At 51.7% G+C, this 142212-nt stretch overlaps 1 protein-coding gene and 2 long non-coding RNA genes across 6 annotated transcripts; 1 reads left to right on the top strand and 2 right to left on the bottom strand.

The window, feature by feature from the left end:
• Window positions 1-29737: 29737 nt before the first annotated feature.
• RBPMS2 (RNA binding protein, mRNA processing factor 2) lies at window positions 29738-78728 on the bottom strand. 4 transcript variants are annotated; one of them, XR_014713278.1, is made up of 8 exons: window positions 78171-78727; window positions 54732-54809; window positions 52678-52716; window positions 51090-51152; window positions 49002-49152; window positions 48207-48355; window positions 31081-31736; window positions 29738-30984 (listed from the first exon to the last, which is right to left on the bottom strand). XR_014713278.1 is itself a non-coding variant. In XM_084640923.1 (8 exons), the coding sequence occupies exons 1-7, from the start codon at window positions 78228-78230 to the stop codon at window positions 31674-31676; spliced, it is 603 nt and encodes a 200-aa protein (XP_084497049.1). In that variant the 5' UTR covers window positions 78231-78727; the 3' UTR covers window positions 29739-31218; window positions 31667-31673. The 4 variants fall into 4 exon arrangements, 2 of the variants coding, with proteins under 2 accessions (XP_084497049.1, XP_084497050.1); XM_084640923.1 differs by having other exon boundaries at window positions 29739-31218; window positions 31667-31736; XM_084640924.1 differs by having other exon boundaries at window positions 29739-30984; window positions 31667-31736; window positions 78171-78726.
• Window positions 78729-79222: 494 nt separating this feature from the next.
• On the top strand, window positions 79223-88895 carry LOC311527208. The gene is made up of 3 exons (XR_014713280.1): window positions 79223-79379; window positions 80610-80879; window positions 86688-88895. It is a non-coding gene; the product is annotated as an uncharacterized lncRNA (long non-coding RNA).
• LOC311527207 lies at window positions 82692-101844 on the bottom strand. Its single transcript, XR_014713279.1, has 3 exons — window positions 101785-101844; window positions 91139-91270; window positions 82692-83439 (listed from the first exon to the last, which is right to left on the bottom strand). It is a non-coding gene; the product is annotated as an uncharacterized lncRNA (long non-coding RNA).
• Window positions 101845-142212: the final 40368 nt, after the last annotated feature.

Genomic DNA, 142212 nt, shown 5'->3' with positions numbered 1-142212 from the left:
ACTCAGCACTTGTGCAAGGAGAAGTGCTGCCTGGGACAGATGCCCAAGGGCAGGGTTTAGTTTTTCCAGGTTGCTGGGGGAGAGCTCAAGATGGTGTGCTTGTTAATGTCAGGATCCAAGCCCATGGGCTTGGGGGAGCAGAGAGACTGCTCCCTCGGTCTCCCCTGCAAAGTAGAACTCTAACAGGTGGGTGAGGAGGTGGGGCTACTCCACATCTGCCCGAGGCTTGGGAGTGGCAACAGCCTCTTCCTGGTGTGAGGGGGGATGAGGTGGGCCTTAGCCCCTTCTCCTTCTCCTCCTCTTCCCTATGAGGCCCTGCTCCTGGCCAGGCCAGAAGCCAGAGCTGGACAGTAGTAAGAGCCACCCAGGGAGCCTGGGCTGCTAGGGGGGAACCCCAGACCCTCCACCTGCCCTGGGTAATGTGTTCTGGGGGGTAGGGGCATGGGCTGGGGGCTGCTCTTGGGTACCCTGGCCCCCTACCCAGGGCAGGTGGAGGGTCTGAGGCTCCCCATAGCAGCCTAGGCTCCCTGGGCAGCTCTTACTACTGCCCAGCTCCAGCTTATGACCTGGTCAGGGGGTGGGGCTTTGGGTGGAAGAGGAGAAGCAGGGGGCAGGGCTCCTGCATATGTCCCATTTTTGCATTTTTGAAAAGATGGTCACCCTAGTCTAGATGTGGGCTGAAGAGCCATGATCCGGCCCCGTTTTTCTGTGGAAAGGGAAAGAACTACTATAGTGTAAAAAGAAACCAATCCCCCCTGCTCTGGTAGCTGGGAATTCTGCCCCCAGCTCCTCCCCAGCAGGCTGAGCTGGGCCCAGCGGTGCTCCCTGCCTGCAGAGGCTGGATTTCCTTTGTAACTGTTGCCGGGGGAGCTCCCTGCATGGAGGGGTTTTCAGGGTCCAGGATGGCTGGCTGTCACGGGTCTATCACTGCTCTAGCCATTTGGGGTTTTTTTAACCTGTCTCATGAAAACATGATGAAAGGCACCAACTGGCAAATTTTCCCTCATTCAAAAGGCTGCCATCTCCTGTTTCTGCCAATGGGGCTGCAGCCAGAAGGTGGGCGCCAGCATCTATGGTCTATCTGCATGTGGAAGGGAGGCTGCCCCTAATCAAGTTGGCTGCCACCTCCCTGTTTTCAGTGAGATTGAAGCCATGCCTACAGGTATAATGGCTGCGGCTGTATGGTTCATGGGGCTGGACAGGACATGTGAGGAGCAGCAGAGACCTATGAAGGGGGATGGGGAGAGTGGGGGGGAGCAAGACGCAGATTTTGGGTTTGCAGGGGAATGTGGGGGGCAAGAGGGAGGGGTGGGGAAGGGAGTGTGCAGGGGTTCCAGAGCAGCAGGAGGCAGGGGAGCATTGCTTCTCGCAAAAGGCTAAACCAACTTGTTTTGCTGTAACATTATCAGGGACATGACTGACGGGAGTTTACCGGCCTTTAATGTCTGTCTCTGTAACTCATCAACCCTAACCAGTGTGCCAGTGTGATTTGTGACGCAGTGATTAGGTCAGTGGTACTCAAACGCCTTCCTTTACCAGGGGAAATAAGCCAGCTGGGGAGAGAGCCCAGACAGTCTAGGAAATGCCTCCCAGCATGTCCAGTGGCTAAAGTAGGATAGGGCCTGCCCCCATCGAGTGGGAGGCTGGAGCAGGAGGGGGTGATTTGCAGATGAGCCCAGCCCGCATTCATCCCTGTTTCTGTGCCACGGGGCAGGCTGGACTGGGCTCCCCATTCCGGACGTTGTGACCTAGCTCCGGCCCACAGGGTCACAGCGCAGCTCGAGTTTGGCCTGGCCCCCGGAAAAGGGTGCAGCCCGGCCAAATGTGAACAAGGGGCATTGCCGCCCTGTGCGCCAGGGGCCAGGTTGCAATGCCTGGAACGGGGTGCTGAGCCCAGGCAGCCCCTCGAGTAGGAGTCTCTTCAACCAGACAGGACCAGCTCTGGGCAGCAGCAAAGCAAGCACGTGCTTGGGGCGGCACAATTCCTTCTTTTTTGCTTGGGCAGTTGCGCTCTCGGAGCTTGGGGTGGCAAATTTTTTGCTTGGGGTGGCAAAAAACCTAGAGCTGGCCCTGCAACCAGGGCAGGGAGTTGGGAGGGTCTGAGGTCCGCAGCTCCTCTATCTTAGGGGTGAGGAGAGGATAAGTAGGGTCTCCATCCAATCTGCCAAGGAGTGGGGTGAATTTCTGAGTGTGTTGAAGGCTGAGTTTTCAATCTGACTCACCCCGAGGCGGCAGAGTAGCAGGGGAGTTAAAAAGTCAGACGACCAACTGAAGCACATGGTTTGATGGTGGTTCCAATCCCCTGCTTTCGGGGGGTCTGACTCGTGATTTTTGATCCCTGGAGGTTGGCAGTTCTGCGAGCGAGCCCCTTTCTTCCTCCAGAGCAGCCAGGCTTTGTGCATGGGGCGCTGTGCGTGCAGTCCCCTCCTGGCAAGGCTTTGGAAATGCTTGAGGCAGGCGTTGCCAGTGAAGTGTGAGTGGTGAGGACATGTCTGAGGGCAAAGCGTCTCTCTAATCCTCAGGTATGTTTGCCTGCTATAAAATCAAACCCATCTCGGACCCAGAGCATGCGGAAACCTTGTTCCTGCTATTGACTTTGGCTGGCGAGTGACTCCTAATGGCTAGGCTTGTACTTCAGACAAGGAAACCTGTTACCAGGCACTGGGCGTGAATCATTCCTGGGGAGAGAGGGGTGGGGGCCCCCACTCTAGGGCTTCATTGCTGAGCCCACAGAGCAAGCTGCACTCCCAGGAGGAGGGAAAGCAGCAGCATATCTCCTGTCCCCAAGGGCAAGGCCCCTTTAAACTGCAGCTGGTCTCTGTCAGAGCCCTGCCATTAGGCTTCTCTGGCCAGCCCTGCCTGCTGCCTAAGCTGTTCCAGCTCCAGATCCCTGGCAGAAAGGAGCGTGCAGACAGCTGGCACCAATCTGCCCACACTGCTAGCAGACTGTGCACTACTGGCGGCCCAGGGCTTAAACTCAGCCAGAGCCATCTGGAGCAGAGCTCAGGTAAATATTTTCAGACCCTCGGGAGCCCTGGCGTCTCCCATGGGGCTGAAGCCCCAAGCTCTGGGAAATACCACGTGAGAATTTAAGCCCCGTGGAGGCCCATAACCTGGGTTTCCATGCTAGAAGCCAATGGAATCCGGGCTTGAAGTCTGGCCCGTTGTTTAAGAGCCAGACCAATTTTCTAAAGCTAATTACAGACTTTGATCTTCCTTCCCCCTGCTTTGCCTTGAGCGAGGAGGGGACAAGGCAGTGCTGAAAGCTGGCAACCTACTCAATATTTATCATCAGAGTCACAGCAGCGCCTAGAGGGCCCAATTCAGGATTGAGGCCCCGCTGTGTTCAGTGATCTACACACAGACCCCAAAATAGCCCTGCCCCAAAGGGTTTACAGCCCACATATATGACAAGATACAACAGGTGGGCAGGGGGAAGCACAGGTAGCAGTGAGACAGTGCTGGTCAGCGTGATAAGCAGTGGTACAGCACACCAGCTTCCAACCCAGAAGACAGTCTCTTTAAAATGCACATGCTGTTGATGTCAGCTGTGTCCTTCGCTACTGCTATGACTCCCGGGCTTGGTCCTTACAGCTCCGTGGGATTCAAACAAGCCAGGTCTGACTGTGAAGAATGGTTAAAGCTGACACGTGCTGCCTGCACTGCGACAGCCTGATTGTGCTCTGAACATTTAAGGATGGCTCTGTTTGAGAAGCCTCCACTTTGGGGACAGACTTATTCGATTCAGGCTCAAGTCCAACATGCCTAAGGATTTTAATGGCCCAGGGCATAGGCGCCAACTCCGTGGGTGCTCTGGAGCTGGGGCACCCATGGGAGAAAAACACTAATGGGTACTCAGCACCCGCCAATCAGCTATTCAGCAGCAGGTGGTAGGCGTGGGGGGGGCAGGATGAAGCAGAGTGAGGGTGTGGCCTCGGGGCAGAGTGGGGGTGGAGCACCAACCCGGAAAAATGAAAGTCGGTGCCTCTGGCCCAGAGACAGGGCTAACACAGAAGGAAGGAGGCCTTGCTCAAGAATGGCTGAGAGCCGGAGGCCTTAGTCAAGATGAGTTAGGCTCAGGCCATGTCTACACACTTGATCAACACAAGTTACATCATTGTACACCACTGAAATTCACTGAAAATCATACTCATCTACTTGCATCAGAGCTGTTTAACTTTCTTACCAGCTTTCACTCCATCTGAGACCTTCTCAAAGCTATCCACGCTGGATCTTTCAACAGGAAAGTCAGTGGATCCATTCACAACAGAAAATTTCTGGCTGTTAGGAACTGAAACTTTCTTGATTAAATCACTTTCACACCCTTCAGTTGCAGAAAACTGCTTGCAAAGACTCCATGAGGATTCCTTTCCTTAGGGCTTTTCTATGCAACAATTCACCCCTCACAGAAATTCTGCTCTTACCCTCTTTAACGAGGGCTTGCTCTAGAGAAACACTTTCCTGAGCAACAACAGACTCTGGGTCTCCCTTACATCCAGAATTACCTCTGGCCCATCCAGCGGATTCCTACACAATCCCCTTTCAGGCAAACTGACAGACTTCCTAGATAAAAGGTCAGAAGCATTCTCCTTCCCTTTGCCACACACAAGTTCAGGAATCTTTTCCTTCTTGCTACTGGTTTCCACACCCTCAGTAGATAACACAATCACATCACCTTCATGCTCTCCTTGTGCCCTGGCTAGGATATCACCCTGACTAGACAGAGTTGCTACACCCTTTCCCAACAACACACTAGCAACAGGCAAAATACAAGCACCAGAATTGTCGGGTCTCAGAGATTTTACATAGACACTAACTGGATGCGACCTAGTTACAGTGCCATTCTCCCGAGCAGACACAAACTTAGGACCATTCCCTTCCTGGGTGTTAGCTGAATCCAGAATCAACTGTGAGACAACTGCACTACCCTCAACCACCACAGGCTGAAAGGCCCCTTCTGTCTGCTCCACAGACAAAGAAGAGCCGGACACACTTTCTCCTTTCCCAGACACACGGCTTGGGATCTCATTCCCCTTGTCCCAGCGCACAAGGCTGGTCACAGACAACTGCTTGGAGATCAGGGTAGCTCCCTCCATAGGCAAGTCAATACCCCTGACAGACACAGGCACATTTCCTTCACTGTCATACTTCTCCACCCAGCTAACAGGTAAGGTCCAGGGACACTCATCTTCCACTCTCCTCGCCTTCCCACACTGCTGACTAGACAAAGCCATCAGCTCACAAGGCTGCCTAAGCTCATCCAGACTTTCCTTACCGAGCACCTTGCCACTCCCAACAGATCCCCTGCCCTGCCTGTGTCTCCCCCAACTCAGCTGGGGTCTCAGCTCCCCCCGTGCTCAGCGCTGCCCTTGCTGTCCCAGTGGGGGTAGGCAGCGAGCTCGCTGCTTTCCTCACTGCATCAGAGCCAGAATGAGCCCCCTCTCCAGTGTGCAAGGGGGGCGGGGAGCATCTCTCTGTCCCACCCAGCCCCAGGGGTCCGGTTACAGGCAGGCAGGTAGCCTTAGCCTAGCGGCTCCTCCCCCCTGCCAGCCAGGTCATCTGCCTTTTCACTGACCATTTCCCTCTCCGCCGATTGGTTCCCTGGATTAAAATTCAAACCCTTGGGAGTTACAGGAGCAAGGCCTGGATACTGTCCCAAAGAGACCCAGTCACCCCACAACAGGGTCTCGCAGCTGGTGTCCTGGAGCACCCCAATGGCCAGCCAGCCAGCCCAACCCCTCCTGGGTCTGCACAGGGATCTGGGCCATAGGTAGGGCGAGGGGCTTCGTCCCTGGGACCCTCGCCCAGCTCACACAGCCCCTCAGCATCTGAGGCTGCACCACCCAGGGCCTGACAACAGTTCTCTCTGTCCCAGGATCTCGCCACCCCAGGAATGTCTCCCCATTGACCATCACCTTTCGCTCCCACTGGAGGTTCAAGGGGCCTGGCCCCAGGAAACACCACACAGACATATAGGTTGGGACCAGGAGTGGGAGCCCGTCCACCTCCCCACCCATCTGGCTGATGGAGTCTATGGCCTTGGGACCCAGCAAGGGAGCTAGACACCGGGGCTTTTCCGCAGGGTCCCCCTGGTTCAAATCTCCAGCCTGCTCAAAGGCAGTGAGGTGGGCATCCACATCCCCCCCTCCTTAACCAGGGGCAGCAATTTAGTCTCGAGGTTCCCTGCGGAACTGGCCCCCCAGGGTCTATCCCCACTCACCCCTGGGAGGTCCCCTATGCCTCTCCGCTCCACCACCGCCAATTCATGCTGCTGCTGCTTGTGCAGCTCTTTCTCGGGCTCTCGCTGTCTCTCACGGTCCTCTTGCTCTCTCGGACTAAGCTCCAATCCCATCCATCTCCAATCCCCGGATGGGGAACCCGATTATGAAGACCCTCGTCTGGTCGGGGACAGGAGTCTTGGGGATGCTTGGCTACCACTCCAGCTGCTCCCAGATCCTGCTATAGCCCCATTTGGAGTCAGGAATCTGTTTCTTAGAGCGGTCATCCTCCTCCAGCTGCACGATTAACTCTGCTTTGGTGAACTTTCCAATGCTCAACCCTTTCTTTCTGCACAGGGTTACAATGTCCTCCTTAAGGAGACGGTGACAGACCATCACTCCGCTCTTCCCAAGTTGTTGTGGACTCACAGGCCCGTGTGCTCTCAGCTCCCCACGGCTTCCAGGGAGAACCCCTAGTGTGCCAGCCCTTCTCAAGGTCACCACCTCTTTGCCAGGGTCGAGCTGCAGACTCCTCCGCCCCTTGGACTGCTCGCTGCAATCCCCAGGGGAACCCTGTTACTGCAAAAGTCCTTCTCTCTGGTCACACACTCCTAGGGGTTAACCGCCCCCTGAAACCGTCTCTCTTTGAATCTTCAGCATGCCTGGTCCCCATCAATCCCCCTTCGTTTTACTGCTCCCCAGTCACTTACTGCAGGAAGCGCCGTCCATGGGGTGCAGTAGATCCCACCACTGCCACCAGTTGTCACGGAATCCCTGGGCGATGCTCTGGAACTGCTCCCCATGAAGCCAGTCAGGACTCTGGGGAAGTCTCCTTTCTGTGAGCAGCCTGTCTTCAGGACACACAGCTCACACAGCTTCCACCTTCCTGGGTCTGACCTCGGAGCATTCAGGATCCTCTGCCCCTCCGAGCATGTCCCACAGCGAGTTCGCTCATGCGGGGCTCCTGGGCAAGCCAGAGGGTCCTGCACCCCAACTTCACAGTCAGATGTGACTCTCAGCCAGGCAGTAAAACAGAGGTTTATTAGACGACAGGAACATGGTCTAAAACAGAGCTTGCAGGTGCAGAGAACAGGACCCCTCAGCTGGGTCCATTTTGGGGGCCAGTGAGCCAGACAACCACGTCTGCACTTCACTCCATGTCCTGGCCAGCCCCAAACTGAAACTCCCTCCAGCCCCTTCTCCTAGAATCATAGAATATCAGGGTTGGAAGGGACCTCAGGAGGTCATCTAGTCCAACCCCCTGCTCAAAGCAGGACCAATCCCCAATTTTTGCCCCAGATCCCTAAATGGCCCCCTCAAGGATTGAACTCACAACCCTGGGTTTAGCAGGCCAATGCTCAAACCACTGAGCTATTTCTCCCCCCCACTGAGCTATTTCTCCCCCCAAAGCTATTCCTCTGGGCTTTGTCCCTTTCCCGGGCCATGAGGTCATCTGATTCCTTTGTTCTCCAACCCTTTAGCTCTCACCTTGCAGCGGGCAAGGGCCCAAGCCATCAGTTGCCAGGAAACAGGGTGTTGGCCATTCTCTGTGTCCAGATCCCTGCACACACCTGCCCTCTAGGGCTCTGCAATGATCATACATCCTTATCCCACCACCTAGATACTTAAGAACTGCCTAGGGGAAACTGAGGCACCCCCACACTATTCAGAGGAAACATTAAGAGCAGTCCCACTTTGTCACACACTCTACACACATAAACCAAAGAAATAAACCATCAATAATAACAGAAATTTACAAATAGGCAATATAAGAAAAATGCTGCTTGAGAACTTATCCGAATTGGCTATAAGGATATTTACTTTGTATATTTTGATGTGATGTTGATAATTTGTGTTTCAATGGTTACAAAGCTTTAACTTTTTTAATCTAAATATCTAGCCATTAAATAATTATCGTCTGACCCCTGCTATAATTTTCCATTACTGGAATTTTAAATCAATAAACATTGAAAAAAGAATGCTTAAACATCAACATTGATATTATCTATTGGAACTGTAAAACAATAAAACTCAAATTCTGCCAAACCTACCCATAATGCACTTGACCATTCTACACTGTGCTGTACCTGGGGGTGAGGGGTTGCACTGATGGGTTCTGGCATGTGTGGACAGCACCACAGATCTGGGAGACCCATGAAGACACTTGCTGTCACTCTTCTACTGCTCCTGGAGGATGTAGCTGGCAACGACTTCATGGCAGACATCCAATCAGGAAGCACTGCGTGAACACAACAATCCCACACAATGAGCTGTGAAATAATCGGTGGGGATGTTTGCAGAGCAGTGGGGAGTGCAGCTTTCCACCCAAGTGGAGAGTGATGTATGCAAACAGCACAATCAAGGACTTTAGGCAGGAAAGGGCACTGTGCAAACAGCTTCACAAGGCAAAATGCCCTCTTTGGGCCAAATTGAGCCCTGATGGGGGTTAGTGCTTTTCACACTTCCTCCTCTCCGTATTTTGCAGCTTGGACAATCACTTATTGAACAGGTGCCTGCAATCTGGATGTATAAGAAGTGCCTTGCAGCAGAGGGAAATATCTGTGTGGAATGGAGAGGTAGTCTTTGTTTTGTTTGCTTATCTGATAAATGTCTGCAGCCAACAATAAGGGTGAGAAAAATAAAACTGTGGGCACCCAGAAAATGAGGTCAGAGTCCAAAAGACCCCAGGGCTGCCAACTGGTTACACATTAAAGGGAGGTTTCAGAGTAGCATCCGTGTTAGTCTGTATTCGCAAAAAGAAAAGGAGTACTTGTGGCACCTTAGAGACTAACCAATTTATTTGAGCATAAGCTTTCGTGATGAAGTGAGCTGTAGCTCATGAAAGCTTATGCTCAAATAAATTGGTTAGTCTCTAAGGTGCCACGTTAAAGGGAACAGCCAATCTGCTTTGTCAATATTCCAAACTATGAGTGAGCCCATAACACTCACTTCCTCCCCTCTCACAGCGCTGCAGAAGCGGAGGCCCTGAGAGCAAGCCTCGAAGCAGCAGGGATCCAGCATGGGAGTTGAGAACCCAAGGGGCCCTGGGAGCTGTAATTACTTGGCCAGCTCCCTGCCTATAGAGCCGGCCCTGGAGCAGGGAAGGAACTACATTTCCCAGCATTTCCTTGGCCGCTATCAACAGGAGAGGAAGTGAGGAAGCCGAGACCCCATGCGCTGCAGCTTGCTGTGAATGGGGAACTGGCTGCAAGAAGGGGGTGGCACTGTGAATGGGGAACAAGTATGCCCAAGGAGTAGAAGGCTTTGGCCCAGATATCACCCTCAGAAGACTTCCCCCTGTCTTAGGGATGCTGGGATGACCTCGCCTGGCAGCCTCCAAAGAAGGAATTGGGTGGACTAAATGAACAGTGCACCTCTCTATCTGAAGCTTAGCAGGGGAAGTATGTGGATCCCACCAGAAGTTAAAATGAAAAGTAAGGAAAGGTAGGGTCTATTAGAGGACCTGAGCAGCTTTAGATACAGTACCAGGCATGTAGGAGGATTTCAGCTTTTAAGCCATGGAAACAGAAATTGGCTTTTCCTTTCCAGATTTATCCAATATTCAGAAAGGGTATTGAGCACCTGCCTTCCCGATTTGAACATTCTCAAAATTCAGGAGTTTCTCAAGCTCAGTTTAGGCTGCTGTTACTTCATTTCTCCCAAATCAAATATGCTGATCCACTGTAACTTGCTATAGAAAAAGTAGGATAAAATTGAGCAACAAATGCTGGATCTCCCCAGTGCTAACTAGGACTGGAATTGCTATTTTCAACAGCCATTGCCATTTTTTTTAGTTTTGTTTGTTTAAAAGGAAGACAGTAATATTCCACTGGCAAATTCCCCATAGAAACAAAGAGTGGAACAAAAGAATAACAAAGGCACCTCAACTTTTCCTCATTGATGTAGGAAAGTCTTACAATATGGATCAGATATCCTCCAATCACACAAGCTGAAAATTGTTCCACTTGACTGCAGTTCTGTAACCAAGCGGGAACCAGTCCTGTCTGTGTTCTGTGTACATCCAAAATTCCTGCTGAAGTCAGAAGTGCCTTGCTTTTGTGACCATACGACCTGATATTTTCAGCCCTTGGAAGCCAAGTAGGTTTATATTTAGTAATTGGGTGGGAAGCCTCTCAGAAAAAGTTAGGAGCTGTAGGAAGTGTTGCTTATTCACTCAGTAATGTGAGACCTTCCTGGTACAACAGTAAACCAGGGCAGCATAGAATGCACTTTGCTCCGAGAGTCTAGAATGGGTCCTTTGCTTCTGTACACAGCCTATTAAGGACAATGAAAAGACTCCCACTCACTTCAACAGGCTTTGGACAGAACTGGTTATACACAGGGTAACTCCCCTGTCTTCACAGGGTCCTGGTCTCACAGCAGAGGGGGGCCATGTGAGCTTGTTGCAGAGCTGCTGATCAGGGATGGGAACCTCTTGGGGCCCCAGCCTCCAAAAGTATTCAGGCTGCACTTTCTGCCTGACTATGTGCTAGCTTAGGGGCGTGTGGGAATTGGTGGCCTCTGCTGCAGGTGATGGGCATCTCAAGTACTTAAAGCCATGGCCTAGAGGAGGGAAGCGCTTAACTGCAGAGTCTGCAGCTGCCTAGGGCCAGCGCTGAGGATTTAGAGTCCCTAGTGTTGCCGCTGCAAGGTTCAAGCATGCTCAGCCTTGGAATTGCTACCCCTCCCTTGTCCAGTAGCTGCAGCTATCTAAGGCTGGCAATTGGCCCCATGGCTATAGTCAGAGAAGCTGCAGGTGGCTCTGTGACTACTGGGGCCATTAAGCTAGAGCAGATAAAGAAACTGGAATTAACCACAAGGAACAGAGGTCACCAGCATAGGTGCCAACTTCTCATGGCGCCAGTGGGTGCTTGCGCCCCCCCATTCCAACCCCTTCTCCCAAAGTCCCCACCCCAACTCCGCCCCTCCCTGCCCCTATTGGACCCCTCCCCAAATCCACGCCCTGGCCCCGCCTCCTCCCCTGAGTGCATCGCGTTCTCCCCCCTCCCTGCCAGCGCTTGCCGCGCGAAACAGCTGTTTTGCAACAGCAAGGGCAGGGAGAGAGGGGGGAAAAGCAGGCAGACGGTGCACTCGCTGAGGAGGAGGAGGAAGAGGCGGAGCAGAGGTGCAAGTGAGCTGGGTGGGGCAGCGGGGCAGGGAGCTGCCAGTGGATGCAGAGCACCCACCAATTTTTCCCTGTGGTAGGATTCCCAACTTTCTACTCGCACAAAAATGAACACCCTTGCCCCACCCCTGCCACACCCCTCCTGTGTGGCCCCATCCATTCCCTGCCCCTTCTCTCGGGCTGCACCCCCTCTCACTCCATCCCCCCCTTCCTCTGTCATTCACTCTCCCCACCCTCACTTACTCACTCATTTTCATCGGGCTGGGTCAGGGGGCTGAGGTGTGGGAGAGGGCTCTGGCTCGGGGTGTGGGTTCCGCAGTGGGGTCAGAAATAAAGGGGTCATGGTGTGGGAGGGGGCTCTGGGATGGGGCAGGGGGTTGGGGTACAGGGGGGTGAAGGCTCTGGCTGGGGGTGCAGACTCTGGGGTGGGGCTGGGGATGAGGGGTTTGGGATATAGGAGGGTGCTCCAGGCTTGGACTGAGAGGTTTGGAGGGCAGGAGGGAGATTAGGGCTGGGGCACGGGGTTGGGGTGCTGGGAGGGGAAATGAGGGCTCTGGCTTTGGGTGCGGACTCTGGGGTAGGACTGGGAGTGAGGGATTTGGGGTGCAGGAGGGTGTTTCAGGCTGGGATTGAGGGGTTCAGAGGGCAGAAAGGGGATCAGGGCTGGGGCAGGGGGTTGGGGCCCGGGAGGGGGTCAGGGGTGCAGGCTCTGGGTGGTGCTTACCTCAAAAAGCTTCCAGAAGCAGCTGGCATGTTCCCACTCTGGCTCCCATGTGGAGGTGTGTCCAGGCGGCTCTGCATGCTGCCCCGTCCGCAGGCGCCACCCCTGCAGCTTCCATTGTCTGTGGTTCCCAGCCAATGGGAGCTGCAGGGGCAGTGCTTGGGGCGGAGGCAGCATGCAGAGCCGCCTGGAGGCCCCTGGCTTCCCCTATGCGTAGGAGCTGGAGTGGGACATGCCGGCTCCCCAGCTGCTTCCCAGAAGCCATGTGGGAAGCTACACAGGAATCCTGCCAGCCCTACTGTGCGGCACCACCAACCGGACAGTCAACAGCCCGGTCAGTGCCAGGATCTCTTGTTGACCGGGTGTTCCAGTAGAAAACCAGACACCTGGTCACCCTAGGCAGGGGAAGGCACATAGAAAACCCAGTGCATCACACGATAGGCTAGACGGAGTGTGGCCCTTTCTGGCATGTGTTGGGGGATGAGAGGAGGGAGAAGAGCCTTCATTGCTCCAGAAACCCCTCCCACACAAGTGCACGGGGAAACTACAGCCCTCATCCCCTCCAGAACAGCACAGGCCTTGCTTTCCTTGGGATGCTAATCAGGAAGGAGACAGGTCCATGGCCCGGTTCCCTTCTCTGCGTCCAGACAGCTCCTGGCAGTGCAGCTGACACACTCGCTCCAAGAGAACCCCCTGGAGCGTGTCAGGGTGGTTCCAAGAACATAAGAATGGCCACACTGGGTCTGACCAATGGTCCATGCAGCCCAGTATCCTGTCTTCCAACAGTGGCCTGTGCCAGGTGCTTCAGAGGGAGTGAACAGAACAGGGCAATTTATTGAGTGAGCCATCCCCTGTCTACCAGCCTGAGGCTGCTAGACATCCCTAAGCAAGTTCAATCCCCCCGTCCAGCCCCATATGCACAGCTTCCCATCTTGAGTTACAGGAAAAAACCCTAGAGAACTACCAGAAAAGCTGATCAGGAATGGCAAACACTGAGAACTGAACTATGGTAGCATCTCACACACACTCCTGCCAGCTCACACAATGTTATCACAAATGTCCTGATATTTGGTGTTTTGCAAAAAGCTGCAGCTCCTGGAGTCATGGGATTTTGGTCTAAATAAAAAAGGATGAGTGGGAAAGAAACTGGAAAGAAACTTTGTTGGCAGCAACAAAGCCCCCAAAGGCTCAATGACCAGAACATAAATAGAAAGATCCACAATGAATTTGTTTACCTCTCATGATTTTCCAGCCAATCCCATGATTTTGGGGACCCAGCCCATGAGTTTTGAGGGCCCAGGGCGAGCAACACAGCACACATGATTTCACCATTCCAAGGTCAGTATTTCAGGAGGTACCAGGGCAAGAAGGAAGTGATGGAGATCCCTTTGGAAGCCTTTGCAGTGGTCCAGATCCCCTGCCTCTGGCCCTGCAGGACCATGAGATACTGGACTATAGTTCTGACCCTGGTGCAGGGCTGCCTATTCCCCATCACAAGCCTCTGCGCAGGGTATTTTGTGGGTAAAAATACTGCTGCTCTGCCTGGTGGTCATGAGTCAATGGCAGCAGGTAGCAGGTTCCCAGAAGTCCCTGCAAAGACAGATCCGTGAACAGAGTGCAGGGGACACATGATAAGGACTGCACTGAGGGACTGTGATGCTATCCCTGGGCCCGGATGGCAGGAGCTGTGAAGGGCTTTTCCTTTCCGTCCTCAGTGCTTGCAGGAGGTTTTATGGGGGGGGATAGCCCAAGCCATGTAGGAGCGGTGCCATAACTGCCAGTCTGCACCAGCAGAAGGAATCTTGGGGCATGGGAATAGGCCCCCTCCAGCCAATAGAGACCAGCGCGCCCCTGGAGATGGTACAGTGGAAGACTTGAAAGTGGTGCCAAGCCAAAGCTGAACATCCTACATCCTGACCATGGTGGATCATTACTCCAAATTCCTGGTCACCACACCCCTCAGTGAGATCATGGCCAGAGCAACTGCAGAAGCCATCTGGCGTTACTTTGTCCAGTCCTACAGTTACTACACCGACCAAGGCACACCCCTTGAGTCACAGATGTGCAAAGAATTGTGCTGTCTGTATGGCAGCCCCAAGCTATGGATAACAGCCTACTAGGGACTGTCCACTGGAACATGCTCAGGCTGTGCCACTTTGAGCGCAAGCCACCAACCAGGATGAGGGGAGGAGACCCTAATTCTAGTTCAGATGGCAGGGCCAGAAGGAGTCACTGGGCCCCTCCTAGTGGGGTGGCACCCATGAGCGGGATCCCACCGGAAGCACTCGACCCTGGGCCTGGCTTCAAGGCAGGGGGTGAGCAAAGCAGTGAGGAAGCAACTGAGCCTTGCCTTGGGGCAGGGAGGGAACAGAGCAACAAGGCCAGATAGAGGTAGGGTTGCCAACTGTCTAATCCCGCAAACCCAAACACCCTTGCCCCGCCCCCAGCCCTACCCCTTCTCCGAGGCCCTGCCACTCCCCACTCCATCCCCCCCTCTCTCTGTCGCTCACTCTCCCTCACCCTCACTCACTTTCACCAGGCTGGTGCACAGGAGGGGGTCCAGGCTCTGGGCTAGGGGGTGGGGCTGAGGCATTCAGAATATGGGAGGGGGCTCCGGGCTGAGCCTGGCAGGGGGTTGGGGTGCAGGAGTGGGTACAAGAGGGGGTGCAGGCTCTGGGAGGGAGTTTGGGTGCAGGAGAGGGCTCTGGGTTGGGGCAGGTGGTTGGGGTGTGGGAGTCGGTATGGGATGCAGGCTCTAGGAGGGAGTTTGGATGCGGGAGGGGGCTGGGGTTGGGGTGCAGGAAGTGGTGAGGGGGTGTGGGCTCCAGCTGGGCAGCGCTTACCTCGGGCTGCTTCCGGAAGTGACCAGCATGTCCGGCTCCTAGGTGTGGGGGTAGCAAGGTGGCTCCACGCACTGCCACTGCCCACAGGTACTGCCCCCCATAGCTCCCATTGGCCACAGTTCCTAACCAATGGGAGTTGCAGAGTCAGCATTCGGGGTGGGGGCAGGGCGCAGAGACCCCCTGGCCACCTCTGTGCCTAGGAGCCAGAGGGACTTGCCAGCTGTTTCTGGGAGTGGCACAGAGCCAGGGCAGGTGAGGAGCCTGCCTTAACCCCGCTGCGCCACTAGACTTTTAGCAACCTAAAATCTCCTGGATTGGCTTCAGTAGCTTCTGGGAGATTGAGCCCGATTTCGGGAGACTCCCAGCCAATCTGGGAGGGTTGGCAACCCTAGATAGGGGAATCCCCTCTACCTGACTGATATGGCAGTGCCGAGGGTGGCCAAGCCACACGGCATGCCCGCTACCTGGGGACATGTCTGTTGACATGGTGGCGGGCATGGGGCTGAGTAGAGTCCCTTCCCCTTCTCCCCAGCCCTTCCCCCCCACCCCGGCCACTCTGCACCAAGCTGACTGGCTGGGGGGAGGTGGAGTGCCACTCTAAAACAAGGACACAGAAAGAACTAGGGACCACTGGGAGTGTTTGAGTCAATGAACAGACAGGGGGCGAGAAGGGGAACAAGCCCAGGAAGATCTGGAGAGCAACCAAAGACAGGGCTGAGAAGCAGCAGTGCTGAGCTGGGGCAGAGACACCAGGGTGCAGGGATGCAGAGTCTGAACTAGGAGGTGCTTGGAGAAGAACCAGGTGCTGCTCTGGAGCTGGGGAAAGAGGACCCGGATGGATGCTGAACCCACACAGCGAGACTGACCACTCTGAGCTCACACAGCACAGCAGCAGCAGAGTGCGTGGACCATTGGGACTGACACAAGGGGGATGAGGGTCATGTTGGTGTGGGGCAGAGTCTGTGTGTGTATAGCCAGGTGTGGGGGATATAATGTGCTGTATCCAGGCAGGGGAGCCTGCTAGAGCTCATGATCTGGGTCTGCTCCTGGCTTGGCCCGGGTTAGATAAAAGTGTTGTAATGTTGTTAAGTGTGGGGCTTGTTCCAGAGGTTAACTCCGGCCCCCTTAGTGGGGGAGGGGGTGGTGTTTGTGTTGAGGTGCGTGGCTGGGACCTGAGGCCCTTTCCCCAATCTGACACCATCCAATTTCTCTTTTACACTCAACTTTCACTCCTAAATGCTCTGCTCCCATCTCAGACTTCCTGGCTGAAATGCTGATGGTTGCTTTCAAAGTCTGGGGAATTTTGTTCAGCCTGTCCTGCCTCTGTTCCCAGCAACCTTCCTTGTACCTGCATGTGATGTTCCCCTCTGGTGTTATCTGGACCGGTGATCTGCTAGGTCATTCCAAACAGATTTATTAACTATAAAGATAGATTTTAAGTGATTATAAGTCAAAACATAAGTCAGATTTGGCCTAGGCAGCAACAAAGGATCTGTTGGACTCTCGAGTGAGTCACCCCCCTTCCCTTGGTCAGTTTGGGACTGCGATGAGGTAATGCTCACCTGTTCCTGGTGGGGGGAAAAAGCCAAGAGGGAAGAAAGAACATGATAAAAGGGAGAGATGTTTGCCATGCTCTTCCTCTCTCTCCCACCTCCATCTACAGACACCACCACCAAGCGAGTGAAGCGCTGATCAAAGGGGAGAGCCTGGCTGAAGGGCAACGAGCCAGCCTGTGGTGAGAAGCATCTACTTTTTTAGGGGCACTGAAAGTGTTAAGATCAGCTTAGAATGCATTTTGCTTTTATTTCATTTAACCAAATCTGACGTGTTGTGCTTTGACTTATAATCACTTAAAATCTATCTTTTGTAGTTAATAAATTTGTTAGTTTATTCTACCTAAAGCAGTGCATTTGGTTTGAAGCGTGTCAGAGACTCCCCTTGGGATAACAAGCCTGGTACATATCAATTTCTTTGTTAAATTGACGTATTCATATAAGCTTGCAGCATCCAAGGGGCATAACTGGACACTGCAAGACGGGGGTTCTTAGGGTTGTGTCTGGACATATTAGCTAGCGTCATTCAGTTGCACAATCCAAGCATCTTACATGCTAGAGGCTGTGCATGAACAGCCCAGGAGTGGGGGTTCTCACAGCAGAGCAGGGTAAGGCTGGCTCCCAGAGTTGAGGATGGGAGTGACCTAGCAGATCACCGGTCCAGATAACACCAGGGGAATGTCACATTCTGCCACTGTGGGGGCCTTGGGTGCTGGGCACCTCAGTGCCTCCTATTCTCTGCCTGTGGCACATACTAGATGGTCCCTTCTGGGCTTAAACTCTGTGACACCTCCCCACCCCATGCCTTGTTGAAAGCTTTCTTTCTCACTTTCATACCATTAGGCCAAAGTCATGGAGATGAACAAGTATTACAGTGGGACCACACTCTGGCAAAGCCAGCTTTTCCACTGAACACCGTCGCTCTAAGCAGAGTTTTCATTTGCTCATTGCAGGGCACTAAAACAGACAGAGCTTGTCTTCCTTCTGTGCCGGGAGTTTCAGGCTATCTGAGTACAGTGGAAATTGGTCCCACTGGGTAAGTCTGCAAGCATGAAAGAGGCAAATTTTAAGAACTGGCCAAAGTGCCAGTAGATTTGCCAATTGGATGAGCGTTGCAGTCAATATTAGAATGGAATCTCATAGGGTAACCCCCTGTTTATTGAGTCCAGGGAGCATTAGCTTACTGATTTAACACTAGGTTATAGATTCATAGATATTTAGGTCAGAAGGGACCATTATGATCATCTAGTCTGACCTCCTGCACAACGCAGGCCACAGAATTTCACCCACCACTCCTGCAAAAAACCTCTCACCTATGTCTGAGCTATTGAAGTCCTCAAATCGTGGTTTAAAGATTTCAAGGAGCAGAGAATCCTCCAGCAAGTGACCTGTGCCCCATGCTACAGAGGAAGGCGAAAAACCTCCAGGGCCTCTTCCAATCTGCCCTGGAGGAAAATTCCTTCCCGACCCCAAATATGACGGTCAGCTAAACCCTGAGCATATGGGCAAGATTCACTAGCCAGATACTACAGAAAATTTTTTCCTGGGTAACTCAGATCCCACCCCATCTAATATCCCATCACAGGCCATTGGGCCTATGATGGGATATTAGATGGGGTGGAATCTGAGTTATTTTCAGGTCAACAGTGTTTCTCAAAGCATCCTGCTTGGTTATTTTTAACCAATCAACACCCAGAACCACATCAACATACCATCAACAGTTCACCAGTCAAGTGTAGACCAGCCAGTGTTCTAGTTCTGTACTGAATACACCACCATCCAGTCTTGCAAGCAATTGTCATGGACGAGGGTTGAGGCTCAGCAGTTATACCAAGGAACAATGCAAATCACCCCGATTTCTCTATGCCATTTCCTTATGATTATCAAGCGTCAATTCTTTAGTACCTAACACATTTATCACACTTCCAGCCATAGGCGCCGACCCCGTGGGTGCTCCAGGGCTCAAGCACCCACGGCGAAAAAATGGTGGGTGCTCAGCACCCCCCAGCCAAGGCTGTTTGGCAGGGCCACCAATCAGCAGTTTGCTGGCTGGGAGAGGCATCTGGGGGGAAGGTGGAGAGCAGCAAGTGGTGGACCGGCAGGGGCCTTGAGGGCGGGGTTGGAGCAGGGTGGGAAGAGGTGGTGCAAGTGCGGAGCCTCAGTGCCTGTGCTTCCCGTATTTCTCCAAGGAGTAAGTTTACGTTTGTCTTTAAGGCCCACTTACGAATGATTGAATGGATTGGCCACAAAGGGACAAGTTTAGCATATCAAAAGCAATTGCTTGAAGTTATGGTTCAGATCTCGTGTAGGCCAATTTGCTTGGACTTTTAAAGGAGGGCATCATGCATGTAGCTTTAGTTAAAATCTAAAATATGGTGACTTGAGATCTCACCAGAGAGTGCAGACTCACCAAGATAACCACCAGTTATCCTGGTAAAGAACAGACAGGGAAGTATAAGCTTGGAAATGATATCTCACCACTTCTTCATCTCCTGTTAATTAACCCTGGGATGCAGGGAGGAGAGTTCTGTCCACACAGCTGATCCAGGCATTCCTGGATTCTGCAACTTCTTCATAGGTTCAGTCAACTCTTGGTCCTGTGCCTCCGTCCCAAGGGTGAGTCTTGTCCACACAGCCGTTTAGTGAGCACTAGTGTCTTACATGGTGACCTCAGTTTTCTATACCCTGATTCCTGGGCTTTTGTGGGGGGCAACCCTCTGATTTCTACTGCCCATTTCCCAGATGAGTGCTCAGCACTCTCCATTTCAGAGTAACAGCCGTGTTAGTCTGTATTCGCAAAAAGAACAGGAGGACTTGTGGCACCTTAGAGACTAACCAATTTATTTGAGCATAATCTTTCGTGAGCTACAGCTCACTTCATCGGATGCATACTGTGGAAACTGCAGAAGACATTATATACACAGAGACCATGAAACAATACCTCCTCCCACCCCACTCTCCTGCTGGTAATAGCCCATCCAAAGTGACCACTCTCTTTACAATGTGTATGATAATCAAGGTGGTTAGTCTCTAAGGTGCCACAAGTACTCCTTTTCTTTTCACTCTCCATTTGTCTGCTGTTGCTGCTGTTGGTATCCAGTAGATGGCAACCGTGTATAACAAATGTCTTCACTCTTTTGCTTATGGGAGGGTTTTTGTTTGGTTCATTTTAAGAGTCGTATTTCAACATTAGCCCACACTGTGAATTGGAATTTCCTCCCTTTAAAGCAATTGCTTTTCATAATTCAAAGTTTTCCCCTGGTTTATATCATTCAGCATTCCTTCTTCCTTGTTCCAGACAATTCCTGTTACTTCAAGAGTGCTGCAGTTATTTACAGGGAAGACTAACACAATCCCTTATAATCTTCCAAATCTAATGGACATACTTCAGACATTTTTGATTGTACATAAGTATTTAATGTGTTTAGGGCTTGCAACAGAACAAGAGATACTCTCCACATATAGCCAGATGTAGATCTGACTCACAAGGCAAACAAATGCAGAGTTTATCATTTGGGGGGAAAACACATGGTTTGGATTTCTTGGGAGACTGAAGGGCAAATAGGGCAAACTGCCTGTCACCCCCAAGTTATTTCTAGTTGGTTTAACTCACAGCTTCCCCCCATCTCTGGATCCACTCGCAGTGTGCAATGGGCCGGTTTGCTTAGGAAAGCAGGGTGTTCCCCTGCTTGGTAACTTTTTGTCGTTCTTTTTAACTATGCTGGAGGGAGAAAGAGGTTTTATCCATATGCAAATTATGAGAGATTCTGGCCTAAGCGATTAACAATAGGCTAACGGCTTGTCTCCACTACAGACTTGACCGTGGCACAGTTCTGACGCTGTAATGTATCCACTCGCTACAGTGATGGAAGGCATTTTTCTGTTGCTGTAATTAACCCACACTCTCAAGAGACTGACCGAAGACTTGTCCATCTACCTGGTGCTGTCTGCACCAGGGATCAGATCAGCTTAACTATGTCTCTCCAGGGTGTGAATTTTCCCCACCCCTGAGCAATGTAGCTAGATCAACCTAAATTTTAGATGGAGACCAGGCCTCATTTAGCCATTTTAGTTTCTATTCTTGGTGGTGGAACTCCCAACCTTAGCTGATCTGTGGTTCCTTAGACAAAGTGTCTCACGTGATGTGAATCATTGTCTTTTCTCCCAGCTGGGTCCTATTTGGGGCTAAACAGAGGCAGATCACTTTTCTCATTTCTGAGGGCCAGCAGGAGGAATGAATAGTTACCAGTCATTCAAGGTATATCTGGTCTCTGTACCCCGTACTCTAGCCTCATGCTGGACCTGATGCAAAACCCACTGAAGTCAGTGGAAGGACTCAAGCCTAGATCTTCAGAGGTATATAGGCACCTGGCTCTCACTGAAATCAGTGGGAGTTAGGTGCCTGGATCTCAGAGACTACAGCAGGCTTTGGATCAGGCTGCATAAGCATAGTCCTTATTGCCTCAGCAAGGGTTCGCGTCCTAGAAGGCCACCCCAACAGATGGTACCAGCAGAACATGGAGCAATGCCCTCTGAGATATCGTCACCCGCTGAACACTGGGAGCAACACGGCCCTACCAGACCAATCACACAGATGTGGGGAAAGGGTTCTGGCTTCACAGCAAAAGAGCATGCTGACGCGGCTCCAGGAACCCACCATCCATTAGCTGGGCCTCTGGCAGGAGGCCTCTTGGGGCTCTGTCATGGCTGCTAATCATGCATTAGCAATGGCCCGGGCAGACACAAACCATGTCAGTGACAGCCACCTCACTAACTAGGTACAAACTACATAAAATATTCTGGGGCACTGAGAGGGCTGGCAGAAGCCATCCTGTGCCAACGCCTTGGCAGCCAAAATGGGCTAAAGGAACAATAAGAAAAGGAGGAAATCCCTGCATGAAAACTGCTATCTGGCTCCCCCACCCCCCTTGCAGCTTCGCCTCCCTTTGTGGCTTTTAAACAACTAGTGTCAGACATGTTCGCAAATATGATCATCACAGGGTGGTTCCCGCATCCTGACAAGGCAGCGGGTCATTGTTAGTGCCAGCGTGTTGCTAGGAGACGGGGGAGAGTGGCCCCGATTCAACAAAGCACTTCGGCACGTGCTTGACTTGGAGAATGCACCTCAATCCCATTGGTGGCTCTTGTTACCCATCTGGGGCTTTATGGTCCCAGGAGCTGTATTCCATGACAGGCAGTAAAGTACGGCCACCCCATGGGAAAGCACTGGCTTCAGCTGAGTGGAGGGACCGGGCCAGATTTGTCTCCGTTGTACCACTCAGCTGGCAGCAAGGAGCTGCATTCCAGATGTAACTGGCCATCTGAGAATTCCCTGGGCGAGAGGGGCAGCTCCCCATTGGGTATGGCTCTGGATGCAACAAAATAATCTGTAGAAAGCCCACAGGCCCAGTAGTGTCCAATGAACTGTGTTTGACCAGCACACAATATCATGTGAGAACTAGCTACTTACATTCTGCTGGTTTCTAACCCATAGACCACAGTGAGATCCACTAGATGGCTCACAACCTATTGAAAGGACTACTTCCCAATTCCTACACACAACACCGTCCTGCCTCCCCTTTACTATAACAGCCCATTTGTATTAGTACCAAACCAGCTGTCACAGAATGCACAAGCTGTTACCAGTTCAGTCCGAGAGGAGGTGGACGCCTTCGCTCTGGTCTCTGGAGAACGCCCTGGGCGGCAAACGGCTTCCTGACCCCAGCCCACAAATCCTTCTGATTTTCCTGTTCCCCATCCAGATGATACTGAGACGGTTCAAGGCTTTGTGTGAAAAAACAGAGAGCTCCACACCCTGAACCAGCCAACAGCCCAGGCACCCAGTGGGGCTGGGGGGGGGGGTGACATGTGACACCCATGTTCTAGCCACTGCTCTGCCCAGTCCAGAACAGGGACGTGCAGCTCAGATACCAGCATCTTATGTGATGGTCCCAACCACTGGGCTATTGGCTATTCTGGGCTGTGGGCTCTTTTGTGGTCTCCGTCCCCTCCCACTCTTCGCTGGGTGATCCTGCACAGTGCCTACCCTCAGACACACTCTCCATATTGGTTGCAGCCCCAGCACCACCCTGTGTCCCTTGCTGTAGGTCTGGGGCATGGGGCAGAGGTGACGCCTGGCCAACTCTGGGGACTAATAATGCTTTCCCGCCCCCCGCCGCCGGCACAGAGTTATGTGGGTGAGGGTCTGGGGCCTAGTAGTGGATAGAACACTTGGGAGACCTGAGTTTTATTCCTGGTTCTCCTGCTGGGTGACCTGGGGCAAGTCACTTCCCTGGGCTGTGCCTCGGTTTTCCCAGGTGAAGAACAGGGCTAATGCTACTGCCCTCCTTTGTAAAGCACGTGGAGGTCCGCGGCTGGTGAGTGCTCAGGGACTGCTAGGGATTACTGTTATTCAGGCAATTTACAAACACAGCGGTTGCAAAATCCTGCCTGTCTGCAGGAGCTCCCCTGCCATGGGGGCTAGTGGGCTGTGCCAGAGCCGGCTGTCCCAGCACCAGGCCCAGCTTTTGTGGTCACACATTGACTGGCTGAGGCCCAAGGTTCTCCCTGAGCACGGAGGTTGCAGCAGGGAGGTGAACGCAGGGTCGTGCTCCCATACAACAGATGGCAGCTCTGGCCCACCTGATGCACAGGCACATGCCGCTGAGTCTGGCAAGCCAGGTGGTCAGCAAGCAGCCAGTACTGGGGGCTGGAGCCATGTGCCCAGTGCCAAGCCCATCTGCCACCTCCCTAGCAAGAACCTAGGGATTTGCCAGTGCCTTCCCCGCAGCTCCCGGAGGGGCAAGGCAGCCTCTGTCCCACTCACAGAAGGCGGCCTGCAACCTAGGGCCAATGCGAGGGGACCCGGCTCCCTCTCCCAGCTGCCCCAAACCAACACAAAGTCTCCTTGTCCCATTGCATCCTGCCCAGCCCAGGCTGCTACTGTCCCTTTGCCCTCCTGGAGGTGCCAGGCGGGTATGTGGGGCCCTGAAGTCCATTCCGGGCAAGCAGGGGTTGGAGGGTGTCAAGTGAGCTGGGTCGCATCTGTCCCCCTAGTGCTCACTGCAGGGTGTTGACCAGCACTAGGGTTGGGGGGTGCTCAGCCGTTGGGCAGCCACAGGGCTGGGACAGAGAAAACAGACATGGGGCTGGGGTGGGGCAGGCTGGGGCTTGTTTTGAGGGAGGTGTTCACAGCACTAGCCGTGCCTGATGCTGATCCACCCTCAAATCGCTGCCCCTCACCCTGGCACCCGGCCCTGGGCACCTCACAGGCAAAGCCGCCACCACACCCACCCTACTCAGCAGCTTGGCACATGGCACAGGGAGGTGCCCAGCATGAGAGCAGCAGCAAAATGGGTGCTGCCAGTCAGGGGGTCCCGCCTGGAGTGTACACCCAGCAAAGGAGCAGGCAGCCAGGCTGCTACTGCATCTCCATGAGCCCTTGGCACAGCCGACTCCTTCGTTCAGCACACATGCCAGGCCATTTGGATAACTCAGCTGCCTGCAGTGCCAGTGTGGCTCTGGGTGGGGCTGGCAGGTAGCACTGCACCGACCATGGTTCTGCCCCCATCCTGCCCCCAGCAGGAGGCAGCAGGATCCACAAGACCTCTGCTCTCACACACACACCCCATCTCTAACACACTGGGCGAAGGCAGGACGCAAGGCAAGAAACAGACACCAACCCCCAGGGCTGACAGCGTTCCCCAGTTTAGTGTGACTCTCGCGATATTTGAGGCGTTTCCTAAATCCCCAGCTCCTGGAGGCACCTGATGACCTGAGAATCTCAGCTTTCCCGTTAAAAAACGGAAATCGTTGCCCTGGTGGCTGCAGAGAAAGGTTTGAAAAATGTGACCTGAAGGCTCAGAAACCAGCTGGCAACGGATGAGAGCCTCACATTCACTGTAGTTACGAAAGCTTGTGAGTTTAGCCAGTTGTGTGATTTTTGGGGCCCTGGCTCATGAGTTTTAGGCACGTGGAGGTTTTCTTGCCAAGCCCCCTTTGGCAGCAGATTCTTCACAGCCTGAGACAGTAGTCTTGGCTTTCCCCTTGGCACTGCTGCTGACCTTCCCAGAGCTGTGCCCATCAGAGCTCCCCTGCCAGCTGTGTGCTGCAGCCCCACTGCCAGCTGAGCCCAGGGAGGGGCAGAGGAGGCTGTTAGGGACGTGCCACCGAGCTCCATGGTCCAGATTTCACGGACTATCCCCAGCACCCAGCTGGAGAGCAGCCCCTGCAGCCCCTCAGCAGCTTCTCGCAGCTGGTGTCCAGACTGGACCCTCTGGGAATCACAGCCTCCTGTGGGGGCAGACTGAGCCAGAGCCCTTCAGGGCAGGAGTCAGCACCACCAACAGGGCAGGGGAAGGGGAGATGGGAGGAGCCAGCGTTGCTGAGACATGCTAGGATAGCTCCTGCCCAGGGGAAACCCCGGGGAGGGACTGCACAGCCACAGCTGTATCCAGCCCCAGGGACAGGGTCAATGCCCAGCCACACAGAGACAAGGACAGGCAGGGGCAGCCTGTGATCCACACACACATGCGTACACACACAGGGAGGGGCTGGGTCAGCACACACACACCCACACAGACACACTCTCTCTCTCTCTCAGTTTCTGGCCCAGGAGTGCTTGGAGCAGCCATGACCTACTTTGGCGGCAGCAGAGGCTGGACTGGGTCCCTGTGTAAAAGCTGACTAGCGCTGGGTGTCAATTATTCATGGCCCAGGCCATGTTAATGCATGTGCTAAAGGTTTTTTAAAATCTCCTCTATAATTTAAAGCCCCACCGCCCGGCTGCGCTGGCCCCCAGCTCTCCCCCGGGAGGCTTTCCACTTAGGTGAGCAAAGCTGAGATGTGGCTGGATCTGGCAGCCAGCGGGAGGGAAGAGGAGGTGAAGAGAAAGGCTCACCACAAACCCAGCCAGAGACTTGAGGGGGGGAGAGCTCTGAGTGTGGGGGGGAGGCTCTGGGGCAGGCACTGAGATGCAGGCTTGGGGGCTGATTTGAGAGGCTGTAGAACCCAGCCCAGTGACAAAACGGGCCCATTCCAGGGGCAGGGCTAGGGGCCCCAGAGCCAACCCTGGGAGAGGTTCTGGGGGCACAGCCTCCCAGCGCAACGGAAGGAGGTTGAATCAGTGACATGGGGCCCCCAATGCAGCAAGGGAGGTCATAGTGCATGGGGTGCTGGCATCAACCCCCAGCACCTACACACGAGGACAGCTCAGCCCCAGGCTCCAGCAGCTGGATGCACGCTGCCAGCATCAGCCAACGCAGCACTTTGCTCCTGGAATGGAAAGGGCCCATTGCAGGCTCCCCACAGCTCTCTTCCCCCAGCCCAGGCCCCCACCTACATCCCTGCTGCTGCTCGCTTTCATGAGGATACAGCAGAGGGAAGGGGCTCAGTCTCCTTGCCTAGTGCTTGGCCAAGCTACTGCATGCCTGGGGGATGCTGATCTCAGCTGCAAGGAGCTGCCCCCAGTCCCACCCTCCGGCCCAGAGCAAAAGATGAAGCAACTCTAAAGCCCCAGCAAAGCAGGGAGCCAGAGAGGGAGGTTTGCTCATGCTGCCCTGCTCAGAGCTGTTTCTGCTGCCCAGCGGACGTCAGCGTGAGCCAATTCCCAGGCACCGTAGCCAGAAGGGCTATTTTTAGAGCTGACTTTTTAAACTCCTTGGTTTTGCTTGTTGCCTTTATTAAGCTGCCTAGCTCTGCCCTTGGAGCACTGGGCCTTGCTCCGGGAGAGAGAGAAAACAAGCCCAAGAAGCCACAACCTTTGCAGGAGGAAGCAGAGACACCAGCAGGCACAGTGGGTTGTGAGATCAGAGCCCTTGCATGGCCCGCTGGGCACCAAGGTTGCATGGGCTACTGGCACAGGGGCATCTCAGCCAGTGCACTGCACAGAGCCACCTAGAGCCATTCAAGGGCAGCGTAGGGCCCACAGCAGGATCTAGCCAAACTAAAGGCCAGGAGGGTCCCCTCTCCTCCTGTGGCCGGCCATTAAATGCCCCCTCCCAACTCGGGCTAGTAGGGGCAACACTATTGCTGTGCTCTAGCAATGAAGATACCCAGAGGCACTAACTGCTTCCCCTGCTGGGGCTAACCACCTGCCACTCTGCTCATCGGTGAGCCATGCCAGAGCAAAGGGGAAGGGAGGCCAACCCCAGCCAGCTATGCCACCCCACCACCACCTAACTCACCAAATGGGAGGTCTCCTTTTGCCCCACATCACTGTTGTTGGGACATCTTGGCTGCCCCTCCTTCCCCACAGGCCCAACCTAGCACGGGATTCTAGCAGCTCCAGGAGCAAAGGAAGGAGGTTGTCCAGCTGAACACAGCCACCCCAGAGAACCATCCTACAGCTGGGAACTTGCTCACGGCTAGGCTTGTAAGTCCAATGCAGCCTGGGGCAAGCAAGGACACTGCCCATCAGCTGCGGGGCCTGTTTCTCCTCCAGCCAAAGGGATCTGGAGTGGTTGCTTCCACACACTTGGCTATTTCATCATTTATTCATAGGAACATGCCTCTCTGGTCAGAGATTGGTGTGATGTTCCACTGGCCACCAGAGCGGGCCTGAGCCTGTGCAGGCAGAGCAGGAGGGCTGCCCCTTCTGCCAGCCTAACAGCAAGAGCTGATGTTGACTGGAGGCCCACCATGCAGAGCAGGCCCCTCCCTTGCTAGCTCCTAGAGCACCCACCCAGCTGGCTTCTGCAATCACAGCAACTCTTTAAATAGGGGAGCAGATAGAAAATATTGGAACACTGAAGGGCCCTGCCCCGTGACAGCTCGGAGAGCAAGCTGAACCTTGCTGCAAAGAGCCAGCCACCCAGCCCACTCTGCTCCTTGAGTCAGAAGCACAGCAACGCAGGGGTGGAAGCCTTCCAGCAGAGCCCCTCTTGGCAGCTGATCAGAGCATCAGCCCTCAGTAGCTGGAATCCCCGAGCAACCAGGGTGGGCTGGGATCTTCTGCTCCAGTAGCTCTACTTTGGGCTACGCTCTTGGGTTAGTCTAGCTGTAGGTCACACCCGAGTCATCGTTCAATGGCTGGGCCAGCAGCAAAGGTTGAGGTGAGCGGCTGCTAGCAGGGGGCTAGGTCCAGCACAGGGCCCAGGCTGCCAGACTAATGCTGCCTTGTATTGGCCTTGCTATGGCTGGAGCCTCACGCCCTCTTCCCTGCATTGCCTTCTGGAGCTCTGGATTACCACGGCATGGAGCAAGGGCTTACCAGCTGAGCCAGCCAGTTCACTGCAGCAGAAAGGAGTGTACATGAGTATTCGGGAGGAGCACAACCGCAGGCAGAGGAGGTTTTCCTTCTATGGAGATCTCTGCTTCCCTGTCCTACGCAGGAAAAACAGCAAAACATTCCAACAGCAGAGGGAGAGCCCTTCCTAGCCTCAGCAGAAGGCTGGAGGGCAGCCTCACCTCATGAGTAGGAACTCGGGGGGCAGCAAGATGGAAGAAAGCCACAGACTGATTAACCTAGAGGTGGTGATAAGCAGAAGTTGGCCCCAAAAAAGATTTTACCTCACCCCCCCCCCCCCATCACTAGTAGCTGGGGGACTAAGAAGGTTACAAAACTGCATCTGACAGCTACAGGCAGACAGCATTTCAGCCAGGCATTGACTGCTCCCCTCCAGCAATGGAAGCTAAAACCAGAGCCCCTGCTGACGTGGAGCAAGAGAAGGGGACCTGGGCAGCTCATGCTGAGCAGCAGGGAAACTGCTTGCATGATGCACTTTGGATGTGCATGTCTACAACCAGGGAAATATTTCAGAAGCAGCACCTGGCGAGGACAACACCCAAGCCCTTAGTTCTGGGGAGAACAGATCTAGAGCCAGTTCTTACTCTAGCCCTAGGAAATGCCACTGAGTTTCAGGAAAGAGGCACAGATTCCTAGAAGCAAAGGGAATGACTTGGGGTTGGAAAGGGGCAGGCTCCCCTTTGCTTGCATCTTAGGGCTCCATACTGCAAGCAGCTTGGGGGAAGTCTTTGCTCTCATCCAACCCATGCCAAGAGCAGAGGGCCTTGTGTATGGCAAGGTGTCTTTCTAGAGGGACAGGGAAGCAGAGGCAGGAACTGGCTCCTTTTGCCTCTGACTGGGGTGTGAGTTAGACCTGAAAGCTTCAGGGCTACACAGACCAAGCCCCTTAGTCATCCTGAGATCGGTTGAAGGGCAAAAAGAAAGGTCTCAGCCAGTGCTTCTATGCAAGACCTGGTCAGGGGTACATGGTGACATTCAATGAGGCCTGCACTTTACACTTGCACACCAGGGCCTATTGAATGCAGGTTGCCAGTTTGTTTTACTTTGCAGAAGTCACTGCCTCAACTCTCCCCTTATAAGTTTCATGGCACTTATTCCACAGGCATAGAGGGAGTGTAAAGGCAGCACATCATGCAGACATGCCACCATCCCACCTCTTCAGAGGAAGGTATTGCAAGAGCCTCTTGCATGTTAAATGACTGGGAAAGAAGCCCCCCCCCGCCAGCTAGAAGTCAGGGGCCTGAAGCATCCACACAGGGTGCTGCTCCTGCAAAACCAGAGGGGAAGAGCCTAGAGAACAAGGAAGCCCCTGTGGCCTAGGAAAAGCCACACTGTATACATAGCTGATCACAGCCCTCTTAGGGCTGTGAAGACAATGCACATGGTAAGGTGAAGTATCTCCATCCAGGCAGGCTCAGACACGGGGTGAAGCTCAAGTAGCTGTTGAGAGTGAAGGAACAAGTCACTGACTGAGCAGGGTCATGATCCTTTGTAGACATCAGCTTTGGCACCCCAGCGTGGGTAGAAAGGTGCCCACTCAGTGCCCTTGCCTTGACACACCACATGCTGAATTTCACTAGGAGGGGCAGGCTGGAGGATTTCTGCTAAAAGGGAGGTCACACCAACATGTGATCACAAGAGCCAGAAGACACTTAAGGTGACAGACACTAGAGGTTCCTAGCTTGTAGAGGGGAGAGAGTCATTTTAGGGCTGGTAAGTTTGACTTTTCAGAGGAAAAAAAAAAGTCAAGTTGGTGCCTGTTTGAGTTTGCAAGCCAACCCAAGCACTTTCTACTATGTGAGTGAGAAAGTTTGTACATTTCTACCAGAATGCCTGTGTTCTGCCACCGACTTGCTCTGTGACTTTAGAAAGGTCACTCGACCCTGTTGCCTCCCTTTTCTTACCTATGACGGGCATATGACAGACCTGCCTCCTGGGGTGATGCAGGGCTCTTCTCAAGCTGAGGTGCTTTGAGATTTCTGGTGCTCAGAAGAAAATACACCACAGACAACAGAAAAGAGTCACAGCAGCCTCTGGGTATATTTTTTGCATTTCATATATTATCCAGTTTCACATTCTCATAGGATCAGCAATTCTATAGCAACTTATTCTCAGAAGTCTTAATACAAGCAAGACAGCCATGGTTGTATAGAATACTTAAGCACTTCAATACCAAGCAATAAGATGCTAAAATAAAAAAACAAAAATTGCACAGTTTCTCATTTACTACGCCTGACGGAATCATTGTTACAGAAAAAACTTTTCTTTCAAGCTTTTAACTAAACATTAACTTATCTTACCGGATTACAGTTTCTCTTTAATTGCACACAAAAAACACACAAAAATTCTTTATGATGCATAAATATTTCCTTATTACAGATGGTACAAAAATACTCGTACTTTTTGTTCTGAACTCCCATAAGGATAGCTGATTTGGCAACACTGGAATCTCTCCAATCAGAAGGATGGGGGGGCAGGGGAGGGAAGAAAAAAGTTAGATATTTTACAGCTGTTCTATATAAAGTCTGAGGGGGAAAAAAAAAGATAAACCTGACTTTAAAAACAAGAAGAGACCGGACAAGAAAAGAAACCCAGTGCATTGTACTCTAAACAAACATTTTTCAAATCTTCTGGTCAGACTGGAGAATGCAGGGCTGGGGAGGTGGACAAGTAGGGGTGAGACAAGGATAGTATTTTTGAAAGCCAAGTCTTCACAGAAGCAAGATGAAGAACCTTGCTATATCAAGAGTTAGGCCAAGACCTGTTGCTACAGTTACACAAATGCTAGAACAAACTTACACACTCACACATACACAAAGTTAAGTGTTTTAAATTCATGCCAGAAAACATGCAAAACTGATTGTCTTTCATTTCCTTCAGCAGAGCTGCATAAAGTTGAGGGCAAGGCAGCCTGGGTATTGCTCTGTACAGCTAGGCCTCATTTGGCACCAGTGTCTTGGTAGGGATGAACCCGTCTGTTACCACCAGGATTGAGTCCCTCCATCTAGGCTTCAGTGGCACAGGAAGGAGAAACTCAGTCTGGGAATCTGTTGGGAGGGGAAGCGGGGGAGAGGACAGGCAGAATGCAGTCCACTGAGCTGGGTGGGTATGGATATATTCACAGTCTAACAGGGAAGCCCACAACTCCATACCAGGAGAAATGTGAGGTTACTGCGGAGTGTCCACAAACCAAAATGGATTTTGATGGATCCATTACTTCATCCCTGGCACATCGTTCCATGGAGAGACAAAGAAGGGAACAAGCCAAGAATAGACACTCTGGAACATAAGAGACAGGGCACACTGAGCATTGCTCTTAATTCATTTACCAGGCCATTGAGATTACCTGCGGGGCAGATATGTGTTCACCCTCACCATAGGACACAGCAGGTGACAGGCTGCCTCCTTCCTGCTCAGGTGGTAAAGTTGGGACTCAACGTTTACTACCAGGATCTTCAGTTTTTACACACTTACTCTTCATTCCCTTTAATGATTCTCCATGCCAGCGGCAATCTGAGTGAACAGATCTGACATTCAGACCCTTAATGCAACACACCCAGGCCAACGTTTAGCATTAATTTGGCCAAAGTTTCCTATGCAGTCTTTGGGTCGGAGTCACATCAGCTGCTGGGAACAAGAGGGCCCCAGAACTCACACAGTTAGTAGAGGAAGACAAAAAAAGGGGAAATTCTGCTACTCCAGTCCCTGCATCACCTAAGCAGAATGCAGTAGATGACGATGTGTGGGCTATTGAGAATGCTTGCCACTCTCTGCCTGGATGAGAGAGACTTCCCTCCACACCCCCACAATGATATATACACAAGTCCCACTCAAGGCAGCACTTCAAGGCCAGGCCAGATTTTCATGCAGCCCAGAGGCCAGGAATGCAAGGACCCAGAACAGATTGCAGCACTGTCCCCACAGCACTGGCCTAGGCCCACTTCCAAGCAGACATACTTACTGAAGAACTAACAAAACTGACGAGACTTCCATCCTTGCTGGGTAGCTTCGGAGGGAGGATACCAGCGCATCTGAAAGAGAAAGCCATTCCGTTACTGTGATAACGTCGCTAACACAGAGACTAGGAATTGCACACCCCTTCGTGCCACAGAGGGGCAGTTCCACCCAGTATGGGGGGAGGGGCCTCTAGACCAATACCTGGATGCTATCCCTCAGGAGGGCCTGCTGCTCCAGGCTACCATTGGACTGCATGCTGAAATCCAGACCCCAGCACCACAAAGGGTTCTTGCACAGTTGAGCTTAAGTAACTGTGAGATAAGAGTCAGGAGACTCCTATTCCCCCTTTATGCTCTTTAGCCGAAGGAAGCCTCTTCCTCCATTTAGGACCTAAGATTTGGCTTTAGGAATGGGGCCAATATGGAGTGCACCCAAGATCTGGAAGTTGTCTGGATTTGGACGAATTTAGCTGCCCCCTACCAAGAGCACACAGGCTAGCATTGCCAGTATATCAATACAACAGGAGCATAGTTTGGCATTCAGGCTTGTTAGAAGCCATCTCAGGAGAAGCCCACAATAGCCGGCCTGTCAGACCTGCAGCATCATAATCCTTGTCTTAACACACTGATGAATCATTAGCCAGAGTACTCGTGTTCACACCACTCAGATTGGAGTCTAAGACCCCAACCATAACAGTGTCTTTCTAGGCCTGTATACCATGAGACCTGGCAATTGTTTACCTGGGGGCTTGGGAAGTGTGGCACTTCTCCAACCCTATTAGAGCGAGGGGGTTCTTTCACACCACACACTTCTCCCAATGGAGCTAGGGAGAAAGACTTCCTGTGAAGGAAGAGGGAGCCACCAGCTGACTGCCATGCATGCCTCTGAAAAGATCACCCATGGAGTCACTGTTAAGGGCAAGTACATCGGATAGCAGAAAGACAGACTCATGAGGGGACCCACAGGTTGTTACAAGATACACAGGCTAGAGAGTTCAGGGGTAGAAAGCTTCTCAAGTTGGCCTGCTGAGTTCCAGCTGTACAGGAAGTGTCTAACATTGCAACTCATGAGGAAGCTGGGGGGGAGGGGAAGGGGGTTTCCCTATGATTATCTAGATAGAGCTATGACCTCAAGTTAGTCACAAATTCTCACTGACTCAAACTTTCAATTAAGTACTTTGGGTGGAAGGAGGCAGAGTACCAATGCCCAGCAGCCCTGGTTAGCATTAGGGAAGGGATCTTGGGGTATTCAGTGGAAGGAAGTCACAGGCCATAACCATTCTGTCCCCCAAATAGGGTGTGTATGTGTTGGGGGGAGAGAATATACCTACACCACCAGGTCTCATGCCCTGGCATAGGATCTTTAGTGTCCAGACCAACTCAGGACCATAGCCTTACATCTCATCCACAATCCAGCAGCACTGCATCCCCTACGGGGGATGCTGGCAGTGCTGTGTGCTACCTTTCAGAGAACATGGCTTCAGCCTCCCTGCCTGGGCCTGGCCAGAGGCAGCTAGCTCCTACATCCCCATCCTCCCCCACACAGCTAGCCCTAGCACATGGAGGACTCCCTATCGCTTGCAAATCCCCTCAGCAAGAGGAGCAACACTGACTGGTCAGGAGACACCTGAGCCACCAGCAAGGGTGCTGGGGGACATCAAGCCATTTGACATTTAAGACTACCCCAGCAGGGTACATCACAGTAATTATACTGGTGATTGGAACCCGTAGGTCACCTGCTACGGCATCTCTGCTTCCTGTGAAGTCCCCCTTCTCTATGGCAATGCATGCCCATACATCTGCTTCACAAGGACCTGCAATCCTGCCCCCAGGAGAGAAACCTGAAGGACAAGCCTGACTCCATCAACCTGAGCAAACAGCTGGTACAAGATGGGGACATGCCCAGCTTGGCACAGCTGAGTCACAGGGCCCACTTGTTGCTTTCCCCTTCACTAAGTGGGCCAGACCCAGCACTGCAACCCCACTCCCAATCACTGGCTCGGTACAGCTGGGAGGCCAGGTGAGGAAGCTTTTGCTGGAATAAAAAGCAAATGGAAATAAGATGGGTAGAACAGGCATCTGGCCAACTATTGTCATCCAGCCTGCTAGCTGGGGTATTTGACCCAGTGAAGAGGCTGCTGGTGTATGGAGAAGCATCACTAAGACTCAGAGGTGCTTGTGATTGAATTTCACATGTCCATAGAGCAAGGAGGGGTGGTCTGGAACAGCCATGACTGCCACTGGTGGATAGCTGCTACTCAGAGGATTGGGAGCATTGGCCAATATCAAGACCTGATATCCCAGAGCTTCTGCCCAGCAGGGGGATGCTCTGTAGCACCAGCCTAGTGGTGTCAGCCCTAGAGAATGGGGGTGCTCCCAGAATCCTGGGAGCAGTCAGAAGTGGGGAGGCATTACCAGGATGCAGCAAATAGGGAAAGCAAAAACATTCCCTGTGCTTCAAGGGTGACCTGCCCCACCGCCTTGGGCTGGTCATCTCTAAGCCTGTCCTCAGAGAGGCCACATACCTAAGCCAAGTGTACACAGGCCCTAGAGCTGAAGGGCTGTGCGACTGAATGGGGAAGCTCTCAGAAGAAAGTCACTAGATAATCCCAGCTCCACTGGGGGAAATGAGGCAAGAATCCTGGCTGATGAAGAGCCAAGAGACTGCACAGGCCACTACAAAGCTAGAAAGCCTGATTTAGCTCAGGTTAGCAGAAGGTCCCTTACCTTCTGATCCCTCCATTAAAGGGCAGCACCATATCCCTCCATGTTTTAGTTAAATGCTCATTCACTTGCTGACAGCTGGCACTGCATAGCCCTGCAAGGTACCAGCCTCACCACTGACCAAGCGTCAGTGCCAAGGGCCTCTTATTGCATTAGGCTGAGAATGGCAGCAGAGGTACAGAAAGATGACTGTGTCCAGGCTGCTGGCCAATGACACCTTCCCTGTGGGAGAGGCTCTAGGCTGACACCACTAGGAGAAGTTACCTTGGAAGAGTCTGCAATAAAGTTCTACCTCCAGACAGTCTGAAGAGTGAGTGGGGGGCTCTTGCTTGAAGTTTAGAGCTGTAGCTGCAGCTTGTGAGGGGTTAACAGTTACTCCCAGATAACCCCTTACAGCCAACTGCTTGCAACAGGCGTGCTAGAAAGCAGTGGTTTGTATTAGTCACTAGGCTGGCCAGGTGGGGGGATGCCACAGGAAGTACATCAAGAAAGCTAGTCTATGTTCAATGAAAGCTCTGCAAGCAGAGGCTGTGCACCTCTGGGCACTAGGAGGGTGTTGGCATGCTGGGAGAACGAGGCTGGCTGCAGGTGGATAAAGATAACTGCGGATTTTCCAACCCACGGGCTGGAAAGCCAGCTGCCTCCATCCTGCTGATCCAACTGCACAGGCCTTCCTGGAGGTTGTTTTGAGGGCCCAGGCCTGGTAGTGGTATAGACAATAAACCTGCCCTGTGCTGTGGCCTCTCCACAAAAGCAGCAAGCTGTTCATGGGACAGACTCAGTTCTTCTTAAAGTAGATTCCAAGACAGCCCGAGTCCCATGTGTACAGCAAGTCCTACTGTGCAGATAGGACACTGGATTCCTAATGATTAGCTCCTTTCCAACCATCCAGTGGACTGCTGCAGAAAAATGCCATTCAGAGGCTGTGCTGGAAGTGTCCTTGGTGGGAGGGGTTTACAGCTGGGCCGGCTGACAGACCCCTGCTTAGATAGGAACTGAGCATATTGCATCTTCTAGCTAGATCGAAAGAAAGCTGGAGGAGTCTTCCACCCTGTGGCTTAGGTGTTCTGGGCACAGTCCTCTTACAGGTGGAGGACCTCCTCATCAGAGGAGCCAAGGGGCTCAGCTGTGTCTTTATGCCGTTTCTTTCCTTTGACACTCGTTTGCTGCCTAACTCCCAACCCTACTTGGCAGAAATTGGGTCAGTCAGGAACAGCCTTTCAAGCTTAAAGGTTGGTACAGGCTGGGGTAGGGTGAGCAGACCCAAGCTGCATTTGAGCCCAAGAAGGGCAGTTCAGAACCAAGCCTTCCCAGCATTGGGATCTGGGACTCATTTGGCCTATCAGGGAGATGGGATGTCTGGGGTTTTCTGAGATTGGGCCAAGAATTCCACAGCCTTGTAAGACAGGGCGTTCTGCATTGACTGAGCCGTAACACCTACAGCCTTCTTTTAAGAAGAGAAAAATCACTCCCAGGAGATGCAATGGAAGTGGACTTGAGCTACTGCAGGCAGCCACACGGTCCTGGACTGAGTTACATTTTATGGTAGCTAAAACAAGCTGAGATTGTCAGCTATAGAATTGCTATGATCACAATGTCTGAGAGTTCAGGGGCTGGACTGACAGCCAGAGACTGGGGTGCTGTGGGTTTACAGGACAGGAACAGCAGAGGTGGAGGGAAAGCCCTGCCCCCAATCTAGCCTAGTGGGATCACTGAGGCTAATGGCTGTTAGTCTCTAGCCCCCTTTGAAACTACTGATGAGTCCAGTTCCAAGTGGACTTATGCCAGTCACATGCATGGTGCTTCAAACATACAGCAGGACCGGCTCTGCCCCAATGAGTTTGAAATCAAAGCCTCTGTTCCCACCTGTCATTAGCACTCAGGTCACTTCATGTTGCGCCCATTTATTCATTTTAAGGCTAACTGGCATCCACAATATGGCAGCCACTCAGACCTGGCTCCTGGACTACAGGTGAAAGTTACAAAGCCTGAACCCTCCAGTCCCTCCCAGGCTGCAGGAAGCTCACCAGCCCAGGGCATGTAGAAGCCATGTCATGCACTGCTGGGTTGTATAATGGTAGGGTCTCCCCTCTTATCCCCTTCAACCTACCATAGGGTCTTGACTGGATGCGGAGCCCCTCCAGCCAGGGGATCTGGCTTAAGTGACATTGCCAAAGGACAGTGGGGAGTGAGTTTCAGCTAGAAAATAAATGGGTGTCTCTGGCACTGCCCCCATGGTACCAGCGAGAGGACAAAGGCCACAGCAAGTCAGAACTGGAATTAGAACTCCAAGCCTCAGCCCACTAGGGACAGTCTACACCGCACACCAAGCCTGGGCTTGAATCAAGTTTGAGCCCACCCCACCCCTTCAGTCCACACAAAGTGAGATTCACATCCGTAAGCACTCAGGACCCTGCTATGGAACAGGCCCGAGTCACAGCAGGACCTGGGCTCTAAGACCCATCATTCTGCACTATGGATGCAGCTCAAGCAGCAGACCTGAGTCAGAAGGCCTGAGTTGTGCAGTATGGTTGTGTTGGCACAGTAGAAACACCTAGGTCCAGCAGTTGGAAACCCAGGTGTATCCAAGCCCATGTCCCACAGACCTGGTTTACAATGCAGGATAGATGTAACTTTAGAGACCATAATGCCCATCCTCTTCAGGAGGAGCTGGTTCTGCTGTGGTAAGCCACAAGGGCCTAACTTCCTGGAGCCGTCACCTGGGGCAATTCCCCCTTGTGCTTATCCTCTCCCTTTGAGTAGCCCTCTCCTGGTCCCACTGCCCCAGGGAGAGGAAAGCCCTGTGAGCCACAGGTATTGAACCCAATTACAGATTCAGATTAGGGCCAGTCACTGCTGCTCCTTCCCAGTTACTATGATGGTCACATTTCAAAGTCCTCCTCCCCCAAATGTCCCTCCATACACAGGGACAGCTAGAGTTCATACAAATTTCCCATACTCCATGTCCTCTGTCCCTCCCCCACACCATCTGGAATTAGTTTCTTCCATCCTGCCCAGCTGACCAGGAATGGAAAATCCCCATTTACAGAGCGGTGTATTGCTCTTTAACACTGGCAGGCAGCCTCTGCTGCAGAGAGGCTCCAGCCCCAGAGCTAAGCCTCCTTTGCACAGGACCAAGGAGACGGCTCTTGTAAAACCAAGCTGCAGCAACCAAGCACAAAGTACACAAGGCTGCAATCCCTGCCAAGGGGGGGGGGTCCAAAAAAAAAAAATCTAGCCCTTGTTTAGTCTCCAGCAGAGAGTAGGGTGTCCTCACTGCAGAAGTAACCTGGGCTCTTACCCAGGTTTCACCCCTAACTCTTCCCAGCATCCACACACACACGTTGCCTGACTTAAAGCACCTCAAAACCACTTAAGTGGGCCCAGCCGGGGGCCACAATTCAAACCCAGGTTCTGTACAAAGTAGATGGGTTTCAGCCAGTTAGAAGTGTGGCTACAGGCTGTGGTGTGAACAGTCTTCTACTTCTTCCTGCTGGGCTGTCCTTTCCTGCCATTCTACTTACTCCCCTTTCCTGCCCCAGAAGCCATCTTTTCATTTACACATCCACCAGTTCAGGGTTTAAACCCCACATTGCCTGCACAGCACTGGGGACATCTGCCTCCTTGCCTGCTGCCCAGAGGCTCACACCAAGCATCCTGCTGGGCAGGGCAGTCTGATGTGGCATCAGCCAGGAGTCATTTGGGGAGTTGTACCCCAAAAAAATCAGCATATGTAAGAAAAGGTCTCCAAGAAGCTGGCAGAAGGCAGCCATTACCCAATGGGATTTCAATGTGGGGGAAAAACTGACTCCCTGTGCAGTACACAGTTTGACAACTAACAACCTGCCCCTACTCCAAGGGATTTGATCAGGTACTTTGTGCTGCCCTGAGCAGGGTCCCCCCCCCCCATAGTACTGGATGGGCTTTTGAAACCAAGTGTTACTACTGGACTGGAAGAGACACCAGCTTTAGCCCGGGGAGCAGTGTATGCTGAGCACCTACTAGCCCCCTCCTGGCCAGGCGAAAAGATGCCACCACTGCCTGCACCTGCCTCCAAGATGGAATTGATGAAGTCTAGCTCCCCTGTTTGGAGTGGGGAAGGCTGTAGGAACCTCCATGAGGAACACCTCAGGTTGTTTCTTGGGCTGTGGTTAGAACAGAGACATACAGCAAGGATGCTCATGCCATCTTCATGTGTAAAGGCCAGACAGGCTGACCACTTAGAATCTGGAGGGCCGCAGCCCAGTGGGCAGTCTGAGGCAGACTCCTTTCCTGGAGGGACACTGTCAGTTCCCAGGGAAGCTTACTGAAGCCAGGGAGGTAGAAAATGGTATTACCATTTCTGCCATTGTAGGAAATGGAAGTGCAAATGGAGGAGTTGTGACAGCAGATTCAGGGACCTACAAGTGTATCCAAGCCACTGCTCTAGTCAGATGTACAGCTGAAAGGAGGAAAAATTCAGACCACACCTGAGCCAGTGGTGGGAGGCTAGACTGGATAAAGGAGTTTCCTGAAGGCAGCAAAGCAATGCTGCAGTCTCAGTCATCTCTAGAGTCACATCAGATCAGGTTCTAGAGAGACTTCAGACACACCAATGCAGAGTCCAAAGGGTGAGCTGCTTACTGGAACAAGGCAAAGAGCCTGCCATGGGACTTAGATGAGTCTACTTCAGGAGGTAGCCCTTCACAACTAGGCATCTGACAAATCCAGCTGGGATTCTCTTGTCTAGAATGTCTTTTGGCACTTGTTCATCCCCCAGTGCTGGCTCAGGTCCTAATGGACTGGATAGGAGAGTGAATGATGGGTTTTTGGATTTGTTTGTTCACACCATGGCCATTGGGAGAGAGGATTCCAACAACAAAAAGCCATACAGGAGCTTTGTGGAGTCTTCCTCTGCAAGCCCACCCAACTCATACTGGGAGAGCTTCAGGACAGGGACCACATATTCCTATGTCTGCACAGGACCTAGTACAATGGGATCTCATCTCAGGTGGAAGCTTTTGCTGCTTCTTTGCCCCAAAAGGGTTTCTGCATGAGATTTAGTGGAGAGCATTTCATGCACTCAGCTCTTCATCTCTTGTCTGAGCACAAAGACCAGTGTTCCCTCAAGCTTGCTTTGCACACCACAGCTACTTGCCACTTCAGAACATCAGCAGGGAGAGTTTTCAGGGTCTTCTCCAAGGGCACAGGGCTGTATCAGCAGAGGTGGTAGAGAATCTACTACCCAACAGCTCATGAGCCAGCAACCAGCACATCACTTGCAGCAGCTCCAAGTGCTTCCCCTGCGTTGCAGAGTACAAGGATTCGAGTCCCTCCCCCCTTGTCCTTCTGCTCACAGGGAGGCTTTACTCCTTGGTAGTAGACAGTGACCCAAGCTGTAGTTTGACACTTCAAGTCATCTGGGAGCTGTAATGTTAACATGTAAAAAGCCAGGAGGCTGAGCTAAGAGGACCCAGTCACACCACTGCTCTCCAACCCAGCCAGGCTGGTCCCTGGATTTCTGACCATGGAAATATTAGGAAGTTTGAAGACTTGCTCCAGCCTGCAGGAAGAAATTGGAATGTTTGTGGGAGTTCAGTCACCTGAGCTAACCCAGTCCACCTGCTCTTTGTGCAGGACTCTTGCCACTCAGCCCCAAGGGCAAACAGTCCCTCAAAAGGAAGACTGGCTTAGGGCAGCCACCTAGGGTCTCCCTACACAGCAGTTAAACACCTGCAGCCTGCCTGTGATGCAGCTCCCAGGATTGGGGTTAAGGAGCTGTTTAATTGCAGTGTAAACACTCAAGCTCTGGGACCCTCCCACCTCACAGGGTCCTAGAGCCCAAAACATCTACACTGCAGTTAAGCAGCCTGTGAGCTAGAGTCAGCTGACACAGGCCAGCCATGGGTTGAATTGCAGTGTAGACATACCCTTACACTCCTGTACCTCAGAGAGGTGCTAGTTACTGTCCTTTGCATTGCTTGCCACCTTGCATGGACTAGAGCTAGTTTAGCAATTCTCAAAGGCAGGTTCAGGTTAATCAAAGGCACCCATTGCAGCCTCTAGGGGACTAAAGTTTGCTAACCAAAAAAATCCAAGCTCTGTCAGCTTCAGGCCCCTTGTGCCCAGTAATAAGACTGACTTAGCCAGCTAGTCTGGCATTCAGGGCATGGTGCAGAGGGAGTGAGGGTGGACTAGCATGAATTCAGAGCCCCCAGCATGGCTCTGGAGGAGTCTCCTGGAGTCAGACTTGACTTAGCAGCCTCTGGCAGGAATCAGTCTTCAGATTGTGCCTCGACAGAAAAGCTGCAGCCCTGACACCGAGTCCCCGGCACGGCACAGGCAGGAATGTGCTGTCCGGCTGCCAAGAGAGCCAGCCGTTGGCTGTTAGCAGCTGCACTTCCAGCAGGCTCTAGGTCAACATGCCAGCCACCACCCTGCCCTGCAGGCAGAGGTCTTCACAAGAGGGAGAGGAGATGGCAGCTGAGCCCAGCAAGAGCCAAAGGGAGCCCTCTGCCACAGAGGAGATTGGGGGAGTGGTTTCAGCTGACACTGCCTCCCTGCCATTGGGCCAGAGCAATCTAGATTGGAAGTCACGCAGATGTGACCATGCAAGGAAATGACTGCCCCCCACTACGGTGGTCTAGCCAAGTACTGTCAGCCCTCCCACCACTAAGCAGGCACTTGACTGCACCCATCTGCTCCCAGGGTGTTCCAGAGGGCTGGGGTGTAAGCAGCAGCATTTGGCCAGAACGGTCTGGCATTAGAACTGCCACATGCAGCATGGAGACAGCTTAGTCTGCCACCTGCTATACATGCCCAAGTTTCCTAGCAGCCTTGGTTCTGGGGAGGCAGGAAGGAGCTGGGTGAGGAGAGCTTCTTCCCTACCAAGCCTGCCCTGGAAGGATCATGTAGGGGCACAGCTTGCTGTTCAGGAGAGGCATTTCAATGAGCCTTCAGGCCTCACCCACATAGTGCCTTAAAAGGCATCTATACCCAGGTGGGAGTCAGAATGAGATTCAGCTAGGCCTGAGCAAGCTGGTTGTAGCCGGAGAAGTAGCTGCTTCCCCCCTTTCAATAGATTCTGAAGGCACCCGAGAGTCCCTAGCCTGCATCAGGCAACTAACGAAGCCTGTTTTCAGACAATCCCACTTGGGCACCGAGCTATGGGAACCTGAAGTGCTCTCATCCTACTGAGCAGGTAACAACTGAATGTTATGGACTTGCAAAGGCAGGACATTATGTTGGACTAGATGTTGGCTCCCAGCCAAGTATAGAGCCACTCTGCATTCCCTCCAGAAAGTCAGAAATCCCCACCTTCTCCAGAGGAGCAAGCTGGACCTCATGTCAAAAGGACAATTGTGCACCAGACCCTCAAAGCCAACACAAGTTCTCCAGCACCAGGCTCTCCTCTGCTGGGAAAGAATCAGATGACATTTAACATCCTAGATGCCCTCCAGACCAGGACTCCCCAACAGTCCTATGGCCCTGGAAGCTGCTCCCCTAAAATACCAATTGCTAGAGGCCACCTCAGTGCTCACACTACTTGGCCTTTCTGCCAGCCAGCCACACAGCATAGCTGAAGTCACCTGTGCAACACTACAATGGTTCTCATCACTCCTCTCCAGCAGGAGCCGGAGAGCTATTTGAGTACCTGCTCCTCTCCAGAGACATCACCTGCAGTCCCCCAGGATCTGTCCTGCCTACCCTGCCCCTCCAACCCACTGACATCTACCTTCTGGCAGGTCACCAGGAAGGAGAGTGCTGGGACAGTCAGCTGCAGCTTCTCCCTACAGATGCAGCCACCACTGTCAGTTCTGGCACGATGCCAGCCCTCAAGTGAGCAGCCTGCTCCCATTAAGCCTGGACAAGGCAGAAATACCAGCTGGGAGGGAGAAAGCATGTAGCTAGTCACTGACCTCCCCTTCCATCGATGGGCTCTGCCTCCAGTTGCTGGAAAACCTCAGGTTCTGCTGCCTCCTCACCAAATCTGGAGGGCCAAATGTTGAATGGAGGAATCCCTTTCCCACCTCCCGCTCACTCGGGGGACAGCAACCCTTTGGGGAAGGGAGCTGACCAGCAAGCCATGCATGTGTCACTGGGTAGCTCTGCAGCTGGATGCAGAGGCTGCAGTGTGTCTGCTGCAGCCGCCAGCCACCAACAGGCTACACTGCTGGAAGAATACATCCCCTTGTGCGCCGCTCTCCACCTGCATCCAATCCATGTCCATGGGGAATACTTTGGCTCATTTCTGGTCTCTGCTACATACAGAGCCTGCCAAGGCAGCTGTGTGCCAGGACAAGGCGGCTAAAAGAAGCCAGGGTAGAGCATGGGGGAGCTGGAGAAGGCTTCAGTCACTGAAGCCAGCTGCTAGAAGCAGGTTGGCTCACCCAGTGTGTCTGCTCTGAGCTCAATGAGGTGCTCCCTTGTGGGAGAGCTGTGCCACCAGGGGCCAGGCACAGGAATGTAAATGCTTACTGAACAAGTTACAGATATTACAAGAGCCCCACACTCCCCCATGCAGAGGGTCCATCCTAGGCAAGATGCTGCAGCAGCGACACTGACCCTGCAACGGTAGGGGCTATAGCAGATCCTTACCTTGCACTTCTAGTGCGAGCCAGACATGAAAGGCCATGTTGGTATGGGGCAAACTGACCTGCCATGCCCACAGAAGTTCCAAGCCACAGGAAGCAAGGGTCCTGGTCCCCACACTGACTCAGAGTTTGCTCCAGGAGCTGGAAGAGCCTCCTGGCACCTCTTCCTCCCTATTGCAGTTTGGGCCAGGAGAGCCAGAGTGTCCCTGCATGGCACCTCTAACCCCTCTGCTTGAGTGGAGCATCACTGCAGTGACAGATGTTCTTCTGTGAAGACCCCTCTTCAGACCCCACGTTTTCCCCCTGCACTGGGGAGTGCATTGCTGTGCTGCTCTGTGCAGCTCCCCACCACCACATTAGTTAGGGCTCTCTGGAGCTGCCTCCTGGCAACACCGGCAGTCTGCCAAGAGGAGCTGAGCCCCAGGCAGGAGCGGGCTTTGTTTGTGCTAACTGGGGAGGAAAGGTGAAGGTTAGACCTGATGTCGTGGGGCTGGGTCTAGCCCCTTCGGATAGTCTGGAAGGAAGTGCCTGACAAGTGCTGTTCTCGAACGTGCACAGTAGAGAATTTAGTTGTGTGCTTCCGTCATCACATTGCTCGCCTCCCCCACCATGTGACATGAGTGAGACAAGGGTGTGGCCGGGGAGAGATGAACTCCTTTGACACCAAGTAGCAGGTTTTCCCTGCCATGGTTCAATGAGGTTCCTGCCCCCTTGCCCCTGACAGAGCTAAGTAAACCCTAGCTTGTTGGGGAGAAGTTCAATGTAAGATGGTGCCATGCTGTGGTGCCATGTTGTGCTGCCAAGTTGGAGATGTGGGTTAGAAAGAATGCCTGGCATCTCATTCCCCAGGCTCTGGTGGGTGGGTAGCGTGAGGCCCATGCACTGATCGCCAAGGAGATATGGGCTACAGAGATGGGCAGAAGCTTGCAAATCCCGCTGTGCACCCTGGAGAAGAGATGGTTACCTTACCAGTCTTTCCAGACGTGGGGGCCATCATGCTTAGGAATGAAGCTGTAGGACAGCCACTCCACTAGCGGCAATTAGGCATCACTAGGGTGTCCCATCTCCAGGGACAGCTCTGAGCTTCAGGGCTAGCCTGCGCTGGCATCATGGCTGGCGTTCACTAGGGACATCAAAGGAGGGATTTGAGAGAGGGAGGGAAGGCAGACGGGATCATTTAAGTCAGTGATTGTCCACTGTGGGAGTCCCCGTGGCAGAGGCTTGCAGCATCACACAGTATGCAGTCAAGTATGCCAGCCCATTGTGCTGTGGCCCTCCCAGAGATATTGGTGGTGGGACAGGAAACAGTCAATGAGCAGGTTACTGAAAGCTTCAGTGCTACTAGACACCCTGGACCAGCCTTGTACCACCCCTTGCCATCTGAGTGGGAGACATGTGCACCAATCCCATGGAGCAAGCTTGGCCGGAGCTATTACACTAAGTCACTCCTAGAGTTCTATTCAAGGCGGCAAACAGTACGCACCTCTCCAGCTGCCGCACCACTGGGGATGGGGTCCCTCAGGGATGGGTAAATGAGCCATGTGCCCAGACAAGAGCTACATGTCACAGGTCTGGCTTTACTTGGGGTAGTTTAACAATTGGTTAGGGGTTCATAGGCCAAGGAGACCCAAAGAGTTACAGGAGTCCCTCCAACAGGCTATGAACCTGCTGATGCCCAGTGTAGGGGGACCAGGTCCCACACTGCAGGGGACCATCCAGGCAGACCAGCATTTTTGCTCACCCCGATTTCCTGGGAAGGAGAAGCTGCAGCAATGAACCTGTGGAACGGTGCATGTGCTTGTATGCTGCATCACAGCAAGGAGGACAGTGCCATCTCTAGCCACCGTAGCCAGTGTGGATGGAGGACTTGGCCAGTGGTCTGTTTTGTTGCATATTGAGAACAGGGTTTGAAGGCCACTTGCTTGGCAAAGATTTTATCCACAATTCAAGAACTAGTCCTCAATCTAATCTCACCCCACCCTGCAGCCCCACCCAGACAGGCCTCTGCAGCAGAGGGCTCCTGCCTATGGATTAAGTGGCTCAGCGCTGGCAGCAGCTAAGTAATGTTTAACTCCATACATTTTTATTGAGCACCTGTGCGGGAATGCCTCTGAGGACATGCCAGCTAGAGATCACAGCATGGGGAGAAACCTGGTAGTGACTCAGAGCTGCAGGAGAGGATATTTGTCCCAAAGCTACTTTAATGAGAAGACCTGATCAAACCACCCAGTCCTTGGCAAGACACTCCTTCTCTTCCCTTGCTGCCCCTGGAGTGGGAAAGGCCAGGTGAATGCTGCTGGCATGTGGATGAGCTGTACAGAGTTCTACTGTTTTGAAGTTAACCCATTACTGTTCTGGCTGCATGGGCTGTACTGTAGTTAGTGCCATCTGCCCAGCCACCCAGCACAACATGGCAGCACTGCCTAGGGCAGAACTCCTGCTCGTGGGCTTACCTCTAATGAATACTGCTTCCTGTAGGGCATCTAAGAGGAACTCTAGACAGACCAGCCCTGTTGGAAGTGGAGCAAACCAAAAAGCTTTTAGAGTGACTCTCATGAGCTAGATGGGCAGAGCTGATCTTGTAAAGCAAGTGCATTAATATCCCTCTGCACAGGTGCTGACTGTGGGTGCTCTGGGGTTGGAGCACCCATGGGGAAAAATGGTGGGTGCTGAGCACCTACCAGCAGCTCCCTGCAATCAGCACCTCCCCCTCCCTGCACCTACAATTGGCTGTTTTGCAGCATGCAGGAGGGGGATGGGAGAGAAGCAAGGATATGGCATGCACAGGGAATGGGTGGAGTGGGGGCAGGGCCTGGGGTTGAGCACCCCTCAGCACAAAAGAAAGTCAGTGCCTGTGCCCCTCTGGCTCAAGTCCTAGGGAAGGGTAGGTGAGGCTTCTGGTCCAGGTAAGCTTCCAACTGGCCTTCCCTTTCAAGGCCATTCTTGAAGCAGCTGCAGTGATTACATTTTACCCTTCCTCTAGCCATCTCCCAGCAGCCTAGGGCTGTATAGAGAGGCATGGTTTGGTGACTAACCTGATAAAGGAGTCTCATTATGTAGAGCCCTAGTCATTCTAGAGTGCAGTATCCCAAGTCACTACCTGCCTGTTTAGGATGGGCATGTGTGCTTCAGATCTCTAACAGCAGTGCAGGGACTTGAGCAACCAAGCGACTGTCAGTCAATGCAAGGGTAGGCTACTGCTCATTCTGGCCCTATGCAGCTTATTGGCCTGCTGGACCTCTCACCTATGTAGCAGAGTGCCAAAAAGAGTGGCTAAAGAGAGGCCCGGCTGGGCAGAGATGGTCTTTCCCTAGTTCAGTCTTTGAGGGGTCCTGATGGATAGGATACAGGACACAAGCCTGCATGCGTCAATGCCTTAAGCAGGGATATCAGGACTACATGGCAACAACAAGAGCAACTAACCATGGCCCTTTGTTGCACATCAGCTGAACCCAGACACATTAAGATGCAGCAATACACAGTGGAGGCTCCCAGACAAGGTTAACTATCCTTGGTACCTCTATGGCCTCACAGCCCTGTGGCTCCACTCTGGGAGGCAGGGCCAGGCTGTTATCCCCACTTCCAGATGGGGAAGTGAGTGAGCCACAGTGACTTGCTCAGGTCACACAAGGCTGTTTGTGGCAGAGCAGGAATTGACCCCCTGATCTTCCATGGACCAGGCAGGGCTCTAGCCACTGAACCTTCCTTCCTCTGCCTCCCCATGGTGAGGCCATGCTAGGTTTAAGTTAGCACATTGTGGGTCCCAGATTAGAATTAAAAGCTTGTTTAAGCTACAATTGGTTCTTATGCCTCCTCCTGCACAGGGCATCACCACAGGCAGAAGCTGAAGCATCCAAAACCTTAATGTGTTTGGATTGGGTTTTCAGTGCAACTCTCAACAGGTCGGGGGGGGGGGTCAGTCACTGGTCTGGGGACCATTACAACATTCTTGTAGTTTGTCCTTAGGGATTCAAACTCAACTTGAGCTCCATTTTAGTGTGGTGGTCTTGGAATTCCTTTGATTTTAAACAGGACATTGGCAGACACTAACCTTTAGCAAGGAGCCCAAAAATAATACCACCAGCTTTTGGTTATGGAGCTGATGCAACAGGCTTAAGTTGTATTTTAACTTTGAAAGGGCAGATTTGTGGGCATGCCAAAGCAGCCTGCAAGCTCCAGTTGTGAAGCTTTATCAAAGCAGCTGCTGCATGCTTGTAAATCTGGTCCTTGCCAGAGACTGGAGCTAGGACATGGGGCTTGAGGACCAGGCTCCCTATGGGCTCCAAGGCTTCTGCCTCAGTTCCCCTCTAGAGCTGCCCTGGTGCAGCAGAGCCATATGGAGCCTTTCAAGCACTGCTCCCCAAGCTAGCACATGGGCACAGAACATCAGAGATCAGTAACAGGTAGGCAGAGTCATCTACCAGTGAAGTGTCCTGACACACGACCAGTCTACCTCATGCCTGCATGCAGTGATCCTGTTTCCAGTAAAGCTACAGAAGGGCAAGAATTGGTTGACATTGGAGTGGTCATCGGAGCTGTTGACCTGACCTTGTCTATAGCCTATAGCATAACCAATAATTAACTCCCTAGCTATTACTGAGTTGATTCAAATGCAGCCCATGCACAAAGTTCCCATTAGTTTTAGCGATGAGAAGTTTGAAAAGCACCATTCAGAACAAAGCCAAATCTCTCAGGTACCTAATTTAATTAAACTTGTATTGAGCTGTGTACATGCAGCCATCTGGCAGTACACCTTCCCTTTCAGGAGCCATGAAGGTGGAACCCCTGTCTCATGTACACATGGACCTCAGCCTCGGCGACAGAGTTGTGACTGGCCCCTCCATAAGCAGATTGCACAGCTCACTGATCTGCCAGCCTTTCCTTCCACCGGCCCTGCTGAACAGGATTCTGCTTGGCTCGATGTACTGCCAGCCAGCCAAGTCCCAAGGGCAGGCTTCCCCTGCTGTCAGCAGCCAGGCAGACTGAACCTGCAGTGCCAGAAGTGTCTGGGCTTTCACCGCCTGTGGGGCAGGTGAACTCGGGCTTTCGTCAGGGCCCCCAGCAAGCCTGTTCACTTAGAGCACCAGCACAGGAATGCACTCTCCTGCTCAGTAGGTGGATCAAGGTGCAGAAGCCAATGGCCCAGCCAATCATACAGAGAGAAGGAACAAATAAGGCTCCAAGTTAATGGTTCTCCAGAAGGCGCAGGAGGGCTTCCCTTGGAGCAGGGCAGCTGGGCAGGACTCACCTGAGCGTGAAGGGCAGCAGCGGCGGCAGCAGCAGCTGGGTATGTGAACGCGGCATGGGGGATGGCAGGGGTTAGCTCTGTGGTGTACAGTGGGTAGGGAGCCCATGCCTCTGGAGATGCCGGAATAAGAGCTGCTCCAGCCAGGTCATCTAGAGGTTTAGAAACAGCAGTGACAGTGTTTGAGATGTGTGCTGATGGGGAACAGAGCTGACTGCAGCAGTAAGACTGAGGCTCAGCACTGCTTTGCTTCCAAGAGTCCCTGTCCCCCCCCCACCCACCACCCCCAAGGGGAGATGAGAGATCTAACCAAACTGGAGTTCCTCTGGAGAGCCACTCCTCTGCCTCCATGCCCTGAATAGCTCCTTGCACCCAGAGCCCTGTGCAGCTCAGCCACCAGTGATCAAGCTTAGGGAAGTTATGGCTTGATGTGCTGATGCCACCTCTCCTGCCCTGGGGGGTAGGGGTGGGCTAACCCTGACAGCATGGCAGCCTCCATAGCAGCATGAGTGCTCTGAACTATCTATACCTGGTGACCCCTTGTTGTATGTGAATCAGGCTGCCCCAGCAAAGCCCACAGGTGGGCCCTGCTGCAGCTGTGGGTGAAGGACCAAGTTGCTCTCCCCAGTTTCAGTGCCCTCCCAACAGCCAGCAGTGACTGCACATCTGAGGCCAGGCTCCTGCCTGATGTGGGCATTAATGGCCACCTAGACAGCAACAAGGGAAGCAGCTGCAGTGCCCACTCCTGATTCACTGTAGAGCCCCTCCTTTCCCAATGCGGCCCCAGTGGCTACTCACAGGGGTCCCGTGCGATGAAGTGTGTGCCCAGGGCAGGGTGGATGTTGGTGGGGTTCGGTGTGGCCATCAGCTTGCTTTTTGCCATCTTGGTGTTGGCTTTGGCAAACTCCAACCGCAAGGTCTGGGGGTTCTCTGGGTCGAAGCGGATGCCCTGCAGGAGGGGGAGCACAGAGTCTTGCACTGAAGCAAATTCCATTCCCCAGGTGGGTTCAGATGAGAGGTGACTAGTCACCTCTCCCCAGCCAGGGACCAGAGCCCAACCTGTGACTACAACCAGTTATGCAGAGTGAGGTGAGGCCAGGGAACACTAGACCAGAAATGGACTGCTTGACTCTCCAACTTTCTGTGCACTAGGGAATTTTTCCATCTTGCTAACAGCTGATCTGGTGTTGGTCCTGTCCATATGTGCACACTTCCAAGCCCCACACAGCACTATCTTTCAGAGAGTGGGTGAGCTTTGCTCAAAGCAAATCTGATGGAGCTGGAGATTGGAGAGCCCTGTCCACACTGGCATTTCCTCCTGTTGGCAGTGGGTGTGGCTAGACTCCTGGTAAACCTGGGTGGGGATGCACTAGTGTGGAAAAGGCTGCAAACTTCTTGCACTAAAGACAGGAGCGTGAGCCTGAGCAAGCCACAGGCAGCAGCTGCTCAGCTCAAGTAGGGGGAGACAAGATGTGCTCCCCAACATGCAATAGCCTGGCTTGTCACCTTAGCAAGGTTTTTATTAGATGGCTTAGGGGCAGGATGCTAAGTAATGGGTGGGGGCACACATGGCTGGACAGGTGTGCACTTCATCACATCCCAGCAAGGATAATGCTCAGTGTATTGAGCCAGCAAGCGCATTAGTCCCTGGCAGACACCTGATGCCATGGTGATGAAAATGAAGCCATAAAAAAATCCCCACAGACCTACAGGGCCCGTTGTAAGCCAGGTGCTGGGGGAATTCAGAAGTTCTATCCATGAGACTTTCTGCTGAACTGACTTGTCACCCTCCCTGCCTGACAGCACCTAGCCATTTAGCACTATCAGTAAGGCAGCCCTCCTCCGACAGGGCCACGACATGGGTGTAGCAAACTGCTACCCAGCAATGGGGAACCTGGGGTCTGTAGTCCTCACATCTTCATTTGCAAATTAGGGCATGAAAGGCATCACCAAGCTCAGCCTACAGGCTCCTACATTTGGAATAAATATTTGGTAATGGGCTCTTCAGTCTAGCCACTAAAGATACGAGACCCAATGACTAGATGTTGAAGCAAGATGAATTCAGACCAGAAATAAGGTGTACATTTCTGATGGTTAATTACTTTCACTAGAACAACTTCAAGGATTGCAGCAGCTTCTCCAGAGAAGATTGGCCGTTTTTCTAGCTTTAAAGGGAATTGTGGGGAATCTGACCATTGCTATAGAGGTCCAATGAGAGGATCACAGGGACTTCTTCTGGCCCTGGAATCTATGAACTGAAGGCTCACCCTCTGCTTGTTTGACTGTCCCACAACCAGGGGAACCAGAACTCACCCAAGTTTTATGCCACCCCCACCCTACACTGCACAGTCTTACAAGCTGGTTTTGCAGTTAATGTCTCATTTCAGACATGGTTACGAATAAGGCAGGCTGTTGTGATCATGCAGTGAAAACCCTTCACCTCAGAGCTAGAGACCCAGACATGGGAGGCCTTTAGTCTTCAGTAGAAAAGTGTGATGGGGAAGGGAGATGACGAGCTGGCAGTGAATAGAAGGAAGCTTCCAGTATATGCTTTGCCCAGCTCACAATATAATGCCAGAGGCGTTACCTAGCTGTGGAGGAGTTCTGAACAGATGAAGTGCATTGCATTGGCTATAGCTGGTTTCTAGACCAGGCTGAAGTCCTAGTGCAGGTACGGATCCTTGCCCTCCATTGCTTTAGGGTATAGCTGACGGGTGGGGAATCCTTCACATGCTGCTGACAAGCCAAGCATCCAGGTACCTTGCTGCCTTGTTAGAAGTGGCACTAAGCATCAGCTGCTAGAGGTGGGGGTTACAGATCTCCCAAGGAACACTGGGGCTGGTTAGCCACATGAGGCCCCAGCTGGAGACATGGATGGGTACTTACATTTAAGGCATTCTTCGCTGCTTCAGCACCAGCTCGGCTATCAAAGGTAACGAAACCAACTGGCTGGAGGAGACAACAGGTTAGGTCCAAGCGCCTCCTCCCATGCTAGTCCTCCCCAAGCTGCCAGCCCCAGCCAGACCAGAATCCTGCAGCATTCAGAGAGTGGCAAGAGGCCAGTGTGGCTGCTCTAACCCATATCTTAGAGGCATCTGTGCAGAGGCAGAGAATTCAGAGAAGCCCAAGATTCATACCATGCTTCCATTCCCCACCCACCACCCTCCAATGTGCTTCTTCTGGCCTGGGCTGCTCTGTTAGCACCATGGGAATTTGCCGATGGATCATTAGGCCAGTCAGGACCAAAAGCCCTGTGGTGTCTGGCAAAGAGCCCTGAGATCCAGTCACCCCCAGCTCTGGCCTTGGAGTAGTGTCTGAATTGCAGTTCCAACTGGTGTTCAAGCTTGTCTGGGTTTGGGGGACAGTTTTGTCAGGGCAGTCACTGGGTTAAGGGTCAGATCCCAGCCCCTCTCTCACTTGGTCATTTCACATCTTCAGAGAGCTGCATGGACATGGGGCAGCAAACTGCCCTACCTCTGCAAGAGCAGCACATGCTTAAGCCTTGGGGGTGGGAGGGGATACCACATATAGCCTTTGTGAAGGGGCACCACCACTTCCATGCAGCCAGCCAGCTCAGGTCATGGATTAAGCTTTCATCCCCCTGCCTCCCCCAACTGTGGAGTCCAGGGAGCTCTGTAGGGAGGTGTGACACCTCCCAGTACCTAGGGCAGGAGGGCCCCAGTTATCCATAGGGATTTACACCAAGAGGCTTGGAGTTGGCAGCTTCACAGCTCTGCCTCCTGTTACTAGGCTTTCCTGCTAGCACTTGCCTCCCAAGCAGGTGACTGGGGTTGTTCTGTGGCTACCCCTCCCCAGCATTATTGGAGGGGGGCTGCACTGGACTGCATGCCAGCTTTGTTCACACAGAAGCACAGCTCTCAGTAAGAGGACAGCAGGGACATGTCAGTCAGCTTGGAGTGACAGCTCCCACATCTGAGGCAGAGGCAATGCAGCACCCGCTGAGCTGGTCCCATAAGCTCACAGGTCTGTGCCCTGCCTAGGCTGGGCAACCCCCATCCAAAGAATCTCTCCACAGCTTTAGACTGCCTCTAGCCCACCACTGTTCAAAGCCTGCATCATCAAAATGGCCTCTGGTCTAGTCTGCCTGTAAGATGCTTGCTGCCTCGTTGCGCTCAGCTGGATGAGAAGTGGAACAGACCAGGTGGGCTCAGTGTTTTACTCCCCAGGGTGGAGTCACTGGTGGTCCCACTCCAAGGCTTGCTGCTGCCCAGCCATGCAGCAGAGGTGGCTGGAAAGGCATTTGGGAAAGCTGTATCATGGGCTGGGGGACAGGGTCTGGATGCAGGTGTGAGTAGGAACTGAGGAGAGCACCCAGGCTACCAGAGGATGGCAGTTCACCCTGCAGGGACTGTGGGATCCTCCCTGAGCCCCATCCTGGGAACCTAATCCCTGCTACAACAGAAGCCATGGAACTATGCTGGGGCGGGGGGGAAGAGATGGAATAAAGAGTTACCTGTTTTGATGTTAGTTTGATCAGTGACCCTTCATAGCCCTGGAGAGAGAGAGAGAAACCAGAAAGTTACGACTCCTTAAAAGGCAAGACAACCAGTGAGGCATCATGACAACACAACTGACTTCAGGAATCCCCCACCAGCCCCAGCTAGTTTCTGAAGCATAACTCTGGATGATCCAGCTGTGTTTGAGCTAGGTTAGCCTCTCCTCCCAAGCGAGGGCAGCCTGGTCCCTCTTCTCCCCTCCCACCCTGCTGAACTTGGCAGGCACCACAAGTGCTAGGCTCCCACCTGTGCCTGCTGGACAGCCTGTGAAGAGTTACTTAGTAGCAAGAGCAGCTTCCCCAGGGCTGCTCACAGCAGAATTTAGGTCTTTAGGAAGATGCACAGAGGAGGCATCTGAAGTTCATTTTGATTCAGAGTCTGTTCAGGAAGCTAGATGCCAGCATGGCTAGGGGGCTGGAGCATGTTAACCCCAGCAGATGCTACTGCCAGCTGATGAACAAGAGATTACTGAATGGGGGGCAGGGGGGAGAAGGATGGGATACTGGAGTGGGTATCCTGGTCCCAGTCAGCTATTGTTTCTGGTCCCCATGCATCCAGAGCAGCAGCACTGCCTAGACCTGTGGTTTTCAACCTTTTCTCATTAGCAGAGTTCTAAAACATTTTGGACTGGAAGTGCAGACCCTTTGGAAATCTTAGGCACTCTGCACACCCCCAGGAGTCCAGACACCATAGGCTTTGCCACTGGCCTGGACTATACAGACTGCAGACCAGGGCACCAGCATCAGTTTAGTTTCAGCCCATAGTCTGGGTTTACAGCTTCCTGGACCAGACACACACCCCTACACCTGGATTTCATAGAATATCAGGGTTGGAAGGGACCTCAGGAGGTCATCTAGTCCAACCCCCTGCTCAAAGCAGGGCCAATCCCCAATTTTTGCCCCAGATCCCTAAATGGCCCCCTCAAGGATTGAACTCACAACCCTGGGTTTAGCAGGCCAATGCTCAAACCACTGAGCTATCCCTCCCCCTCAAATCCCCCCTGTGATTTGCCCAGGGGGGATGGTTTGTTGTGCCACCAGTGGTCAGGATTGTGCAGTGTTGTGCACAGGGCCATTAGCACTAGAGGCAGTGCCCCAAGCAAGCCCGGACACCTCTGCAGAAGTCTATGGCAGAATTGCTTGTGCCCCAACCCCATGGCCTAGGGCAAGGCCCAGCAGGTTCTCATCCAGACAGGACCTGCAGGGTTTGGAAAGAGGAGTCTGTGCCATAGCAGGGAAGGGTGGTACAGCCCCCCACTCCCATGAACAGGCCTGTTCTCCAGGTACACTGGAGGGGGAAGTTGTCATGGTAGTGGTTCAGCATCTCTACCCAGCTTAGCTACTCCCCAGCCCCTCTGTGATGACCCAGCAGAGAGTTCAGCTGTCACAGGGAATCTGACTCACACCTGGGTCAGACATTTCACCCGCTGCACATTATTAGGGACAAGGGGAGCTCTTCACCTCCCATGTTGCTCTGGCTGCTGTTTGCTGCTCTAAGGGGACATCCTTCTCCCTAGGGCTCTCCAGTGCAGTGGGGAGTGAGCAAGCAGCACCTGCTGTGGCTTTTAGTACATTGGTGTGAGCTCCTGTGAAAGGGAGGAGCCACCAGAGGGCCCCAAGGGGCACCTTCTGGGTTATCAGTGGGGTATGGTGAGTGCCAAACTCCCATCAACCCTGGGCTCAGGACAGTGAGGGATTGATGGCCTGCAGTGCCTGGGGCAGAGGGGATGGCCTCTACTCCCCAGTAGAGGCTTCTGTCACTGCCACCAGCATTAGATGCCTCACTATTGTGACTGAGCAGGTTACTCTGAAGGGCTCCCCCCTGACCCCCACTGAGCAGCAGCCCAGGTCCCTTCACTCTTCCCATTAGACTTTCAGACCCAGTAACATCTCCCCCCTGCCCCCAAAGAAACTCCCTCAAGCAGATGGCAGCTGAGGCAGGCCAGCTGGAGGACCAACCAGCATGTTGCTAGCGGGGCAGCCCATTTTAGGTTGGTTTTGCACCTACTCACCTTGAACGGTCGGAAGAGCAAGTAGAGCTCTCTGGGTTTGATGTCCACAGGAAGGCCACTGACAAAGAGTGTCCGTACCTAGAAGAGAGGGACCCACATTGAGTGCTGGCAGGCAGAGGCTGGAGTGCTAGATACCAGATGCATTTCAGAGACATGGCCTCAATACATCACCCTTTGCATTCTAGGCCTTTCCCTGGGGGATGGGGAAGAAGAGTGTGATGAAGTGGGACTGTTCTTAATGTTCCTCTGAATAGTGTGGGGGTGCCTCAGTTTCCCTTAGGCAGTTCAGTATCTAGGTGGCAGGATAAGGGTGTATGATCACTGCAGATGCACCTAGAGGGCGGGTGTGTGCAGCATCATGCCTATGGCACCACAGTCATGGGGGAAAATGTTGCTTTAGCACTCAAGCTTCCTAGATTTGGAAGGAGGGGTGGGAAGGAGTGTGTAGCTAGAGAGGTCATTCAAACTGCTGGCTCACTTTCAGAGGCACTGCAAATCCTCCTTCATGATGGGTGGGCCCCATCAGAGCTGTACATTGAGCCAGCAAGTTACAGAACCATGTACAATTCACACCCAAAACAGAGCTGCATGTGCTCCTTTATGGCTCTACTAGGCCCAGACCCTGTGCCTCAACAGGACCTGGACACTAGAGCAGGGCCTGAGACATCGCTCAGAAATACATGAGCATGGATTAAGGTCTACTGGCTAGAAAATTTGATAGGCTGTGTTGCCTCAAAGATCTTGCTGGGTGCATGAGCACACAATGGGATTGACATACTGCAGCTTTCCACTAGCCAAGAGGCCACCTTTGCCCATCATCTGGGCATGAGTACACAGCCCCAGAACATCCTGCTGGGCCATGGAAGTTCTACCCACTCCATCCCCATCACCAGGGCGGGAAGGGTCTCGCCACACTGGTCTCCGCTCTCTCGAGCCGAGTGTAGGGTAATATCTAGTCCCAAGTGCTCAGTGGGCTACAGAACAAGCCGTGACCCTTGTAAAAGCCAGGCTGATCAAAGACCTGCTGCTGAACCCTTCCAGCAGCCTCTCTCAACAAGAGTTCCAGTCATTCATCAAGAAGTTTCCTTCCTCACTTGTGTCTTCCTCTTGGTACCATCTCAAGATCATCTCCATTCTTGCTATTTACATACAGGTGTGTTAACTTTGTTCTCCAGAGGAGTGCTCTATGCTACCCACATCTCCCACCCCAGCCAGTCAGTCTCAAAGCGGCTATGGCTATTGATTTTAGACTTCTCCAGAGGGCTTGTTTCCCTCCAATGCTCTGAGAAACCTACTGAGCTCCCTGCAAAGTGAGGGGGCCCAGAACTAGGCCTCTGGGAACAGACTTCAAAGTCAAATGACAGCAAGACAACCAATGTAGACTGTTCATTGTCACCACTGGGGTTTTCAGTGTCACACCACATGCAGAGTCCACTGATGGAGTGAGTTGATGGCATCAGAGTGACATCCCATCTCTGGCTCAACCCTGCAAATCTGTAAGTCTTGGGGCAACCCAGAGGACAATACCAGGCAGGCTCAGGGCACACACCCCTTCATGCCTCAATGGACAGCTTAGAGCACTGTGTTCCTCCCAGCAATGTACCTGAAGAGCATACAATGCCACTTTCGAATGTGGTAAGCAATTGGAGGAAGCCCAGATCTCAGCAAGGTTGGCTTGACTGACTCTTGCACACTTTATGCTCAGGTTTTGGCACAAACAGTGCCTATGGAATACCTTTAACAGACCCAGATCTGCCTGTAAGAGGATCCAGACTCCTGACCTGTATAGTGATATAGGCAGTCCATAGATCTGCTAGATTCTGCACTGTGACAAAGTTTGTGATGTTTTCTACATCCATAGGCATGATGTGGACATCATGCAGGAGGCAGTAAGACCCGGCTGTCAAAGGACATGGTTGATGAACTTGTCAGCAAACAAAGGCTGCAAGCAGAGTGGAAACGGTAGTACTCTCCATGGTGCTCAACCCTACCGGCACCAAGGTTCTGGACCTTGGTCTTCTGTCCAGCATCTTGAGACCTTGAAGAGTCACAGAATCTTAGAAATGTAGGGCTGGTTGGGACCTCAAGAAGTCATCAAGTCCAGCCCTGTATTGTGGCAGGGCCAAGGAAGCCTAGACCATCTCTGGCAGGTGTTTGGAAGCTCTTAAAAAGAAGCTGGACAATGAGGGGGACTCTACAACCTCCTACCTGGAGGCCTGTTTGAGTTTAACCTCCCTTTGCTGCAGATTAAGCCCATTACTTCAATTGTCTTCCCATCACAGGACATGGAGAACAAGATCACCCTTCTCTTTACAAGAGCCCTTGAAGTATTAGAAGGCTTATCAGGTCACACCTCAGTCTTCTCCAGACTGGAAATGGAGTTCCCCACTTCCAATCTTTCCTCATAGGTCAGGTTTTCTAAACTTTTATCATTTTTGTTGCTTTCTTTCTTGACTCTCTCCACATCCTTCCTAGAGTGTGGTGCCCAGAATTGGCCAGTACTCCACTTGGAGTCACTCATGTCAAGCAGACCAGGACAATTACCTTCTGTGTCTTGTACACAAAAAATAGTCCTGTTAGTACAACCTAGAACATTAGCCTTTTGTCAATGTGATGCAGCTGCAAAATCAGTTTATGGTCCACTAATCCCCAACTCCTTCTCAGCACTTCTACCCCCAGCCAGTTATTCCCCAAGTTTATAGTTTTACATTTGATTTTTCCTTCCTAAGTGAAGTACTTTGAACTCAACAAGATGAAAGTCATAAAGACACTTACAGACCAACTCAAGAGGACAAGTTTAAAATTGCAAGCACTTTGGAGAACCCCTTCCATCAGGAAGTTTCATAAGCTTACTCCCCACTCCATTATTCAATGGAATGAAAATACTGGCCAGTGCTGGACCCAGGACTGACCCCTGTGGGACCCCCACTAGATACACCCTTCCAAAGTGTTAACAAGACACTGGTAACTTCTGAGTTCAGTCTTTCATTCATGCACCCACCTTATAGTAAATTCATCTAGACCATATTTCCCTAGTTTGCTTATGAGAATGTCATGCAAAACTGTTCAAACCTTACTTTTTTTAGTAAGGCTTTTTCATATCTACTGCTTCCCTCCATTCACTAGATCAGTAATCCTATCAAAAGGAGGAAATTAAGTTGGTTTGACATGATGTTAACAAATCCTTGCTAGCTAATCCTTATAAGCCCTATTACCCTCCAGGCACTTACAAGTGTATTGTTCAATACCTGGAAAGATACTGGAAAAAGTTTATTGAAGTTAAGTGGACTCCTCTATAATTCCTTGGGTCCTCCTGGTGTACCTTTTTTAGAGGTTCTATGTTTGCCCATCTTTCTCCAGTCTTCTGAGACCTCTCTTGTCCTCCAGGAATTCTCAAAGATAATTGCTAACAGCTCTAAGATTGCTGCAGCTAGTTGCTTAAGTACCCTAGGATGAATTTCATCAGGCCCTACTGACTTGAACATATCTGTATAAATATTCTGTTTTCCCTATTTTTAGCTTGCATTCCTCCCCTGGTTGTAAGTTACTCAACACAAATATTGACCTTTTAGTGAAGAAAGGCAAAATAGGCATTATGCACCTCAGCTTACTTGATATCAGTTTTTAACTTCCTTCCCTGCTAAGTAGAGGACCTACACTTCCCTGTCTCTTGTTCCTAATATATTTAAAGAATCTTATTGCCTTGTGCCCCCCTTGCTAGGTAAGTCATTTGTGCCTCAGCATAAGCATGTAGAAAGTGTTCTTTTGTACTTAATTTCATCAGGTTTCCATTTCGTAGGGTTCCTTTTTGATTCAGGACATTAGAGAACACCTGATGGAGCCATAGTGGCCTCTAACTAGTTGTCCTATCTTTCCTTTGCACTGGAATGGGCACCTAAATTCTATCTCCATCTCCCAGTCTTGGTTATTACTTGGCAGCCTTAATGTTTAGTGCTGTTTCCCCAAGAACAATATAAATGTATGCATAACTTCCCCTGCAGCTTGACCCCTGGACTCAGCACAGGCCTACTGCAGGGGTCACTACAATAGCTGGCAGCAGCAGCCAGTTTTTCTGTGGACCAGTCACTAGGCTATAAAATATACTAGAACTGTGACTCCATTTTACTGGCTGCATATCCCAGGACAGATTCAGCAGGGCCTTTTTAGCAGGCAGCAAGGCTAAGTGGCCATTTGGTCTGCTATAGACACCTGGGTTCTAATCCTGATGAGATACTATGCATGCTAGTAAGTGCCCCTTGAGCAAGGCTCCACAATAGACACTAGGTGGGTACAGGATTAACTTGTCTTTTCTCAGCTCAGTGTGCCCTTCCCTTGGCCAAAGGTGTTTCAATGTGGATGGAGGGGTACAGTTATCCTGTATCAAACTGAGCCACTTCCTGGAGATCTACTCCAGCACCAGGCGATGCTTTAGTTGGAGATCATGACACTTCACTATCCTAGTGGCTTGTTAGGTCTGTGCCCTCACTGAGCTGGAGTGAAAACAAATACCTTTTACAATATAGAGTTCTGGGATATTTATGCCAGGCCCATCACTGTGGTATCCATGTACTTTCACTCAGTGCATACATCACAATCCCCTTGCTTCTCAAATGTAGAAGATGGACAATTGGCTAAAAGGAGGAATACCTTGAAGTTCTGCACTTCTGTCTCCTTGCCTCATACCACAATTTGAGAGCCCACGATCACTGAATCACTCAGGAGCTTCCAGGAACTAGGCACTGGACAAATGGTGCAATGAACCTAGGGCCATTGGCTAGGCAGCTGGTTTACAGTCAGGTGATGCTTACTGAAATCAAATACGTTTTACAATATAAAGTTCTGGGAAGGTGGGAGCCCTCCTGATGCTTGCTGGGACTATGGCTTTTGGCAGTCAAAGATTCTTCTGGGGCAAGACCAGCTTGGAGAATTTGGAATTTATTAAGGTAAGAGATAGTCCCTGGGGCCTGTTTAGACTACCATTTAACTCACTGGGGACACAGCCAGTTACTCCCTGCAACCATTAAAATCCAGACTATTCCATCCAGCAAGTGACTAAAAACTGCTCAATGCCTGGTCCTGTCCTGCCTACCCCAACCCACTTCCATTCCTGGCCACCTGTGGAATCCACTTTGCTGTACGTATGGTCTCAGCCTGCTAGGTTCCTTCTACCTATCAGGTGCCTCCTTTAGTCTGTACCTGGACTCAGCAGGCTGGACCCTTGCCAAGGCAAATCCTGGGGTAGCATTTGAGAGTGATGGCCAGCTCCTGCAGCTGGACTATCAAGCTGTGCAAGTCAATCCTGCAGCCTCACTGGAGAGGTGTACTGACTGGTTCTCATGCAACTGCTGGTCAGAGCTGCTAAGACAAGCCAGGGACCCAGCAGCTCAGCCACAGCCTGCATGTAGCTGATGAGCAAGAAACACTAATGGGGAGGCTGGGGAGCATCTGCTGTGTATTTTCAGAAGAGACTAGCCCATCTTTTGCAGAGTCAGTGGTCACGTCACCAGTGCTAGGCCTGCATGTGCATCAGCCATGTGAAACAGCCTTCCCTGTTCAATATTTCAGGATATGCTCAGGGCCTAGAATGGGATGTTCTCGGTGCAGCAAGATACAGGTCAGATGGTTTTGAAAGTGGCCCTGCAATCTGTTATCAGCAAGCCTGGTGCTAGAAGGGAGAGGCAGCATTAGCTTATGAGGACAAGAGTGATGTGGAGATGGTCCCAGGGACCAGCATGAGCAGGAAAGACCCAGGAGATTGGAGAGTACATTGAGAGCTCTGTCAGACTCAGGACAAAGGTGGATATGATTAGTATCCCACTCTGAATTACGAGCCCATCTACACTAGGAAAGGGCTCCACTGCCAGGGATGGCTCCCAGAGAGGCTCCCCACCTTCCACCCCCACCACATTGTTAATATTGTTTCACCACCAGTGTGGTGGGAATGGAATCTTCTCAGCACCATGGCGGAGACCCAGGTCTCAAGCACCAGCCCATGACAGGAAGCCTTGTTTGGACACCAGCTGGAGGGCAGCGTGAGACTCATCTGGGGGAACCTGCAGCCATCCACTGCCAGCAACAAGGTATTTTCCTCAGACAGGCAACCAAGCCAGCTGATTCTTGCCTGGAGTGCCCAGGCTGTGACCAACACTCCCGGCATGCACCCCAACACTGTCCATGCTTAGCCCAGCCACGCCACTGCACTGTTGTACCATACTCAGTGCCATCCCAACCCGATCTACAGCAGAAGCTTCTCCCCACCCCAGCTCCAACTCTCTACCCAAGCTACCTGGGAGAAGGAAGCAAGATGGCTTATCACTTCCTATATCACCAGCACTCAGCCAGGTGACTGAGGTGGTAACTTGGACAATGCCATGGCTGTCTTGTCCCACCAGCTGGGATCACTTGTGCACTTGACATGCATGAAGACACAAGGTGTGGCATTTGCCATTTCCAAACCTTCTGCTTTAACAGGTGTTTGATATAGGCCAGCATGCCATATGACTCCACTAGCTCTGGGTCCAGTAATCCCCAGAGTAGTGGAAAACAGGGTCTGAGGACCCTCAATTGCCCCAATGAGAGACCCTGCCCATGGTAGAGGGGAGTTGATTTCACCCTGTTTTGGAGGTGGGCTACAGGAAGTGGTCTCCTGTTGACTCACTTGCACACAGGAGCCATTTCTCCTTCTCCCCCCACCCCCAAAAGCCAGAGTTACACCAGCCAACATATCATTGATGGCCAGTGTCAGACAAGCATGCTGGCATGACTCCTAAAGGTTCTAGGAAGTTACCGCAGGCTGAGAGTATCTCCCCCCTACCCCCGCAACAATCCTCAAGGCAACACTTTTGTCTACTTAGTCTTTTTCCTTCTGCTTCATCTTAACCCAGGAGCAACCCATCTGAGAGCATAAGACTAGCTCCTCATTGACATCTACAGGCTCTTGTGGCTACTTAGTCACTAGCAGAAAGTGACTTTCACAGCAGCCACCTTCTCACTGTGGGGGATGGGGGGGGGGAAGAGACTGAGTGGCATTTGACATCCATTACTAAATAAATCCAGCCTAGGGGATAAATAAAAAATATTTAGCCTAGTGCCTAAATCACTTGGGCCCTCCCGATTCCTCATACCTAGTCATGGGCTTGGATCTTCCCCCCCACACCCCAGATAAGTCTGTTACTTTAGATTAAGTAAGGCCTCCCACCAAGAAGGCTAAGTAGTTTAGTGATCCAAGATCAGGTTAGAATCCAACACTGCTGGCTCATGCCTCAGTGTGGGCCCACTCCTGCTTTACTCCACAGGGCGAGCCCCTCTGCATCCCTAGGCTGGCTAACAGCAGGACACTGCAGCAATGTGGCTTCATGTTACAATTTCACCCAAAGCAAGTTCCACTGGAACAGGTCCCTGGCCCCAGAACATGGGGGTTGCTTGTGCATGGAGGAATTTGGCAGTGTAGCAGTAGGAAGCAGCCCAGCTTCAGGGCCATAGGAGCAGCTTCAGTAGTGGCAAGAGATGCTTAGTTTCTAGATCACCCTATATTTTAAACATCCTGAAGGGTTTGATTATGTCAGAGGCCAGAAACAGCTTGACCCCACAGCAGCAAGCCTGGTACAGAGACAGGGCATTACCCAGCATTTCCCCTCCTCCCACAGCATTGTGGGAAGCCTGGAAAGTAATCTGTGGCACCCTCCCAGGCAAGAGTGGGGGGGGGGGAAGGGAGGAGGGTCTCTCCTACAGTCTTCCCCTCAAACAGCTAGAGGGCAGCCAAGATGAACTGTTGGCTGCCAGGATGGATAGGCAAGAGACCAGCAGGCTCTGAGGCAGAAAAACCCTACATTATAGCTTTATATCACACACATGCCCGAGAGAGATCTTGGAGCCCATTGGAGCAAACAGAGCCCTACAGACCAAGGTTGTCCAAACAACTCCACCTCCCTGGCTTGGTAGCAGATAAGTGAACTTTTTAGGAAGCCTTGCAATCAGAGCACCTCAACAAGGAGCAAACCCCTTCAACAAGCTGCAGATAGGGTTGAAAGGATTTGGTTTCTTGTTAAGTGTTGATTTAGCCATACACAAGCTTAAGAGGTTTCCCTTGGTAAATTAAGTTTACCGCTAAGCGAAGCCAGAAAGCACAGCCTCACATCAAGTTCCCTGGTCAGGCAATGTCAGACAATGCAATCTAGGTTTGAATGGTTAGAGCTTTCACTTTGAATTTCAACGGTCACTAAATTGTATGCCCCCCCCCCCAAAGTCAGTCAAAAATAAAGTCAGTTGTGAGATAATCAAGTTATGCCAAGCCTAGTTCTAGAGTAGTGACCATGTGCAATACAGGCGGTCACAAAGGGACGGTGCAGGAAAGAGGTCAGTATAGACAGATGCTCTTGGCTTTGCCAGAGTTCTGCTGCTAGCCCTGGAGGTCTGTCAGTGGCACAGTGTGGTTCTGAACATCAGCTGTGCCTCTTCTTAAGGCCTGAGGTGCTGTGTGCCCTGCCCACGAGGAAGTGGTGCAGGGCTCGTGTGCTGCTAGCCCCATCCCATTCACAGGCGATGCGGCCACTGCGCACGGCTGCTGTTTTGCAGAGTTGTGTCAGCTCTGGATGAGATGCAGCTGGGGCCACTTGACGATAGCTGGATGGAATGTTGTGAGGCAGCGGCCTGCTCTAAAACCCGGGACTTATAAGGCTTGAGTGATGCAAGGAACATGGGGCTTGCAAAACAAAAACGGCAGGAAGGGAACATTTGGAATCTTAACCATGAAGATTACAAATAGTACATTTGCTGGCAGCCTAATCTTTCAGTCCCAGATATTCTAGCAGAGCCTGTTAATGACAGGAACTTCGGCACCATGTTAGAGGGAGCAGATTTGGCGAGTCTCTGAAATGGAGCGCCATTCAAAATGCAAACATACCAAGTAGATGGGTCACTGTCCCCTTCTGCCCCCAGTCTATTGCATTCCTCCCCTCTTTAGTACTTTGCCCTTTTAAGAGCCAGACTAAAGCAATTTAATTAATCAAACCACATGTCCCTGCAAGTTCAGTTTTTCTGTAGCTGGTTGTTGAGGCTAGAGTCACAGCAACTCTGGTGTGGTTCTTTGGGAACAGGAGTCATGCCTTAATCCCAGTCCCCTGCTCTTTATAAAGGGACTTCTCTCACCTATGGACTGAGTGCCTGGAGAGCTGCAGAATCTTAGCTGCCAGCTCAGGGTGAGCTAATCAAAGCCTGTGGCCCAGCAGTGGCCTCAGTTAGAAGCTTAGTTCTCAGAGGGAAATCACACCCCAGAAGCATGCTGTTTGGCCTGCTTAGAGGCCAATGACAGAGTCAGGTGACCTGACATGGTCCTGCTCGAGTGGCAAGCCCTTGCCCACAAGCAGGGTTCTCCACAGCACTAGGTCTGTGGCCAATACAGCCGCAGCAGGCAGGCACTTCCCAACACAAATGAGTTTGAAGCTGCCAGCTAGCCATTCAGTTCTGGCCTCCTCCCTTCTGAAGGGGGAAGGTGCTAGGTAGCATCAGGTAACCCTGTGCTGCGAGGCAGAGTTCCTGACTGCTCCTAGTCATTTAAAGGCAGCGGCACTTAGTGGGGGTGCTGTGACTGCAAAGATGAACTTCCCAATAAATGCAATAAACTGAGAGCTACTTGACAGGAAGGGAAGGGACTAGTTTACATAGAACGGCTATGCATGGCTGAACAGCTGCTGTGCTGCACCCCAGAAGTGGCCATATTACTGAAGTAGGTAGAGAAACAGTGAATACAGCAGTGCTGTAGGAGGGGAGTGCTGTAAAGTGATTTCATTGGTTCACCCCTGCTCCCCCCAAACACCAGATTGTCAGGATCCTGGTTATGTCACTGGCGAGCATTTGGATTGGTTTCTGAAGCAGAGTTCTTTGCCATTTGTCCACACTGTAACCCAGTTGCCTGAAGACCAAGCCAAAGATCTCTCCACACATTTGTCTGTAGAAGAGAGTTCCTCCCCCATCACCACCCTGCCCACCCCCCCCCCCCAAGCTGGTAGAGACCACCCGGCCCCTTAGGGCACTGATTAGGTGATCAAGTACTCACCACCAACAGCCAGGGATTTATAATGGCAAGCCCAGCAGGGCCTTCATGGCCTTCTCTGTTAGATCAGTGACCCAGCAGAGTGCCCAGCAGGTAGTTGAGGAAGAGAAAGGGGAAGATTTAGGTTCCCATTGTGCAGTACATGGGGGTGGTGGTGAAGCCTCATTCTGAGTGCCCCAGGAGAAGAGATCATCCCCTTCCCCTCAGACTGCACCATCCAGCTGTGGTATAGCAGCCCACCATCCCTGCTGGCACACAGGGAGCCAGACATGCTCAGCCTGGCACATTTGGCCTCTACAACTCATGACAGTCAAGCATGATTGACATTAAGTCATAAGAATGACATATGGAGTCAGAGGAAGCCCATGCCAGCCCCCAAGAGAGTGTGCCAATATCTGGGCCCCCCCATAGTGAGTATAGCAACATCTCTGAAAGGGAAGGTGGCATGGGGATGGAGGCTTGAGTGTTTATGAGAGTCAGGTTTACAGTGGGAGCCATTGAGAACAGATATAAATACAGCTGTGCTGGCTACAAGGCAGAGCCATGTGCATATACAGGGGATGTTCCCCTGCCTCTTCCAATAAAGGCTGTTTAAGGCTCTTATTCAAGGATTTCATCCTGCTGCACATCTGGGTGGAGGAGCTGTTCTAAAACTGGGTTTTAGCCCAACCACAGTGGGGCCAGGCAGGAAAACTGCACTGCGCTAGCTGGGAAGCAGAGACAGACATGGGTTTCTGCCTGAAGGAGCAGGAAGCAGACAGCTGGAGATTAGCTTGGTGCACCAGGCTATGCACCCTGAGATTAGACTCACTGCACCGCAGGGCTTTCCCAGACCAGGCCAGTCACCCAGCATTGCACCAAGCTACTTTACAGCTCTGCTAGACCAGCTCCCCTCTTTGGGGCACCCTGGGGGGAGGGGGGAGTTTTAGATGTTGCTGGATATGTTAGCAGCAGGAGCACCTACCAAAACAGCACCTTCTCACTGGCACTACAGCCTGTTCAGGGAAAGCAAATCTGCCCTTTAAACGGAGATCCCATTTGCATGGATTACCCCAGCCAGCTGGACAAGCCTGCCATGAGATGTTCCCCAGCAGAGGACAGCTGCTCAAGTCCCAAGCACTCAGTTACTTTTAGGTAGCTGGAGTTCAGCAAATAGACAATCAATTCCAGAAAGCTGTAGCCTGTTCCTAGGCTAGCCAGAGTGCTTCCCCCCTGCTTTACTGAGTACAAGGATTCAGCATCAGAGGCAGCTAGAGAATAAGGAACAGTCAACATCCTGAAGGTCACTCAGCCAGTCCTTTGCTAGTGTTCATTGTACTAGGGAACAGAACACTGCTTGGATTTTGAAGCCTTGTGTCAGGGCCATGCTGCTGGAGCAGAGACCCTCTCACAGGCAACCAGCCAGGGAAGGTTTCCTCACACTGAGGGGGTCATGTGTCTCTAGTGGTAGAAGGGCACTGGGCCTTTTAGGAAGCTGGTGTCAAGACCGCAAGGACTGTAGCTCACAGGTGGTCACCTTGAGCCATGGGACTCTCCTCACCAGGTAGCTTGTTTAGGAGGCATGTGCAAAGTTCAGTCCAGGTCCTAGTAACTGCATCAGAACTACAGCTGGCATTTCTTGCTATGGTAAGAGGACAAGACCGAACTGCACACCCCACAGGAGATGCTGTGCAGGCTTCCCTGACGCAGAATGTGCTGTAGCTGTTCCGGGGAACAAGAAAGTCTGAATCCATGTCTGTCAGCCTCCCACCTTCCAGCAGCAGGTGGGCCAGGCAAGCCTGGAAGTCAAGGGGCAGCCCTAGGTGTGTGCCTGATCTGCAGCTGCAGAGAGCACTGGCTTTACCAGCACCTCTTCCTAGCTTATACCAGGCCTGTCACACCTAGGCATTTAGCTTGAGGGACATGCACCCCCAAGAGCAGCTGCAGGTACCCCCTCTAGCATCCACAGGGAGCCAGCCCCCTGGAGGAGCACCTGCTTAGCTCCCGCAAGCAACAGGTACAGCTGGAGGGGAAAAACAGGAGAAGTCCCTGCCAAACACACCCTGATCTAACCAGCTGGCTGCTCAGCCCTGACACACCCTGCGTGCCTCACTCCCAGACTGCCCTTTTGCTGGAGTGGCCAGGCCTTAGGCATGCTCCTAGACTGGCTCTGCAGCATCCTTTGCTAGACTAAGCAGGGAGAATTCCAGATGTCTGGAACCATGGATCTGCAGGAGTACAGAAGTCACCTGAAACATCAGCAGGCCTGTGAGCATCCCCACAGCACCCAGTGATGTCTGTCCCCCCCTCCTGTGGATGAGTGACCAAGTCCCTGTAGTCTTGACACTGGCTTCTGCAGCCCTAGTACAAAGGACACCTCTGAGAGTTTAGTCCAGCCTTTACTAGTCCCTAGTTCTGGGAAGTGCTGCTAGGGATGGTTTATAGGCAGCTCAACTGTAGCACCAGCACATGCCAGGGGCGCCTGACTTCAGCCAGCATCCAGGCAGGCAGCAGCCTGTGGCAAGACAGAGGGAGAGATGGCCGCCGAACGCAGACATGCGGTGCGGAGCACGAGTGGCACAGGCAGGCCGGCAAAACAAACCAAAAGCAGGAAGCCCAGGAGGAAGAGTCTGGAGGCTAAGCAAGCGATAAGTTGTGACAGAGCAGGGGGAAGGGAGGGGCAGCACTAAGAAGCCAGTAAAGAACGCATTGCGTGGGGTGGGGGGGGAAAATGAGAGAGAAGACTGCTTCCCTCCCCCTCCAGCCCAAGGGAGCCCTGGAACAGCCTACTGTAAAGGAAAAAGGTTGTGGGGGAGAGAGAGGGCAGCCTTGCCCTCCCTCAAATCCAACATGCACTGCACCCCCAGTGTACCCAGGGACTTGTGCAGCCATTACCCCCCCCTGCAGTGTTGATGTCCCCCATGTAGGGCTACCCAAGCTAGATTAAAGCTAGCTTGAATGTCTACACATGCTGCAGACACACCTCTGACCCAGGCCCCCTACCATGGGGTTACTTCAAAAGCCCAGTCAACCCACCTATTGCTTGTTTGGGGAAACATTCCTGAGGACAGCTCTGGATCCTGCCCCTAGACAACTCAGTTTCTGGAGAGGCCCGGAGGAGCTGTCTGGCCAGACACAAAGGTATTTAAGCAAGATGCAGCTCTGCAGCCATTTCCTTCCTCCCCGCCATATCTCCAAGAAGGGAGCAGGGCTCTAGGGTGCCACTGACTGGTAAGGAGAAGCTCTGCCCTGTAGATGTACATTTAGGCCATGCAACCATGTTTAATACCTACCTTCTTATGGACTTAGTGCCAAGGACCATTGGTTTAGACTGAGTTTATCCAGGTCAGACTAGAACTGTAATGGGCCCTTCTGGCCTTGCCCTCCATGAAGGCTCAAGAGGGTACCCATGCCAAAGCACAGCTGGTAACTCCAACATGCTGGGAGTATCTGCCCCACACAATGACAGCTCTGCCCAGTCTAGGAGCAGATAGATACCTAGCTACCTACACTACATTGGACAACCCCACTGGAGAGAACACCTCCCCCCCAAAAAATAGGGCTGAATGAGAACCACTCTGAAGGGGAGCTGCAGCAAAGAGGCTGTGTTCCCCTGACTGGTCACAGCTCTCTAGCCAAGCTTGGGCTGAGTCTGCACAGACTCAGCCTGTGAAAGAAGCTCCCAGTTAGAGGGGAAGATGCAGCAGAATCTCCACAAGACCAGAGTATCATGCACCTTTGGGATCCTCCTCATCCCAGGAGTCCCTAGGCCCAGCTCACAAGCTTGGCTGCTACTATGCTTGCAGTGCTCTCACAGCTAGCATAGTGCAGTGGGCAGCAGGAGTTCAAGGCAACTTCCTGTGAGGCATTGCAGAGCTCCCTTGGCCAGTTATGGACAGGATCAATCCCAATCTGCACTGTGAATGGCAAGGCATGTAGCCAGCCATTGACTCAGGGGAAGTCATGTGACAGGGTCATCTGCCTTTAAACTTTGATCCAGGTCTTATGAATGGGGCCAAAGAGGAATCTTCCAAGTAGTACTCCTGTGTCAGACCTGCACAGTGGGGCAGTTCAGCCTTGACCCTGACAGCTGCTAGAATCATTAGGGCTTCCCCTCCCTCCAAGGGATTTCATCTTGAGTCATCCCATGCACCTCCCCACCATTCCCTGCCCTAATCAGCACCCTTGGAGACAAGAGGCTTGGTGTGGGCTGCTTGATCCCAAACCAGGCCATGCCATTTATTCCACACAGGCCATTGCTAGGCCAGGCAAGGGTCACTCACTGCCTGCAGCTCTGGCCCCATTGCCAGAGTTCCCAGGGGCACCTGCTTCAGCCATCCTCACCCCCACCACACCGCATCTGCTGCTCACCCTGCCTTCTAACTGAAGGAAAGGGCACTGCCTCAGCTCCAGCACATTGGCTGCAGGGGGCACCACCAAGTGGCTGTGCGTGCCTAGGGCTGGCTGTGGCCTTTAAGCCACAGCCAGTATCTATGGGGAACATCCCTCTCCCTCCAGCATGTCCAGAAAAGGGCAGGAATTAGACTTCTGCAGAAGTTTCTCTTAGTTTCACCTTCCAGGCTGGCATCTCACCAACTGGTACTTGTATGGCCCTCATCACTACAGCACAAGCACCTCCCTGGTAATAAAGTGGTAGTTTACTGTAGTTTCACTCTCTCAGGTGTCACTTGTAGTGTAGAGGTTTTTGCAAGTGTGCTTAAGTGGGTGTGGCTGGCTGAGTGCCAATTGCCAGTGAGGCCAGAGCCCAGGAGCAAGTTCAGTTCTTCAGTCCAAGGTCTGATCCTTTAGCAGTGATGCTTCCTCATTCTGTCTGTTGCACTAGCCACTTGCTCTCAGTGCACAGGACTGGTTGGTCTCATTTAAAATGCAGTTACCCCTTCCCACCATGCCAAGGGAGGGTCAGATGGCACTTCCACTCCTTTTCCTATAAAGGACACCAGCATTGCTTCCTGCAGCAGCTTGAGTTTTCCTTGGTCTCCTATCCACATGGGATCACACCTGACAAATGTCATAATCACATGATCTCAGACTGGTGGTAAGGCTACATGACAGATTCAGAACATGGACCACCTGAACCTGTGAATTTCAATGCTTTCCAGATGAAGTAGCAATTTGGGGTCTGACAAAATATTTGTCAGCACATGTCTGGAAGCAATTACCACTTTTAGGGCCCCATCCAGCATTAAGATTGTTTCTCTCATGTCAGCAACATCATGCAGATCCTTCAGTACAGGGAGTCTCATTCCAGCATGTCAGGGAGATTGTTGGTAACCTAGTGCACATTTACCTGCCAAGACCCAACTCTAGGTAAGAGGAACCAGATTTCAGCTATGTAGTTGTTTAGATGTGTAACAGAAAGGGGGGAGGGAGGTGTCCTTCTGTTGTATACCTATGGTATCTTTACAGCATAGGAGTTTCCTTGCCTTCTGCAGAGACACCATTTTATGTGTTGTTTCAGACCCAGAATGAGCCAGTGTCATTGACTTGTTTTCCTGATCTGACTACACGTGTCTTAGGTGACAAAGTGATGCATTAGATTTGAATGTTATGCTTGGTCTGAATCAGTGCATAGCTTTAGAAATCAGATCACAGATAAGGCTTGTTGAAGCCTTTGAAAGTAGATATTAAATTTTTCCTTGCTAGAACAGTGAAGAGGTAAATGGGACCTCCTGGCTTAGCTACCTGTCTGTTGTACACAGAGAATACCCATTGATGTTAGAGGCATCACATTTAAAACTGGTCAAGACTGTGGAACTCACTTCCATAAGGAGGCCAAGAGCTAGCAGGATTCAGAGGTCAAACAAATAAGGCTATTCAGGTACATAAGCTAGGGCAGATGTCTGTCAACTATAAAGCCTCCTTCAAGCCGTTAAGTGATGTGGAGCAAATTTATAGATGCCAAGGCCAGAAGAGGCTATTGTGATCTAGTCTGATGGCCTAACATAGGCCAGAGACCTTCCCCAAAGTAATCCTTAGAGCAGATCTCTTAGGAAGGTTTCCTTTGTTAATTACTCCTCTTACAGGGTTTCTTGTGTCTTCCTCTGACGAGTCTAGAACTTGTCAAAGCTGACAGACAGGACTGAACTGGCCCCACTATGTTCTGTATTTCATTTGCTTAGGCACCATACTGAAGGCTAGAAGCCAGAGTTCTCATTTTAAGCTACTATGACTCTACATGCCTACTTTGAGGACAGGCAGCCATAGCTCACTGGGGGAGCCACAGTTGCTCAGTGCCAGGGAAAAGTCAGATGGCTATAGCTTCAGTACATAGTTATGGATTAGAGGCAATGCTTTTTGCCCACAGCTGTGGCCTAGACCCACCAGTTTCACTTTTGTATTTGAAGCTGTGGTGCTTGGTGGCAGACCCAAGGAATGTTTTAGGATTTGGCAGTGCTCCCCAGGAGTTGAGAGGGAGCCACTGTCATTACCAACATGCAAGCAACATAAGGAAGAAAACAGACCCCATTTAACTGCATGGAATAGGAGTGCTTTGCTTGAAACAGAGGCCAGCAAAGAAAGCTGGCGTGCATGACAGTGGGAACCTAAACTATGCTATATTTCCTTGAGTCTTGTTTCCTCTAACTTTGTCAGATCAGAGTCTGGGGATTCTTTTCAAAGGGAGCTGCCTCCTGTGTTAGCAATAGCAGGGTTTGGGGAGAAGAACAGCCCTAGAGCTAGGCTTTTTATCATAAGAGGTTGTGTTTTGAGAGGGTGTGTAATTAAGGCTACACAATCCATCTTGTCTGTTGGAGATTTGTGTAGAAGAGGCAGAAGACTGGGTTCTAAAGCCAGGCAGTATTAACATCTGGGCATCTGTACCCATGTTCTAACACCGTTTCTCAGACTGGTGGTCCTGACCCAAAAAGGGGTCTCAAAGCTATTGTGGGGAATGTCACAAGTGGTTATGGTATTGCCACCCTTACTTCTGTGCAGCTGCTGCTGGTGGAGGCATTGCCTTCAGCACTGAGCTGCCAGAGGGTGGCAGCTGCTGGCCAGGAGCCCAGCTCTGAAGACAGTACCATTGCCAGCAACAGTGCAGAAGTGAGGGTGGCATAGTATGGTATTGCTGTAACCCAACCCACCCCCTCCCCCCCATTCCCCAACCCCCTAGTGTGTCCTCTATTTGGAGATTTTAAATATGGTCACCCTATTTTACACTTTTCAAAAAGCTTCAGTGCCTTTGACTGCAAGGATAATGATTACATGCTTCATTTAGTGCTCCTATGAGGATGTACAGTAATTTGCTATCACTTTTGGGGGGGGGTCATCACAGCCTGAAATATTTTCAAAGGGGGGCCCAGCGAAAAGTTAGAGAACTCCTGTTTGTGTAGTATGGAAGAGCAGTGCCTAGAGATGTTGAGCCATGGAGACAGCTCCAATGGATGTAACTGATGCTTGATTGGCTTAGCTGGGAGATCACTGTAGATAGATCCAAACTTTACTGGAGTGCTAGACCAGGAAGAGGTGGTGGGAGCGGTCACTGACCATCAGAAGTATTGGCAGTGAGATCTCATTGGCTAATTGAGCGACAGTGAGAGCTGTTGGGGGGTAGGATAAGTAGATTGAGCATTTGTGGACATACCACAGGCCACCGGGAATAAGATTCCAGGACCCATGATCCAGGCACTCAGCCACTGTTCCCATAGGCTTTTAGTGACAGATTTTAGCTGAACAGGTCTGGAACTGGCAGAGATGTTCTTTACAATTCAGGAAGTAAAGACACAGGCACCATCCTGGCTCTACTGTATTCATACCCTGTTTGGGAAGCAGCCATTGAGAACAGGAACCTTTATTACAGGTGTTTATTGCAGTAGTGCCCAAGGGCTGGCTAACAGGCCCCATTGTACTAGACACTGTCCAGACAGGCTCTGCCCTGAAGAGCTTATAATCCAAGTAGACAAAATGCAGGGTAGGAAGAAAGGGGTATAACAAGTAGAGTGAACACTGATGGGAGCTACTGCCACTAGCTACTCAAGTTCTCTATAGTAAGGAATGGGGCACTGAACGCAACAGTCCAGGGTTGTTTGATTTCAGAAGAGTTAGTTTTGAAAAGATGAGTGAGTGCAGTACAGCTGGAGAAAATGAAAATCCACTTGGGTAGAAGGCAGCTTAAGCAGCCAGAGACATAACTGAGGTTAGACTACAGTTTCTCTGAAAGAGGAGAGAAAAGGAACAAGAGCTGGCCAGTGTGGTTGCACGAGGACTACTCAAAGAGCCTTAGCAACTAAGAGCATCTATGACCATTCACCAGCTGGTGAGAGAAGTGTGAGCTCCCCTTCCCCCAGCCCCATTATGTCATACTACGAAGAGTGGTTGAGTTTACATCACTCTAGCCAAGCTTGACCTAAACTCAATCCTTCTCTAATGGAGACAGAGCTAGCCTGGGACCTAGGAGGTGGAGAACAGAAGGAGACTGGATTCCTGTTGAATTTCTCATGCAAGGTATCTGCCATCCTAGCCAGAGGCTGGCCATAGCAGATGAGCCTCTTCAAGAGGAGTCCAGGGATGGATCCCTTTGCTTCCTGCCAGATCTCGGCCCTAACCTCACAGGTGCCTCACATGTCCTCTCCCCTCCTTTATATTCACTGCAGGCTAGGAGCTATATGGAACCTCTTATAGGTCTACTGGCCATCACAGCTGGGAAAGTTAAACTCCCACCCCAGAGAGAGGGCAAGGTGACAGCCATCTAGCAGGTAAAACAGCATTGCAGTTGATAGAGGACTGATTGCAAGTCCCTGCCCTGGGGTGCTCACCTGGTTCTGTTTGTACAGCACCAGGCACACTGGGGTCCTGAGGTGCTAGTGCAGTATCAGTAAGTTGCCATGTTTTGTTTATGTGTGCCAATGTCACAAGTATCCGTGCTGCTCGCTAGAGCAGCTTGTTTGCTGAGCTAAAGTTAGTGGCTGGAAGAAGGTCTGTAGAGACAACTTCGCATATCAGTTAGTTCAGAATAGCTTGGCATGTAGACAGATGACTGGCTTCGTCATGTAAACAAAGGATAATGGTAAGTGGCAGTGTATCAAGTTCGGGGAGGTGTCTGGTGAGGTAGACCAGGGACTAGTGTGAGGCCCTGCTATTTAAGGTTTTCATTATGACCAAGCAGTGGGAGAGAGGCACATTAATGAGATTATGGAGGACACTAATCAGGAGGGGTTGTGAAAGACAGGGACCTTGAGATTAGGTGCCAGTGAGGTTAAATTTGGGAGATACACAGACAAGTGCCAAGTGGGGAGAAGGAGAATAAGCCAAGGTACATGTGTTCAGTGGGAGGGACATACTGGTTTTGCAGAGAGGCTTAAAGGGTGGTTGTGGATGCCAACTTTGATAGGAGTTTACAGTGTTATGTGGAAAAAGAGACCAAATTCACCCAGGCAGAGGCACGCATCTAGGAACAGAAGTTTGAGGGCATTCTGAGAATAGAGTGCTCAGAGCAGGGCAGGAAGGATTAGATCTGAGTGAAGATCTAGATGCTAGATAACATACTGCTTGCCTCACCAGTGACAGGGTAGAGGTTCACTATTAACCTTGACTAGAATTCCAGTCAGTTTCAAGACCCCAAATTCAAAGTCATGTCAAGCCTACTGCTAGTTTTAGTCACTTGTTTCAGTAGATTTGTCCCCTATTGATGTGAGTGGAGAGGGGGTAACTGGCTAGACAAGGGAAATGAATCTTTCTATAGCATGCTGTCAAGTACACATGGAGAAAAGAGTTCCCCTCCACTCAGTCACCCAAGGTGTGGCTTGCAACACTAGGAGGAAAGACTTTAGCCCAAAGTGTGTTTTGAGATGGCCATGTCTTCTTAGAAGGATGCAGATACAAGAAGGGAGAGGAATTTGAGTGATGCAGAGAAGTCCTGTGTAATAAGGAATTATGGGAAGAAGAAAGGGGAAAATGTCTGACAAACAAGGACTGTGGAATGCTCTTCCCAAAGCAGCAATTAAAGTCCTATAGCTTTGGGAATTAGGCAGCTACACCCAACAAGGAACTAGTAGAGATCTTGTACTCTAGTGAAGAAGACTGCTTGGGAGGGGCCAGGTGTCTTAGCACAGAAGCCCTTAGCTTTTTCCATACCATGGCTCTCCACCCCAAGACCAGACCAGCACCCCCTTTCCAGGGATCAAGGACACTCATTAGAAATGGGGTGGCCATGACCCCCAGGTTGACAACCCTTGCCCTAGAAGTTACTCTTGGAGGAGACCTACTATAATCCTCTGGACTTTTATACAAGCCATTGCAATTTGTCTGGCTCCTCCATACCTGTGCAGTTCTACCAATTTGAGGATTGTGGATGCTGCCCCCCTTTGCTGAGAACATGCCAAACTATTATTTTATTCACACCCCTTTGCTCTCACCCTGCTCATGGTGGACAGACATTGAAATACAGTACTAGCTTTCTTGGAAGAGTCAAGTCCCATCTTAGCACCACACATCACTGTTGGAAGGGCCAGGTGTTCCTTCCTTCCCTGTGCAATTGCATATTGTCACAATGCCAGTGTACCCAAGGATAGTAGAATTGGGAGTCTCCACTTTGCTAGCCCACCAGCCACCTTGCTCTCAGCAAATGCAGCAATAGGAAACCTTACTCCAGCATGAGGTCTGATAGCCTGACAAATTACCTTCCACACCACTTACCAGCAGGCTACAGGGTGCACTAGATAGTTGTAATTCTGTTTCAACTGACTAATTAAGTGACCCAGGATCTTGGGTTTCACTGGCAAGTTCTGCAGGCCAGTGAATAATCAAATCAAGGATTTGCAATGGGTTTCCCAGGCATTAGTGCCTATTAGTTAAGCAGTACTGTAGCAGATTCCCCATGGGCAGGGCTGACCAACTGCCGGTAATAAACCCCTTCTTGTGTTACAGGAGCATGAACGGGACTAGCATGGCTGATCAGAGGGGAGGGAAGGAGAGGGGCGACTCGGAAAGTGCCAAGCAGGGGGAGACAAACCCAGGCATGCTGTAAAGTGCTGCTGCTGCGGCCACCACCCTCTCTCCAGCTGTGCCAAGGCACTAGGTAGTCGACCCCTCCTCTCCATCTCAACCCATGGGAAAAGCAGTCACCACCCTGTCCCCAGACAGCGCTTTGAGCCCTCTCACTCCACTAGCCATTACCATCTTCCCCGCCCACTTCCCACAGACCTAGGCAAGTGCGAGCCTTTGTTCCTGCCCACCCCCAAGAACAGCGAGGGGTTGGACAGGTAGCCTCAGCATTAAGGGGGTTTCTTGTGTAGCTGTTGAGAGGTCACGGATCAAGAGCTCAGCATGCTTCACCAACGTACTGGGAGCATTTCGCCCAATGCCGGGGTGGAAACACGGCCGCCATTCTGCGCCGGCAGTGCTACACGGCTCCTTCGAGGAGAGTTGGGGGAGGGGACGGGAAGACTAGCATAGCCAACCGAAGCTACCAGGGAATTCACGCTTCCCTCCAGCACGGAGAACTACACACGAACAACATTAGGTTGGCGCCCAAAGGGTTAGCATCCTTGGGCTTACTTCAGAGACTTCTCAGAGCCCCATGAAGAGTCAGGGACCATGCTAAGTACTCTGGTGCAGTGACTAAGGGGACAGACTTTCTGGTGGAGGACGAGGCAGTGACAGAGGGATTGTTTTCTCTGCTGCCCGCAGCATGCCTTCCGGACACCAGGCTGCATGGTTTCTGTTCTAGGCTTCTCCTGCCGAGAGCAGTATCCCAGGTCTCTCCACCCTCCCCGCACAGGGCTCTCAGAGCCAGTACGCTATGCAGCACAAAGCTAACCAGAGTCCAGATTTGCATCTCTAGCCATCAGTGGTCAGAGAGAAGACAGAAAGGAGCCTGGCAACCCTCTGTGCCCTGAGTGGCTCTTGCCCACCCACTGTACTGAAAGCAGATGGAGGTCTCCAGCAGAGCATGGCAGCCCTGCTCTGGCCAAGCTGGGGACAACCCAGGCACACTGCAACCAGTGCGGGTCCCCTCCAACCCAGAAGCTAAGGAGCCTTGTCCTCATTCCCCAGAGCCACACTCTAGGGCTCCTGCACCAGGCAGGGCTAGCCAATCTCCCCAAGGTCACACAGGAGGTCAAACCAGGCAAAATAGAATGAGACAAAGTGATGTTCCTGACCTCTAGCTAGCCTGCAACAGTCCTTACCCTGGGAAGCCAGTGCATTCTCAAGGAGAGAGCGGGAGATGGACCATGCAGTTCCCACCAGACTAGTGAGTATTTCAAGGCTCTGAGGAGAGCACCTCTTCACACCTGACCAGGCCTGCTTAAACAGCTGCACTTCCCTACGAGCCCCCCTCCATCAACCCAGCTGCATGCCAGGGATTCATTTAATTCTGAGATGTTCCCCACCCCCAGGAACCCCTCCACCCAAGCTTTGGGTGGAAGGGGAATCAGGGCTGGATGAGGGGTGTCATCCTTCCTCTCCAGGGGCTATGAGATGCCCTTTGCCCAGAAATACAAGCAGGAATGGGCTGCACTACACCAGCCAGCAGCAGTTAGTGTGCGCATGTTTTGGGGGTGGTGTGGGGCTAGGGGGTCACAGACCCAGCCAAGGTTTCTTTGAAAGATCAAGCCGGAGCACAGAGGGACACTTTTCCTGGCTTGCCAAAGCTGCTGCTCCCAGGTTATGGCAGAGCCCGCCCCCCCAACACACTTTTAAGATCACTTTAAGCACAAAGCAGCATGAGGATTTAAATGGTGAAATGGAGAGAGCAAGTTCTCCTGGCTCATGAGCAGATTCTGAGGGACCCCAAGGGCCAGTCCCAGCTGTAGGCACAGAAAACTAGCCAAGCTCAGGGATGGCAAAGGTCAAGCATTACCCCCAGCCTCAGACAAGATTGTTCCCAACCCCGCAGAAAGGTACAGCCTTGGGTTGGGCACCTGTCCACAGCGCCATGCTAGGGCTTAGAGCAGCTCTGGCTTTCGCTGGAGCAAAGATCCCACACAGAAAATTTTGAGAAATTTAGTTTGTTCTTTTGCACAGCTCCACTCCCAGCCGGAAGAGAGCAGGAATCTGACTGCGCAGCCAGCCGCCCAGCCCCAGCCAAGGTGGGCACTGAGGGAAGAGCAGGGCTTTACATTTCTGGTGGGCTTGGACACTTTGAGCCCATTAAGGAGGCTCAGCCCCACAGAGGGGAAGTGGGGTGTACTTGTGGGGAGCATCAGAGGTGCTCTTTGAGACCAGCCTGTGCCCACACCCCCAATAAGGAGTACATGCTCAGGTCCGCATCCCACCTAGCTAAGGGCAAGGGAGACTAGGATCCAAATTCCCCATTAAGCCCTGCACCTCCCTAGCCAATTTACCACCCCACCCACAGAGACAGGCCAGGAACCCCAAACCCTCCCAGCCCCTGAGCCTACCCTCCCAGCCCCCTCCAAGGAAGAGGGCAGAGCTCCCCAGCCCCTTACCTCCTCCTCGATGTTGTTGCTGCTGTTACTGTGCTCACTCTCCTTGTTGAGGTTGCTCATGGCGGGGGTGCAGGGGGCTGAGTGGACGGTCCTGGGTTCTTTGTAGCTTCTTTGTCCAGGGATCGCAGGGCTTCCCCCGGGCTTGGCTCTCTTGGGGGCAGGAGGCTTTCGGGGGAGCTGCGGTCCTGGGCTGGGCTTGGAAATGGTGCCTGTGGGTGACCAACAAACAAAAGGCTCCGGGGTGCAGCTAGGTGCGGAGATGGTGTCCAGGCTGGGTGCCCTGGTGCTGCCCGGGAGGGTGCGGGGCGGGCTGGCCACCGCCCAACTGAACGGGAGTGCGGCGTGGGCGAGGTGCGCGGTGTGGGGGGGAACGCGGCGCGGGGCTATTTGTACCCGGCCGGGCTCACATGGAGTTGGCTGAGGAGCAATTAAGGGAGGGGGAAGGTGCCAACGAGCTGCAGCCGCCGGCCCCGAGTGCAGCCCCGAGCTGCCGCCTGCGCCTTTTCAATAGGGTCATCAATGGCTCGGCGCAGCCCGCCCGGGCGGGGGGGAGGAGAGGGGGGCTCAGCTGGGCTCCGGCCCGGCCCCTCGCCCTGCATCACCGTCTCCCGGGGAACCCGCAGCCAATCCCCGCCGCCCGCAGCCAACTTTCCTGCCCCCCCCCCCCACCACAGTTTTTTTTCCACGAAAAACTTTTTAAACTTTGATGAACTCGCACGATTGAACTTTCTTAAAGGGCCAGCGGCCCCGTTCCGCCCAGAGCCGGTCCCGGCCTGCTCCCCAGGCTCTGACCGGCCGGGCCGCGCCCCCTACCCACTCGGCTGCCTACAGGGCAACCCCCCCCCCCCACCGGTGCCACGACAGCCCCCCTCGCAGCTCCAGCCAGCTTGGGAGCCGCACAAATAGAGACTGCAGGCGGGGTCATGCTGGGTCAGCCCGTGGGCCACCGAGATGCTTGGGCAGTTGAGTGCACCAGATGCTTCAGAGGAAGGGAGAAGAGCCTTGCCGAGGCGGTCTCTGACCCCCCCCCCCGTCCCGCCCCCAGCCTGATCTCCATAGGGAGAGGTTGGCGTAAGCCGTGTCATACACCAAGTGGAGTCTCTCCTATTGTCCCACTGGGAGCTCACTGCATGTCAGCACATCACCTTGGGCACCCACATCCAGCCCCTGGATCCAGCCCTGACGTTTCCGCTAACAAAGACAAGGCCGGTGAGGAAATATGTTTGACTGGATCCGCCTCTGTTGGGGAGAGACACGCTTTCCCTCCAGCGCCACAGTGTCACGCTGAGAACCTTGCCCAGACCTGAAGACCTGTGTAGCTCCAAAACTTGTCTCACTCACCAACAGAAGTTGGTCCAATAAGAGACAGTACCCCACCCACCTTGTCTCTCTCATATTCTGGGACCCACAAGGCTACAACAACAGTGTCCGCACACACACACATCAGCATATTCCAGGACAACGACACCACCAAAACACAGATCCAGCATGGGGGGGGGGGGGGGGTTTGCAGGGATTGGGGTTAAATATGGACTGGATCCATAAGGATACGTTTTTCCAGCGCTGTTATGCCAGGATGCCTAGATCTCGTTTCTCGGTGCTCAAGCGAGTAGCTAGACTTGTTCTCCATTTAGGCAGTGGAATGGGGGGAGTGGGGGGAGAGCGGGGATTTTACCAGACCGCTAAACAATGCTCATCTCCCTAATGGGCCAAGGCATGCCCTTGGGGAGCGGGGAACAGGGGAGATGGAGCAGGAGCAGCTAAGAGAAGAAATTAATATTTAAAAGAGACAAGGATGACTGACTGTCTTGGAGCCCTGTGAGAGGAGGATAGTTGGAATTGTCTGCCTTTAGACTGCATGCTCCAGGCATAAGGTGGGGTCTTTCCTTTGTGTGGCTTGTGACGATCTTCTGGTTGCGATTTTTGTTCTTGTGCTTTATTGAACAATTCAATAAATGTAACTTACCATAAAAGGAAGCCGGAAAGAGCCTTTTGGGGCATACACATTTAGATTTCACTGTGCAATTAACCACAAATTGGAAAGGTGGGAATTGTTAAAATTCTAAACAGGTAACAAATCCCTGTGTTTTTTTCTGTGCTTTCCCTGGGTCACTGTATGCAGCGTGGCACACACTCTTTGTTCATGGAGACGGCAATTTGAGTCCAGTTTCACTCCAGCTACCTCTAATTCTACTGTTTGCGTAGGGAACAAGCCTAGCCATTGCAATTGCACCAATAAAATCCATTGCGGTCCCACAAATACTCAGATCTGGCACCTGGACCCAGTGAATTTTGACCCTGCCCTGCAAATTCTAATGCCTAAATAGAGAAGTGATGCTGGCTAGTTTTGTGTTTGACTGAAGGACGGGTGATACAATAATCCTGTAATTGCTTCTCTAACCTATCCCGCTTATTGGATTTCTCTTTTGTTTGGTTTAGCTGTTCCCTATGGAGCAAGTAGCCGTGCGATCGCCATCAAGACTCCTTCACTTAGCTGGTATTGCTGTGGATTTACCAAGCCTGCCATAAATGTGTTTGAACCCTCAGCTCCTCTCTTGCCTGCGGAGCAAGGCAACATGAGGATAAAACACCAGAGTCCTGGTCTACATTGCTGTTTCCCCCGCCAGTGGATCTGCAACGGTGGCAACGTCTGGTCCTAAATTTGTCAGGGTCGACAGAGCTCTAGAGCGAGCCCCGGCCCAACTTCAGGTCTGTCTCAGCTTTGTTTTCACTTTTTCTCTGGTGGCTTTTTAACCGGCTCTTGGTGCATGTCGTTGTTCAGGCATGTGACTGGCAGGCAATGGGGTCGAGCAAGCGACGTGTGGGAGTGGGAGCCAGAAGCAGACATGGCCCAGTTTGCCACCGCAGACAGTGTATTCTGTGAATTTCAGTTGGTGAACTGTCCATGGGAAGGTCATGCTTCGGGGGAATTTTAGTCAACCGTTCAATGAATAGTTTATGTGAACAACTGTTAGCCCATGCTCCTTCACCGTTCACTGAGGATATCCTTTTAGAGCTATGTGTTTAGTCCCCAAAGTCAGAGCTTCCCAAATTGTGCTCCATAGGATCTGACTGATCACACAACACTGGCTCTTCTTCCTTCCTTCCAGCTATTGCACTGCAGCACAGATCGCTACAGTCCATTCAATACCTTCCCATATCACTCTTCCATGGAAGTAATGGCTGCTGTTGGCACACTATTGTACGTAGGAAGGGAGGGGATCAGGGTAGTGGTGGCTGGGAATGGAAGGGAGGGTGATGTCTCTGTGAAGGCATGGAAGTGGTCTGTGTGAGACAGCGGGGAGAGGAGGAGGTTGGGTCATTGTGAACAGCCAGGGTGCTATTTTGTGGGATCATGGATCTAAGGCCAGGTGATGATGAGATGATCTTTGTATAAAAATGTGATCCAAGAAGTCTGAGCTTCTCTGACCTCAGTCACATGGGAATATCCCTGTTCTCTGACTGGGTGACCTCACCTTTAGCATCCGCTTCCCTGACTGCCCAAAATGAACTGAGTTTCACGACAACGTTCAATTTGCTCTACGATTGAGCACATCTCAGCAGCAGGCCTGGAATTTATCTTCAGTGACTGGTTGGCAATAACATTTTGCTCAGACGAGCGTCCTAGAACTGCTTGCTATAAGAGGCGGGAACAGAGCCAGACAAATTTCCATTCATAAATCATAATTGTTCCCCTATAGCCAGCTAGCTTTATTCCTGCCTTGTGACCCCGCTCTGCCACTGACTCACTGTGTGGCCTTGGCCAGATCACTCATAGCCACATTTTCAACAGCAGCCGTGGCTTTGGGGTGACTCCAACTTGAGACACAGGGGGCAGGATTCTCCAAGCTGCTGAGTGCATGCACAGTTCTCGTGGGCACAAAGAGCTGTGGGCATTGAGTACTTCCACAGCTCAGGCCCTACCTGGCTCAAGTTGAGTATGCTTGAAATCAGAAGCTGCTGTTGCAAATTCCACCACCCTCCATTACAGACCAGACTCCCCCACCCACCACTGTCGCTGCAGACCCTCAGGTTTGGGTAAGGAGGTGCTGGAAGGCTGGTCCTGCAGCTGGACAGAGTTAGGGTTGAGGTGCACTCGCTGTGGCGGAGGTAATCCAGTTAGTGGAGCGATGTGTGTCTGTGGAAGAGGGAGCAGAAGGCACGGACTATTGGGAACCTCAACTTTTCATTGCCTTGCTGTAGGCTGTTAAGAGCAACCTTAACTCACATGCAGTGCAGAGTTTTTGTGTATTCATTTCCCAGTTATTTGCAAGAGACAATAACAAAGCAACGACTCCGTTTACCAAGATCCTGGTGTGCAAGAAATGAGCCCCTGCTAAGTCAGAGATCTTGAGCTTCATTAAACTATTTAGCTGGCTCTGAATCAACTGGCTAGTAGAACTGCTTGGAGTTTTTGGAACGTGAAATCTTTTGTCAAAAAACTGCCATTTTTGCCTGCAAATACGACATTTATTGATTGATTGGTTGGTTGACTGATTGCAAAAATGATTCTCTATTTACATTTGCTTTAAAGACCATTATTTGAAGAGGGGGGAAAAATTCATCCAAAAATTTTGACCGCTCTCCTGTCCAGCTGATTGAGGAACAGAGCTCTTGAGCCATCTGCACCAGGAGCCGGATCTTTGCCATAGCGATGTCTCCAGCAGTGCGGAGCAAGCAGCAGTGGATTGTCCCACATCCTGTTCTTCTTTAAAAATCTTCAGCCAGTTCAGGAGGTCCCGAACACTTTCACAGAGGCAACAGTTTCTATGGTGAAGATCCTGATTGTCAGGAAACTATAATACTTTAGGCTAATTCTGGTTACTGGGGTTGATATACGGGTGCTGGGTGATGCTGGTGGCCTGTGATACACAGGAAGTCAGACTAGAAGATCTGCTAGTCCCTTCTGGCGTTAAACTCTGAGCCTCTGCAGGCATGTGTACTCTGCAAAGAAAAACCTGCAGCACCAAGCCTCAGAGTCCTGTCAGGCTTGTGGGGCTCAGGCTGCAGGCATAGTTGCGTAGACGTTCCCACCTCAGCACTGAGACTCTCCCTGAGCAATGGTTTTCAAAGACCAGGCTCCAGCTCAAGCAAGACGACTACACTGCAAAGCATATCTTCAGCCCGAGCCACATGAGCCCGAGCCAATTGACCAGGCACGATGGGTTTTTCTTTGCTGTGTAGATGTACCCTCTGGTCCTTGATGAACCACCAGATATTACTCCTGGCCATCATGAATCAGATCACCACCATTCATAGGGATTCAGTTCTGATGAAGAATCATAATTTTTTTTTAATTTGGGTTAATTAACAAAATAATGATGTAGCCCCAACAAGCCCACCAAACTCTCACTACGCTCACTTTTTTTACTTTTTCCAGTTTGTAGTTTTTAAGCCAGTGGGGTTGAAAGATCATGAGATTCAGAATGTGAACTTCTGAGGGACAATCATTAGAACTCAGGAAACCAGTAACTGGTTCTCTTCAAACCCTTCCAAAAATTCCAGTCTTACTGGGAGATTAGGGGCTGAATATTTGGGGCGGCTGCACTGCCTTTTGCACATGCAGTTGAATGCCCATTTTAAGGATAAGCAGAATACAACCTTAACTATATGAAGTGAGCTGTAGCTCACAAAAGCTTATGCTCAAATAAATGTGTTCGTCTCTAAGGTGCCACAAGTCCTCCTGTTCTTTTTGCAACCAAAACTATAGTATCACAACAATGGAAGTGTGTCCATTGATATTGCGTCACTCATGCAGACTCCTTGCTTTTCACTGGGAGGTTGGAATCCACTGACTCCATTCTCCACCTAGTACCCACAATGCATTTGTGCTGTGGCTTCTGCCATGTGTTCTTGCTGGCCCAGCCCTTCCTGTGCGATGTGCCTTCACAGCTGCAGACTATAGATTGTGCTGCCCCAGCCCATGCGGCAAGGAAGCTCAAAGGCACTGGGGAGAAGCTCAAAGGCCATGCGATGTTCAGGCAAAGGCTTACCGTGATGCCATTACAGGCTCACAAGCCAGCAAGCAACATGTAAGCGTAATTGTCAGAGCCGCACAAAACAAGCAGCTGGGGCAGGGGAGGTGTTTTGTTTCCCGGACAGGGCGGGATCCAGCCCAGTGCAAGGGGCACCCATTCAGGTATTTCACAGCAGATTCGCCTGTATGCACTAAAACCAGACTCCTTCAATCAGAGCAGCCCACCCAGGGGGCTGAGCTTGCTTTAGATGGGCAGGTGCAGACAGAAGTCCAATGCGGTGATTCACACTATTCTAGACAACAGGGGTTCTCAATCTTTTTCTTGCTGAGGACCCCCTCGACATGCTATAAAAACGCCAGGGCCTGGTGGGGAGGGGAAACAGGGGGCTCCAGGCTGGGGGGGACCCTTGGGCATAAGCATAGTTTTACTTCTATTTGGGGGGAGGGCGAGGGCTGGCGGGGCTCGAGCCAGCTCCGCACAGCAGGGTCCAGGGAAGGAGCGCCACCTCCACCCCCTGACTCGCTCAGGAGGCCACCCAGCCTGTCTGGGCTGCGGAAGGACACAGCCAAAACATATAACTCAAAGTGGGCACTCAGTTCAAAAAGTTTGAAAACCACTCAGGGTGCACGGAGGGGGTAGCTGGGGGCTGTGTGCAGGTAGAGGTTAGCTCAGGGTGCAGGCAGGGGTTAGCTAGGGGCTGTGTGTGGGCAGGGGAGTAGCTCAGGGTTCAGGCAGGGGGTAGTTAGGGGTTGTATACAGGCTGGGGGGGAGGGACTCCCAGTAAAGCTCCCAGTTTCAGTGGGGCAGGGGGCGGTAGGGCTCCCAGCTTCAGCCCCCTGCTGCTCCTGGCTTGGGGAGGAAGGTTTGCTGGCTTCAGCCCCACATTGCTTCGGGGAGGGGAGGGGCGCGCCGGCTTCAGCCCCACATCACTCCCGGCTTCTGGGCCTTGTGGGGGGCGCCAGGTTCAGCCCCGCACCGCTCCTGGCTGGGGTGGGGAGCCGCCGACTTCAGCCCCGCACCACTCCTGACATCAGCTCTGGGGCTTGGGGCACCGGGTTTCAGCTGCAAGGCTCCGCGGCCCCCAGAAGCTTCCAGGGTAAATAGACAAGATGGGCAAAGGGTGGGAGAATAGAAGTGAAGATAGGCAACAGGTCTATATGGGGTTTTGCGCTTGGTGGTTTTTCAGGTGTGTCAGGGCTCCAGGGCAATGAAATGGTGTTTTTCATAGATAACAGTAATGGTCAATGTTCGCTGCATGTTGGGGTCCCCTGCCCATGCTGTGAACCGCCAAGGTTGATCTGTACCAGGCTATGCAGAGTGTGGCACTGATTTCACAGGATGATTTGAAGCTGGAGCAAAAGGCTGTGTGGCAGATTGATTTTGATTTAAACCCAATTTATTTCATGTTAGCTTAAGGCAATGTCCTCACTGTAAAAACAGGTGTGCTTTTCACAGCGAGAGAGCTACCTCAAGAGAACATCTCAGTAGGAAATCTTAGTGGAGATGAGGCTCTGTAGTTTTCAACCTCACTGTGGCTAGTTGAGGTCAGCACTGCACCCCTGGCTAGGATTTACCTTGACTAGCTATAGAAACACGCTGGCGTGCCAGAAAGATAGGAAGAATAGTAAGAGGCCAATATGGCTCCCTTGGGAGCTCTTCAATGATCTGAAAAGAAAAGGGAATAAAACAAAAAGTAGAAATGTGGGCAAATTGCTCAGGAGGCATACACAAGAACAAGCAAGTCAGGACAAGATTAGAAAGGCTGAGGCACAAAATGAATTACACCTAGCAAGGGACATAAAAGGCAATAAGAAGAGGTTCTATGAATACAGCAGGAAAAAGATAGAAGGGAAGTGGAGGTCTACTTAGCAGGGAAGGAGAGTTAATAACTGATGACATCGAGAAGGCTGGAGCGTTCCATGACTATTTTGCTTCAGTCTTCAATAAAAAGGGTAACCAAAACCAAAAAGCTTGACCAAAAGCTTAATATAATTAATATTAACAACAAGGGGGAAGGAACACAAGCAGAACTAGGGAAAGAAGAGGTTAAAGAATATTTAGATAAGATAGATGTGTTAAAGTTGGCAGGGTGGGACGAAGTGGAGATTTTCCCTTGTTATGTTGTATGTGAGTCTTACTATTTTGCCTGAATGCTGCGTGTACCTCAGTTTCCCTTTGCATTACACCAATGTCTAGGTGGTGGGAATAAGCATGTGTGACTTTTGTGGGGGCTGCTCCAGCTGCCTGCATGGATGCTATGGCCACTCTTTCTAATGGTATCATGAGGGGCATGTGACCAGGTGACACTTGGCCTGGGAAACAAGACAAAGGCCGGAGGAGGAGCAACGGGCAGGGCAGGGGCCAGGCAGCTGGAAGCTAGTCGCTCTCTGCTGGCTTGGGACACAGTAGGAGGGTGAGAGCCCTGGCTCTAGGCTCCCTTCCCCGCAAGCTTGACTTAGCTGAAAGTCACTCATTTCTGTGCCAACAAGTTCTGTTCTACTCTGTGTTCCTGTCGACTAATAAACCTTCTGTGTTACAGGCTGGCTGAGAGTCACATCTGACTGCAGAGTTGGGGTGCAGGACCCTCTGGCTTCCCCAGGAGCCCTGCTTAGGCAGACTCACTGTGGGAAGTGAATGGTGTGGAAGGGGATGCTGAATGCTCCCATGTCAGACCCAGGAAGGTTGAAGCTGTGTAAGCTTCTTACCCTGGAGACAGTATGCTCAGAGAGAGAAGGCATGCTTCGCCAGAGTCCTGACTGGCTTCGTAAGGAGTAGTTCCAGAGCATCGCCTTGGTGACTCCATGACACAGGACCTGATGAAATTCATCCTAGGGTACTTAAGCAACTATCTGAAGTCATCTTGGAACTATTAGGAACTGTCTTTCAGAACTCATGGAGCATGACTGAGGTCCCAGAGAACTGGAGAAGGGCAAATGTCATAGCTGCTTTCTTTAAAAAGGATAATAAAGAGGTCTTGGGGGATTGTAGACTAGTCAGTCTAACTTTGATAAGTGGAAAGATATTGGAACAAATTATTAATCGGTTTGTAAGCACCTTATTGGGTAACAAGTAATAGCCAACAAGGATTTGTCAATAACCAATCATGCCAAAGCAACCTAATTTCCTTGACAGGGTTACTGGCATACTAGACATAATATATCTTGATTTTAATACGGCTTTGGACATGCGCCCCACATGATAGTCTCATAAACAAACTAGGGAAATGTGGTCCAGATGCAATCACTATAAGGTGGGTGCACAACTGCTTGAAATACTGTACTCAGAATAGTTATCAATGGTTGGCTGTCAAACAGGGAGGACATATCTAGTGGGGGGATCTGGTACTATCTGATATTTTCATATATGAGTTGGATAATTGAATGGAGATTATGCTTATAAAATTTGCAGACGACACCAGGCTGGGAGAGGTTGCAAGCACTTTAGAGGACAGGATTAGAATTTAAAATGACCATGACAAACTGGAGAATTGATCTGAAATCAACAAGATGAAATTCAGTAAAGACAAGTGCAAAGTACTTCACTTAGGAAGGAAAAATCAAATGGACAACCACAAAATGGGGAATAACTGGCTAGGTGTTAGTACTGCTGAAAAGGAGTTGGAGGTAATAGTCAATCACAAATTGAATATGAGCCAACAAATATTCTGGGATGCATTAACAGGAGTGTCATATGTAAGACACTGGAGGTAACTGTCCTGCTCTACACAATGAGGCCTCAGCTGAAATACTGTGTCCAATTCTGGGCACCACACTTTAAGGAAGATGTGGACAAATTGGAGAGAGTTCAGAGAATAACAACTAAAAATAAAACATTTAGAAAACCTGACCTATGAGGAAAGATTAAAAACACTGGACATGCTTAGTCCTGAGAAAATAAGACTGAGGGGGACCTGATAGTCTTCAAATATGTTAAGGGCTGTTATAAAGAGGGTGGTGAGCAATTGTTCTCCATGACCACTGAACGTAGGTTGAGAAGTAATGGGCTTAATCTTCAGCAAGAGAGATTTAGGTTAGATATTAAGAAATCTTTCTAACAATAAAGATAGTCAAGCTCTGGAATAGACTTCCAAAGGAGGTTGTGGAATCCCCGTCACTGGAAGTTTTTAGTAACAGGTTAGACAAACACCCACAGGGATGGTCTAGGTTTACTTGGTCCTATGTTAGCATAGTGGGCTGGACTTGATGACTTCTGCGATAAATTATGGTGTGCGGGAGGGTAGTCCCCTTTTATGGACACCCAGCCATCCAGTAGCTATAAAATCCCTCTTAGTAGCTGTTCTCTAATTGCTCTACCTGTAAAGGGTTAAAAAGTCTCACTGCTATGCATAGGTAAAAGGAAGTGAGTGGACACCTGGCCAAAGGAGCCAACGGGAAGGCTAGAACTTTTTAAAATTGAGAAAAGACTCCCCTTTTGTCTGTCTGTTGTTGTTCTCCTGGGGAGAGGCGGATAGGGCAGCAGCTATGCTGTAAGAAGCTTGGGCCACGTACGAAAAATCATCAGTATCGGACCTAGAAACTACTCACTTAAAACCCCAGATATGTAAGTAGATCAGGAAATGTCTAGGAAGACACAATTAGGTTTACCCCTTTTATTTTGTTATGGCTTGTGGATTCCTCTGTGCTAACCCCAGAGGCTTTTGTTTTCCTTGTAACCTTTGAACTGGACCTCAAGAAAGCTATTCTTGGTGCTTAATCCTTGTAGTTGTTCTTTTAAAATCTAGCAATAACCTCAGTTCCAAGATGTATTTTCTTCTTTTTCTTTTGATTAATAAAATTTACCTTTTTTAAGAACAGAATTGGATTTTTGTGTCTTAAGAAGTTTGTGTATGTTGTTTAATTAGCTGGTGGGAACAGCTGATTTCCTTTTTTCTTTTTCTTTCTCAGCTCTTCCCCGGAGGGGGGTGAAAGGCTTGAGGGTACCCCACAGGAAGGAATTCCCAAGTGCGCCTTCCTGGGCTCTCAAAGGGATTCTGCACTTGGGTGGTGGCAGCATCTACCCATCCAAGGTCAGAGAAAAGCTGTAACCTTGGGAGTTTAATACAAGCCTGGAGTGGTCAGTATTAATTTTTAGAATCCTTGCAGGCCCCCACCTCCTGCACTCAGAGTGCCAGAGTGGGGAATTAGCCTTGACAACCTCTTGAGGTCCCTTCTAGCCCAACATTTCTATGACGTGTTGGCAGTGCAAACATAACCTATGTTGATTAGGAACGAGTTTAAGCTCAATCAAAATAAGTTACTCTTAAACCAAAACCAGAGTATCCACAGAGCCATTGGAATTCCAGTTTAAGTTAAACTAGTACGACTTCCTTGTGTAGACAAGCCCACAGTATTTCTAATGCCTACACGGAAGAGGCTGTGCTTCCCAACAGTTAAAGCAGGGCCTGGCCCTTTGGGCTCTCAGTTCCATTGTTGAACTAACACTGATGCACATGATGCCACTTTATCTCCGGGTGTCTCAGTTTCTACAAAATATGGGGACAGCACTGCCAGAGCTCACAATGAGACTTCCTGTATTCGTTAATAATTTAATAATACTGATAAATGTAATCATAATAAAAAGATTATAAAATTACTAGTATTAATAAATGTAATAACAATAAAACTCAATGAAATGTTTGTAATGTTGTGAGACCTTTGGTGGGAAAGGTTCAGGCCAAGACTGATAAAGCATGATAAGGAAATAGAAAGAAAACTTTAAAGGAAACAGATCCTTTAAGGTCAGGTGCATGTAACATCACTAGGAGCACATCTGGATTCATAGGCAGAGGCTCAGAGCCATCTGGACTGGATATTGAGACGGTGTCTGCACTAGGGAGTGAAATGAAGCCAATGGGGAGAGCCTGCCCTGGGATATCACTTGCCACTGCTGGAAGATCCCTGACCACACAGGTCACTGTTCCCACTCCTACTCTGGCAGCCTAGCCACCAAAGCACACACCCTCTGGGGCGCATCGCCCTCTTGGGTAGCTGAGCAAGAGGGAGGGCTAAGTGTCCAGTCTCAGTCCTGTGACTTAGTTTTCCTGATAGACTCAGCTCTATGCAGCACAAAGTCAGCTCCAGCCCCACGGGAGGGAAGGACAGACCCCTTTCCCTTGGCACGAAGCCTGACAGCATCTCCTCCTCGGGTCCACTATGCCTCCAGTAGGAAGTCCTGGGTCATTGCTGCTGGGCTACCAGCAACTTCTCCCTTCTTCTCCCTTCTCCCTTCTCCCTTCTCTTCTTCTCCCTTCTCCATTCTCCCTTCCCAATAGCCAACAAATGGTTACCAGTCTTGGTTATTCTATTCCTGGGATTTTTATGAACATCTGAATAATTCTGTGAATTCTGTTTCCAGTTCTGCTACTGCGTGGCTTGGGCACATGGTTTTGTCTCTCTGGAAATCAGTTTCTTCAGCTGTGAAATCACTTTCCTGACCCTCCCTGTGCTGTACAAAATGCTTGGGGACCAGAAGGGCCATACAAGGGACTATTGTACCTGAACTCAGTTACACATGTATGGCTTACGTGTGTACACTGGAGAAGGAGCACCAGGCAACCCATTCATCACACAGCTTTGTGCCTGGGCACTAGGCATCCATACGAAAGCTGGCCGGGGGGGGGTGGGATTCAGAGCCTGGGCTCTAGCTTGAGCCCAACAGCTACACAACGATTTATAGCCCCACAGCCCAAGCCCTGCGAGCCCGAGTCAGCTGAGCCCAGCTCCAAGACCCACTGCCGCAGGGTTTGTTTTTGCTGTGTCAATGTACCTTCAAAGGCACTGCGCTTCCTGTGTTATGCTTTCATAGGATCCACTCCAACAGCTCAGCCTCGGCTTGGACAAGGAAAGCCAAGACGGACTCTTGGATTTGTCTAGCCTTTCTGGCTTGCTCAAGAACGTCACCTTGGCCAGATGCTGCCATGAGGAGATTGCATGGACAAGGCAGGCCTAGGTTGTGAGCACCCTTGAACCAAGGCCGCAAGAGGTCACCTACCCACAGAACCAGATGAAAAACAAGCCAGGCCACTAGTGCACCAGTGGCCTGACATTTCACAGTGACTCATGTCCAGCACTGGGAACGTTTCCTTTCAAACATGCACAAGCCAAATCCGTCCTGTATCTGCACCTGCAGGGAAGGAGGAAGAATGGTACAATGGTTAGGACACTAGCTTGGGACTTCAGAGTTCAATTCTCTGTTCCATTACAGACTTACTCTGTGCAAGTTACTCTGTTTCTCTGTGGCCCAGTCCCCCATCAGTAAAATGGGGATGGTAGTATTTTCCTACTTCACAGAAAGGCTGAGAGGATAAATAAATTGAATACTGTGAGGTGCTCAGAGACTACAGTAATGGGGGCCAGATAAGTTCCAAAGATATCTAGAAATAGGGCTCCATGGAGAAGTCAGTTGTGGGGCTAAAACCTGCAGCCTCCTCAGAGTAGTGTACTATTACTGAAATTCAAGTATCAGCTGCATTAGCTCAAGCCAGAGGAAACATTTTTTTACAGAGTTCCTTGTACATTCCTTGATGTTTGCTTACTACATTGCAAGATCACGGGCCAGTCAAGGAAATTAAAATGTGGAACTGATAAAAAGAATTTACTTTTCACACAGTTCATGATTAACCTGTGGAACTCACTGCTACAGGAAGTCACTGAGGCCACAAAATTAGCAAGATTCAAAAAGAACTGGACATTTCTATGGATAACAAGAATATCCAGAGTTACCATAGTTAATTCTAATAAATATTTTGACAAGGACATTAAACCTACTTCAGTGCTTAAGCTGATCTCTGTTAGCCAGGATGAGACCTACGGGCAGGGACAGGGGGAAATATTATCCCCAATTTGCTACTACAGGGTTCTTATGCCGGCCTCTAACTAGCTGGTTCTGGCCACTGTCAGAAATGGATGCTGGGCAAGATGACCCAATCAATTCCTATTAATAAAAGGGAGGGCATGTCTTCTTGAGGTTAGACAAAGGATGGGGAGCCAGGACATCTGGGTTCTATTTGTAGTTGTACCATCGATTAATTTTGTGACCTTGGACATGTCGCTTAATTGTGACTCTATTTCCCCATCTGTAAAATGGGCATAATTTTCAGTTATTACTACTATAATGCTGACCTGCTTTGCAAGGGCTTGTGAGGCTTGGCTAACATCTGCAAAGCGCAACTCAGGCACCAGGAGCATTAATGATAATAAAAGCCCATTGTCATCAGAGATCAGCTGGGGAGCTGAACATTAATGGGCAGATTTTCCAGATCTGAATGCACCGACTGTGGGGTCTCTGGAAATCTAACCCTAAGTCCATGAAGACACAGGGCAGTGGATGAAGCTTTGAGAGAATCTCCCCCAGTGCAATAGATTGAAATGTTGCTCGTGGCTTGATTTTCAGAGGTGATGAGTACTCATAGCTCCCTCTGCAAGTCAGGGCACAGTTGCTTTGCATGGAAGCGTCTGTGGCCCTAGGCCTCCTGGATCTTGCCTCAAGTAAGGGTTCAGAAACCATGCATGAGAGTGGACACATACCATTAGTCAGAAGCTGTGCTCTGCAGGCATCCAGCCATGATTGGCTACTCTCATGTCTGCAGGAAAGCTTTAGTGCATGGAAGAAGGGAGAAGTTGGGCAAAATGTGATGGTCACCTTGGTTTGCTGGGATCATTTCTGGGAAGGGTGACCAGATATTAAGTGTGAAAAATCGGGACGGGGGTTGGGGGGTAATTGGCACCTATATAAGAAAAAGCCCCAAATATTGGGACTGTCCCTATAAAATCGGGACATCTGCTCACCCTATTTCTGTGCTGGTTGGCTCTGGTTTTATTAAAACAATCTAAACCGGAATCAAGACAGTGCCAATAAGTCAGATCCTCTCGCCAGTGGGTATCAGGAGTAACTCTATGGTAGCCAGTGCAGCTGCGCAGGTGTATAGCTAGTGTATGCAAGGGCTGGATCAGGCCAACTATGCTTTCCTTACAAGAAGCCTTCGCAGAGCTCAGATGTGTAAATAAATCAACAGAGGTTTGTGGGCAGCGGAGCCGGGGCATCCAGCATCGTTTCACCATTTCTTGCTGGCTGTCTGCGATAACGGCAAGGCCTGGAACTCGTCCTAGGACAAAGGGGAGAATGTTGGGCTATTTCCTGCTTGTTTAGATTTATGACTGAATTTAGTAGCTGTGAAGGAAGGGTTGAGAGCCCTGAGTTCCTCCAGATACAATGCTAGGAGATGCTGGGAAATTTCCTCTGACGGCTTGCCTGCACCTCATTCACCACCTCTAGAACCCTATCTATTCCAGTGCTGGGCTCCACACACACTGTTCTGCTAACATCAGAACTGTAGGGCTGGAAGGAACCTCGAGAGGTCATCTAGTCCATCCTCCCGTACTGAGGAAGGACCAAATAAACCTAGACCTTCCTGGCAGGTATTTGTCCAGCCTGTAGGATGCAGATTCCACAACCTCCCTTGGAAGCTATTCCAAAACTTACCCTTATAGTCAGAAAGCTTTTCCTAATATCTAAACTAAATCTCCCTTAAGCCCATCACTTCTTCATGATCACTTGCACCCAAATTGCCTCCCACCTTCAGAAGCAAGTCTGAAACGACTGCCCCCTGGTTACTTCACTTTCCGAAACAAAAAGTTGTCTCCTTCACATTCCAAGAACTTATTGGACTGTTTGGGTTTTGCCATATTTATTTCCCAACAGTTCTCTGGGTAGTTAAAGTCCTGCATTACCACCAGGTCTTGTAGTTTGGATATTTCGGTTATGTGTTCTAGAAATGCCTCATCCATCTCCTCCGCTGATTTGGTGGCCTGACCATCGCCCCTGGTTTTTTTCTCCTTTTTCTCCTCACCCAGAGACTTTCAGCCCATCTGCCTCTCACCTCCTTCTAGACCTCAGAACAGGTGTAAATATTCTTGATGTACAATGCCACATCTCCTCCCTTTTCCCCTTGCCTGTCCTTCCTGAACAAGCTATACCCCTTTATACCAGTATTCCAGTCATGAGACTTATCCCACCAAGTCTCAGTGATACCAATTAAGTCAGAATTTAGTTTATGTATTAATACTTCCAGGTTTTCTTGTTTGTTCCCCATGCTCCTTGCTTGCATTTATGTATAAACACTCCCAACCTACATTCCCCGCAGCTATTCCAATCCTAGGCTTCCACCCACCCCACCATCACTCACACAGCTCTTCTAATGCCCCTCCATACCACCCCACAGCCCCCTGCTATTCCACTGATCGGCATCCTACAACCACAGCTCTGATGCTGCCCTTCAGTCCTGTCCTGCAGACCCCCTGCTAGTCCAGACCTGGGCTGTCTGTCAGCTCTGCCAGCACCTCTCCATCCTGACAGGCTGTCCTTGCTCCACCCCCACCATTCCTTTCCTAGGTCTCACTGGAGCAAAGACAGACAAGTATCCTTCACTGTGGGGTTGTCTGGATGTTGTGTTCTGGGGCACACTCTCCATTACAGTGCCCCCTTGCACCAGGGTATGATGATGAAGAAATTGGTATCTCTAGAGCCACTTGCCGGTCGTCTGTCTCTGTGCATGCCTCAGTCGTCCGGCTGAGAAATATCTAAGTCCATCCCTTTTAAGGCAACAAAAGCTCAAATTAGTAATTGGAATCCCACAGCTCCAGGATTGAGCACTGGCCCCTCAGAACGAGCTGGTCTGAGATCTCTGCTCTCTTGCAGACTGACTCAGGCTCCTTCACAGAAGTCCCTCTCCTCCCTGTGGTTCCTCCATTGAGATTGAACTCTCCCCACTGTTATGGGGCCCAGCTGTCCATTAAGTTGTCACCTGCTGCCTCCCCATCCCACCCCACTGGCCGAAAAGCATCTAATTACGTACATCTATTGCACCTGTGCCATAATCAGCAATTAGCTGCTTTCCAGCCCATGACACATCCCCCTTTTTCCAGACAGTACTCAATGGGATGCTTTTTGGGCATTACAATGCTGGTCTAAACCACCTTCCAATTCCTCTTCTAGTTTGTGCACCAACATAAGCTATCAGCCTTTTTCTTCCAGGATCTCTTGATACTCTCCTTTCAGCTGCTTTTACTTGTATCACATTTTGTAGAGCCTGCTCAGTGCCTGCCAGTTGTTTCTGTGGTTTCTCAGTCCTTGTGCTCTGGACTTCACCTCAACCTTCTCCGGTTTTCCTCTGAGGTCAAAAACTAGTTTCTGTGGCTAGTGCAGCCTCCCCTGTCCTCTCACAGAGGCTGTCCTCCCAGCAGCCTGCCCAGTTTCCTTCCTCTTCAGCTCCAACGGATACCTGTTACCGGCTTACAGGAATGACTGCCCTGTTTTGCTGCCTACTATGTATTCAGCTCTTCAAGCAGTTGGCAGAGATACTTTTCCTGTTCCAGTTCTGTTTTTGTCTGGACTAATTCCTGTTCCTGTTTCTGTTTCCCTGAGAATCTTCTGCCGGGAGGCCTTAACTTCTTCCACCCTTCATCTCACTTCTTGTAATGCACCTCCAGGCTTTGAGAGGACTTAATCTCCTGTTTGGCCCTTTCAATATCTCCTGAATAGAGTGTCTGGTCTCTCTGATCACTTCCTGCCTGCTCAGCAGGGCTAACCAGCCCCGAGCCTGGCTCCTGGCACTTGTCAACAGTCAGCTCAGCTGGTACCCTGTGTTGCATCAGCATCAGGAAACCCCACAGTCTCCACCCACAGTCATGGGCCAGAGAGGTTCCTTGCCACCCCAACCCTCAGCTGACCTTGCTGACCCCATACTTCCATTTGACCTCCGCTATCAGGCAGATGTGGGTCTTGCCGTGCACACATGAAATGTAGACTGGCAGGTGTCTGACCACTTCTACTACCCAGAGACAGCTCCCCCGGACTAATCGTTGCCTGCAGCCAGACTCAACCAGGCTCTTTATTACCCAGTGCCCTCATCTAATAGGCACTACATATGGTGGGGTTCAACACCAATTAAGAGAGCCTCCAAGGCCACAAACTTGAGTATAATAGCACCCAGGTTGTTGCGTTCCATAAGGGGGCAGTCTCTTTTTATATCGTCAGGCTGAGCACAGTGGAAACAAACCATATAGTGTTCCAGAGTGCCCACGGTGGGCCTTTGTAAGTTTGCAGGAACTCCTGGTGCATTGATAGCTCCTGGGGTTACTTCAGCATCAAACCATCTAGAAATTTCTCTACCTGTATGATGCCTTTGACCTCTGGGGGTTGGGGTTTGACATTGCCCCATCTCCCTTGGTACAATACCCTTAACCTTGGCCCTTGTTTGGGCTACTCAGTAGTACCATTGGTCTCTAGCTAGGCCTCTGTCTTCTCTACAGCCTCTTTGGTAGCAAGTGGCCGAAATCTTTGGACCAAACTTTGGGCTCCAGCTGGTAAGAAGTTGCTCTAACACTATTGAGTCCGGGACTTTTGTAACCCCCTTGGGGTTTAGAGAGCAGCACCCCTTCAAAAAACTCATCCTGAGGGAGAGGAAGTGGGGGTTGTTCCACAGGGAGGGGAGTCAAGATGGAGAGAAAGACATGGGTGTGTGGGGTGTCTGTAGCTCCAGACAAGCAGGCCTGTGGTGAGCAGGCCCTCACACAGTAAATCAGCCAAGAACCAGCCCAAATCCTGAGAGACAGAGCAGCAAACTGGAGACATCCCAGGACAGGAGCCAGGAAGGAATCATCTGAGAAGGACAAACTAGAGCCAGACCCAGCATCACTGTCTCCAGGAACTCATTGGGGCCAGGAATACTGGGGTTTGTGACTTTGCATTGGGATTAGGAGGGAGGCTGTAGCTAGTTAAGTGGAGAAGCTGTTGCTCTGTGTGGGTTTGCAGAGAGCAGCAGAAGAGGGCACCGGAGCACTGAGAGTGTGTTGGGGTCACCCTAAAAGTGTTAACAAAGGATAGTGGAAGCCAGAGTGTGACTGGAGCTTTGCTGGCAGGCTGCAACTTTACACACACTGAGGATGTGACCTATAGGCTGGTTGTGAGCAGCCTAGGTGGGAGCTTGTGACATTCTATACCTTGGGGGAGCGTGCTGTAACCCCCATAGTCCTCATTTTAATATAATCATGATCTTACGTATAAAGCATGCCTTGTAAGGTATCAGGGGAAAGGTTATGATCTTCTGAAAGTCATTTCTCTATCCATATATGTATATCATTAGTGCATATGAAGTTATGAGAATCTTGTAGTACGGTGGTCACTAAAACATGCTGTAAGTTGGGTGAATCAGTCAGATATTAGCTCCCCAGAGGCAACAGCAAGGAAAGTAACCAACTCTTGGGTGGGGTGTCAAATAACCCATCAAAAGCCATTGTCCAGCAAGGGAGCTACAATGCAATGACCCATCTGCATGAGGCCACACCAGGGGATTGCACAGCCTTGCTTGGAGAGACTCAGTAATGCTTACCTGACTCTGAAGCAGGGAGAGGCAAAGCCAAGGGGGAGGACAGGACATGATAAAAGGAAGAGACGTTTCCCATGTTCTTCCTCTGTCTTCCACCTACATCTACAAACACCACACCAAGCAACTAAAGTGCTGATCAAAGGGGAGAGCCTGGCTGAAGAGCAACCAGCCAGCCTGTGGTGAGAAGCATCTAAGTTTGTAAGGGCATTGAAAGTGTTAAGATCAGCTTAGAATGCATTTTGCTTTTATTTCATTTGAGCAAATCTGACTTGTTATGCTTTGACTTATAATCACTTAAAATCTATCTTTATAGTTAATATATCTGTTTGTTTATTCTACCTGAAGCAGTGCGTTTGGTTTGAAGCGTGTCAGAGACTCTCCTTGGGATAATAAGCCTGGTACATATCAATTTCTTTGTTAAATTGATGAACTCATATAAGCTTGCTGCGTCCAGTGGGCATAACTGGACACTGCAAGACGGAGGTTCCTAGGGTTGTGTCTGGGGCCAGAGGTATTTGTTAGCATCATGCGGTTGCAAGTAGCTGACAGCAGCTTACATGCCAGAGGCTGTGCGTGAACAGCCCAAGAGTGAGGGTTTTCACAACAGAGAAGGGTAAGGCTGGCTCCCAGAGTCAAGGATTGGAGTGACCTAGCAGATCATCAGGCCAGATAACACCAGAGGGGAACGTCACAGAGCTACAGCAGTAAAGCATTGTGAGGCACCCAAGGTTGCAGTGCAGGGATGACACAGCCCCTCACTGGTCTGGATTGTACCCCAGAATGTCATACTCCCACTGTTTTTCTTCATTCATCCCTCTGTAAATAAATGTCTGACTTTCCTGACTCCACTGTACTATTCTAGGGTGTGTTAACTCTGGGGGGAGGGGGTTGGAAATGTAAGATTTTGCTTGTTCATCTGATGGGGTATATGTGGCTTGTGCTTCTCCCCAATGAAACAGAGCCATCCAGGCTGTCTAAGACAGTCCAGCCCAACCTGTTACAACAATACGCACACCGGTTCTGGTCACCCAATTCCACAGTTCAGAATTGAATTCTAACTGTCTGGGGTAATCCTGACATTCATTTTATTGCATTTTTTTAAATCACTAATTTCTTTAATGTTTTGCACTTGCAAAACCTGTGACAGTCACAGTTGAAGGTAAACAGCTATGGCTGAAATTCCAATCTCTAAAGTGAGAACAGCTTGCATAATTTTCACCATAGCATTGTAAGTATGCTTGTAGTACACAGAACCATGGTTTAGTTTCATTATAATAAGTTCCAGGCTGTTTACATGCTTGAACATTTTTAAAAAAATAGAATAGTGTGTTCAATTAAAAATTTGATGCCCTTCATTTCTAGGTGTGTTGTCTCTTATTTCAGAATCTGGCTATTCAGAGGCATGGCCAGGCCATGCTAACAGTCTATGCTGAGCTGATGGCAAAATGACTGCCTGCCTCTGGGGAGATGAGAACAGTATTCTCAGCAATTTCAAGGACCAGTACACAGGAAACAGCTACAATACACCACACCTCCTGTCCAGAACACTTTCACTAAGGAGTTAAACCATATTCCCTCCCGCTCTCTTCCCTCCACCCCCTACTTCCACCTTGTCCCCTGGCTTACAAATAAAGATGCAACTGAGCAAAAATGCCAGGGGACAGATTATTTTCCAAACCTGTTTGCTCCCCCACGGGGGGCACCAGCCTCTGAAACGAGGGCAAGGCTCACAGACAGCCCTGTATCTCAAAAGCACCTCAAGTTGTGTGCATATCAGTGACTGGGTGCCCAACGGGAGATTCAGGGAACCTTCAGCCTGAGCTTGGGCTGCTCAGTGCCCCTGATTCAGAGTCCAGGTGTCTGAAGTTGGACCCTCCCATGAGCAAACACTTTGGGAACAGTGGGGTGGGGTAATTCTGGGGGGAGGCAGCATGTTTTCCATTCCCCACAGGAGGTATCTTACAGAATGCTGAGCCTGGCAGAACCTGTCCATCTCCATGATCATAGTGATTGATCCTAACGACCCAGCTTCCATACAAACAGCACCACCCCCACTGGAGACAGCACCACTCCATCATTCCCACGGGCACAGCACGGACAGACAAATGCATTGGAGGCAACACGCACAGCAACACCCCACGGATAACACTGTAGAACACAACCAGCCATTAGACACACGGCATGGCACAGGAAACCCCAGCCTTCCCCACGTGTTTAATTGCATTAAACCTAGTTGGATTGCACTAAACAAACAACTGGCCCATCAGAGCCCAGACTTTTCACTCTGCAGTACCGGCGACACTCTCCGCTGTGCAGAGGGCCTCGACAGCTCTTTGTCAGGGTCCTAACAAGGGCAGTCAGGACCAAGGGTCAGAGCAGAGTCAAACCGGAGTAGCCAAGGAGTTCATAGTGAGGTTCCAGGCCAGGGTTGATAGCCAGGGTCAGAGTCTGAGTTGCTTTTAGGGTCCAAATCAAGGTGAGGTTGATGCCAGGAGTAAGAATGGTCACGGCAGCTACAAGCAAGCCACACTATTGCCTGGACATTTCCTGGAACACCCCTTGGGTTTATATAGGGCAGGAAGCCAATCAAGAGCCACGAGGCTGCTGCCTGTCAGACCCCCTGAGGCAGGACTTCCCATGGTCTGTGTCCACAATGGAGCACAACCTGGGTACAGCTGCTGCTGGGTGGGTTCTAGACCTGAAGGGCCTTATACTCTTCTACCCACAAAACAGAGCTTCAGTTAGACCCTCCCTTGGCCTTGGGCTGGCCCTTTGCACAGAGGTGAATGCCACCTCTAATCCAGACCGGATCCCTAGATGGCTCTTCTGTGCTGCTAAATGGGCCGTGGTTCCAATCCAAACACTATGAAAGTTGCATCTGAAGAAGTGGGTTTTTTACCCACGAAAGGTTAATGCCCACATAAATCTGTCAGTCTTTAAGGTGCCACTGGACTCCTTGTTGGTTTTGTGCATACAGACTAACACGGCTACCCCCTGATATATGAAAGACTGGCTGTTAAGATAAGAATCTGAGTAACATTCAGAGATTGTCTTGGTCCTTCCTGGACTCCTCTAGCATGTGCAGAGTGATGTATCCCCAATATGCCCCAGGTAACTGAATGGTGCCCCATGTACAGCTTTGTCAAATGATATCTGCCCTCGGAACATGTTGCCCCCTGCATGGGAACCAAGCCTCAGGGGAGAAGCATCTAGGAGTCCAGGAAAGACCTAATGTCAGGATGTTTCCCACTGAGGAAGCACACTCCCGGGCTCTGCTCAGAGCAGCGTGGCCAGGGCCCTGGTGGGTCTCTTGAAAGGCTCTCAGTTTGCAACTGGGTTAAATAAATTAAAAATTAAAAAACAAAGAATCCAGCAAGCCAGGACTGGTACTCCTGCCCGTTCTCCCCCACACAAAGCCGTCCAGTCTGCTTCCCAGATGGGAGGAGGATGAGGAATGGAAGATGCTTGTGGCAGTGCCAAGGGGCCCCTTTGCACTAGGTGCTGTACACAGTACAGTAATGCCGATAACCACGCACCGGATCCCATAACAAGGGGCGTGGGGCTCTAGGCCAGTGGTTCTCAAACTTTTCGGCTGGTGAACCCTTTCACATAGCAAGCCTCTGAGTGTGACCCCCCCACCCTTATAAATTACAAACATTTTTAATATATATTTAACAGCATTATAAATGCTGGAGGCAAAGCAGAGTTTGGGGTGGAGGCTGACAGATCGCGACCCCCATTTAATAACCTCGCAACCCTCTGAGGGGTCCCAACCCCCAGTTTGAGAACCCCTGCTCTAGGCATTCACTGTGTCCAGGTAGCTGTGTGGGATTTGGGAGCCTCCTGGCCCTTTAAGGCCTGGTGACTGATTCAATGGCCGTTGCTAAACTTTTACCAACAGGTTTTTATTAATCCTGCCACAAGTGACTGAAGGTCAGAGCAGCTGCCTTGTCCTCCCCTCCCCCCAACAGAGCCCCTTGTCACGCCCCATTCCAGAGACACATGTGAAGCCCACCCAGCTATTAACTCTTCTTGGCTCCTTTTCCTGCACTGACTCAGGTGGGAGCTGAAAGTCAGACGGTCCCTGGCCGCGCAGGCCCAGCCTCAGTCAGACCGTACATGGCCCAGCCTTACACTCAGGCGTCCAGTTTTTGACTGGAACACCTGGTTGAAAAGGGATCCTGGCAGCTCTGGTCACCACCACTGACCGGGCCATTAAAAATGCAGTTGGTGCTGCAGGCAGGCTCCCTACCTAGCTCCATGAGGCTCCTGGGAAGCAGCAACGTCTCCCTGCAGCTCCTAAGCATCGGGGTGGCCACAGAGGCGCCACGCACTGCCCCCACCCCAAGCACCGACTCTGCAGCTCTCATTGGCTGGGAACTACGGCCAATGGGAGCTGTGGGGGCGGCGCCTGCAGGTGGGGGAAGTGTGCAGAGACCCCATGGTCCCCCTCCCCATAGAAGCCGGAGGGATATATCGCCGATTCCTGGAAGCCGCCCTAGGTAAGTGCCCACCCCCCTAATCAAAGCCCTCACCATCCCCCACCCCCCAACCCCCTGCCCCAGCCCAGAGCCCCCTCCTGCACCCCAAAACCCTCATCCCCAGCCCCACCCCAGAGCCCACACCCTCAGCCAGAGCCCTCACCCTCCCACACTTCGAACCCCTCAGCCCTAGCCCGGAGCCCCCTCCTGCACCCAAACCCTTCATCCTGGCCCCACTCCAGTGCCTGCACACCCAGCTGGAGCCCTCACCCCTTCCCGCACCCCAATTCCCTGCCCCAGCCCAGTGAAAATGAGTGAGAGGAGGGTGGGGAGAGTGAGTGACAGGGGGCAGGGGGATGGAGTGAGCAGGGGCGGAGCCTTGGAGAAGGGGCGGAAAGGGGGCGTGGCCTCCGGGAAGGGACGGGGCAGGGGGCAGGGCAAAGGTGTTCGGTTTTCTGCTATTAGAAAGTTGGCAACCCTACTCACAGTCAGCCTGTCCATGTCTGTGCAGGCCCAGCCTCCCAGTCAGACCATCCTTGGCCACTCAGGCCCAGCCTCAGTCGGACCGTCCATGGCTGTGCAGGCCCTGCCTCATGCGCTATCCTCGGCATCACAGAGATGGCAGCAAAGGTTGCGAGATCAAGCCCCAGCCAAGGCCAACTATTTCCAGAGCCACGGACAGAAAGAAGGAGATGCAGGGCAAGGAGGAACAGAGAACGGGGTGTGGGGCCAGGGGCTCAGAGTGACAGAGAACAGGGTATGGGGCCAGGGGACTCAGGGTGACAGAGAATGGCATGTGGGGCCAGGGGGCTCAGGGCACCAGAGAACAGGGTGTGGTGCCAGAGAGCTCAGGATGACAGAGAATGTCATTGGGGCCAGGGGCTCAGGGTGTCAGAGAAGAGGGTGTGGGGCCAGGGGCTCAGGGTGTCAGAGAAGAGGGTGTGGGGCTGGGGGCTCAGGTAGACAGAGAACAGGGTGTGGGGCTGGGGGCTCCGGTAGACAGAGAACAGGGTGCAGTGCCAGGGGGCTCAGGGTGACAGATGGTTTGGGGCCTAGGCAGGGTCCCCGGGTGTTCTGGGTAACACATCATACAGCACTGGGGCTGAGGAGGGGCCTGGAGGAATCTGGGCAATAGATGATGTGACACTGTAGCTCGACAGGGCTGTGGAACGTCAGGGCTTGTCTAACATTCCCAGCATAGATATTCCGAGAACATCAGTGTATGTTTTTAATCTTTAATTGCCCATCTGCACATCACTGCCCGTTTTCCCCGGCTCTGCCCTCCTCCCCTGGGAGGATGATCTGAAGCTAACAGAGAAAGACAAGGGCCTTGGAGGTGTATGGAAATGTTTGTTCCAGATGCATCAGATCACTGCAAATCTTCTTTTATGGGCATTTCAGAGCAACTCTTGGCAGCACTGCTTGCAGCCCAGCATCTGAGGACGTTCCTCGCCTGCCATTTACGAGGACATTTCAAATCCGATACTAAATTTGCTTCCAGCCAATAGCAGCAGCCAGGTTTTCCCAATCCCACGGGCTGCGAGGGGGCTAGGTTTGCAAAAGTGAAATTCATAGTGTCCCAAACTTAAGTTTTGTGAAATGATTGTTTAGAGGTCAACAGGAACAGCCAGCGTAAGTGCCCCTCTCTGATGGGTTGCAGTTGTGGTTTGTCTTGTGTTCCTCTGTCTCAGGGACACTCCTGATCAGGAGAGATGCTTTGCAGCTTGTTAGTCTGTGTGATGACGCAGTTGCTTTGGTCTCCACTTCAGCTCTTTGGCTTTTGCCTGGAGAACTCCTTTGGAAATGAGATAGGTAGGACGTTATTTAGAACAAATGGAAATACCCCTCATTTCTAATCCTCTGAAAATAGCAGGAAGAGTTGGGGAGGCGTGGGGCCTGGGGGTAAAGGTGGAGTGGGGGCAATGGCGAGGGCGGAGCGAGGACGGGAAGAGGCAAGGCAGGGGTGGGGGCTTGGAGGAAGGGGTGGAGTGGGGGCGGGGCCTAAGGCAGAGAGGGAGTCAAGCGGAGGAAGTCGGCACCTATGTTAGTAACTCCACCTCCACCAGAGGCGTAGAGTCAATGTCAATGTAGTTAGGTTGATGCAGTACTCTCAGTGTAGACACTGTGTTGCTTGCATAATAGACTGTTGCTGGCTTTCAGAAGCTGCCCCACAATGCCCCACACTGATAGTTCAATCGGTGCAAGTGCTCCTGGTGATGACGTGCACCGCCGATACAAGAAGCACAGCATAGACGTGCACAAGCAACGTAATTACTTTGGTGGCTATATGCTGATGATGTAAGTTAGGTCGACTTCATTTGTAGTGTAGCTATGTCCTGAGATCATAGCAATGTCAGCTCCACATCTTTGTGCTCTGATACAGCTCGCTCCTTGGAGTTCTTCTTGGTCATTCCAAACAGGGCCCACCTAAGCAGCATCTTTCACAGGGGAGCACCTCATGCTGCCATCCTCCTCCCTAAACACGCAGCTGTGAATAGTGCAAACAAGAGGCATGCCCAGCAAGTGACCAGTTATGAACAACAGGTGCTGCAGTTGGTGGAGAGGAACAAATGACAGGTGTTACACCAAACCCCCAGGGCTGTTGCGTGATTACGGGTGGAAGGATCAGTATTTCACAATCAGAAAAGAATGGGAATACCCAACCTTGCTCCTGTTGCCTTTGATTTAGCTCGCCATGTGAAACACAGACCTAATGATCAATAGGGATGAGCTGCAATTCTTTAGAAAAAGCTGCATATCAAGTGGAAGTTGCAGCTAGCGAAGGCTCTTGAGAAGCAGAGCGAGTTCAATCCATAGGTGTTTTCATTGCATCTCCCTCCCCGACTACAGCGGGAGCCAGGTACTGGCACAGAACATGCTGATGCCATCGAAGCTCCCTTCCTCGGAGCAGGAATGCCAGGCTGCCAATATGCATTTACACGGGCTTCCCAGCCCAGCACCCTCTAAAGAACACCCCCCTGTCCACCCAGAGATGTGCCGCTCACAGCATGCAGCAATAACCATGGAGACTTATTTCATACCATAGCTGGTGAGCCTCACTCAACACTCCACCTCCTCATCAGTCCCCCAGGAAGTCCCCTGCCCACCACCACTCAGCACCTGCTGAGATGATAGCAGAAGCCACCTGGTTCCTATCTGGATATTACCCAGGAACCAGGGGCAGGTTGGATTCCCCCGAGACACGGCAGCAATAATAACCCGTTCCTTTCTCTAGGGGGAGGCAGGGTAAGCTGCCCCCTCCCCAGGAATTCTGACCAATTCTCTGTGTTAGTATCGATGAACCAGCAGTGGGGACCTACTGGAGCCTGCACCACTCCAGAGGAAAAGCATTTGGGGTTCCAGCTTTATGAGATGTGGAGATACGTATGTGCCATCTGTGGTATCCCCAGGTGTCAATAAAACTGCATTCACGCTCACTCCCCTCTGTTACCACAAGGACATTGTGAATGGCTGCCTCATGTGTCAGGAAACTGGGCATGCTTCCAACGCTATAACATCCCCCACACCAGCCATACCATTCTTTGTACCACACGTATGTGCCAGGGACCACTGGCAGTCAATTTCCACAAAGCAACACCCATTCCCTTGCTCACCAGCTGCATCTTGTCCACAGGCCTCACTCATTGAGAAGTTGGCCAGCTGTTCCCAGTTGGTCCATTTTCCTACTGCCACTCTGTCCCAGCCACAGGGAGCAGGCAGCCTAGGTGTTCATCTCCTTATGGCACTGATCAGAAATGCAGATGTCCCGGGACGTCTGCAACAGAGTCCTGCTGCCTCCCTGATTTGCAGCAGCCTCTCTCCTGCCAAAGGTTTAGACCAACACACTTGCAAAGCCAGAGAATACAACACCCTGAATTGGCTTCCAGGTTGGAACCGCCCACCAGCTCATCGCCAATGGATTCTGGGACTGGCATTGCTTGGTGACAATAAATGGTGACCTAGGAAAACACCCACAATGCCTTGCTCCTAGCACCAGTTGCTTAAACATTGTGGGATAATTGCCTAAAGTTCCCACAATGCACACCCCTGTTCACGTGTCTGTATTTTCAAACTGCCATGCAGACCGCTGTAGGTGGAGAGAGGCCTCCGCGGCCAACACACACGTGTGCTCCAAGACCAGTGTTGGGGTCTGGATGCTAGTACACCCAATCTAGCTACAGCCATTCCAGACAATGGCTTCAAAGCACTGAGCCTGACTCCTGTGAAATTGCTGTGTAGATGGGGCCACAGATATTCACAGAGGATTTAACAAAGACCAGTCAGTGACTGAAGGCTAGTGAAGAGGGCTCCTTCCAGGGAAGAGACGTAAACATCTGGCCCATGCAGGACCAGGAAAAGTTCCATGTTTCATTTAGAGCCTGGGCACTTTAATTGTTCTGCTTTAAATGTTTCTGCAGATATCTAGTGTTCGTGGAACTATGGGTGATGGCTAGAGCATGAGGCAGAGCTTTGCAATGCTTCCCTTCCACACATCTCTGCTGATGCCCCTCAGCTGACCTGCACCCCCTGCTATCGGGGACAGGGGCTCCCCACACACCGCTGTGCCAATGTGCCTCACAAGCCCCCTTCCAATGATCTAGCCCAGGAGCCCCCTAATAATCTCCCACTGGAAAGTCGTAGCCTCTGTGATTGCTCCTCTAATCACTCAGGAGAGATGTTCAGACCTGGTGCTGGGCTGGGAATTTGGATCTCCTCCACTCACTCCCTGCTAGCCTCCAGCCAGGTGAGCGGCTGTCTGGATGTTCCCGTGGGAGATTACTGGGGGGCTCCTGACCTAGATCATGGGGAGGGAACTCAGACCCTCCCAGTCCCAAACACTCAATCCTTCCATCACACCAGTGAGAAGTAAACTGCCTCCCCCATACTGCAGAACACACACCAGGCTCCATTCTCTCCTCAGTGGGAGTCGGGGCCTATGGGTTAAAATAGAAGCTGCGGTGTCAGGACTCCTGGTTCAAGCCCCAGCAATGCCCTTAGCTCTCTATATGTCCTTGGTCAAGTCACTTGCCCTCTGTCCCCTTAACTCCCTCATCTGTGAAATGGGGATGATGGCACCAAGTCGCCCCTTGGGAACAATGGGCGTGTTCTCTGTGGGTGACAGCACCAGAGCTCTGCTCCAGCCACTGGAGTGGGTCCCACGTGTGTTTCAAGGCCTGGCAATTGTAAAGCATGTCTACATGCATGGGTCCCTCCCCGCAACGCAGCCTTTTTACCAGTCTTTCGAAGAGCACTGAAAAGAGCCCCAAGGGAGGGACCTGAGGACTGACCCTTTCTGCCTTTCTCCGGCAGCCAATGGGGAGCCCTAAGAGCCTGCAGGGGAGGATCTGGAGACCATCAGCCCCACTCTGTCACTGCAAAGTGCCATAAGCTGAAGTGGAGCTTGTGTTATCAGATGGAAGCTGCTAATAACCAGGCTGCCGGAGCAGGAATGCGGCAGAGGATGGCTGGGTGGTCTGAAGCACAAGCACCATAGCTGTAGTAACACTTTTCAGCTCGGCTTCAAAGCAGCATTTAAAGGAACAGGCACCTTCAGTTACAACAAGTGACTTGCACCACTCAAGACCTGAAATGTGTTTGGGGCACAGGAGAAGAGTTTGGTGGTTTCAGTTTGCTACAATTGGCAGCCCCAGCTCAAGAGGATACACCTCTTAGAGGCTGAACTGATTTATTATTTTCCCTGCTTGCCCTTCGTACCCACCAAACATTTGTGATCCGATCCCTTTTTAGAGTTGGAAAAGTGAAATTAACAAAGGTGTTAGAAATTGAAAATTGTTAGAAATGACCCATCTGTAATCACAATGACAGGGAAAAAAAACTTGTAGGAATATTACTAAAAATACAGCTACCAACAAAAATGATGCTGAGAAACTGTCATCTAAAATCATCCCCTAGCAGCAATGCCATCTCTTGTATTTTTAGCAGGAGCCTTGCAGTATTCTGGGTTTTCCTTCAAACTCCAGCTCCTGGAGGCACGTGATTTTATAAGAATCAGCTTTCCTTTTTTTAAAGAAGTATCTTTTTAGCCCTCATGGTTGGAGAAAAGCCTGGAAATGTGACCTGAGCATGACCCAAAGGCTCAGTAGGGGGGAAAAAACCCTCCACAATTTTTAAACCAATCTCGTGATTTTGGGAATCTGACTCATGATTTCTGAACAATTGGTGCTGGCAATGCTGCACTAGACCAAGCAGCATCAGTTCCATGAGCAGGAAAGAAATGGTTTGGTTTACAAAGGTAGATTGCCGTGTCAAAGCAGCTGCTAGTGAGAGACAGAGACGTGCAGCATGAAATTGGTCTGTCCTCATAGTCTGGCCACATTGGTATAAAAGCCTTCTCCTTTGCAGTCCCCACCACCCTGCAACAGCCTCCAGCACCTCGTCAGCTCCTTTCTTTTCTTATCTGCCTCCCTGTGACTCTTAACTGCTCCATCCTTCTGCTGTTGATAGTTTATAAAGGCAGGACCTGAGCCCCATTGGCTAGCTCCTTGTGCAACCTTTTACAGAGTGGAGAGTGGGGGGAGTTTTGCACCCAGGTGCACAGGTATCAAGGATGACCCAAGCAGTGGAGAAACAGGCCCCACTGACAGGTTCAAGATCATCCCTCAGATGCTCAGTCTCTGGGGATAGCAAAGGAGCCCTAAGTGACTTCTCAGTCCAAGGACCCGGCATCCTAATCCCTCCAACCAGCTGGGTGCCTATTGGCACCGTGGGAGTTCTTTGCTGGTCACGCAGCGCGGGCATCATGCAGCTGTCATCCCACACCCGTTGGCTTCTTGCGCACTCTTGTGCCCCAGCCCCTGCTTTTCCCCACCCCCGTCTTTCCCACTGTCTCTGCTCTGAAGGTGTGAGCAATCTCCGAGCACACCACCCCCAGCTCTAGTGCTGGTGGAGCTAATGCTCCCCTTCCAAGGATGCAATATGATCTGTAACCGACACCACACTGTATCCTTTTGAACTTAGAATATGGCCCCTCAGTCATGTGGATAACAAGAGGGATTAGCAAATCGCGGGGGATGAGAGCTAAATGAAGCATCGTCCTGGAAGAGGCTGCTCGATCCATCACGTGTTTGCCTTTGAAAGGAAAAAGGAGGGAGGCAAAATGGATTGAGACATTCTGAGAGGAACAGAGAAGGGGGGGAGCGGAAGATGGGCCCAAGGTGAATGCATTACAGCAAAGGAAGTTAGCACTGGTGATGGCTGAGGCCAACACCCCCACCCCCAGCGTGGCACTAGCCAGCAGAGCTCCCTGGGGGCAACGGTGATGTGAGAGCTAGTGAAGACAGGGATCAGGAGTTTGTACCAGTGTGTCAGCTGGGCCTGCTCTGAGCAAGGCTGGACACCAGGGTGAGGGGAGGGAGGAATGCCAGTGACTGACCCACACTGGCCCCTCCATCACTGCTACCAGCATTGGGACTGTGCTGCTGGGAGGGCATTCCCCACAGACAAGAGAGGAAGGGTGCTGAGAGAGAGGGAATGAGTCAGAGACAGGGAGAGCTGGATAAGTCAGGGGAACAAGCCTAGGACCCAGTGTGTCAGAGAAGGAGCCAGGAGACACCACAGCCTGAGGAGATGCCAAGAGAGGAGAAGGGGAGAGGTGAAGAGAAGAGCGAGGTCAAGGGAAGAGATGAGAGGGTGGAGGAGCAAGCCAGTTGGGGGCAGAGGTGTGAATGGTTCTGATCTACAGCAACCAGATGGGAAGAAGCTCACCTCCCCTGGGATGCCACCACTGCTCATGCAAGGCACAAAGCCTGCTCATGCAAGGCTCATGCAAGGCAGAGGGTTCCCAGCCCCATCTGTGCACAGCCCCTGTGCTGTCCCTGCTGCACTGCCTCCTGGCAGCCTCATCAGCTGATTGGACTGGCTGTGGTGTCCATTCCCTAATGGGGCAGGGGGCATTCTCCTCAGATCAGACCATCAGCACCACCATGGAGTCCAGCCCAGAATTACTGCAAAGAGGAGAATCAGTCTTCTCTCTGGAGTCAATGCTGAGTGCCTCTGATTCCACGGTCCTGTAGACTCCGGACACTAGCAATGCACTGCATTTTCAAAGGGCTGGAAGGGAGTGAGAGAACTGGCTCCTCTCGACTTCTCATTTCATCCCCTTTCCCGGTGCCGCACACACCCCAGCCCTTTCCAGTCCAAACTACCGCAGGGAAGCAGCAGCGTCCTCATGCCCAGAGGAGCAGCAAGAGGCCCAGGGAAGGGGGGAGGGACTCACCCAAGGCCACACAGCAACTCAATAGCTGATCTCAGGAGCTCTGCTGGCTCCTGGCTGGGTCTTGATCCATAGGCCCCGCTGCCTCTGCTTGCCATGGCTCCCCCTCCCCACACACACACACATTTGGATCATGCTCCTAGAGGCACACTGTCAGGTTCATCACTGGGTCAGACCAATGGTCTATCTAGCCCAGTATCCTGTAGTTGGAGATTTGGGAACCATTTTGGCTAATAGCCATTTTTGGACCGATCCTCCATGAACTTATCTAATTCTTTTCTGAGCTCAGTTATACTTTTGGCCATCACAACACCCCATAGCAATGAATTCCACAGATTAACTGTGCATTGGGTGAAGAGGTATTTCCCTGTATTTCTTGTAAACTTGCTGCCTATTACTTTCCTCAGGTGACCCCTAGTTCTTGTCTTATGTGAAGGGGTAAATAACTTCCCTATTCACTTTCTCCGCACCAGTCATGTCCTGTGCCGTATCCCCCCTTCCTCCCTCTCTTTTCTAAACTGAACTGTCCCGGCCTTTTTCTCTCTCCTCACATGGAAGCTGTTCCAGCCCCCTCATCATTTTTGTTGCCCTTCTCTGCTTCTTTTCCAGTGCTAATAGATATTTTTGTAAGATGCGGTGACCAGAACTGCACGCAGTATTCAAGATGTGGGCGTATCATGGATCTATATAGTGGCATTATGATATTTGCTGTTTTATTATCTATCCCCTTCCTAATGATCCCTAGCACTCTGTTAGCTTTTTTGACTGATGCCGTGCATTGAGTGGATGTTTTCAGAGAACTATCCATGACTTGAAGATCTTTCTTGAGTCGTAAAGGTTAATTTAGAAGCCATCATTTTGTATGTATAGTTGGAATTATTTTTTCCAATGTGCATTACTTTTCACTTATCAACATTGAATTTCATTTGCCATTTTGTTTCTCTGAAGAAGAGCTCTGTGTGACTTGGAAGCTTCTCTCTCTCACCAACAGAAGTTGGCCCAATAAAAAATATTACCTCACCCATGTTGTCTCTCTAAGTTTGTTTCCCAGGCACCCAGTTTGGTGAGAGCCCTTTGTAATTCTTTGCAGTCAGATTTGGACTTAAATATCTTGAGTAATTTTGTATCATTGTACATTTTACCACCTCGTTCTTCACCCCCTTTTTCAGATCATTTATGAGTATGTTAAACAGCACAGGTCCCAGTACAGATCTTTGGGGGACCCAGTTATTTACGCCTCTCCATGGTAAAAACTGACCATTTGTTCCGACCCGTTGTTTCCTTTTAACCAGTTACTGATCCACAAGAGGATCTTCCCTCTTCACATGACTGCTTATTTGCTTAAGATAGTAAGGGACCTTGACAAAGGCTTTCTGAAAGTCCAAGTACACTGTATCAAACGGATCACCCTTGTGCACATGCTTGTTGACACACTCACAGAATTGTAATAGATTGGTGAGGCATGATTTCCCTTTACAGAAACTGAGCTGACTCTTCCCCAACAAATCATGTTCATCTATGTGTCTGATAATTCCGTTCTTTACTATAGTTTCAACCAATTTGCCAGGTACTGAATTTAGACTTAGCGGCCTGTAGTTACCAGGATCAACTTTCAAGCCTTTTTTAAAAATTGGTGTTGTATTAGCTATCCTCTAGTTATCTGGTACGGAGGCTAATTTAAGAGATTGGTTACATATCAAAGGTAGTTCTGCAATTTCATATTTGAGTTCCTTCAGAACTCTTGGGTGAATACCATCTGGTCCTGATTTATCAGCTTGTTCCAAAAACCTCCTCTACTGACACTTCAATCTGGGACAGATCCTCTGATTTGTCACCTAAATAATTCATTTATTTTCTCTACAACAGTCTTGTCTTCCTTTAGCACCTTGATCATCCAGTGGCCCCACTGATTGTTTGGCAGACTTCCTGCTTCTGATGGACTTACAAAAAATTGATGTTAGTTTTTGTGTCATTAGCTAGTTGATCTTCAAATTCTTTTTTGACTTACCTAATTAGACTTTTACACTTGACTTGCCAGAGTTCCTATCTATCTATGTTCCTATCTATTTTCCTCAGTAGGATTTGGGGACTTCCAATTTTTAAAGGATGCCTTTTTGTCTCTAACCACCTCTTTTACTCTGCTGTTTAGACCAGGTGGCATTTTTTGTCCTCTTATTGTTTGTTTTTTTTAATTTTGAGTATACATTTAGTTTAAGCCTTTATTATGGGGTTTTTTAATAATCTCCATGCAGTTTGCAGGTATGTCATCCTTCTTATTATTCCTTTTAACTTCCATTTAACTAGCTTCCTCATTTCTGTGTAGTTCCCTTTTTGAAGTTAAATGCTATTGTGGTGGCTTTCTTTGGCATTTTTCCCCCTGCAAGATTCTGCTCACAGACTCCTGCTTCCCATCTCTTAACAGATGCTGTATATAATTGTATGTGTTCTTTGACTTACCCATTTGTAGAGAAAGAGATTATATAGCTAGAGAGGAAAAGGAGTTGCAAATAAAAGATGCAGTGAGGCTGCACAGTTACCATAACTACACACAGGTCAAGGAATGATTGAAAGTATAACCTTAACTCTGCCCCCTTTTGTGTCTGCATTGCACAAGTCTTTAATTACATTGCACACTATTTCTCATCGCATCCAATATTGCATTAAAAAAAAACATGAAAAGAAGATTAAGGTTGCAAAGTCAAGCGACAGTATGAGGTGCCAGAATTCAGGTAGCCTGTGCAACATTAATTTGCCTCCCTTGCATGTGTGCATTATGATAGTCTGTAATTACATGATCACAATTTTTTCCACAGAACCCCTGTCTCGTTCAGTGCCCATTTTCCCCTGCCAACCCTGCCAGTCCCAGTCTCTCTCTGACCCAGACCCCAGTCTTCCCCCACCAGCTCCTTGTCTGAATCTACAGTCTCCCTCTCCCACCCCCATCCAAATCTTATCTCGTCAGCATTCCATGAGGGCTGCTTCCTCCTCCACATCGGCTGCACACCAGTAGTGGAGGCACTGGGCAGTCTGCCGGCTCTCAGTCCTGGTGCCCTGCACTACAGTGGCCTGCAGCAGCCAGGAAGAGCAATTGCAGAGAAAGTCCTGCTTAGCCCTGGCAAGCTCAGTATAGATGGAATCTTTAGAGAATTTAGTTGTCCAGCTCAAAAAGTCTCTACTGAGCATGTGAGAAATGGGATTTTTCAAAGGATATTACTGAGCCAGATTTAGGTGTTTTTTCACAGAAACAGCAAAAGGCACATCTCTGGCACCAGGGTGACCCCTCCTGCCAAATTTCACATCCCTTCTTTAAGCCAAAACGTGTTTTTTTCCTAATCTCATTCTTGAAAATGCCTAAACTGTTTAAACAGAAACTTTCCAAAGATATTCAGCCTGAGTCAGACACCTGGCATGGAAACATTCATCCTAAATTGTTTAACAAAGTTATAAGTAGACCTGGGCAAAAATTTTGTCTGAAACTTTTTTGGCAAGAAATGCAGATTTGGTGGCACCAAAACATTTTGCAAATTGTTTCAATAAAAAAAAAACTTTACAAAAAAATACCAAAAATTAAAACTTTTTTCCCATATTTTCAAAAAAAATAATTTTTGGTTCAAAATGACTTTTTGCTTCAAAATTTCCTGTAATTATATGTTAAAAAACAATCAGAAACATATTTAAATAGACAAAATTGAAACAAAGCATTTCATTCAACCTGAAATCAAATTTTTTTTACTTTTGGATTCACTGAAATTTTTGAAAAAATTCATTTTCAGTTTGACCTGAATTTTGTTTTTTTTTAATTTTTCAGGATTGCTAAGCAAACTGACAAATTTGTTATTTGCACAGCTCTGGCTATACGCAAATGAAAATAGGGTCTTACAATGGGAACTGTTGGGGAACTTTAACTGTAGATGGTGCTGCGAGTTCTGAATTAATATAAATATCATATCATATCATATAAAAGTTATTTATGACTACAGCGTATAAACACCACTTTTAAAAATCGGTAAACTCCAGATTTTCAAATCCCTGTTCCCTGAATTTCAGATGATGTGCAATTCAGATATGTCTCTCAAATCCAAAATATCATATAGAGGAATCTTCAATTCTCTCAATGTTTTAGATATTTTCAGGGTTGAGTATTTCTCTGTAAGAGTTTGCGCTAAGCCAACATGTAACTGTTACTATAAATCCTGTATTTTCACACAATTCAACAAAGCAACTGAGTGGAAGTTGAGTGAACATCTTTAATTCTAATGCCCACATTTTTGTGCAGCCTTGACATTGCATTGGTGTCAATTTTAGCCTTTCATTTCCTAGGGTTTCTTTTCAAAGGAAACGAAGCAGAGAAGAGGCTCCACTCTCCAAAGTGTGGAAGTTGATGCAGCAAATCCCAAATCTCCCAGCTTCTGCTAGTGGAACCTGTAGGTAAGGAAACTGTTGGCCCCTTACTAAAACTCAGTGGGGGGGTTTTGGTTGGCTAGTTCCCAGTACCAAAAGAAAGGGGAAGGGTTGATGGGAAATCAGGACCCTGAGACTGATAGACCCCAAGAACAACAGGGAGAGGCCAATGCTCCAGGTCAGCCTGATTGTTAGGGCAGGCAGACTAATGAGGGAGTCAGGAGGCCAGGGGGATCCTGTCTTCCATGTGAGCGGGAGCTGCTGCCTGACCAGAGGGAGGAGGGGCCCATAAGCACTGACTCCGTGGGTGCTGGGGGGTTGCAGCACCCACGGGGAAAAATTAGCAGGTGCTCCGCACACACTTGGAGCCAAGCTCCCCCCGCCCCCGCCCCCATCCCATCCCCCTCGCCTCCTCCTCCCCTGAGCGCGCCATGTCCCCACTCCTCCCCCTCCCAGCACTTCCCACCCGCCACCTAACAGCTGTTTGGCAGCTCTTAGGGCTTTCCGGGAGGGATGGGGACAAGTGGGGACATGGCGCACTCAGGGGAGGAGGCGGTAAAGAGGCGAGGCAGGGGCAGAGAACCAAAGAAGCAGCCCAGGGAGAAGGTCAGTGCTGGGAGCAGAGCCACAGAAGCAGCCCAGACAGCAGACCTGCGCTGGGAGGAGAGCTGCAGCAACCAGAGCCAGAGGGATCAGAGAAGCCGCCCAGGGAGTTGGAGGCAGAGCAGCAGCAGTGCTGGGGCTGGGCCTGGAGCAGTCCGGAGCTGGGTGTAGTGAGCAGCTGGGGAGCACGAGGTGGGACTCTGGGCAGCGGGCCCAGCACAGGGAGATCCCACCAGCCAAGAGGCCTTGGAGGGGGATTATTACCTGGGATGTGTGAGGCCTGGGATGTGTGAGGAACAGGCTGTGAACTGCCTGACATTCCAGCCAGGGCTGGTTGTGATGTCCCCGTGCCACAGAGCGGGGTGATGGGTTTTCTTTTCACCTTTCTTTATTTTTTTAATTAGCTGCTGTTTAAGAAATTGTATTTGCTCAAACTACAGGCAATGATCAGTGGGTCAGGGAAATGTCCAGTGCGGAGAAAGCCCCCCGGACTGGGGACACCCTAGCCCCTGTCCTAAGTGACCACGACAAGGTTGAGGGTCAAGCCGCCCAGGAATCCTGGGCCCAGCCTTGTTGGGGTTACGAGGACTCTGCCACACAGGAGAGTGGAAGGGGAGACCTCGAGGTCAGGCAGGCCTCTGGGTAAAGGGAGTGGGAGCGAGGACTCAGATCCTTTCGCTAGCCCATTCCATCGGGGTAGTGTATAAGCCAGGAAAGTTCTGCACAGTAGGGGGACCATTCCCCATGCTTACGTGTAGGTTGGTAACGCTCCCAGCCCAGCTAGCTGTGTGTGCAAACCAACAGCCGTTTTTGCTGGGTATGGTCAGTGACATTGCTTTGCTGTATGAACCTCCTCCCCAGGGCACCCCTCCATGCTGACGGTACCATTTCATAGGGCAACCATCTTGGAATTATCCCTGTCAGGGAACAAAAGGCATCGCAATTATTTTTGAAGCAGGCCAATGTTGACTCTCTCCAAATCCCAAACTGGCTGGAGAGCTTGTGCCCAGGGGAGTAATTCATCATCAGGCTGGGACCGTGGCTAGAAACTTCCAGTCCCAGCAGAGAATGTCAAGAGAAAGCATGGGCTGTAATGGAAACTGCTTTGCAGCCTAATTCTAGCAGTTACTTCTACCCCAATGCCTACCACACACCCAGCACCTCTGTCCCATTAAGCCGTCAGCAGCTCTACCTTCCATGGGAACTCATTCCCTTCCCCCCACCCCAGCAGGCCCCATCATCCCTTCCGGAAAGTGCGCGAGAGCTGCTGAGTGTGCTGGAGCCCAGGAGGCCTGGGCTGCCCTCCTGCTCACACGCCCCGCTGGGCAGGTCCTGGGAATGCCTGATTTATAGGCTCGTGCCTTGTAATGTTTACTCCAGGCGAGTTATTTAAAACCAGGAGAGCAAGAGGAGCTGGGCTTTGTTTAAAATCAGGCAAGGAGGTTTGCCTTAAATAGTCAACAGCAGAGAGCCAAAGGGAGGCCACGTGGCAGCCGGGCCTCCAGAGTGGGAGCCAGAGTCTGGCACATGCAAGGGGAACTGGCTCTGTGTAGCACAAGGGGCAGGCATTCCTCAGGATTAACCCTTTGGGGCCTCCTGCCCTCCAAGACATGGCTGCCAAGGGCAACCCCCAGGTGGTGCTATATGGCATATAGAGCCCCCAGATCCAAACAAACCATCACGTAAATCTGAACCACAGACAGACTGTCACCAGCCAGTGAGATTCCATCAGTGGGGAAAGAGACCAGAGTGCTCAAACCGGCCACACAGCAAACCCACAACTCAGCTGACAGTCACTGCTGGGGCTGTCTCACAGCCAGCGCCGTGCATGGCGAGCACACAGGGAGGCCAGTGGAACCACCCTGCCACCCCACAGACTGCTGAGCCTCATTCCCTGCCGACCACGTATCAGGTAAGTGAATCTCTGCTTAGTGCATATGATACATACAGAGCTGCAACTACATCCCGCACACAATCCTGCTGTGACTCCACATTTACCTCTGCACGATGCACACAGCATCTCTGCTTACTGCAGACAATACTGCCTTAGCTGGCTGGCTTCCTCAGCCCTCCCCGTGCCCTCTGGAGGACTCAGACATGTGGGAGCCATGCCACAATCCTCTTCCCCTCGGATGTCCGTGGGGAGCGCCAATAGAGCGCGGGATCAGGCCCCATGCTCCCAGCAGACAGAAGGAGGCCAGAATATTCCGCATGTCCTCCTGATCCTGCACTTTTAATGAGGATAATTGCTCACATGGAAAACATGGGCAAGAAATGTTCCTTTCACAAGGCGTTAGCAAGATGGGAAGCATGGCAAGGCCAGGCGGTAGGGGGGCGGAGGAGAAACACCAGTGAACAGCTAGCTCAGAGGAAAGGGAACATGTGAGAGACAGGGAGAGGAGGTGGAGGCAAGGGAGGGCCGAGGGGGGGGAGGCCAGGGGCATGTGAGAGAGACAGTGACAGCTGTACAACTGGGCCTGGGTCTTTCGCGTCCCAGCGTCTGCTCTTTGAAGCCATCTAGTGAACCTAGAACTGTCCCACCCCTGCCCTGTGGCTGGGCCAGCCTGGCTGCCTCGCCAGCCTGTGAGCAGCAGAGCAGGCAGCCTCACCATCCCCACTGCCTCACCCCAGTAGGCCCGCGTGGTGGGAGGCTGCTCCAGCCCACAGGATGAAATATTTAGAGGCATTTAGAGCGATTTCATGTCCCAAGCAGAGCGAGCCGATGAATATTTCACAGCACTGCATGACTGCAGGCGCTGCCAGAACCCAAAGCATGCTGGGAAAAGACCGAGCGTATGGAAGAGGGAACTTTCCAGAGCCATCTCTCCTCATTCCATCTCTCCTCCTCCCGTCTCTGGGTCTCTCCCACCTCAGCACCGTACCCCGAGGAGATGAAGCCCTGCTGGTCTCCAGGGGGCTGTGGAGGCAGGATGTTCCCTTCATCCAACAGAAACAGCCCAGCATTTCCAAACCAGGAGCTCCTGCATATCTATCTATCTACCTATCTATCGATCGATCTATCCCCATACACCCCCTCTATCTGTCTATTCTCTTAGGGTTTTATACTGCTGTCAACTGCTGTAGTGTCTGAGCATCTTTCACATAAAATCAACAGCAATAGCAAAGCCCTTAGTGGACTTCATGGAATCTCTGGCACCTCCCTCTTTTTGGGTCAGAACTCTGCCGGGGCAGGGTGTTTTTATTTGTGGGTGAGGTTGGTAGAGGATTGGGGATAAAAGGAGTTTTTGAATAGTGAGCGTTACTTACGGTTACAGTTACGAGTCTGTTGTGGAGGTGACAGATTCCGTGACTTTACGAGACCTCCGCAACTTCCTGAAAATTCCAATAATTCAGCCCCTGTGCAGCAGAGCTGGGGCTGTGGCTTCAGCCCTGCATGGCGTGGCGGGGCTTCAGCTTCAGCTCCGTGTGGCAGGGCTCCAGCTTCCGTGATTTATTGTTTATTGCCCGTGTCCTGTCCGTGACTTTTACTAAAAATACCTGTACCTTACGTATGGTGGAAAGGCTTTCTCAAAGGGGAAGGCCTTGCCATGTCTCCTAAAGACAGCCAGGCTCTGGACTTGCCTGATCTCCTCTAGAAGATTGTTCCAGAGCCAGATCCTCTGGACAGAGAATCTTTCGTCCCCAGCTCTCACGTGCTTCATCCTGAGCTGTCATCTGCACTGTCCCAGAGGAGTGCAGCTATCATGGGGTTTCAAAGATGTTCAGTCTTTGATGTAGCTGGGGCTGGAGCCATTAATTGCTTTGAAAATTAGGACCAAAGGCCTGAAACTGGGATGAGAAGCTGACCAGGAGCCGTGGAGGGATGAGAATACAGGCCTGATATTCTCACAGCAGCCTTAATCATGGACAAGTGGACAGCTGCAGTCTGTACCAGCTGGAATCTGGGCATCATCGGAGCATTCAGCTTCAGACACAATGAGTTACAGTGGTCCAGCCCAGTGCCTGGATCGCAGGGGCCAGGGCCTCATCAGGGAGGAAGGGGAAAAGATTCCTAGTAAGCTGGAGGGGAAAGAAGCCATTTGGGGAAACTGATGCCACCTGGTCAGCCAGACTTATTGAGGAGTCAGGACCCCGAGGCTTCACCCCACTCTGAGAAACGGGGGCTGTGCAACTGGGATGGCAAATGAGACAGACAACGTCTTGGCCAGCTCTTCGAAGCATTCTCCTTTCCGACTAACACCACTTGGTTTTGCCTGGGTTCAGCTGGAGCCAGCTGCTCTTTGTCCAAGAGCCGATTTCCTGTAGGCATTCTGACATTCAGCGGTGGTTGCTCCAGCTGCCAGTGAGATCTCTAGCTGAGTCCATGGCATCTCACTGTCGCTCCCAGCAGGCTCGTGCACATGTTGAAGAGAAGTGGAAACAGTAAAGGATCCCACAAGTGAGAGCCTTCAGAGATGAGGAGCGGTTACCCATCACCCAGTGGCCACTGAGTCAAAAGCTGCAGAGGAGCCCAGCATTGTGACCAGGGAGATCTTCTCTGTGTCCATAACCACAAAAGGCAGTCTTCTAGTGTCTCTCCCCCACCCTCCAGCCTTGCCATGCTCCCCGGTACATCCCTGACTGTCTTGGCTAATAGTCATTGATGGACCTATCCTCCAGGAACTGATCTAGCTCATTTTTGAACCCTGTTATACTTTTGGCCTTCACAACATCCCCTGGCAATGAGTTCCACAGGTTGACTGTACGTTGTCTGAAGAAGTACTTCCTTCTGTTTGTTTTAAACCTACTGCCTATTAATTTCATTGGGTGATTCCAGTGTAGAAGGCAGGCGTAGGTTCCCTACCGGCCACTGGGGATGGACAGGGCAGTGGACTTTGAAGACTGCCTGAGGCGGTTTGTTTACAGAGACTTTGATACCCCAAGAGGGGGGTGTGACAAAGTGGACTGTTCTTAATGTTTCCTCCGAATATTGTGGGGGTGCCTCAGTTTCCCCTAGGCAGTTCTTAAGTATCTAGGTGGTGGGGTAAGGGTGTATGATCATTGCAGAGCCCTAGAGGGCAGGTGTGTGCAGGGGTCTGGACACAGAGAATGGCCAACACCCTGTTTCCTGGCAACTGATGGTCTGGGCCCTTCCCCTCCCCCCCTCCCCCCCCCTCCCGCAAGGTGAAAGCTGAAGGGTTGGAGAACAAAGGAATCAGGTGACCTCCTGGCCCGGGAAAGGAACAAAGCCCAGAGGAGGAGGGGCTGGAGGAAGTTTCAGTTTGGGGCTGGCTGGGACATGGAGTGAAGGGCAGACGTGGTTGTCTGGCTCACTGCCCCCCAAAATGGACCCAGCTGAGGGGTCCTGTTCTCTGCACCTACAAGCTCTGTGTTAAACCATGTTCCCGTCATCTAATAAACCTCTGTTTTACTGGCTGGCTGAGAGTCACGTCTGACTGCGAAGTTGGGGTGCAGGACCCTCTGGCTTCCCCAGGAGCCCTGCCTGAGCGGACTCGCTGGGGGAAGCACACGGAGGGGCAGAGGATGCTGAATGCTCCGAGGTCAGACCCATGGAGGTGGAAGCAGTGTGAGCTGTGTGTCCTGAAGACAGGCTGCTCACAGAAAGGCGACTGCCCCAGAGTCCTGACTGGCTTCATGGGGAGCAGTTCCAGAGCATTGTCCAGGGACTCCGTGACAGGGGGAAACTATCGTGACCTGGCTGGGGGGGCCAAGCCACGGAGAGGAAGCACAGCAGCTCGTGGAACATGAGAGATGCTGCCGAGTGAAAGATTGAGACAAGGAGCCTGAGAAAGCGCAAGAGGGGTCGTCAAACCAGTGGTGGGCTAATCCCCAAATGAGCCAGAAGGAGGCCACAGTGGTGAGTGGAGTGAATCTCATGACACCCCTTTCGTCATTTCTTTTCCAAGCTGAAGAGTCCCCGTCTTTTTTCTCTCGCCTCATATGGAAGCTGTAAGGGATGATGTTTTCCAATGGGCATTACTTTGCATTTATCAACACTGAATTTCATCTGCCAGTTTGTTGCCCAGTCACCCAGTTTTGTGAGATCCCTTTGTAACTCTTCGCAGTCTGCTTAACTATCTTGAGTAATTTTGTATCATCTGAAAACTTTGCCACCTCACTGTTTACCCTTTTCCCAGATCATTTATGAATATGTTGAACTGCACTAGTCTCAGAACTCACCCCTGGGGACACGCCTATTTATATCTCCCCACTGTGAAAACTGACCATTTATTCCTACCCTTTGTTTCCTGTCTTTTAACCAGTTACTGATCCATGAGAGGACCTTTCCTCTTATCCCATGACAGCTTACTTTGCTTAAGAGCCTTTGGTGAGAGACCTTGTCAAAGACTTTCTGAAAGTCCAACTATGCTGTATTCACAGGATCTCCCTTGTCCACATGCTTATTGACCGCCTCTAAGAATTCTAGTAGATTGGTGAGGCATGATTTCCCTTTACAAAAGCCATGTTGACTCTTCACCAAATTGTGTTTATCTATGTGTCTGATAATTCTGTTCTTTACTATAGTTTCAACCAATTTGCCTGGTATGGAAGTTAGGCTTACCAGCCTGTAATTGCCAGCATCACCTCTGGAGACTTTTTTAAAAATCAGCATCACATTAGCTATCCGCCAGTCATTTGGTAGAGAGGTGATTTAAATGGTAGGTTATATACCACAGTTAGTAGTTGTGCAATTTCATATTTGAGTACCTTCAGAACTCTTGGGTGAATACCAGCTGGTCCTGGTGACTTATTACTATTTCATTTATCTATTTGTTCTAAAATCTCCCCTATCGATTCCTCAGTCTGGGACAGTTCCACAGATTTGTCACCTAAAAAGAATGGTGCAGGTGTGGGAATCTGCAGTGAAGACTGATACAAAGAATTCATTTAGCTTCTCTGCAATGGCTTTGTCTTCCTTAAGTGTTCCTTTAGCACCTGGATCATCCTGTGGCCCACTGACTGTTTGGACGGCTTCCTGCTTCTGATGTACTATTGCTGTTAGTTTTTGTCTTTTACTAATTGCTCTTCAAATCCCTTTTGGGCCTGCCTAATTATACTTTTACACTTGACTTGCCAGAGTTTGTGTTCCTTTCTATTTTCCTCAGTAGGATTTGACTTCCAATTTTTAAAGGATGCCTTTTTGCCTCGAACTGCCTCTTTTACTCTTTTGTTTAGCCATGATTTCATTTTTTTGGGTCTTCTTACTGTTTTTTGTTTTTGTTTTTAATTTGAGGTATACACTTAATTTGAGACTCTATTATGGGTTGTTTTTTTTAAATTCCATGCAGTTTGCAGGCATAATGCTCGTGAAATTGCACAAGTAGTCATTAAATGTGAACTACAGGCCCAGAAAGGAGGTTCGTATCATTTCCAAGACTATCTATCACTAGTGAAAGCCAGGAGCTGTATGAGGAGGAGTTTGAAGTAAAAATTACTCAAGTGTTACTCGTTTCCAAAACACAGTTTGAGAAGCTCAGCCAAGAAACACAAAATAATCCAACCTTACCACAGCTTGAGAGAGTGACTCTAGATGGACAGACAACAGAAAAAGCCCAGGCACCTCCAAGCATAAGAAAGTATTGGGACTGTGGAGATGGAATTACTGCAGTTCCGTACCAAGGACCCTGTGTCATGATACCACGTGGCCCGAGGTCAGAAATGCTAAGTATAAAGCACCCTGTCCAGCTGAGTACTGAGAAATGTGAGACAAGAGCCTGAGATGCAATCGAAGGAAAGGATCCACAGGTGAAATCTGAGCCCAATAAAGGAATCAGAATGAAAAAGATCCACGGAAGTCACCAGAAATTGCTAATTGCCCTTGGTCCAAACTTGGCATAGATTTATTTGAATTAAACAGGAAAGATCACCTCTTATGGGGGGACTGCTTCTCAATTGTTTTTTTTAACACAGAGCTATTGCACAACACATCAAGTAGCACAGTCATAGCGTAGTGTAAAGCAGCGTTTGCTCCCCAAGCGAACCCACGTGAGTTAATAATAGATAATGGCCCACAATTGCTGAGTGGTTCATTTCAGCAATACTCTTTGCAATCCCATTTCAAGAGCAATGTGTCAGACCCTTACCATGTGCAGGCGAGTGGGTAGGCAGAAAAGTCAGTGAAAAGGGCAAAGAACTAGATAAAATAATAGCCCTGGCGGATTCATGGGCTCCCTACTTAGAAATGTTAGAATACGGCAGCATGGCCCACGCGGCTTTATTAGACTCTCAGTTCAGAGAGTCATGGACAGCTGGACAAAAACCTTCATGTCAACTTCTTCTTGAGCCAAAGAAAGCTCCCTCCTAGCCCAGGCAGTTTACAAAAGCGTTATTCACCAGGAAACTAGAACAGGAGAAATCCTGTGAGGAGAATGGTAAACAGGAGCCCCCCGGCTGGGGCAGAGAATGCTAGATCCAAATAGAAAGTGGGTGCAGCTGGCCAAGGGAATGGCAAGGCCCTCCATACCAAGGCCAGGCATCCGGGAGGAACAGAGGCAGCTAAGCAAAGCCAAGGAGGACGCAGGCTCTGTTTCTAGAGGACACCCAGAGCACTGCTGACAGGGCCCTGTGCTGGCACAGGCCCACCCACTCACCCAGCTCCTTCAGCTGAGCTCCTCTCACCTAACCCCAGCTGTACCTCAGCGCTAAACAAACCACTGCAGACGGAGCAGGACTGAGCACAGGAACTGGCCAGATGGGCAGAGGGCCTTTGAGACTCGCAGAGAGCAGGTCTTGGTAGGTGTCCAATGAGAAGCAAGACGATCCTCTGATGTTTAAGGTGGGGTCGGGCATTGGCCTCCCTGTAGCCATCTCTGGCTGGGTCTGGTGTCTGGGGCTGCGTTCGTCTGGGGCTATCATTCAGGGCTGACAAACTATTTTATTTGCATTTCATCTGCCAAAAACAAAAGTAGCCGCTGGAGCCACGGGAGACTGATGCTGGTCCTGTGACCCTGCCCCAGCTCAGGTGACTGAGGCCAGGAACTAAAGAACCCTAAGCATTCCTGTGCACCCTGAAGAACTTACCAGTGGATATAGAACAACCAGACGCTGCAAAGAGGTAGCAGACACGGGGAGGGGAGGGAGGCAGCAGTGATGGGAGCATGCAGTTACCATAGGAAGCGTGAAGTCGTTGAAAATGTGAAATAAATAAACCTACCTGAGCTCCCTGCTGATCCGCTATCCTCGGGCCTTGCTGGGGATTCGGAGCAGGGCAGTAGTGGCTTTATTGGCCAAGTAGGGGGAGAGAGTTCCATGCATAAGGCAGAAGATGTGAAGGCCCTAGTGGGATGAACAAGTGATGGCACTGCTGGCTCAGCGGAGGGGGTACAGAGTTGAGAAGGGACTCACAGGGGAGGACAAGACGCGCTGGAGAAGGGGGAGCCAGTCGAGGGGCCCAAGGAGGAGGGTGAGCAACAGACCAGGAAGCTGATCTGCGCAGTGGTGTCCTGAGTGGGCCGGGGTAGGTGGCAGAGTGGCGGAGGAAGAAGATGATGAGGCCTGGAGGAGAGTGTTGGCAGATCTGGGAAATGTGAGGAAGAAGAAGGAGAAGTAGTGGACCTGGCCAGGGTAGGGGGGGCTAGTGAGGCCTGCGTTCAGAGCGAGGCCCCTCGTCCAAGCTGGGTAAGCAGTGGTTGTGACTTGGCTGCATTACAATTCAGCAGCAAACCCTGTGCAAGCTGGAGGGCCCAGCCTGGAGCAATGAAGGGAGCCTGGAAAACACAGCTCTAGAGGCTGGACTGCACTATCAGCAGGGCAGCTGAGGCAGGAAGGAGGGAGAGCACATGGCGGGAGGTGGTGTGGGCCTGGCCCTGTCTCCTAGCAGAACGCCCGCTGGCTTGCCCAGGAACAGGGGTTAGTGATGTTACAGAGTGTGGAAGAGATGCCCAGAGGGAGGACAAGGGCTGGGAGTCTCCCTGGGATGAGCCTTTGAGAGGAAGAGGAGGGAGAGAGGATGGTCTGGGAGGGGGCGATTTGGGGATGAGTGATGTGAGGGGGGAGGGGAAGTGAGAATGAGGAACACGGTGGGCTCTGTCCTTTGTGCTCCTGGAGAGCCCGAGAGGACAGTGCTCTGGGTGGCTGCGGCACAGGCTGGCACAGGGGGTCTCCATCCTGCCACTCCCAGGGGCTCGCCCACTTTGGTCTCTGTGCACCATGCACCCTGCCCTGGCCCCTACTCTCAGGGAGACTCGCCATTCTGCTGGTGGTGTGTGGAGGAGCTGTCAGAAGGAATCACGTCAGCGCATGGTGCAAACCACCAGGGACAGCCTAGCTCCTTCAGCTGAGCTCATCTGCCCTAGCAGAAGTGCCCTCCCTGACCATGCACACACCCAGGCACACACAGCATGCGTGCATGCACGGCGTTCACACACACACGGTGCACTCACAGCACACAGTATACACACAGAGAGAGCATGGAGTTCCGCAGCACGGGCGAAATTCTGCGGTGAAGGGGAATTGGGGTGTGGGCTGGCTGGGTTCAACAGAGGAGGGAATTCTCCACTGGGGCAAGAATCTTGCAGCAGGGGAATGTCACGATGGGGCGGATTTGGTGGCAGGTGGGGAAGTTCCACAGTCGGAGGGTTTGGGAGGGGATTCTGCAGCAGTGTTACACAATCATTCAGGAGCCTTTGGCTTATTGAAGAAATTCTTCAAATGTACCACAAGGTGAAATGCCCCAGCACGGTACAGGAGCTCTCTGCACTTTGACAGAGAGGTGACTCCTGCATACAGCAGAGAGAGCTTTGCACTGCAGCTGGCTGGGGGAGTGCAGCCATGCCAGGTCAGGAGGGCCAAAAAGGAGGGAAAGAGGACGTAATTGCCATACCTAGCTCCCCTCCTACAGAGTATCAAGACTCCGCATGACAGCTGCTTTTCCCTGTTGTGCAGCTCCTACACCAAGGTGAAACACACAGGTGTGGGAAGGAAGGCAAAGTGGTGTGAGGGGGAGATGGTGGGAAATGACCATTTCTATGGCCTTACGTGGCACAGACCGAGAATCTAGTAAGTCTGTGGGACGGATCCTGGCCATACTGCAGCAGCTTTGCCTGGAGGGTGATGTATCTTCTGGCAGAGGCCATCCCCAGGAACAGGCTGGCTTAAAGCCTGCCCTTCCCCACCTGCAGAGCCTGCAAAAGTGCACCTTACCCAGACCGAAGAATGGATCCAATATTTTCTCTAGGTCTCCCAGTTTGTAGTAAGTCTCTCTCTGTTCAGAGCCACCAACTCTGAGTCACTGCTCCCCATTCTGCACGGAGCAGCTAATGCTCCCCATTGTAGCTACAGCATCTCCTGGGTCACGTAGAGCCTGGGTTTCAGTGATTCAGAGAACTAAACAGAGCAGGTGTAAATAGAAGATTGGCAGATTAACTGTAGCATGTAGATCGTCACAGAGCCCGTCAGTGACCAGATGCTCTGCAGCTCTGTCCAACATCTCCCAGCCCTTCACACCAGTCATGCCTCAAGGTCCATCCTACACTTTGCTGTCTGAATCTGGGGCAAAGGTTTAATGAGGATCTTTACCTTAGGGCCAGTCTAAGACCATTAACTAGCTGATACGTTAACCCTGAGGTCTTAGCCCCATAGCTCTCAGCGCATCTCATCTGGTCTCCATGGAGAGGATAAGAAAGGTGCATAAATCTCTCAACAGAGGTGCTTGACGTTTTTCCCATGAAATATTTCTCCCCAGGAGAATGTGAATTTTGATGAAATTTTCAATTTTCTAATCAGGAAATTGGAAACAAAAAATTCTGCCTCAAGCCACCATGTTGAAGTAAAATGGATCTACGCAATATAATAAGATAAAAGCCTGAATCTGCCTTTAGCCCACAACTGGTGTTTCCTGAGTCCATGCCTTGGTACAATTTGCTTTTGCCTGTTCCCTAGATTCCTAGCCCCTTGTCCTTTAGGCTGTCCCCCTCTTTAGCCCAAGAGAAGCTCCTTAGGAACGAGGCCTGGCTTTGTGCAATGTGTGCTCTGAAGCGATGTTCACTTGGGCCCCAGTGTCAAATTTTGATTTAATAGCACAAGAGCCAGGACCCAGTGAGATATCAGTGGCCAGTTGGCTTGCGCAGGGCAGATCTGTTGGTGCCGATTGCTCATGCCAGAAGCACTGTTTTCTCTCACTGTGCATGGCTTTGTTTGGCTCAGATCTGCATGCCGCTGCAAAGGGAGTTCATTTATCCCTGGTGTACAGGGATGATCTTTTAAAGGACACGTTTCTGCTCTGGGGTCCTTGAAGTGGTGAGCAGCCACACCCACACGTTGGTCTTCTCAACAAGTTGCAGTTGATGGGGAAACCTGAGAGAAGTCCTGCACCGGGGCAGAGATTTTCAACTGTGTACCATCTGTGCGCTCATTACAACCTGCCCCGTGTTTGCAAATATCATACCAAGAGGCCTTATACATGCACTGAGTCACAAGAGAGATGGTACAGAGCTTGGAGGGGTGGAGGGGCACTTCACTGCGAACCCCTTGGTGCTGACTCCTATCCTTTAGTTATGACTTGAACCACTGTAGAGTAACTCCAGACTCACCAGCAACCACTCTTAGTCACCATGGACACAACCAACACCAGCAGATCCAACGCTGCTGAGGGATGCCCATGAACCTAATGGCCAACAGGCCCCAGTCTGAAACCAGCCGGAGATCGATCGCACATGGCCTGACAATGCAGCCTCCACCTAAAAGGGACCTGGCGGGAATGTGACATGTGGCCTAGTGATCCTGGAACTGAGACACCCTCGCTGCCCCGAGGAAGGGATGGTTTGGGAGCCCGCAGGTGTATGCTCCAGCCAGCCCACAGGCCGTAGGCAACAGGATCAGAGCCACAAGTGGTGGCTCTCAGAGAACCCCGACGTGAGGTGAGGAGTCGTCCCTGACCTAGAGCTGAGTAAGCCGCATGCGGGGATGAGTCATTCCTGTGCGGGATTCCAGCCCATCCACAAGCCAGGAGCTGGTCTCATGGCTCTCAGGGCAGGTATCTAAGCCTCAGAGGAAGAGCCTCTGATCAGTTTGTCCAACATCATGGCATTGCATGGAACTCGCCCTTCCTGATAGTGGTGATAGACTCCACAGGCCTCAGCCTGCTCCAGCCCTGCTTGGATTCCAACCCTTCTCCTGCTCCAGCCCAGCTCCCAGCCCTACTCTTGCTTTGTTCCCAACCTGCTCTTGACTCCTGACTCTGGCTCCAGTTCCTGGCCTGGCTGCCACTGCAGCCACTAGGTCTGACTCTCCATGTCTTGGTTTCTGCCATCAACGCCCTCACCAGACGCTAACTCCAGGAGGCCAGGGGCACTCTTCCTTCAGGCACTCGTGTTTCCTGCTCTCCAAAGCCCCAGAAGCCTTAGCAGCTTATCTGTGAAGAATTTAAGAAACTCCTCACCATTCTAAACTAGTAATTATTGACCAGGCCTTTCCACTGGGGCTAGCCAGCTGGGACATGACTCCCTGGGGTAAGGAGGCCTACAGCTGGGAATCAGTGATGGCTGGTTGACACGTTGGCTAGAAGGGGAAGCCAGTTATGAACCGACATCTGTAACAAAGTCCAAAACTCCACAGAGCTCCTAGCTCCCCCAGCCAGGAGGAAACAGACCAGCTGTGGCACTGATATAGGGTAGTATAACAACACTGAAACTGAACTGAAACACACAAGGCACTGAGGAGATGAACTATCCACCCTAGAGCAGGGGTGAGGCTGAGCCCAGGGAATGCTCTCCTCAGCCCTCTGGGCAGAGCCAAGAGAGCCCAGAGCCTGCCGGAAAACCCTGTTCTGAGCTGGGGTTAGTAACCTGAGAGATACCGTCTGCAGAGGTGTTCCTGGTCTGAGAGCCCCTAGTTCCCTTCCTGCGGGCCCAAGGAAGCCGGTGATGCCCTGTTCTTCAGATGTCTCCCTGCAGGAGACCAAACGCATCCATAGGCACAGATGTGCATTCCCAGTGCATCCCTGCATGCTCCTAGGTTCCCAGGGCCCGAGAAGAAATTCTCAGTGACAATGGAGCACCCACGTTTCCCAGGGTCCATTCTGGGCAGTAGTACCAGGCTCAAAGCACTGACTCACTCTGAGCTGCATGTGTCAACAGTGACACATGGGTCTGTGGGGGAGAGCCTGGGTCCTCAAACATCTATTGGTGGCCCGGCAGAGCCCGTGTGGCTGAGGGTCCAGGCAGTTGGCAAAGCCTGTGGTGTGAATAACCTTCCCATCTGGCAGATCAGGCCCTCCTCCAAGATCACGGGGAGGTGAGGTATGTATGCTGAAATCAGAGACACCAGCTCTGCTGGTCTCCCTCGAAGGCCCCTGGGGTAGCCCAGCCCCTACAGGGGTTCCCAGAGTGGTGGGATGGGATGTGGGTTACAAGCAATGAAATGGTTAACAGGAGCCTGAGCCCAATTAGGTCACTGGACGGCAACTGGAGGGGTGTTAGGCACAACTGGTGATCAAACCCAATGCATGGAGCTCGGTCTGCATAAAGGAAGGAGCAGAGGGCAATAGAGAAGTGGTCAGGGAGGATCACCAAGTGAGAGGTAACTGGGAGTTTCCTCTCTTGGGCTGAAGGCTGAGAGACACCTGGGAGGCCAGGCAACCTGGGCCACAGGCAGGTTATCCTGAGCCAGGAGGAAGCTGGAGGCAGTGATGGAAAAGCCTCAGGGGTGTTTGAGACTGAAGAAGGGCGCTGAAGAGAGAGAAGAAGGAACTCTGCAGCGTCTCTCAGGGAACAGAGTATGGAGAGGCCTGCAGGGTCAAGAGAAACCTAGGGGACGTTTGGTCCTTGGATCCTCTCCTAAGTAGAGACATCTGGCAAGAGGCCAGGAGAGAGGCAGAGCAGCCCCGCAGGTGCTGAGCCATGAGACAGGGCAGGAGATGGACTTCCGGGGAGGGAGTCCAGGGAAGTGTTTGGCTGCGGAACAGAGCAGGGGAAAAGATCCAGCATGATGTGGCAGAGTGAGCTGACGTTTTACTCTTTGTTTTGGATTTTGCTGGGGGATTCCCAGGGACAGCCCTGTGAGACATGGCCCTGAGGAAATGGTGAACCTAGAGAGCTTGTGGGGAGAAGGACTGAGCAAGAGACTACTGTAAGTGCAAGGCGACAACAGTCAGCAAGCAGTCTGACAAAGCAGACCTGGGTCCCCGGGCTGGAACCCAGTGTAGATGATGGGCCTGGGTTCTCCGGTCGGCCATGGGGGAAGGAATGAGGCCCCTGAGAAGGGGACAAGGACAACAGAGAGCCCTGAGAGAAGGGCTTGGGGACCTTGGGTCCCAAAGGTGGAGCCAAAGCCTTTTGTAAAGACATTGGACTATTGTGTGTTGGATGTTGTTAACCCAGAAGGGCTGGGTCCAAAATGTGACCTGGCTGGAAGGCCAAGTCAGGAGAGGAGGCAGACCGCAGCACGGCCAAAGCAACCCTCAGCAGGGGGTGCTAGCAGGAGAACCTGCTACCCCACACCCAGCCACAAGGGGGCACACTGCTGGTGAGTCTGATCTTCCACAGTGGGGCCAACAGCAAAGACTGCAGAGTGGGGTAGGGTTGCCACCCTTCTGGTATTCACCCAGACAGTCTGGGTTTCGGCTTGTGTGCCTAGGTGCCATTTAACAAGCCCTGATGTCCGTTGTTTTTTTTTATCTGTGGAAAAGGGGAACCCTGAGCAGAAGAAAGGAGTAGGAGCTGCTGCCTCTGGGGCCAGGCTGCGTGGCCCTGTGCAGCCCCCAGGTGGCAGAGAAGGTAGCCTTGGCCATGCTGGTGAAGACAGTGCAAGCGATGGGGGGCAGGGCCTTGGGGGGAAGAGGGGAGCAGGGATGGGGCCTGGGGGAAAGGGCAGGGGTGGGGCCTTGAGGGCAAGGGCGGAACCTTACGGGGAAGAGGCGGCGTTGAGAGTGGGGCCTTGGAGGTCTGATTGCCAGCTAAAGGCAGTAACCCTAGAGCTGGGCCATGTGTGGAAATGAAATGTTCACAGTGCTGCAGAGGAAATCTCCAGCGCTATGTGGGTTCAGTACAAGTAAGTGATGTGTGAACCTCACCAGGCTGGGGGTCAGTTTGGACAAGCACCTAAACATTATCCACATTTTGTAAGCCTTTGCGTTTGGCTTGAAATCACCCACCCAGCTATCTCATCTGGCTGGCTGTGTTTTTACACCATGCCCATCATCGTACTGTCTGGGTGCAAGCATGGCAGGAGCACACTGGAGAGCAGGAGGAAAGAGGCTTGCGCTGTCCTCGCCCAGCCTGTCCCTATTCTGGGGCTCACCTGGGCATCAGGTTCCAGGGCCATCAATCCACCAACTTTCACTAGCAAGAAATTCACTTTAAACGCGAGCAGAGCCTTCCTCAGGCCTCTCGAACACAGAGATGAATCCCTTCCCTTCTGCTGCATCAGCAGCCCCCAGCCCTCCTCGCAGCTGCCCTGTCATGAGGGAGACCCCAGTTTCCCCGGGGTGGCACACAGTGCTGGGGGTAGGCACCGGAGGGGTGTGAAGAGAGTGCAGAGGCCCCTTTCTGCAGTGACAGCAGCTCTCCCTTTGGAGGAGAGCAGACTGCATTCCCGGTGTGACAGAGAAAAGCTCCTGCCTGGGTCCTCGCTTCCTTAAAAGGGGAAGCCCATCACTCCTGCCCCATCTGGCTTGTCTCAGCACTTGGGGCAGTGGGTGGAAGGAACTTGGAATCACTAAGCATTGGCAGCGGGGTGGGCATGCCATTCTCCCCTCCCCCGTTTCCGCTTTCTCTGCTGGGGGCTTAGAGAAGCAGAGGTCACCTTATCTGCACCACCGTATGGCCTTGGATAACTGAGTGCTGAGTGCCTCGCAGAGCAACACATACCAGGGCAAAGACTCAGAGTCGGGGCCGGCTCTTCCAGGGCATGGCTAGTGCCGCCAAGCATCCAGCCACTGTTTGCTGGAGTGCCTGCAGAGTGCTAGACATGGACACTTGCCAGTTTGCTTAGGGCAGCCAAAGCTTAGAGGGGTGAACAAAGCACTCGCAGAGCCATGACCCTGGGCCTGTATTGCCCTTCACACCTGCACAGAGAGCGGTGCCCCGCTGTTTGTGCCAGGGAGGCAGTGAGCATGGAGAGGAGGGTGCTCTCCCCTTCGCTCTTCTGGGGCTGTGCAGGGAGCGAGATGCCCACACTCAGCTGGGTGAGCAGCTGGGGAGCAGGCTCCGCTCCCTGGAAACCAGCCAACGGCATGTCTACCCTCCAGCTGGAAGGGGTCATGTCCAGCACAGCTGGCCATACCCGCACTCGCTAGGATCCAGCTAGTGTACTAATGCAACAGAGCCGCAGCAGCTGAGCAGCGGGATGGGCTAGCAACCCAAGTACCAGCCTAGGGCCTCGCACAGGATCAGACCCGGGTGGCTGGTCCCTCCGGTCGCTCACACCACTGCGGCTGCACTTCTGGTTTTCATGCACGGGCAGGGGTAGGTCTGCTCGCGGGGGGAATCACAGCTCCAGTGCTGACATCCTCAGAGCAGGGATAGTTTGTATCTCCACAAGCCCGAGTCCCTCTGCAGTGCCTTAGCCACGAGACCATTTCGACGTTCTGTACCTCGTTGGGACACTATAACACACACTGCCTTCAAGATTGTCAGTGACTAACCCTCTTGCAGTAAACTCAGGGGGGAGGTGTGACATTCTGTACCTCATGGGAACACCCTACATCCCCATGTTCATCCTTATAATATGATTGTGTGGTATCTAATGCAATGTTTTCCGTGCCGGGTGTCTTCGGAAGGCTCATGATGTACTGAGCACTGTTGTTACAGTAATCGTTGTTATAGGTTGTAATTTCATGTATATAGTTATGAGGCTGAAAATGTGTCCTCATGGCTTAAAGCAAGCCCAGGCAAAAACTCTCCAGAAGCAGAAGGGCAGTTCATACCTCATCAGGGCATGTATGGGACAAACCCAGCCCAGCCTCACAGGACCAAAGGACACTGGCCAAAGCAACAACAAACGGCCTGTTGGACTCTCGAGTCACTCTTCCTTTGGTCAGTTTGGGACTGCGATGAGGTAATGCTCACCTGACTCTGAAGGGGGGCCCAAAGCCAAGAGGGAAAAAAGGACATTGGTGAGGCCTCATCTGGAGTACTGTGTCCAGTTTTGGGCCCCACACTACAAGAAGGATGTGGAAAAATTGGAAAGAGTCCAGCGGAGGGCAACAAAAATACTTAGGGGACTGGAACACATGACTTATAAGGAGAGGCTGAGGGAACTGGGATTGTTTAGTCTGCGGAAGAGAAGAATGAGGGGGGATTTGATAGCTGCTTTCAACTACCTGAAAGGGAGTTCCAAAGAGGATGGATCTAGACTGTTCTCAGTGGTAGCTGACGACAGAACAAGGAGTAATGGTCTCAAGTTGCAGTGGGGGAGGTTTAGGTTGGATATTAGGAAAAACTTTTTCACTAGGAGGGTGATGAAACACTGGAATGCGTTACCTAGGGAGGTGGTGGAATCTCCTTCCTTAGATATTTTTAAGGTCAGGCTTGACAAAGCCCTGGCTGGGATGATTTAGTTGGGGATTGGTCCTGCTTTGAGCAGGGGGTTGGACTAGATGATCTCCTGAGGTCCCTTCCAACCCTGATATTCTATGATTCTATGATTCTATAACATGATACAAGGGAGAGACATTTGCCATGCTCTTCCTCTCTCTTCCACCTTCATCTACAGACATCACCACCAAGTGACTGAAGCGCTGATCAAAGGGAAGGGCCTGGCTGAAGGGAAACCAGCCAGCCTGTGGTAAGAGGCATCTAAGTTTGTAAGGGCATTCACAGTGTTAAGATCAGCTTAGAATGCGTTTTGCTTTTATTTCATTTGACCAAATACAACTTGTTATGCTTTGACTTATAATAACTTAAAAGTTATAGTTAGTTATATATATATATATATATATATATCTTTATAGTTAATAAATCTGTTTGTTTATTCTACTTGAAGCAGTGTGTTTGGTTTGAAGCGTGTCAGAGATAACAAGCCTGGTACATATCAATTTCTTTGTTAAATTGTTGAACTCATATAAGCTTGCAGTGTCCAGCGGGCATAACTGGACACTACAAGACGGAGGTTCCTAGGGTTGTGTCTGGGACCGGAGATATTGGCTAGTGTCATTCGGTTGCACAATCCAAGGAGCATCTCACATGCCAGAGGCTGTGTGTGAACAGCCCAGGAGTGTGGATTCTCACAGCAGAGCAGGATAAGGCTGGCTCCCAGAGGCAAGGATTGGAGTGACCTAGCAGATCAGGGGAACACCAGGGGAATGTCACAATCATCCTTTCTCTTCCTGCAGTCCCCTGCTTCACTCACCGCACATCTTCCAGACCAGGCAGGGCTCCTACACACAGCAGCCCTCTTTCCTATACACCCCTGGGCCTTTCCCTGAGCACTGATTCTTTTCCCCTGGGTTCTCCCATCCAACCCCACCCGTCTTAGCCCCCAAGAACTGGTGGAATCCCAGCCCTGTGGCAACTCCTGCATATTTTGTTTTGTTGGTGTGCGGCAATAATTTTGGGAGTAACCCGAGCTGTACACAGCTATCAGTATGGGCCCCAGCCTGTCCCCCAGGGAACCCTTCTGAACTCATAGGGGCTACTGCAGAACGACTGTAAGGTTGATGTTGATTAAAAAACAAACCAATAGGAAAGGTCCACGCCCCTGGGCCCAGCAGGGCAGTAATGGCTTTCGGGATGGGAGCGTGGCTAATGGAGGGAACGGGGTGTCTGCCAATTGTGATGGGGAGAGCACCAACTGAAGGGCCCTGCCCAGGAACAAGGCTGTGGGAAGTGCCCAGCGCCTGTTCCTGATGGTTTTCTCCGAGAGCTGAGCCCCCACCTTCCCTGTGGCTGTTCTTGTTGCATTAGCAGGGTCAAGTGCAGCAAACTGGGAGGGCAGCTCTTATTGGGAGGAGGCAGGGCTTTCTTCTGACACCACCCCTCATTTGGCCAGAGTCTCCTCTGATAGACGGAACCTCACCCTTCGCCATGGGCATGGACCGAGCCCTGCACCTCACCGCCCCAGTGGTGGGATGCTCAGCTCCTCCTGGGGAGGTCACAGTGGCACAGCCATTGACTAGGTGCTGCCGAACGGATGGGAAAGGCGCACGTGTGTGTGAACATGGATGGGAAGTAGGAGAGGGCCTGGCTGTGGTTCTGGCTGTGCTCCTGTGCGTTACTGCAGAGACTCACCTCTCTCCTCCCCCTCCTCCACCCCAAAGACAGCATCAGAGTGCAATCTTCTTCCTGCACGCCTGGCTGCAGCCATCACATCCCATAACTGTTAGGCGGCTGCGAAGCACTTAGCCTCTACTCCCAGTGCCCTCACTTCACGAGGGAGAGCTGCGTTTCCAGCTCACATGAAACTTCCTTGGGCTGGTGCAATTAAAGGGACATGCATCTCTCTCTAGGAACCACGCTCCCCCACCCCCAGCCCTCCTCCCACCCTCTTTGCAAACCTGGACAGCCTTAGCACCAGAGCCAGATGCACCTGGCTCAGCTCCTCCTGCTAATGAGCAGGGGAAGTGTGGACACATGGCTCGGCCTGGCCCCTCCCTGCGCCATGCTCTGGGCGCAGTAATTGATGGACCTCCAGGTGTGTTAACATCCCCAAGTACCCCTGCTTGCCCGTAGTTTGTGCTCTTCACGGTAAGTGGCACAATGCGCTAATCGGGCATTAGTAACTCGACCGGTCTCCAGGGCCTCCTTGCAGCGATGCTGCAGACTGGCATCGCTTAAGAGGAGACGCCCACCAGCCTCCTCTTCCTGGGCTCTCGAGGATTCTCAGTCAGCACAAAGGACAGCAGGGGGTGATGCTGGCTGCTAACACCTGATGGGAGCCTTCCCAGGAGACACACCAGCTCTCTGAGCCTGTGGGATCATCCAGGAAAGGCACAGAGAGAGAGCGACATGGAGACACAGACACAGAGCGAAGAGCTGTTCCCTATAACAGGGAAGGACCTTACCTCAACTTGGAGAGGGAGTGAGCCCCCAGGAGAGGGGTACAAGCCAGTGAGTAAGTACTGAGTCAGCCAGGAATACAGGTTCCATGGACAGAGCTCTCCTGCCCCCCTGCATCCCAGTAAATAGGGGCCAGGGTTTTAGGGACAGCTCTGGGGACAGCCTGGTAGGCGACCGTCAAATCTGATCAGTTCACGCCCTGTGCAAACATTGGCAAGATGAGTCCTTGGCAGGTGGCTGCTTCCTTCAGAATCAGTGTTGATCCTGCAGGACGCTCGGGGGTGCTGTGCTGATGTAGGTGCAAACCAATGTGTTAAGCCCAGGCCCCAAGCACTCTTGAAACATTGCCCAGCACAAGAGAAAGGAAGGATGGCTATTAGCCATGGAGTCCTGGCCAGATCCCAACATTGCTAACTCTAGTCCACTGGTCCAAATTCCCCCCGCAATCTCAGGAGCTAAAGTACTCACATCCTTGCAACCTAAACAGCCACGCACCATTGCTGGGAGCTGTTAAGCAGCTGCTATGTTCTGCCCCAGAAGTGGCTGCATTTTGGTGGTTGGAGAAGTGATTCTGGTGTATAGTCTGTAAACTGCTTTGGGTTCATTAGCAGGAAGACGCTCCACACAGCAACTGTAAAATATTATTGATACTCAGCTAAGGAGAAATGCCGAGTGCTTTGACCTCTCAGCATTTCTGCTGGGTACAGATATGGAAAAACCTTCTCCCTCCACCAGCAGCCAGTTAGCTGGCTGAGGTCATAGGATCAAGGGGCTTCTGCAGTTCAAGGCACTAATGGCTCAGCTGCTGGAGAGCAGGCCCAGCTTCAAGGGCCCTGCCTCAGGCAACCACCTGAGGAACTAGAAGGGGCAGCCAGCCTCATTTGTGATGATCCACTTCGAGGAGCGGGAAGGGCTTTTGTTGCTGGCCTGGGAGGGATAAGAACTTAGCATGAGAACTTAGAGGGAGCTCAGTGCAAACTCTGTCTGACCACAGAAAGAGTGAGATCCTGATGCTTTGTGCAGCACAGCCAAGATTTTCTGGGTGTCTCATTTTTGGGGGGGGCCCAACTTGAGGCAAGGTCCAAGGGCCTGGCTCCCAGGGGAACGGGTGCTGGGTGCCGCCCGTGGGCCTGGCTCCCAGCGGGGATGGGTGCTGGGCACTGCCCATGGGCCTGGCTCCCAGGGGGATGGGTGCTGGGTGCCACCTGGGCCTGGCTCCCAGGGGAGGCGAGCGCTCAGCACTTTCTGTAAGTGAAGCCCTTTTAAGGGATCTCAGGTTGGGCCCCCAAAATCTCTCCTCACTGTTGAGAGCCTTGGCCAGTTGCCTGACTGGAGAGCACAAGAACTGGAAATCACCCCTCAATCCCGACAGCTGGGGCTGGTACTGCACAGCACAGCAAGTCTAACAACTTGCCCTAAACCTCGGGGCTGCCCTGCCATCCTATCAACTAACGAGCCCGTCCGGTGGGTGGGTGTGGCACCCCAAGACACCCGCCATGGCAGTATGGGAGCCACAGTGGCAGGAAATGGCTGGGGTGGGGCATGCACTCCCACCCCCACTCAGCACTTGGGCCCTCAGCCAAAGGCCCTACCAGCATGGGTTGGGCCAGGGTTTACTTCTCCCATGCCCTGGCTGCTTACTCCTCCCTGTCTGCTTTCAGCAGGCGCTTCCATCCAGCCCGTGAGATACACTTGGCCTCCAAGGGACGGTTCTTTATGTGTTCTTGCCCTCAGGGCGGTGTCTCTGCCTGCCCCATCATGCCTACTGCAGCCAGACACCCTCCTGTCCTCAGATCAGGTTACTCACCCACTGCCCCATGACACCCTCTTGCTCCTCCTCCAGTCCCATCACTGGCTCCCTGCCTATGTTCTCCTCTCAGGCTGTCGGTTAGGCCCTGTCTCTCTGTAGCTATTTCATCCACTGCCTAATGTTAGCAGCAGAAGCCTCCCATGGCAGATGCCCCTGCTCAGTGGGTACTGGTTTCATAGAGCCGGCCTGGCTGCAGAGGCATGCCCACAGCACAGCGTGCTGGCACAGCTGGCCCACCAGCCAGTAGCAGCGGAGGACTCTCCTTCACCCCAGAGTGCTGGTGCGTCAGGCCGGTGGCCACCATCCAACATTCATGGCTTGCGTGGGAAACAATCATTATGAATTCATGACTCGCAGAATGAACCAGGCCAGCTCCTCTGCCTGCCCTTGCAGGCCTGGGCTGGGCACTCCCGCCATGTGCTTGGCGAGGTGGAAGAGACTCTGCAGCACATCTGGGGACGCGCCAGGGTGTGGGGCTGGTGGATCTGGCTCCTTTAGTCTGAATCCCTCCTGCCCTGACGCCCTGCTGGCTGTAACAGGGTCAGCTTAGGGATCTGGCCCATCGAGACACATGGTTGCACTTTCCAGCAATGCTGCTGCTGCAGATCTGCCCCAGGAGGGGGCAGAAAGGGCTGGGAGGAGGAATGGCTGGAGAGCAGAGCAGAATCAAAATGCTGGCAGGAGGCCAGCACGGCCGGGGTTCCCGCTGGCCCCAGTGGAACAGGCAGGGACAGGTGCAGCACTGCCCAGCATGTACCCAGGGCAGCCTGGTGAGTAGCCCCAGCCCAGGGGGTCCTTCCAGGCTGCTGATGTGTGCTGTCCTGTCCAGCACGTGGCTGGGAAGGAACCCGGCCCAGAGGAGACTGAAAGCGGAGAGCCTGGGGGAGGCTCCTCCTACTGTCATCTGACTGGCCAGGACGGGACCCAGGGCCCCCGTTAGGCACCAGGGCACCCAAGGGAAGCCGGAGCATTGCCAGCACCAGCGCGAATAGCGGCCTGGACAAGAACTCGCCCCAGGAACGTCCCACCGGCTCCAGGGACTGACTCCATTGCTCATATGACGGGATCTCCACCGATCTTCCGTAAAGCAGAAAGAGCGATTCCTCCTCCTGTCTGGGAAGTGTCAATATGCCAGTCAGCCCAGGCACCAGCGATTACATGGCACGGCTGCTTGTGACATCCCATTCCCACATGGCCCATTGACTAGAATGTGTTTGCATAAAGCACTGGCTGAGCCTTTGTGATCAAGGACCAAGCTGGTAGGAAGCACAATCTGCTGGCAGATCATCTGCCAGACAGACCAACGACGGGACGGCATCCACATTAAAGAACAAGCCAGCCCAAGTCCCGGGAACTAATCCGGCGACTCCAGCCACTGATCCGCCAGAGCTGGGGCTGCCTTTCCTCTGGGCTGAAAAGCCTTTGCTAATCTCAGCAATTAGAGCTCTCTCTCTCTCTTGCAGCTGGAATGGTGCTAACTCGCCTGTCATTCACACCCCTGCTATGAGCATAACTTCTGCGCAGCGAGCAGAAATCAGTCAGGCCTGGGCCTCCATGAAGCCAAATAATATTTAGTCCAATGCTATGGTTACGTGACTGCCTGAGTTAATGAATAATATGGCAACTATTTGCCTGGCAGTGGAAATGAGTTACAGTAACTATTCAGCACAGAGCCATGATGGAGAGCTACATAACTAACCAGCACAAAGATGCACAACAGAGCAATCCCTTTCTTAAAATGGCCCCCCCGTGCAGAGGTTCAAGAGGCAGGAGGTGTTAGGAAAGGGTCTAGATCCGTCCTCTCAGCATCAGCTCAATGAGCAGGGAGGGGAGAGCACACTTCAGCTGTGAGCACCTCAGTCCCGGAAGGATGTTGGCAAACTGGGAGCAGGCTCAGAGAAAAGCAGCAGAGCTGCCGGGGCCGGGGGCTGAAGGCAGGCCTATGCAAGCAGGTCACATCACTGGGCCAAGTGGGACATGCCAGTGGCCTGCAGATCATAAATGCCAAGCAGAGAGAACTGATCAAGCAGAGCAATGGGTGTACTGCGCAGGAGAGGGATGGAATTAAGCAAAGGGAAATGTAGGCTGAATACTGAGAGATCTTCTCTGCTGGTGCGCTCGCCCAGCCCAGGGAACAGTGTCCCAAGGGATAGACAGGCTGGGAACTCCATTGCTTGAATCATTGAAAACTAGGCCGTGGAGAATACAGCACAGAATAGATAACTACCCTGCACCAGCCCCCAGGAAAGGATTATGAGCTAATGCAGCCAGTCTCTCCAATTCCCACCCCTGCTTTCTATTAAGCCTATGATGCAAAGGCAAAACACCAGCTCTCGTCACTCCCGGGTTCCCTTAATCGTGCTGTGGGGAGTATTATGTCTGTTTCCCCTGCATTTGTAACAGCTGATTCACTCCAACTCCAGGATGAGCAAAGTCAGCAAACAATATGCCCCCACACCAGGCTCAGGGCTGCACTGCTCAGAGGGGGCAGATAGCCTGCAGGGGCCAAGACAGCTGCCTGAACTCATCTCCCCTGGCTGCACTGGGACAGTAGAAGGTGCCCTCTGTGGCTGCCATTAGTATCAGAGTTCGCCTCCCCACTTCGTCTCCTTCACTTTTCTGACCTGGGCTTTGCCTCATGCTTTAAGCACTGGGAATCTCCGCTTTGAAATGAGCACTACTGAATGGGCAGCCCCCCAGGGGGGCTACTGGGTCCAACTGCTCATTCCTGGAGGTCCCAAAGCCATGCTCCGAGGACCCACAGCACACAGTGGTGGGCTGATCCCAGAAGCTGATGCCCAGACACACCCCAAACCTTGCAAATGCAAAAGTCTGATCTGCTGCCCAAGCCTTGTGAGTCCGTGGCCCTGCCAGCCTGAGGAACCGCTGCAGGGTCCCTGCCTGTTTGGCGCCTGCTATCCCAGCCATGGACCAATAGCTCTGCCTGTGCCCCTCAATCCCAACCCGCAACCCCCTGCTATCCCAGAGCTGGGCCTCTCCTAAGCCAACCCTGCCATTCCCTCTGGACGCTGGCGTGTGACTCCATTGCAGATTCACACCTAGCGCAGGTGAAGAGCCCAAATCACTTGCAACTGTGCTCAAAATGTGGAATCCGAGCCAGCTCCTCAGTGGGAGCAACTCCCTGGGGTGCCTGGCTCTGCTGCCATTGAGTCCTGCCCCCGGCCACCCTGACGTTGGGGTGGTCACAGGCACCCCGGGCTGCTCTCTACGCTGCCACCAGGGACACTGTGTTTGTTCAGCCGTCTTCTCCTGCTCTCCATTGTGGCGGCAGCCAGGCTCTTTAGCTGTTACTAAATTTAGGTCACCCCCCTCCCCCCAGCCCTGTTATTGATTCACATCATCGGTCCCTCACTCCCACCCCCTCGTTTCTCTCCCTTCCTGCCACCCCCTGCCTACGGGCCAGGAAGTTCCCAGAGTGTCTCCCTTTGCTCAGTCCGGCTGGGAGTGAACGATTTCACACGTGACGTCAGGACGACCAGAGCCCCTTGAGGAGCCTGTGGGGCTAGAGCCAAAATCCCAGCGTGCCCTAGGCCTTCCTCGAAACTGGAGCCTCGTCCTTCCCCGTCCGGCTGCCCCTCCTGATCCCATGCAGTCTAAAATCCAGCTCTGTGTGTGTGTGTAGGCAGGCATGTGAGCAAGCGATTACACCCCAATTCTCCCTGGTGCCCCGGGCTCCTGCCTGGCACGCCTCCCAGCAGACCCTCACACCCTGTCACATTTTCCTCCACAGCATCTCCCAAACCAGCCTCTCCTCTGCCACCACCTCAGGTAGGTGATGTTTGGCCCGGCTTTAAGGGCCCTCACAAATTCGCCTGCCCACGTTCCTGACCTTTACCCTCCAGCCCACCTGGGCAGTGCCAGCCTTTGCCACGTACCAGGCTTCTTCCACAGGCCTCTCCGCGGCTTCCAAACACTCCTGCACAAGCTCTCCTGACATGCTCCCGCTGGCTGCAGCACCAGCCCCTGCGTGTGGGAGCTGCTGCGTGGCCATGTTCCCCCACCACCACTGCTTCCCGCAGCCATCACATCCACTCCCTAGGGGGCTTCGGGGCAGGGGCTGTCTCTGTGCAACAGGCTTGCACAGTGCACCATGAGCCAGGAGGAGCAGAGCCGGAGCCTGTGATGGGGCACACCAGGCCCTTTGATGCCCCCCACTGAAGGCCTTGCAGTCCTACTGCACCCTGCCCCAGGAAGGGGGCAGTGCAGGTGGGTCCTCCAGGCCTGTCTAGAGAGGCTG

The sequence above is a fragment of the Lepidochelys olivacea genome, assembly GCF_965140295.1.
Source record: "Lepidochelys olivacea isolate rLepOli2 genome assembly, chromosome: 10".
NCBI lineage: Eukaryota > Metazoa > Chordata > Testudines > Cheloniidae > Lepidochelys > Lepidochelys olivacea.
The sequence above is the reverse complement of the archived record's forward strand: the minus strand, read 5'-3'. Positions and strand labels throughout refer to the sequence as shown.

Bases quoted from the DNA above. Each gene is read 5' to 3' on its own strand.
- RBPMS2 (XM_084640923.1), bottom strand. From the start codon at position 78,230: ATGAGCAACCTCAACAAGGAGAGTGAGCACAGTAACAGCAGCAACAAC. The intron at 54,810-78,170 runs GTAAGGGGCTGG...CCTCTCTTCTAG, and splicing joins GCAACAACATCGAGGAGGAG to GTACGGACACTCTTTGTCAG. The intron at 49,153-51,089 runs GTAAGTACCCAT...CCCCTCCTGCAG, and splicing joins CAGCGAAGAATGCCTTAAAT to GGCATCCGCTTCGACCCAGA.